The sequence below is a fragment of the Nycticebus coucang genome, chromosome 13, assembly GCF_027406575.1.
Source record: "Nycticebus coucang isolate mNycCou1 chromosome 13, mNycCou1.pri, whole genome shotgun sequence".
Taxonomy (NCBI): Eukaryota; Metazoa; Chordata; class Mammalia; order Primates; family Lorisidae; genus Nycticebus; species Nycticebus coucang.
Window position 1 is genome coordinate 78515338 of NC_069792.1, and position 144179 is coordinate 78659516.

Consider the following 144179-nt stretch of genomic DNA (forward strand, 5'->3'; position numbering starts at 1 on the left):
TTTTTCAGAAGACATTTCCACTGGGTTGGGGATGCTTATAAAATAGTTATCACACCAGGTATTATCACACCTGAAACATAAAGTCAGATAAGAATTCTTTTGGGCCTGGAGAATCAAGGATCTTGGGAAAAATCAAGAGTTTTCTTCCCCAGGAGGCAGCCAGCCTATGGCTTTTGAAGTGGTAGTAAGAGAAAGCCCAGGAAACCATTTTTAAGTGGCACAATTTGCTTTCCTTGTAGGCGTCACAACCAACTGGACAGAAGCCACAGACCTGAGGCTTAACGGGCTGGATCTGTCTGCAGATATGTGTGTGTGGCCTGGTGTTGAAAACTATTTTAAATCATGTATCAAATGAAAAAATCAGGAGCGTTCACATAAGAATCTGGATCCTGGCCGTTCTTGATAGACCGCTCCCTCCCAAAATGCTTCACTGTCTCTTCTAAACCAACAGTTGGTGAAATGTTAGCAGACACTGTGCTCACACCCGTCCCCTTTTCTCCAGTACCTCACTGTGTCTCCCTACACCATTGCTGCACAACTGGCCACTTCACTCATTTCCATTACCTGCCCACCTAAGACTCCATGTTCATGACCTGGAGCGCTGCTGGGTGAACCTTCCTATTCATCCATCTGTTTAAAAGTCCCATGTCGACTTGCTATAATGTAAGAATGCTTAGAAGAAATTGTAAAGGCAAGACTGTAAGAAAGGAAAGGTGTCTAAAGTGGCTCCTTATTTTTGGGATTGCTCAACCACCCACCAACGCTCTTGGGCCCCCAGCTCCAGGTGGGAGACCACCACCAGGCCGGACTTCCTCTCCTGGAGGAACACAGCTGCTTCACTGCATATGACCTTGGCTTTCAGTTTTTAGAAGAGATGAATTTTTAAAATCTTCTTACAGGAACTTAGACATCATTTTCTTGTTCTGATATTGTGAATTTGGTGAAAAAAGACAAAGAGTAGAGGGATGTAATAATCCTTCTTGCTACTTTCTGAGCTGTTGGCCTGGCCGGCCTTCCGCGTGTTGCTTTCATACAGTATTTCACTCAGTCCTCACAAACCCACCAGTAGGTACTGCTACCCAGTTTTATAACAGTTTCAGGGAGATGACGAGATTTGCCCAGGGCACGCTCTGTTATCAGAGACAAGCTGGGCTTTAAATCCAGGTAGGTCTGATTGGAAGTCAGTGATCGTTCTACCAAGAGACCTAATTTGATATCCCATGCCCCCTTTTTTTGACATGGTTTAAAGGGACATGTTATGAGAGGAGTCCTGTGTAATGCTACTTAGTGGACTGTATTACATTCACCAGCGGGTCACACCACTTTAGAAACAACACAGTGTGTTCCTAGATGGTGTGGATGAATGTTCAACTTGCCTTTGAGCCAGGATTTTCTCACAGGTGACAAATGAAAGACTCTTGACTTCTAAGAATTTGTTATTATTTTCCATTTATTTAGCTATATAATCATTTGGAAAGAGATCTTTAAAATATCCTTCAATCCTGCAATTCCTTTCTAAAATGGTGGAAGTGTTGCCAATTAACTCTAATAGTCTTTTATTCATTTCATTTTGGGGAGCTACAAGAACATTTACTCAGCAAACCTGACTTAGTATGGCTTGGGGTGTGACTCAGCAGCATTTTACTTGAGGAATTTACCCTTCAGCTGAGACCTGAAAGTGAGTAGGTTGTAGCTGGCTACCCTGGTAACAGAGGCACTGCTGGCAGAGGAGAGGGTGGGGGTGTTCAGAGTGGGCCCCTTCTCTAGGTTCCTTCCAGCATCTTATTGAGATTCCCCAGTATTTACAACGATCTTGAGCCTCTCCATTCTCCTCTTTAACATCCCACTTTGTCAAGTTCACATTTCCAAAACTCTATTATGCATCACTCGTTTCAAATACTAGTAATAGCCACCGTCAGTTGAGTGGGCACTGTTTTAGCACTTTACATGAATTCCTTATTTCATGTAATCTTCATAAGACTTTAAGTTTGGCACCGATAGTTTTGTAGTAGAGAAAACTGAATCCCAAGGCTAGTCTGATAGTAAAAGGCAGTGAAGCTTCAAAGCCTGGTCCACACTTCACTGCAGATCCCAGTCCTCCTTTTTGACCTGTATTTCTTTAATTCAGGTACCAGTGGCAGTCCATCAAGAATCACTTCCAACCACAAAATAAGAAACACTTTTCCGAAGCATTAGCTTTACTCAGGTTGTGGCCAGCGATGTTGCAATACTGTATAATTTGCTTCTATTCATTCAACTATCCTCAATGGGCAGTAAGAAGCCTGAGGGGGCTCAGTGCCCCTTAGCCCAGTGGTTACGGCACCAGCAACATACACCCAGGCTGGGGTTCAAATCCGGCCTGGGCCAGCTAAAACGACTACTGCAACAAAAAATAGGCGGGTGTTGTGGCGGGCACCTGTAGTCCCAGCGAAGGCAAGAGGCAAGAGAGGCTGAGGCAAGAGAATCGCTTAAGCCCAGGAGTTTGGAGTTGCTGTGAGCTGTGACGCCATAGCACTCTACCAAGGGGGACCAAAAAAAAAAAAAAGAAGCCTGGGGGATATTTCACAGGGATTGGGGCCCAGACACCAGCACGTTCTGAAGCTCCCCGGTGGACTGCAATCTAAAAAGTCCTGCTGGAAATGATCTGGTTAAACCTCCCACCTTATCGCCTGTGACCATCCCCCTCCCTCATTTTGTTCTAGCCATTCCGGTCTTGCTTTATTTGAACAGGTCAAGCATACTTAGGCCTCTGATCATTTGCTCTAACAGCAAATGAATCCTTCTTCCCCTATACATCCTCTTGTTTCTGACCTCCTTTAAGTCTTCATTCAGCCATCACTTTTTCAACAAGGCCTCTTCTAATGTATCATTCATTGTCTCAATGTTAGAATGTAAGTTCTATAAAGGCAGAGAATTTTGGTTTTTGGGTACATTCATAGAATCTAAGCACCATGCCTCAGTTTAGATTAGGTAATGTTTTAGTATCATGCTAGAGTTGTGTTTGATACAGGAAGCACGAGTCACATGTGGCTATTGAGAAATTCTGCTAGGTTCATTTGAGGCAAAGTTGTAAAATGTATGGTATATGTCAGGTTTGGAACATTCCCCCACCAAAGAAAGTATCTGATAAATTTAAAAAAGTTATTACATTTTGAAGTAATATTTTGGATATATTAAATAAAATGTTAATTTCAGATGGCTCTGCTTTTTTTTTCGAGACAAAGTCTTATTTTGTTGCCCTCGGTAGAGTGCCGTGCCATCGTAGTTTACAGAAATCCTCTTGCCTTACACGCCAAGCACTATAGGTGCCTGTCACAACACCCAGCCATTTTTTAGAGACAGGGTCTCACTGTGGGTCAGTCTGGTCTCCAGCTCCTGAGATCAGGCAATCTACTTGCCTCCATTTCCCAGAGTGCTAGGATTACAGGAGTAATCCATACTTCTGTACACCATGGTTGGCCAGGCTCTATTTTTCTTAATTGGACTACTAGAAAATTTAGAATTACATATGTGGCTCTTATTAGAGAGTGCTTAAGGTCTGTAACTTAAACATGGGGCTCACAATTGTTTAGGTCTCAAATATCTTTTAACTCAGTTTTCTGTTTTCATCACCCCGACTTTAGCCACTTTTGTATTTAAACCTGTGATTTCGTGTAGCACTCCCTTATCACAGCACAAGAAAAATCCCATTTCTTCAATTCTTATTGAACTTCATCCTGTAGTTCCAGCTACTTGGGAGGGTGAGGCTGGAGGACTGCTTTAGCCAAGGGGTTCAAGGCTACAGTGCAGTTATGACTGAGCCTGTGAATAGCCACTGTACTCAAGTATGGGTAATATAGCAAGACCCTATCTTAAAAAACGGGCTAACAAGAACTTTGGTATGTGCTGTCTGTATAAGCATTAACATTTTCAGAACTATGCCAAGAGCACTAAGTACCTTTTGAATGAGTGAAAGCGAGTAATCTCCCCAAGAGTCTTAAACGGTACTGCGAGCAAGAACATTCGAAATCTAAGAACACTGAGTCAAGTCATCAGATAGTGAGCCTACAGAAGCTGAAGGAGTTAACTCGCCAAGATGAAGAAGCATTAGGGAGGCCTAAAGGAGTAAAGTAGAATTATTTCAGTGCTCCCTGTAAGTGGAGATGTCTATTTCACATAAGGTACTCTTTAGAAAGTTTAAAAACCTTGCCCAAGCACACACAGCTAAGTGGCCTGTTCTAAGTGGCCCATTCCAAAGCCAATGTTATTTCTATCAGACAAATGTTAGCTGCCTTTCAGATTGCTTTTAATTAGTTCAAAGGGTTTTTATAATTCTTAGAAACAGGTAGGATTTGATTTTCATTTTGTTTTAGATGTAGACCCAGAGAATGAAGCTTCTCAAATTTCAGGCACCACAATCAAATTAAGATTAGAGCCTGGGTCTCTACCATGGCCTCACTCTTTCCACTGTGTCACTCTGGTAACTCTTGTCAGTCTCCACCTAGGCCTATAAGTTCCACGTCAAACACTCAGGGTTCTGCTCTATGTAATACCACTTCACTTTACTTACTATGTGAGCCAAGTTGTGAATCTCAGCAAGTGTTTTAACACCTGAGAATCTTTTTTATCTGGCCTTTCTCCAGGTATTTTGGTATGCTGTATTCTAGACACTTTCACATTAATTATAATTCTTTAGTACTTGTCTCTGTAACAGTGAGACGCAAATTAAAGCTGCTTTGGGTTTGAAGATAATATTCTAGATAAGGCAAATAAAAGGTGGCTTTGGCTATTAACTTGTTCAGTTAACTTTCCCCTGGTAAACACCATCAACTGAATAACCAATATTCCAAAATTTACAGCTTATAACACAACTTTTATTAGAAAAGTTATACATAACATAGCATCAACTATTTTCAAGAATATTAAACCCGATAAGCAACAAAAACCAGACTAACAAAATGTGTAACAAGAAACTAATGACCTTTCTATAATCAAACATTCAATTATCTACAATGTCTTTTTACAAAGGGAGAATATCCATGGTTTACAGGCACATCATATTGAAAATCAAGATGCAACAGCAATTTTATACAATTATTACTCTCAAGAAACTGAATCATTAAAACAGTAATTACGAGTTCACAAATTTAAAACATTTCACATAATTTAAAATTACTAGGTATACACTGATGTCTGAGTTTTAAAAATGATTTTTCCCACAAAAGTGCCAACACTTAAGCTAGAACTTTCAGTGTTAATTTTGTCCTAAAAAGTTAAGACACGTTTTGACAATCACAATAGTCACATAATTTCTGGTACTATCTGGTCTGTTAATAATAAAACCTTTATTTGGAGGTGTATTTTTCTTCAATTAAATTACAGGAAACTGGATATAGGATTTCAGTTGCAAAGCTATTAAAATAAAGTTTTAAACGCAGGAGTGTGCAGCATTGGAAAGAGATCAGTACTAGAATTTATAATAAATATCAGAGAAGCCATTAGTTTTTACAGCATCGTCTGCTTAAAGGTTAAGTCAACCAGGTGTATAATTTCCCATCACTCTGTCCTTCTAGTAGGGAAGGTGATTTTTATTTTCATGATCTGAATACTCAAATACATCAAAACATCTTTTAGAACTTTGATTTATAGCTCCTGAAAAGGTATAAAAGCTTTTTAATAATCATTCTACTCTAATTAAGTCTATTTCTGCTCATTTTGGAGCCTTACTAAAATAACAGATTTCAGGATCGCAAAGTTCATCAGAAAGACTCAAATGGAATGATTTACAAAATAGAACACTTTACACCCAGTCCTATCTTTTTATAGTTGAAGGGGGCCAGCCACAACACAATTTCACGTACACCCTTGATCATTATGGAATTACAACTTAAAACACATTAAGAGGATTACTTCTGATGTTTTAGGTGCCATCCCTAAATACAGTGGTTAATAAAAATATTGCTGTTGTTACTGATGGAAAGACATTATGTTTTCCCCTGCCAAAAACTCAGCCCATAGTTCTTAAACTGTCAGGCATTTTTCCCAGATAGGTTCTCCTTTTCAATGTAGTAACAGAGAACAAGATAAAAATCATGACTGGTATTCAACATTATTACATGCACCCATATTGCACACATCTGTTCTGAGCTGTTAAAATAGTCTTATAAGTCCTTAGGGTGCTGTTTTCTCCATCAGAACACAATCCATATAATCAGTTTCCCTCAAAGATGCAATCGATACATTTAAAATGCTGGGAAAAATGAAGAAAGAAAAAGGCAAAGATTTTGTACAGACGAACATCTAAATTTTCTTGAAAGGTTCTGTGTGCCCTACGCACGGGGGCAAGTTGTACGCACTAGTGAAATGAACACTAGCTATAATGCTTCTAGCTCCTCATATAATATGGAACCTTGGTCCAGGTGTTGCGATGATGTCGCTGTATGGTTCTTCCTGTGTAAGCTCAATAGCTTGCTGCTTTTTAAGAACCAAAAAGCTGTAGAACTTTGCTGCAGCTTGTTTTCTGTTTGTGTTTCGACATAACTCAAGTAAACTGATAGATTCAGCTCCAGTTTTAGCAAGAGCTCGCTGAAATAAAACCAAAAGAGGAATGAATTAAAGTACAAGCCAATACTGGTTACTGGAAAAAGGACACTGTATATTCTCTGCTGAGGGCTAATATTGGACTTTTTTCAAGAGTGTATGAATGATTCTCAAGTTTATCAAGATTGAAAAGGACGAAAGCTTATTATGGTACATCTAAAATCAAAAGAAAAATAAGCAAACTTGTTCTGACTCAGAAATAACTGATTTCTTTGGGTATCTAATGTGATACAATAGTAAAATTTAGCACTTACAGTTTTTAAAGTGAAATAAATTTCTTTAAATGTCAACTATCCTTTGAATCTATTTTGGGAAACCCTGAGCAACTTGCCTGTTTTTTCAAGATGTTTAAGACACCCTGTCTATGAAGGGTACATTGAAGTATGTGACAAATGATTCTCCATAATGACTCAAGAAATTTAATGATTCAATACATTAAATCTGTTCAACCCAAAATAAGAAGGTCTAGACATATAAAGGAGTTTCATAAAATACCAACACTGTCCTGCTTTTCAGGATAACTACAAGAAAAGTATTCCCCTGAATGCTAGACTTTTGGTCTAATGGTTTACATATTTAGTTAAAATATTTAAAAATATTATCGTTTTAGAAAAGGTTTCACAAAGAAGTGCTTTTTGGTCATAATAAGCTACTTTATTATTATTTTTTGAGAGAACAGTGCCAAAAGTCTTTTTTTTTTTTGGAGATAAGAGTCTTAGTATGTCACCCTCGGTAGAGTGCCGTGGCATCATAGATCACAGCAACCTTCAACTCCTGGGCTTTAAGCGATTCTCTTGCTTCAGCCTCCCAAGTAGCTGGGATTACAGGCACCCACAATGCCTGGCTATTTTTTGGTTGTAGTTGTCATTGTTGTTTGGCGGGCCTGGGCTGGGTTTGAACCTGCCAGCTCTGGTGTATGTGGCTGGTGCCCTAGCCGCTGAGTTACAGGCTCTGAGCCAACCTAAAGTCTTTAATGAAGCATTTTTCTCCAAGACTATACTAGAAATACCTGAAGGCCATGAAGCATCTGCTGAGTCCTTTTGTTCCATCTTCTTTCTTCTTGGTCTTGATCACCCCCTGAGGCATCTTCATCCTGAATGAAAATGATTCCCCAAAAAGCTGACAAAACTATTCTGCTGCAAAATTACACATTTCTACAGCACCTGAAAAATCATTTCACTTCCTAGTACAGACTCAGATTTTATCTTTATAAAATTACTCAATAAAATCCTCTTTATCTGCAAGCAAACATTTGGTTTGATGTATGATTCTGCATTGCTCTCTAAGGATGTGATTTACAGTGTGGTCCATGGGCTGCTGCTGGTCATGAAGCTTTAGTTTACTAGCCCTTGTTACAGAACTTATACAAGTAAATCAACTATGTCACTAAGTATACTATTTCAATTATATACGAGGACTGTCCAAAAAGTATCCAGCTGCATGTCTCTATTTTTCATATTACACAGCTGGATACTTTCTGGACAGCCCTTGTGTATGTGTGTATCTATATATGTAGAATATATACTTTTTTTTTGGTAGCATGATTTTGTAGATGATATAGATTCTGGCACGTTCTTAATCTCATCATGAACTAGTGCCAAAAAGCCTACAGACTGGCTACCTGGAGTAATTAGTACTAGTCTATATAGTATTTGACAGGAAATGGGTCATAATCATTACATATACACATATTCTATTTAAGCAACCTAGCTCCCAGCCATCTGTCACCTACTGAACTGCTGCCTAAATGGCTTTTTACACTCTGAAGTTGGTACAAGGCAGCAGCTAAGATGTTCCAAGGCTAAACTGGAACTATACACCAGGTTCTAGAGTCAGGGGTTGGCACCTTTGCCAATTACAGAAAGCACAGCAATTTTAATACCGATTCAGCACTAAGTTGGAGATAATGGCACATACTAGTATACAAGCTAGAGTAAATTTGAAGATAGTTTTGGCTTTAAAATAATGCAGTCATCACCTTAAAAATAAATAGTTATAAAATCTATGGGTGGTACACTGATAAATTAGAAATGAGGATATACGCTACTGAAAATTGTCGCAACTACATAAATGATCACGCCTCCAAAGAAAATATATCCAATCCATAACCTATATCTTAGAGTAGTGGTTCTCAACCTTCCTAATACCGCGACCCTTTAACACAGTTCCTCATGTTGTGGTGACCCCAACCATTAAATTATTTTCATTGCTACTTCATAACTGTAATTTTGCTACTGTTATGAATTGTAATGTAAATATCTGATATGCAGGATGTATTTTCATTGTTACAAAGGGGTCGCAACCCACTGTCTTAGAGGATATTTAAATAGTTTCAACACTATCTGAATGACACTTTATGTTCAATTTAAGAATTTAAATAAACCATCAAATAAAGGAATAAATTCTAAGTCTTTAATGCTATCTAAATGACACTTTATTTTCAATTTAAAAGTTTAAATAAAATCATCAAATAGGGGAATAAATTCTAAGTTTTAACAACCATAGTAATTCAGATATAAGGAAAAAGGTCTCAAACTTTAAATATGCCCCAGGGAAAAGAAATTGATTCCTATACTATTTCCACATTTTAAAAACAGTAAAAGTAATTCAAAGCCTTCACAAAATCTATTTTTAGGAAAATCATGTTCCTTCCTGGTCTACTCAGAAACAAAATGAAACCTAGACAAATAGAAAATGTGTAGGTAACTGATTTCTAGGCCACAGGTAGCGAAGAGGCTGTATTAGAGGCAGACAGTAACAGCAGTATGAAGTGACCATTGACCACAAGATAATGAAAGCAGCTTTAAGCAATTTAGAGGCCAGGCAAAAAAATCAGTATAAGGGCAGTCCCCTGTCCTTCAAAAGCCCACAAGGGAACTAATGAGTTACAACATAGAATAAAATTTGATGTTTTCAAAGATGATCTAGCTCCCTAAGAATATCATTAAATTCAAACATTTTTCTTCACTCTGGTGCTCAACACCAATTCAGTTAGTCCCAAGTAAAAAAAAAAAAGCTGACCAAAAGTTGTTAAATCTGAAATGAAAATTTACTCATTAGGTATCTCTACTTGTCAGTTTACTTACCTCTTCCTCCTCCTCATCTTCTTTTTCCTTTTCTTTATCCTTCTCTTTCTCTGGCAGAAGTTCTAACTCTGGTATTAGCTGACAGATATTTGGAGGTTCTTCTGGGGGAAGCTCTACAGGTGGTATTTCCATCTGTTCTACCTGCTGAGGCTTAAAGCAAAACAATAAGGCAATTTAAGATGCACAATTTAACGATATCTTCTTTTAAATATAAGAACAAAGTTGCTGAAGTTTGCTAGATAAAAATAAATATTAAGTTATCATCTCCATGCTTCCCAATAACCAAAAATCTACCATGGTACATACCTATCTTTTTTTTCATGTATTATAAAGCTATATTAAAGTAGCTTTCAAAACGATACTTTTACCTTATTATCATAAACCGTGTCTCATTTTTATACTTAACGTTTTAGGAGTCAAATACTTGAAAAATTCGTCTATATAAAAAATTTGCAAATAAAAATTATAAGCAGTAAGAACAAAAACAAAATGTAGGATCTCACCTAATGTGCACAATGTGGGGTGTTCAGCACGCCTCCTGGATGAAGGGCTCAACTACAATGTGAACTTTATCTTAGAATGGAAAACAGTGTAACCTAAACATTTGTACCCTCACATTAATCTGAAAGAAAATTAATTTTAAAAAAGAGTTGATAACATTAAAAAATGAAGTCCTTAAGAAACCAAAGGTTTACCAGAAGAGTGGTGTTAGAGTCACCTATTCACTACCTATTCCCATTCCTGACCTCACAAGAAAAATGCTCTTACTGACAACTCCTTACCACCAGAGGGCAGAGATCTAGTTCTTAAAATAGGCAGAGTACTCTTGTTGGAGGTTGAACCAGGAGCTTAAGGTTATGAAAAATACCTACCTTTGCTCAAATTAATGTATTCTACAGACTTAAGGTCAAAAAATCCCAAACCAGGGCCAGGTGTGGTGGCTCACACCTACAATCCTACCACTCTGGGAGGCAGAGGCGGGTGGACTGCCTGAGCAACAGCAAGACCCCATCTCTAAAAATAGCCGGGCACTGTGGTGGACAACTGTAGTCCCAGCAGCTACTTGGGAGGCTGAGGCAAGGGAATCACTCAAGAATTTGAGGTTGCTACGACACCACAGCACCCTACTGAGGGTGACAAAGTGAGACTGTTGTCTCAAAAAAAAAAAAAAGAAAAAAAGAAATCCTAAACCACATTCTACTACTTCCTTTATACTTCTTTAGTTTTTCTGTATCTTAGCTGAACTTAATGGAAGCCAAAGTCTGAATGAAGTAGGCAGATAACGATTCATTTTTTTCCAGGTTATTTGAAAAGTTTATTCTGATTACTTAATATGATAACCTAAAACTGCCTAGTAGTGGAAATAATACAGGAATGTTTGCTAAAGAATAAATTAGTACCAAGTTCAGAATCAAGGATTCCACATTAGCCAAAGATGCTCTCTTTGGACCATTCTGAAACAAGACTATTCAAAGAGTCAAAGAGACTATGCACACTCCAAGAACTCTTCTCCCACTAAAAGCAGATTGTGTTCACGTATCCTCAGCTGTCCTTCTTCCTCTGGAACTATTCTTTGTCATTTTCTGCCTAAACCAAAATTCTTCAAAACGGCTTCCCAAACACTTGCTACTGACTGTATGAATACCTTCAAATGCCTTGATGGGTACATTTGCTAACTTACAGGAATCACAGGCTCTGGGTCAATTTGGCCAGCTTTTCGCTTAACTCCCTGAGGTGGTGGTGGGGGCATGGCTGACTCATCCAAGTTTGTTCTGCTGGTCTCCATTGTTGATTCTTGGAGGCGGCTTGGCTCTTCCAAAATGGGCTCATCTGGAATGGTCATGTGAAGAGAAGATATGAAACAATTTTGAATAATATTTTAGAACCATCCAAAATGATCATGTGAAGTAAAGATGTAAAACATACAGTTTTGAATAATATTTTAGTTTTTTGAATATTTTAGAACCACTTACTTTAAAACAAGTATACTAAAACAGGTACTTTCTCTAATGAAGAAGGCCAGATAAGATTTTACCTCCACAAAAATCCTTTGTAATAATATATGTAAAGAGGAGAAGGGGTTCTTTTTTTTTTTTTTTGAGGCAGAGTCTCACTATGTTGCCCTTGGTAAAGTGAGTGCCATGGCGTCACAGCTCACAGCAACCTCCAACTCTTGGGCTTAAGCGATTCTCATGTCCTTTGCCTCAGTCTCCCTAGTAGCTGAGGCTAAAGGCACCTGCCACAATGCCCAGCTATTTTTTTGCTGTTATTGTCATTGTTGTTTAGCAGGCCCGGGCTGGGTTTGATTCACCCGCCAACCCCAGTGCATGTGACCAACACCCTAACCATTGAGCTATGGGCTCTTAAAAGGACAAGTCCTACTCCCCAGTACAATGCAGGACAATCCTTTAGCAGACTAGCAACCCAGCTGGTCTTGAACCTTAAACCTCTCTAAAGAAATCAAAATTCGTATCTAAATAAGGCAATCATATTTAATGCATTTCTCTGTCCAAAAATTTAAGTATACCCTTTCAATCTTGTTTCTTTCACTTTAACAATATAAAGGCAAATTTTAAGCCAAATATTCAAACTTCACAATAGAACAAACCGATAACATCACGCTGCTGATGCTGCTGTTGCTGGTCTTCTCTAGGAACCTCTGGATTTTCAAATTCTTTGAGAAATTCATCCAAATTATCTGCCTCTCCTCCTTTCCTCCTTTTCCTAAGGTCTTCTGGTACAAGTGGTGTAAGACAGCGTGTAAACAGCTATAAAAACAAAGAGAAATTTCAATTAAAAAGTAAATCAATCTAACTGAAAATCAGCCACTGATTTCTATCTTGCGTATAAGTGTGTTCTAAGATAGTTGTAATTAGGGTAAATATAATTCAACATTGATTTTTACTTAATGTTACATCATATTCACACTTCATTCCATCTGAAAATGATTGTAAATATGGGTTTTCAAATCATAATGGCAGCCATTTTAAACTAAAAGTTTTTTTTATCCACTACCTCGCAACTCTTAAGGTTTTAAATTTATCTGCTGCAGTTTACTACAATTCATTTTCATATTCATAAACTTAAAACCAAACCTAACTAGTACCACACCAAATAGCTTTACTTTGTGCATTTTCCACTTCATTTCCATATCATATGGAAACCTTACCAACTACTGATTAAAATATTTTTAATAGCTACACATCCACTGGGGGAGAGAAGGGGGAGGATATACTTTTTGTTCATATACTTTTTGAAAATTATTTTGGGTTTCTTTAAACTATAAGCAATGTATTTTTCAACACTTTGAATTACTATCTATTTTTTAAAAGACAGAGTCTTAGTATGTCACCCTCAGTAAGAGTGCTGTGGCATCACAGCTCACAGCAACCTCAAACTTCTGGGGTTTAAGTGTTTCTCTTGCCTCAGCCTCCCAGTAGCTGGGACTACAGGTGCCCGCCACAATGCCTGGCTATTTTTTTGTTGCAGTTGGCCCTGACTGGGTTTGAACCACTGCGCTATGGGCGCCAAGCCTGAATTACTATCTTAAAAAAATTTCTAATAATGACACTACAGAGTCCAAATATATTTTAAGGACCTTCTTAAAAGTGACTATATGCTATGCTTCCTATAAAGAATAGCCTCATCATAAACTAGCTGCTTTGAAATACTTTAGATTTAGCATACAGTGAAATGCATATTCAAATCCATCAGTTCTATGCATATTTGAACTTCAAACAGAAGAGTAGCCTAACAGTGCTGCTTTACTCATCAGAAATCTCTGAACCTTAAATGCTCATAAAGCCAAAATTCTTCTTTGTAGGTAAAGTAGAATCACTTATATTTTATTCAGAAAACATCTGAAAAAATGCATATGCAAAGCACACTAAGGCAACATAACTAATAGTTTATTATAGAAAGTTGAAGATAGAAAATGTCAGTGACGGGTGGCACCTGTGGCTTAAGGAGTAGGGCGCCCGTCCCATATGCCGGAGGTGGAGGGTTCAAACCCAGCCCCGGCCAAAAATAGAAAAACCACAAAAAAAAAAAAAAAAAAAGAAAGAAAATGTCAGTGACTTTTTAATGTTGAGAAAATTCATTCTAAATCTTTTAGAAATGCAGGTGTCACATATCCCTATATTTCAGATGATGTTATTTCCAGTACACTGTGACAAAAGGAAAGGTGCTACAGAGTTGAAACATACTTGATTAAAATAATCCAAAGGATTTTAAAGTTTATTTTTTTTAAGAAATCAAAATATATATGAAACAAAAAATTCTGCAAGATATTATTACCTTCAGTAGTCTGTTATTCCACAAAGGCTGAGCAGGTAAAGAGAAAAGTTTTTCCACTCCTCCTGTCTCTTTCCACATCATCAATTTCTTGGTAGGTGGTGCCAAATCCAAAGTAGTAACAATATCAGAATAATCACTAAGTTGGGCTCTAATTGTCTTGCTATCCAACTCTTTGACACTGTCAACAATTAGCTTCCTCTTCCTCTTGGCTTTTGTTTCTTTGACTGGAAGGATAAAAGAAAATAAGGTCATTTTCTTGAGAGGCCACTACAAAACAGCTATTGGATTGCCCTGATGGTATCCCTTGCTTTGCTAAATACAGACCCTAGTAGAAAAGTTAAAACTCACGAGGGTAAACTGTTTTAGTGGTGGTTTCTAACTACAGTTAAAATAGAGGCTGGCATAAAACAGACATTCAATAAAAATATGCTAAATAAATGAACTTACAGTACAAAATGAGTAAAATAATGCAAGAGCTGATACATTTTTACTCATACAGCTTTCCATTCTTAATAATAAAGACATCACACTTGATTGAGAGTTGGGCTTATTATTTTCTCAATTGAAATAAGGCTAACCACTTATAGAGCTTGTAAAATACTCTGCATAGCATCTATCTGGCACAGAGTGAATCTTCTATAAATGATTAGAAAAATTCATATATGGCAACTGTAGAAGCTGCCTAATTAACTGAAATAAACCCTACCCTAGTCGGATGGAAGTGAAAGTCCATCCTAGACACTTTTTTATATTCATTCCTAATCCTTCCAACCTCACAAAGTAGCTAGTATTATCTCAATTAAAGCAGTAGAAAAAGTTCATGAGATTAAATTCCTCAAGATTTCACTGTCAGACATGTTATATCCATAGGTTTTTATATATAAAACATTTGACACTCAAAATACAAAAAGGCCTTATACTATAGTGATAGTCTCTCTTCAATCTCTGTCCTCTAGCCATTCATTTCCCTTCTTTGATTATCTGTCAATATGTAATATGGTACTTATTTTGCTTAATTACCCATGTTTCCATAATTAGTATGAATTCTACGAGGATAAGCATTATTATTACATCTCTAGTTCCTAAATAGAATGGGGCTCATAACAAACACTCTTTAGAGACCAGAAGACCGAGCCACAATTTTTGGTGATCAGATTATCCTCAGTAGAAAACTCAATAAATTAATCTTTTTCTACTTGAAAACGAAAACTGGCCAGGAACGCTCACACACCTGTAATCCTAGCACTTTGGGAGGTCAAGGGTGGAGGACTGCTTGTGGCCACCAGCCTGAGAAATACAGCGACACCCCCATCTCTACAAAAAACAAAAAACAATTGCTGGGTGTGGTGTTATAAAATATTATAAGAAGCTGAGGCAGAACCACTAGAGTACAGGAATTCGAGGTTACAGTGAGCTATAACTGGGTCACTGCACTCCAGCAGTCTGGGTGACAGAGTGTAGGCCTGTTCTCCTCCATGTCCCCCCAAAGTGAAAATTATGTCTAAATTACATTGTGACTAACTTCAAGTATTCTACTCTAATCCTAGAAACCATCAAAAGTATTTTTAGGTTTTTCTAGGTTGTAGCCCAACTGTACAGAATCTACAACTTATGCTCAAACTATAACTGAATAAAGACTATGACAAATAACTATAAGAGAAAGCAGCAGTTATCTAAAATACACCAGATGATCAGTGAACAGGAAGTGCCAGAAATATGTGTGGGACCTTATGTTCTACATTGTATAAATTTAAAAGTTTATTTGCTTACCAGTTATATCAATTGGTTCCAATGCAAATGCTTCTTCTTCATTCGGAACAAGTGTTGTCTGGTCGGTCATAGTTGGCATGGGTTCAACGGGATCCACTGAATCAGGACTATCAGGCCCACCCACTATAAAAACAAATAAAAGTCACAAAAGACTTGAGTAAATGGTCCCTATGAATGGGGGAGAGGGGGAATCTCTTTGTGAAACTGAAAGAAACTCCACTGATATTAAGAAAAAATGTTTTTCTTTTTCTTTTTTTTTTTTTTTGTGGTTTTTGGCTGGGGGTGGGTTTGAACCCGCCACCTCCGGCATATGGGACCAGCGCCCTACTCCTTGAGCCACAGGCGCCGCCCAAGAAAAAGTGTTTTTCTTAGTGGTAAGGAAGCCCCGCCAGAGTTAAATCCAATTGCCAAAAAGAGGGGAAAGGAAAAAGAATTAAACACAAAAGAGAACCAGAACTCGAAATCAATCATAAGCCCTGTAGTTGAGGATATCTATAGTTGATTAAAAGGCAGAACTTCTAGTTCTTAGTCTTCTATGTGTAGTATCTTTCCAATCATCCCCAGAGTCACTGAACATGACATGCTTACTTGATACATTATCATCCTCATCCATATCGTCATGTGCAGGTTGCTCTGGCAGCATCACCCCTGTCTCAGAGATGGCAGGGGGATCGTCGAAGATGCCACCATCATTATTACTAATAAGTTTGTCATCTGAAATAGGAAATGTTATAATTTTAAAGAGACATGTAAAACTATGTTAAAATCAATTAAATTTAAAGGTATATTTAATTTTATGTTTTCTTTCAAAATTGCCATAAAATAGTATACGAAAACAATTTCTTCGTTTATATTCTCTATTCACAAATATACTTAACATAGTTATCAAACACAAATACAGTAGTTTTAGGACTAGTAAAATTTAGTACTTCAAGATAAGCCCCTGTAGGTTTTGTTATAACATTTTTAGAGACTAGTTTTACAGAAAACTTCTATTGAACCATCTGACCACAATTTACACATAGAACATAGGTAGCTGCTCAAGACCCAGAATTAGCAAATGCTTCAAAAATTCACAATAAAGAAATTATGTTTATGCATGAATAACCATTTATTTGGGACATACCTAATATTCCACCATCATTTCCTTCTCCAAAATTATCATCCTTATATTGGTCTTCATATTCTAAATGGTTAATTTTCTCATTCAGATTGCTGGTGCTCTGTTCAGGCTCTAATAGGAGGTTAGAATCACTAGTGCTTACTAACATGTCATCATCCTCAAAAGCACTGCCTTCTCTCATTATCTCACGATCATCCATTCCAAAGTCACCTAAAAAAATTTTTGGTATGTCATTAGTTAAAAAAGCTAAGAAATATCACCGTTAGAAAAGAAAACAGCTAGTAATTTATTATAATTATGATGTCACATTTGCTTATTGAAGTCTTACCTTCAAATATGAAAAAGTCTAATTTAAACTTTAAATCTTTAGCATCTAAATTTCATAAACTCTTAATTATACAGCTATAATTCTAAGGCACAACTAGCAAATTCAAACTAAGATTCAAATTTATATTATTCTGAATACTTTAGATCAGTGGTTCTCAACCTGTGGGTTGCGACTGACAGAAACTACATTAAAGGGCCACGGCATTAGAAGGTTGAGAACCACTGCTTTAGATACTCAAATATGTATATATACGTGCATATATTTACATTAATATTAATAGCTTAAACATTCATGTTAAAATCTGGTTCATGAAGAAAGAAATTTGGTGCCAGATCCAATACCACATTTATACTATAGTCTTAGTTTCTCAGGAGGCCAAAATGAGAGGACTGCTTGAGAATAGGAGTTTAAGGCTGTAGTGTGTAATGATTATGCCTGTGGATATCCACTGCACTTAAAAAAAAATTTGACTTGCTATCAGTTTTGAACATCTAAGTTTTTGAATGGTAGTTAACAATGATGCAACTCACTGTCACAAAATGATTAGTTTAAAAAAGTGAGCACTATTTCACTGCAGAGAGTTTACACACAATCAATATAGAGGTTCTATTTCTGTGTTTAATATAATGGTAGGAAGCTGAACTCTTTTTCTTTTTTTTTGAGATAGAGTCTCAAGCTGTCACCCTGCGTAGAGTGCCCTGGCGTCACAGCTCATAGCAACCTCAAAATCTTAGGCTTAAGCAATTCTCTTGCCTTAGCCTCCCAAGTAGCTGGGACTATAGGCACCCACCAGAACGCCAGCTATTTTTATTTATTTTGTTGCCACTGTTGTTTTAGCTGGTCTGGGCCGGGTTCGAATCTGCCAGCCTCGGGTGTATGTGGCCTGAACCCTACCCACTAAGCTACGGGTGCCACCTCAAACTCTTTTCTTGATAAAAATCTGCTAGATGATTTTTAAGTCGGTCAGTGTGAATACAATGTAAGTCTGATTTTCTCCTGAAATTGCTAGTAAAGCCACTACACACTTAAAACATTGTATCTACTGGCTAACAATTAGTTTCTCTTTTACCAAAATCATTTTCTTGTAAAATGCTGATATTTCCAACTTCTTCTCTCATGGTTATCTCTTCCACCCTGCTCTGATTCAGGCTGAATTGCTGCGCCACATCAATGTCACTTTAAAAAAAGTCAAATACATTTCAGTTAGAAGTCTCATTGTAATGTCTAAGTCATAAGGAAAAAAAATCCTAATTCTTTCTGTAAGAATAAAACATGCAATCTACCAATTTTTAGAAGCCTTAGTATTTAATACTTAGTAACTCTAATCCAAAAATGCAAATAAAGACTTTAAGCAGTTAATTTAATTTGTATTTAAGTTTTAAAGCCATCAATGATCAGCAAATAAAACACGATAGGCAGAAATCACTAAGGTAAATATAGTGGAAAAAATTAGAAATGATAGTCTAGATAGGCCCGGGCTTTCATCAGGACACTGCAACTGAGGGGCTGTGTGCACTGTAAAGTTACCTGATTTTTCTGAGATTCAGATTTTCCTCTAATAAGTAAGAATAATCTCGCATATAGTTTAAAAATATTTAAAAAACGTGTAACATTAAATACTAGCCAAATCTAGAATGTAAATCCCTCAAAATAAATGACCAAGTTTGTACAGCAAATAAATGTCAAGGAACAAAACATAAAAAGATGCAAAACTGTTAAAGACTCTCGGAAGACTTACGAGAGTTATCAACCAAATATACTTTGTAGACTTTATATAATCTCAATTTAAACTGAGAAAAAAGCCCTTGTTTTAACTGAGGATGTTGAAGTGATAAATATGTACAAGCATATCTCATTTTATTGCACTTTATAGACAACTGGCTATTCCCCATCTCTTTTCCTCTACTCAAGCCTCCCGGTACCCTGAGATAGTATAGAACAACACTGAATTAGTCCAATCAAAAACCCTACAAGGGCCAGTGAAATGCTCAAGCAAAAGGATAAGTCCCATGTCTCTTACTTTAATCAAAAGCTAGAAATGCTTGAGCTCAGCGAGGAAGGCATTTTGAAAGCTAAAATATGCCAAAATCTAGACCTCTTCAGCCAAGCAGTTAGCTAAGCTTGAATGTAAAAAGTTTCTTGAAGAAAATTAACTGTTCTACTCCGGTGAACAGAAGAATAAGAAAGCAAACTAGCCTTATTCAATACTCCATATGAAGAAGGTTTAAGTGGTCTTGACAGAAGATCAAATGAGCCACAACATTCCCTTATAAGTCAAAGCCTATTCCAGAGCCAAAGCCCTAATTCTCTTCAATTCTGAGAGAGGGGAAAAAGCTGCAGAAGAAAATCTAGAAGCTAGCAGAGGTTGGTTCATAAGGTTTTAGGAAAGAAGCCATAACAGAGAAGTAGATGTCAAAGCAGCAAGTATTGATGCAGAAGCTAAAACAAGTTATCCAGAAGATCTAGCTATAATCATCAATGAAGGTGGCTACACTAAACAACAGATTTTCAACGCACTGGAAGATGCCACCTAGAACTTTCACAGCTAGAGAGAGGAAGTCAATGTCTGGTTTCAAAACCTTAAAGGACAGGCTGATTCTCTTGTTAGAAGTCAATATAAATGTACTGGTGACTTTAAGTTGATGCCAATGCTCATTTACCATTCTGAAAATCACAGGGGCCCTTAACAATTATGCTAAATTTACCCTGTCTATGCTCTATAAATGGTACAATGCTGCCCAAATGACAGCGTGGTCTGTTTACAGCATGGTTTATTGACTTTTTTTAAGCCCACGGTTGAGATCTACTACTCAGGAAAGATTTCCCTCAAAATATTACTGCTCACTGACAATGCACTAAGTTATCTATGAGCTCTGATGAAGATGTTCAAAAAGATTCATGTTTTCATACCAACACAACATTCTTCAACCTATGGAACAAAGAGTAATTTTGACTTTCATGTCCTATTATTTAAAAAATACAGCTTGTAAAGTGAAAGATACCATGGAGATTCCTCTGATGCATATGGGCAAAGTAAACTGGAAACCTTTAGGAACGTGATTCACCATTCAAGATGCCATTAAGAACATTCATGATTCAAGGGAAGAGTTCAAAATACCAACATTAACAAGAGTCTAGATAGAAGCTGATTCCGACCCTTACAGATGGCTTTGAGGGTTTAAGACTTCAGTGGAGGAGTAACTGCATATTTGGTGGCAATAGCAAAAAACTAGAATTAGAAGTGGGGCCTGAAGATATAACCAAATTGCTGTTCAATTTCAGGATAAAACTTTAATGAGTTACTTTTTATGGATGAGCAAAGAAAGTTTATTTAATAAAGCAATAGCAGGGTTTGAGATATGATTGACTCTAATTCTGAAAATAGTTCTGTGGGTAAAATACTATCAAATAGCATCGAATGCTTCAAATATATCTTTTGTGATAGAAAGGTCAATTAATGTAGCAAACTCTACTGTTGTCTTATTTAAGAAACTGCCACAGCCCACCTCAACTTTTAGCAAGCACCATCCTTATCAGTCAGCAGTCATCAACATGAAGACAATTCCTTCCACCAGCAAAGGGAATATGACTCACTGAAGGCTGATAATGGTTAGCTTTCACTTATAAAGCATTTTTGAATTAAAACTGTGTATTTTTTGAACATAATGCTACTCCACACTCAAGAGACTACAATATAGTATAAACATAACTTTTATATGCATTGGGAAACAAAATTTGTATGACTCCATCTCTCCTCTTAAATGTGAGTCATGACTATAACCCTCTCTTACTCTTCATAGAAAGTTACCTCACATGTTTGTTTAAAAAAAAAAAAAGAATAAAATTGTGGCTCTCAGTATAGCTTGGCATAGACAATCATAGCTGACTTAAACATATAACTGAAAAATATCATAAAGCAATGGTTCACATTTACTGATATCATTATGTAAAGTACATTCCTGGACAACTATTTAGTTTACACAAGCTTTGGCCTAACCACATCAAAATTCTCATCTCTAAGCTGTGTTAAAGTAGACACCCACATGATTTTCTTATAGAAGAAAAAATTTTTAGATTATATGCTTCCTATTTATACACTATCCTAAATGAAACCATATACATTTCAGTTACATGTTAACTCTATCAAAAATATTTCAAGGAAAAGTATCCATTTGGAAGCTTTTTGTATACCAAGCTAACAATTAAAAAAACAAAACACAATAGACACATACTCTAAGTCAGGCAGTGGCTGATCAAAGTCATGAAATTCTTCAGGTAAAGTAATGGCATTATAGGCTGCTTCCCGATTTTCCTCAGGCAGGTCAACAACACCTAAAAAGGAAATGCTAAGTTTCAATGTCTGGCTACACCACAGATTACCTGGGTACAAAGGGAAGTGAGGTCAAAGTAACTTTCTAGGCCTATATTCTAGATACAAAATACCTTGAAATACAAATTCTTCTATTTTTCTATCATCATAATCTGTACTTGCTTTACAAACAAAGGTCAAATCGCTAATTATGTATTAACCTGATAAATCTTTTTTTTTTTTTTTGCAGTTTTTGGCCAGGGCTGGGTTTGAACCCACCACCTCCGGCATATGGGGCCGGCGCCCTACTCCCTTGAGCCACAGGCGCCGCCCTAACCTGATAAATCTTTAAATGGACATGTCCACAAGTAAATACTAATAATGGTTTTCTAATTAAGAATTATGTTTATGGGGGCGGGGGGAGAGAATGATGACAAGTATCCTAAATGTTAAAAGGAGTTGGTTATTTTACATACGGTGGGATTACACAATTTTAATTTTAATATCTGCCCTATATTTTTTAAGCTGGCTATAATAAATATACCTGACTTTAAGAGAAAGATAATAAACAAAAAAGCATGTTTTTAAACAAAACACACTTAGTGGCCACATATGTTAGAATTCATATAAGTGTGACAGCCTTTGTCTACATGTTTCACTTTTACATGAAACCTGAGATCTCAAAATTTTACTGTTTATATGTTAAAATAAATTGAAGTACTGGAATGTATCCTCAGTAGAAACTACTGTATAAGACATCTCCTATACATTCAGATTATTTTAATTAAAATATCATCAGCTTTAAAAAAATTCCAGAAAGATATGTAAATTCAGATAAATACCCTAGTAATTATCTACTCAGATGGACGTCTGGTTGGTAGAGTCCAGTTCTAGAGCCAATCATTATCTAAAACAAAATAACAATAACGAAAGCTACAACGTATGAAAAGGCTTATCAACAAGTTTAAAGTGATATTACGAGTACATTAAAATTATTCTGAAAAAGTACAAAATCCTAAGATTGTCTTTTTTGAGCCATATTTTAAAAAATCATCATGTAACAATTACTTTTCAATATTTCAGCCTCGGAAGACTCAATTCTACATAAGATGCTGAAAAAAGGGTTAAAAAGAAAGGTAGCCCCAAAGAAAAAACAAAAAAGAGGTGATTTCCATTACTTCATAGGTAGAGCAGACAGCATACAGCATGAACCACTGGCTCCTCAGGCCTTGCCCTATCTTTGATGAGTTCCTCATATCCCTAATAACAAAACATGCTGCTCTAGAAAACATGAGAAATTCCATAGTAAAAAGAAAGAGTTCAATACCTGGCCGAAAAGCCATCTTTATCTTAATAAATGCTTCATTACAGTCGGCAAGAAGGTATTTGGCTTTCCTGTGATAGATTCGAACAACTCCCAGTAAGAGATGTCCTGACGTTCGTAACGCCATCTTCACCTAGGAATAAACACAATATTAACCTAATTTATAAATTTTAGTTTCAGAGCCAATCATACTTCAAAGCTGGCATTTTATACTGTTCATAGGAATTTTTATGTGGGTGCAGAGCCAAAATCTATTTTTTGTTGTTGCAGTTGTCACTGTTGGTTAGCTGGCCTGGGCTGGGTCTCAACCCGCCAGCCTGGGTTTATGTGACTGGTGCCCTACCCACTAAACTACAGGTGCCGCCCTATATTATTCTTGAAGTGCTTTGTGGCTGTTAATGCAAACTTTCATCTATAAGATTATCTCATGGGTCTTTTTTTTTTTTTTTTTTGAGACAGTCTCACTATGTCTCCCTGGGTAGAATACCATGGTGTCATAGCTCACGGCAACTTCAAACTCTCGGGCTTAAGCGATTCTCTCACCTCAGCCTCCTAAGTAGCTGGGACTACAGGTGCCGCCAAAACACCCCATTATTTTTTGGTTGCAGTTGCCATTGTTGTTTAGCAGGCCTGGGCCAGGCTTGAACCTGCCAGCCTTGGTGTATGTGGCAGGCACCCTACTCACTGAACTATGGGAGCCCGGCCTATCTTACAGTCTTTTGTAGTATTCCTAAAGGAGTACAAAGTACTCTGCATATACTACAAAAAAATTTATCCTTTTAAGTCAAACATTCTCAATAGTTACTTATAGATATTATAAATATTAGCTATACATATCAATTTCAAGAAAGGACTATACCATTTTCTCTTTACTTATTATCTCAGTTAAGTATACTAATAAAAAATTCCAGAAAATACACATTCTCATATAACTTGACCAGCAGAAAGTACCTTGTTAATGCATATCAGAAATCTGAAAAATAAGCTCGGTGCCCGTCACACAGTGGTTATGGTACCAGCCACATACAACAAGCGTGGCGGGTTCGAACCCAGCCCGGGCCAATTACACAATGACAACTGCAACAAAAAATAGCCAGGCATTGTGGCAGGCCCCTGTGGTCCCAGCTACTTGGGAGGCTGAGGCAAGAGAATTGCTTGAGCCCAAGAGTTTGAGGTTGCTGTGAGCTGTGACAACATGGCACCCTACTGAGGATGAATAGTAAGACTGTCTTAAAAAAAAAAAAAAAAAAAAGAAAAGAAAGAAAAAAATCTGAAAAATAAGGGTTGGGTGCAGTGGCTCATACCTGAGAGGCCAAGGGAAATGGATTTCTTGAGCACAGGAGCTCGAGACCAGCCTGAGCAAGAGCAAAAGCAAGACCCTATCTACATTAAAAACAGAAAAACTAGCTGGGCGGTGTGGCAGGTGCATGTAGTCCCAGCTCCTTGGGAGGCTGAGGCAGAGATCTCTTGAGCCCAAGAGTTTGAGGTTGCTGTGAGCTATGATGAAGCTACTGCACTCTACGCAGGGTGACAGAGGAAGACTCTGTCTCAAAATAAATAAATAAATAATAAAATAAAATGAAAATCTTAAAAATATGTGTAACCCTTGACTCATTATATTCCTGAATATTAATCTTAAGAATATGAACAAAGATTTAACAAGAAATGTTTATTAGATGGTCAGTTTAAAAAAAAAAAAAGAAGAAAAAACCTGTAATCATATCACTGAGATAAATATTTAATATTTTCTATTTGTATTGTAGCTTTCCTATGTACATGTTTTTATCTGTGCAAGTACATGTAATTTCTCTTCATGTATGTATATATAAAAATCAAAATACTATTGCAACATACTACAATGGTGGATGTAAGATTGCATCCAGGAAAAGCTCAGAGCTTAACTTAAAAGGGGGTACATAATTTCCCATATGCCTCTTTCCCCAACACATGCACAACTTGCCCCACTATTGACTTCTCCTATCAGAGTAGTATATATATTATAACCAATAAACTTACATGGATACATCATTACCCAAATGTGGCCCAGAGTTTATGTCGGGGTTAACGCCTGTCCACGAGTTTGGACAAATGTACAAGGACATGTTATTCACTATTACAGGATCATGCACAACAGTTTTACTGCCCTAAAAAAATCCTGTTCTTTGCCTTCCTTCCCTGTCCAAGCCCTCACCTTTTTATTTTTTCTAAAATTTGTACCTTTTCCAGAGTGTACACAGCTGAATCAGATGCATATTCAGTAATATGCATTTAAGATTCCTTCACATTTTTTCATGATTTGATAGCTTATTTCTTTCTAGCATTAAATAATTTCATTGTCTCGATGCACTACAGATAATTTATCTATATATCTACTCAAGGACATCTTACCTAGTAGCTTCCAAGTTTTAGCAATTATGAATAAAGTTGCTATAAACACCTCTGTGTTAAGTTTCTGCATAGACCTAAGTTTTCTACTTTGAGCAAATACCAAGGAGCTAGACTGTATGAGTAAGATGTTTTTAAAATTTTTTTTTTTTATTTTCTCGATTTTTTATTTTTACTTCCCCCCCCACATTATTATGAAGGAATGTATGATTAGGTTATATTATTTGCATTTGTGTGGGAAAGAACAATTTGTAGTTGAGTCCCTCACCCAAGGGATGTGCCTATAGGGATGTGCCTATATCCCTACTTTGTATCTGTTAGGTGGAAATTTATTGAATCTCCTCTTCCTCCCCTTCTTGAATTTATTTTTATTTTTTTCTCTTGAGGAGTATGTTTGGTTTTGTTAGAAACCAAAATGTCTTTCCACGTGGTAGTACCATTTTGCACTTCCACCAGGAATGAATGAAAGTTCCTGTTTCTCCGCAACCTTGCCAGTTTTGTGTTTTGTCAGCATTTTGGATTTTGACCATTTTTTTTTTAATACTCTTTTTTTTTTTTTTTTTTATTGTTGGGGATTCATTGAGGGTACAATAAGCCAGGTTACACTGATTGCATTTGTTAGGTAAAGTCGGATTTTACCATTTTAGTAAGAATGTGGTGGGATCTCATTTTAATATGCATTCTCTGATGACATATGATGTGGACTATCTTTTCATATGTTTGTCTTCTGTGTATTTTCTTTGGTGAGGTATCAAAGTTTCTGTCTCATTTTTAACTTATATGGTTTTCTTATTGTTGAATTTTGGGAATTCTTTGTATATTCTGGATAACAGTCATCACATTTGTTTTTTGCAATTTTTTTCCCCCAGTCTGTGGCTTGTCTTTTCATTCTCTTATAGCGTCTTTTGCAGAGAAGAATTTTTTCTTTTTAATGAAGTCCAGCTATAATTTTTTCTTTGACAGATAGTGCCTTCCATGCTAAATCTAAAAAGTCATTGTCAAATCCAACGTGTAGAAGATTTTCTGCTATATGATCTTCTAAAAGTTTTACAGTTTTTGTGTTATTTGGGTCTACAATACAGTTTGAGTTTTTTTTTTTGAAGGGTATACAGTCTGTTCAGCTGTTTTGTTTTATTTTTTTGCCTGTTGATGTCCAGTTGGGTGTCCCAGCACCATTTTTTGAAAAGGCTATCTTTTCTCCATTGTACTGTTGTTCCACTGTCAGTTTTAATGGTTGCATTGTATAGGACAAGCATTAAACTGCAAAAAATTAGAAATAATGTAAACTACTCAAAGAGAGAAATCATATACAACCCAAACAATGATTTACAGGTCTAGTACCCGCTTACCTGAAATCCTAGGGGCCAAATGCATTTTAGAATTCAGAGTTTCCTAAATATTAGAAGGGTAATGAAGTGGGTATATACACAGATACATAATATTCTTTAATCATACACATTAGCACTTTCATGTGAATTTGTGAATATTAAAATCACTTCAGTCTAGGTCAAGTTTGTGTCAAATTTTATGTAAGTTCTGTGGAGAAGAGACTATGACATTGTGAATCCCAATCATTATAGATGGTAGGTCTGTTCCTAATGCAGTCTTTTTACAAACAATATAATGCAGTTCTTGAGTACACAAACATAAAAATATTACATGTATGTACATACATACACAAAAGTCTAGTAAGGATACCAAAATTTAGAGGTTTCTCTAGGTGATAGGAGTATAGACCATGTATTTTCTTCTTTTTGTTTATAAAGGTTTCATTTTATTAAAATTTTCATATTAGTACTATCTTAGAAAGAATAAAAATTTAACACTAAAATATTCCATCAGTGGTAACTCTAAAACGAGGCAAAATTTCATACACAAATGGGAATCTTATAATTTACTATAATTTCAAGCAGTCTTTCATTTCCCCCACCTACGTGTTTCTCTTGCCTCAGCCTCCTAAGTAGCTGGGACTACCACAATGCCCGGCTATTTTTTGGCTGTAGTTGTCACTGCTCTTTGGCAGCCTGGGCTGGATTTGAACCCTCCAGCTCTGGTATATGTGGCTGGTGCCCTAGCTGCTTGAGCTACAGGCACCGAGCTATATCCCCAGCTTTATTCCTTCACCCATCCTGAAATAAAAATTACCCTTTTTACCTAACATAGCATCCCAACATTGTCCAAACTGGCAATTCTAAGAAGAGTAGCTCCTGATGCTAACACACACAGCTGTGATCTGCAACATTTTCATAAGAAGACAGCTGGTACATACATGGGGTACACGTGCATGTATATGTGTATGTAGGTTCAAGGAGAAAGAGAAGACCATTGAAACACAGATGGAAACATATACTTAAATTATACTGAAGGATTTTTCCTTTCAGATTAGTTTCTCTATGTCTATTCTTCAATGAAATGCCAACGATAGGGAAGGTAACCGCAAGTGTATGCTTTAAAAGTCCTTCTTGGCAAAGCAAACCCCTCATGCATCATTTCTTTTAAGTTCTACTATTTGTGAAATCCTTGCACATGTGGTAACTACTGCTTCAGAACAGTGTCAGAAGATGTCAATAAAAGTTCCTATAGGTACAGATCAGTAAACAAGGCAGATAAGGTAAGGACACTCATGAGGCTTCCATTCTAGTGGAGACAGTAAACAAGCAAGCAAATATTCAGGAAAAGAGTGCTCCTTGGAAAGGACACAGCAAGTACAAAAGTTCTAAGATAGGGAAAAAGTTTATTACCTTCAAGAAAAAGCAAGTAGGTCTGTGAGACTGAGGTAATAAAGTAAGTGATATGGATAGTATTTGCTGTGTGAATAAGATAGTTAGGATTCGGCCCCTGAACCCTGTTCTAATTAACCAATCTCTTATTTAGAATACTTTGTAAATTCCTAAACCAGGAACACTTATACACATATTTAAATACAAGTTTATAATACCTAGAAAGCTAAATATAAAATATTTGGACACTGCTCCACCTTGTGTTTATTTGCCTATAAACACAAGTTTAAATATCTGTGCTTTTAGCAAATTGTTAAAGAGAAAAACTGTTACCATATCAAATTGTATCTAGCAGCAATAAAGACTTCGTATAATAACAGAGAAAAATTTTGGATAACTTATGAATTTTCATTCCCTCCAATATTACATATATGTCTACTTAAAAAGTTATTTTATAAGTTCTATTTCACATATTAATAAATCATCAACAAATAGAAATTATCAACATTTAACATACCTTAGGTGAGATGATACTCTCCACACTGCTTTCCAAATTACACTCAAACACATGGGCTTTGGTTAGCTTCTTATCCCAATGGGCCGCTAGCCAAATTTTGGCCAGCGGCCCTCTCTTACTGAGGACAAAGTGTGCGTAGAACATTGTTCTAGCTGACTATGAAATAGAACGCAACCTGAGAGGACAGAAAGTTAATGTAAGTATCACATGAGAACTGAAATATTATCAAGACATAAGAAATTTGAAAACAAAGTTTCCTCGAGACTTTGTCTCTAAAAAAAATAAAAAAGAAATAAAAAGAAAAGAAAACAAAATTTCCTATTCTTTTTAATGCAAGAACTATGAAAAATCTTGAGTAAATGTGTAACATGCATTTTAAAACAATTATTTTAATTTTGACAGGGCCAAAAAAAGGGTCCCTAAAATATTAAGAGCTGAAGGTAAAAGAAACAAAAAGATTAAATTTCCTCATCCCTTATTCTATCCCAATCTTCAGACAGTGGAAATTACTGCACAAAAACTAGAAAGTATGTTTTTCATGGCAAGAAGAGAATATTTAAGAAAAATACCCAGATACAGATAATAGCTCATGTGAAAAATTTTTTTTAGTATCCCATTTAAAATTGAGATTCTCAGCTAAATGCATTGTAAAACTGCTACCATGTGACAAGCACTAGAAGCATTTCACATTCGATCCAGCAAAGTTAAGTAGGTGGGTTGTCTCTATTTTATAGAAGGGTAATTTAGAAAAACTGAGACTCAAAAAAAGTATTTTTATGTATCATTTTCTTAATTCAAGAACTTAAAAAGCACTTGTCCATTTATAATTTCAATGTTGAATTCAGAACAATGGTACAATATAAAATTTATCTAATGACCAAAATTGTCTTGGAATCACACGCTTGTTACTGACATTTAAGTTTTCTTTTAGCAGACTTATGTATTAAGTAAAGATAGGTAGCTTGAAAACCCCAGCCTTGAAGTGTATACTAATTGTGTGATATTTCAGTTATATTATTTAATTTCTTTCTTTCACATATTTAAAAGAAACCTACTTTGTCAAATGAATTTCTATCTCTAATACATTTATGATTAGAATAAGATATGTCTTGCTTTTATAGAAATAAAATCAAGTACGACTACAATACATAAAACTACTTAAAAATTTTAAATTTGAAATGATTATATTCACAAGGAGTTGTAAAAATAGCAGACAGGTCCTCTGTACTCTTTACCAAGTTTCTCCTAATGGTGACATCACTACAATACAGTATCAAAACCAGGGCGTGACATTAATGTGTCTACATAATTTGTATGCCAGTTTATCACAAACACAGATTTGTGCAAAAAGGTACAGAACTAGTCTATCACCACAAAGCTCTGTCATACTTATCCCTTGCTCCCAACCACCACTCTCCTACATTTCTAATTTTTCATTTTGATAAAGTTAAATATAGAATCAAATGTATATGACTTTTTGGACTCAGCATAATGCTCTTGAAATCATACAAACTGTTGCATCTATCAGTAGTATGTTCCTTTTTATTGCTGGGTAGTATTCCATTGGATGGATATATCACAATTTGTTTAAGAGGCAAAGGAACCAGAAAAAGCAAAAAAATATTCTGAAAAAATTGGAAGAATTGGCCTATCCATTTTCCAGACTTACTATATAGCTGTAATCCTCAACACGGAAGTACTGGCAGCAGGAAAAACACAAAGATCAAGAAAACGGAATAGAGAATCCAGAAATCCACCACATAATTAAGTTCAAGTGATGTTTTACAAAAATGCAAAGCAATTCAAAGGACAGATTTTTCAACAAACGGTGCTAGAGTGATTGAACACCATCCATACACAGAAAAAGACCCACATGACAAAACTGAAGCCACCTAAACTTCATGTTATATAAAAATTAATTCAAAATAGGTCATAGACTTAAATGTAAAACTATAAAACTTTTAGAAGAGAAAAAAACAAACAGGGAAACTTTCAGTACCTAAAGCATGGTAAAAAGTTTTAGACTCAACACCAAAAACACAACATATAAAGACAAAGTTCTCACTCAATAAATTGGTCTTCATGAAGTTAAAAACTTTTGCTTCACAAAAGACCCCATTGAGAGAATGCAAAGACAAACCACAGACTAGGAAAAAAATATGTGCAAACCACACGTCTGACCAGAACTTGGATCTAGAATATGTGTGGAACTGTCCAAATTCAAGAGTTAAAAAATAAATCCAATTAGGAAATAAGCAAAGGAATGACAAATTTCACAGAATAGGATTATCAATGGCAAAATACACATGAGAAGATGTTCAGTATCACTAGCCATTTGAAAAATGCAAATTAAGGCCCAGAATTAACACAGTGGCAACATGAAATGCTGGCAAGAATACAGAAAAGATGGATCTCTGGCACCGCTAGTGGGAATGTAAAATCTCTTTTGAATTAACTTTATAAAAAGATACAGAGTAACTCTAATTTTCATATTTTTACAAAATATTTATTTTAAAATGAGAACTGTGCTTACTGTACTTTCAAATAAAAATGTGCCCATTCTTTCCAATGTTGTATAGAACATGTTTTAGTTAAAATACCACAGGCAAGAGATTTCAAGTATGTCAAAAATATCTGGGAGGCTAGGGGGTGGTCGTGCGAGAATAATGCAGTCGGGTTTGTCTCATCTTGATTTTCCATCACTTAATAGGAAAAGGGTCCTGAAATTCTCATTCTCTGAACACAATACTCCCAGAGGATCATTAGTTCCTAGTAGAAAAATTAAAAGAAAAAAGGAGGTGGGGGAGTGGGAAACAGGCTTGAACTGCCTAACATTGTAACTCTTTCTCCTAAATTTGGAGTTAAGAACTAAGGAATACTACACTAGAAAGAATTCCGACCACATGGTCTAAGGTAGAAACATTTAATAGTAAAACCTAAAGGATGCCTTATTTGCCACTTATTATTTTTGAGGCAGAATCTCAGTCTGTGCCCTGGTAGAATGCCATCTCGTCATTGTTAAAGGCAACCTCAAACTCTTGGGGTCAGGCAATCCCCTTTCCTCAGTCTCCAGAGTCCCTACCACCATGCCCAGCTAGTTTTACCGTGTTATAAATAAAATTTAGAGAATTTTATAGAAATCCAATATGGTAGGGTGTTCGGAGAAACACAGTCACTATTGTACCTGACAAGCCCTAAATATGACTATGAAAGCAAACAATCGTGTTCCAAAAAAACCCCAGAAAACTCCTGGATATTTAGTTCATAGAATATTATCTGCCACTTGACAATTACTAAAAACACTGTATGTGTATAATGAATAAGTAAACAAGACATACCAACTGATCTTATAATTGACATACAAAAAAAATTTTAGAGGTTTTAAAAATTAAAACTACTAGCACTTTTAAACAGGTGTCAGTAACTTGGGGCCAGCACTTCAGCTGCTGGTCAGAGCACTATGCCTAAAATATCCCAGCTATGCAGAGGCAGAGATTTCTAAACAGATGCTTTCTTGGCCTGGGCTGGATGGTAAGTAAAGCAGAGTGGTGCTAAAATTAATCGGGGAAATGATTAGCAAGTGGAAATCACCCTAATAAGTAAAGGAAGTTAAAGGAACTTTGGTACAACTATTGACATATCTGAATAAAGAGAAAGTGTAATCCTTACTCTTTTCTAAGCTTATGTTTTTCCTCGTTAATATCAAACTTTATCCAACCTTAAAGAAACGCTAATTTCCTGACTAATTTCCGTAGGATTTGAAGATTCTACATTCTTCTAATCCTTTACAAAGACCTTCAGAAAACCTGCATTTGATACCATAGCATAGCTTAGCAATTTCATGATTTCTAAAACAGTTTTTTCTAAAGCAGCAAGCACCTTTGAACTGACCCTAAAAAAAATTAAAGTCTGAAATGAAATGGCAGAAAGACTAATATTTTAAAACATACTTATGAATACAAAAGAAAAGGCAACTTCTTTAACATCATTCCAAAGACTCAGTCAAATTCAGACTCATATTTCCAGGAAAACATCAGTCATTACCAATATTTCACAAACCTGCTAGAAAGCATGGCAGGATAATTTTGGGATAAATTTGCTATGACCTCTCTCAGGCCAATCTGGCAACTTCTTAAGAAAACTTCAGACTCATGTTCTAGCCAGAAATTGCACTTTCAGCAACCAATATGAAAGATATACTTAGAGATATTCCATACTAAAGACAAAACAAAAACAAAATACTCCACGGAAAAACCAAAAGAAAACACTAAATGCTGAGAGTGTTTTATAGGCTATCCTTTAAGTAAACTGGTCCACTGTTTACAGATGAGAGAAGGGAGCAAAAGAGAATACAGGTATATGAGATAGTATTTAGTGGAAGTAGAGCTTGAACTTCAGACCCTACACTTTCAACTGCAACGCAATGCTACCTTGCCAGAACAGACTAGCAAAGCATTAGAAATAACCTATCTGGCTACTAATAAGCACACCAGGAAAACTTAATACACACATACAGCAGAATAAAGTCAGCACCCTGTACCTCATCTGAGGACTCAACTAGGGATCAACAATATTTAGGAGGCCCCCCCAAAATTCTAAACAAACAAAAACAAAACAAAACATAAAGCTCAACAAAAATTAGGTATTACAGGTTGATTTATAGTACACGGGAGGATGTGCTTGTAGGTTATATGTAAACACTACATTTAATATTAAGGACTTCAGCATCCCACAAATTTCTTCCTAGAACCAATCCCCCTGGGAACAAATACACAATTTTGCCTTGAACAAACATAAAAAAATTGTATTAATATGAAAATCTCCAGGATAAATGTGGAACAGTTGGAGCTAAAAAAAAAAGGGGAGGGGGTTGCTCTCTGTGTATTTACATGTGCTTGCATAAGCATAATGTATCTGTGCAGTGTACACAAAACTGGTGCCACTGGTTACTCCTGGAAAGTGGGGATGCAAGGAAAGTGAGGCCTTCCTTCTAGTACCATATGATTTAAGCTCCCAACATACTACACATGCATACATCACCCATTCAAACTAAAAACTACTACACTGGAGTAAAGACCTAATCCTGCACTGCCATTAATTAGCAAGAGAAGCTGCTCAACCTTTATGTAGCTCAGTTTCCCTACTGAGGATCCTGATACTGATAAAATCCTTAAAGGTTTAAGTCTGCGATTTACTAACCTTGGAAAACATCAACATGTTAGGTAAGAATGGAACTGTGTTTGGGAGGTGGAGAGGGGCTCTCAGAGACAGAAGGTATTTCCAACCCTGCACAAGAGAGCTCTTCCCTGTCTTTTGGTTCTAAAATCCTTTGACCAAGGGTTTCACAATCAGTTCTAGGTTCAAACTCAGCTCCCTCCTTACTTATTTTGCAATGGTGAACATGTTATCTAACATCTAAGTTGTCAGCATTCTCAACTGTAAAGTGGGAATAATATTCACCAACAAGGATTATGAACATCAAACGGAACAGCATACTCAACACAGTGCCACTATAAATGCAAACAATAACTTTGAAAACATCTTGCAGATCATTAATTAGCCAGTGTGATCATGCTTAATAACTCTGACATGACATTAAAACAAAACACAATCTTTCTCAAGAATTAGAAAATCTCCCTTCCATACCCAACTGTAAAAGATAAAATTTCTCTGAATTTGAATTCATACAGAAATTCTCAACTTTAACAATATTTTAATCAGATACCACATTAAATGGAAAGCTCTACTCTACAGCATAATACCATATGGCCTTTTAAATACAATGAGGGTAAAGGTTATGCTCCACCAACATAATTCTGACGTGTATAAAAAGCAGTATGACCATTAGTTACGCACTGCTGTCACCTCAACTATACAGCCTATTAGTTACGCACTGCTGTCACCTCAACTATACAACCTGTTAAGCAATTTAATCATCGAATATGGCATGAATGCCTTTTCAAAAATAGTTGCCTCCAACATTAAATCATATAATGACTACAGCTTTAGAAAGCTTCAATTTGTCCTCCAAAATTCTGCAGACACACAGCTAGCATTTACACTCATTTTATAACCTCCCCCCCAGAAATCAATTGCTACTGTTTAACAGTATATAACGAGAGCAAATATTAACTTTCGATTGCAAAGAGAAATCAATGAACAAAATCCTTTACCAGAAACCCTTGACAACACAAACACGTTCTGGAAAGCTGAAGACAGCATAATAAACAGAGTGACCAAACAAATCTCCTCAGCGTTTCCTTCTTTCAAATTTCAAGGCCGCTGCCGCTAAGTCTGGTGGCACAACCGGACAGTGTCACCCCACACGCACTATCAGAACGGACAGCCTTTTTCAGCGACAAAAAATGGAATCAGCCTTTACCAGAAACACACGCCTCCTCCAAAGGTTCTCTACAACACCCGATATCCTTAATTACTTTAAAAAAAAATGATTGGAAAAGTTTGGGGAAGAATTATTCTAATTTCCTAAGAAACAGAAGCAACTTCCCTTCACCACGTTTTCTACTGGTCAGCCCAATACTTAATATTCCCAACGTAAAAATTTCCCTTAGTGGGAGGAATAGCAGCAGTCTCTGGCCCAGGGGTCCCCGCCACCCTCGGCGCCACCTGCCCTCAGTAGCAGGTCCCGCACAGCCCGGATCCCCGCGCTAGAGCCCGGCGGATAGTTGCTGCCCCTCCGAGCTGACCATCGCGGGCGCCGGGCCTGCCACCGCCTCCTCCCGCCCGGAATCCCGCGTCTTCCCAAACAGCCATTTTTACCCGAGGAGTAGGCGGCCCGGTAGCCAGAGCGCGCTCGTTCAAACCTCCTCCCCTCGCTCCGCGGCCCAGAGTTTCCTCGGCCTCCTTTGGGGACAAGAGGAGGGCCAGCTCCTCAAGGGACCAGCCGCGTAACGGCTTTCATAGGTGTTAAAACCGATCAGAACCATTTGTTACCGAATAAGCAATGATGCGGGCCCAGCAAGCGCGGGTCCCGGCCGAGGGCGGGCCCGGGGCGGAGAGGCCTGGGCGGGAGGCGCTGCCGCGGGGGAAACAGAGGGTGGCAGCACGCGGGAGAGCGCCCAGGGCTGCGTCGGCCTCCCGCCCCCCCAGGGTCGGATTCCCTGGAGGCAGCACCGCAGGGAAGGGGTGGGGGAGGGAGCTGGAGAAAAAGAAGGGGTCGGCCGAGTTTCCTACCTTCCTCTCCGCTGGGAGTTGGGCGGGCTGGGTGGCCCGGGGAGGGGAAAAGGGTCGGGGGAGGGGGCGGGGAAAGGGGGAATCCCTTGCGCAGTGTAGCTTCGGAGAAGCTACCGCTGCAGCCACAGCCGCCGCCTCCTTTCCGATTCACTCAAACAAACAAGATGGCTGCCGTTACGCCGCAGCTCTTCCTGCCGCCCAAATCCTCGGTTCAAATCGACAGGATGTTTACGGTCAAAATGGTACCTGTGCGCCTGCGCACCCAACCCAAGTTGCAGAAGGAGCAACGCAGGCGCAGTAACCATTTCCTTTTCTTTGGAACCCTCCCTTGTTGTGGAGCCCAAAACTGAGCAAGCGCAAAGGTGATTCTCTAGGGAGAGGGTCTTCCAGAGTTGGGGAGTTGACAAATGGCGCATGCGCAATGTCTGCCCGCGTAGTGAATGCATTTATCTTTATTTTTATGTATGTCATAAAGAAAAGAACAGCTATTGGGCAATTTTGTCTGCTCCTGGCCCCTCCCCCAAATTATTTTAAGGGCTCTACAGCGCCTGAGGAGCATGAAAATCTCAAACTAGCTCCATAAAATGTGGGAGTTAATTCATTCAGTCAACCCCTATTTGCAGAGGGTCTTCTGTTTGCTGCACAGTGTGCTAGCTAGACTCTGATATACAATGATGAATACAACCGAGATAATGCCTACCCCTCATGAAGCTTGCAGTATCGCTAGGGAGGAATCTTAAAATTTCTACAAATATTTATTTTTTTTGCAGTTTTTGGCCGGGGCCAGGTTTGAACCCACCACCTCCAGTATATGGGAAAATACTTTTTTATAGCATGAAGAAGAGACAGATACGGATGAGGGAATAATTCATTAAGGTATTTTTGTGTGTGTGTGTGTGTGTGTGTTTTGGCCAGGGCCGGGTTTGAGCCCACCACCTCTGGTATATAAGACCGGTGCCCTACCCCTTTGAGCCACAGGTGCCACCCTAATTAATTAAGTTTTGTGTTTAGTTTCTTAGAGTCATTTTAAAAGTAAAATGCACAGGAAAAACAGACATTTAAGCACATGCAGTCCCCATTGTCAGCATCCTACCCTTAAGTGCTGGATCCTTCCAAGATTTTAAACAACACCCCCAAAATTGCTTTTATCCTTCTCAGATTGCCACAGCTGGTGGATGGGAAAGCAGGCAGTCTTGTGCTCCATTAACTCTGGGTCAACAGTTCTTGGTTTGTATCAGGGTTCTTTTTACTGGCCAGACGCCATTAGCCATGTGGCCATAGTAGCCAGAACTAAGACCTTCTTCAAGTGAATTCCTATTTTAGTTTTTTTTTTTTGCAGTTTTTGGCCTGGACCGGGCTTGAACCCCCCCCACCCCCCACCCCCCCAGTATATGGGGCTGGCGCCCTACTCCTTGAGCCACAGGTACTGCCCTAATTTGTTCTTTTCTTAGTTTTTAACGGATACTTTTAAGAAGTCAGTAAGTTAGTTAAAATCTCAAGCTGGGGAGTGGAGGGGCGCAAGCACTTTTACTGTTTTCAATATGCTTTTCCTCAATCAATGCAGATTAAATGCTCAAAACATACATCCTTTCCGCTACTAAGGCTTTAAGCAAACTAAACACTGGCAGTTGCATAATCTCAAAACACATACTCTCTCGTTAACAGTTAAACTCGTTACAACAGAAAATTTAGCTTCTGTCAGTGAACGATTTAATTCTTCACTTCATTTGTTTTTATTTTTTTATTAAATCATAGCTGTGTACATTAATGCAATTATGGGATACAATTTATATACAATTTCTAGTTTTATATACGATTTGAAATACTTTCATCAAACTGGTTAACATAGCTTTCACCAAATTTTCTTAGTTATTGTGTTAAGATATTTATATTCTACCCTTAGTAAATTTAACATGTACCCTTGTTAAATGCACCCCAGGTGTCCCACCAATTTCCCTTCTTCCACCCATTCCCCTCCTCCCCTCCCCCTCCTCTTTCCCCTTCATCCTGGGCTATAGTTGGGTTATAGCTTTCATTTGGAAGTGTGGGTGCTTATAAATTAGTTTCATAGTAGGGCTGAGTACATTGGATACTTTTTTTCCATTCTTGAGATACTTTGCTAAGAAGAATATGTTCCAGCTGCATCCATGTAAACATGAAAGAGGTAAAGTCTCCATCTTTTTTAAGGCTGCATAATATTCCATGAATTAATGAATTATTAATTAATTAAATTAATTAATGAATTTATTAATCCATTCATGGGTTGATGGGCACTTGGGCTTCTTCCATGACACTTCATTTGTTTAAATGTACCATCTGTTAAATGACTTCCAAAAACTTAAAAAATCTGTCAGGTTAAGGATGACGATTTGACTCTCTCAGATTCAAACAACGCTCAGATGAATATGCATTGCCACTTCCTATGTCTTATAAATTATACTAGCTTTTAGAGATTTTGTACATGGAATCATGTGTATTTTCCCTGAGTTTTGACAAAATTCTATTTTCACGTCTGATTCTAACATTTAAATTAACAGGCTTACATTTTATCTAAGACTTTTATTTCTATACCATTGAAAGATGGTTATGAATATGGGCTTTAAGTTCAAATTCTTCTATCTCACGGCTGTTTTACCATGTGCAATTTACTTAATGTCTCCGGGATTTGATTTCTTTATTTGTAAAAGGGGGATAATACTTATGATTGTTGAAAGAATTAGTGGGATCGAATATCCTAAGTCTTTAGTGAAATGCTTGGAACTGAGTAACTAATAAATGGTGGTTGTTACTCTAGCTCTTTCTACCTTTTGCGTAATGCAATAGCCAGTAAAGTATGGCAAATATTTATCAGTGATTCAACTTTTGAGAACATCAGCAAATACCTGGATGCTCTAAATGCCTCTTTCTGACTATATTTTGCTTTTTCCCCTATTTGAAAATTCTTTCTTTCTCTCTCCTCTCTCTCTTGCACACTGCCCCCTTCTCACCGTTGGGACTGAACTTCCAAGGTACTATATGCATTTCTTTTCTCTTGAACTATTTATTCCCAGTCAATATCTCTTATCTCTGAGCCTACCTTCCCATTCATGGATTCACACAACCCTAGTCCCTGAAACCTGCTGGGTTTGATACCTTTGAATAGATGTATGTTTGGGTGGAATGGTGGAACATTCCTGTAGTTCCAGTTAATCAGGAGGCTGTGCCAGGAGGATTGCTTTGAAGCCAGGAGTTCAAACCCAGATAAGCAACATAGCAAGATAGCACCCCACCTCAACCTGCCTCAAAAAACGAAGAAAGGCAAAAAAAAAAAAAAAAGAAGAAGAAGAAAAATAATGACTAAAAGCAGGTAGTGTTTCCTGGGAAACCCTCTAGCCGTTCCAGAATGCAGTAATTTTTGTTGTTGCTTTAATACATACTACCATACATTTGTTTCTTTCATTCTGCAAAAATTGCTTAGAAAAATTATTGCACAAACTGGGAGACAATAGGGTTGAGGTAGATCTCTTAAAACAAATGCAACTGACAAAAATGCTAACAACCCTAATAAAAATCATTGCAAACTTAAAAAGACATTTTAAATTATTGCCAATCAAGGAAGTATAATAATATAGCAAATATAGTACTTTTTTTTTTTTGACACAGAGTCTCACTTTGTCACCCTAGGTAGAGTGCCATGGTGTCATAGCTCATAGCAACCTCAAACTCTTGGGCTCAAGTGATTCTCTTGCCTCAGCCTCCCAAGTAGCTGTGACTACAGGTGCCTAAGACAACGCCTGAGCTATTTTTGGAGACAGGATCTCACTCTTGCTCAGGGTGGTCTCAAATCCATGAGTTCAGGCAATCCACCTACCTCAGCCTCCCCAAGTGCTAGGATTACAGGCATGAGCCACCGTGCCTGGCCTAATATAGTACTTTTTTTTTTTTTATTGTTGGGGATTCATTGAGGTAATATAGTACTTTTATTGCAAAGACAGTGAAGGTACTTGATGAAGGTAGGGTAAAGAAAGGTAAAAGCTGCTGAGTTATGGAAAAAGAGCAAAATGTAGAGATTAAGTACTTAATACAGTCAGGACTTCACAGTGTGGAGCTAAACTGAGCAGACTGGAAGTGAAAGGACATTATGTACAGTACTCTGTTCTCCATTGTCTGTGGCTACATGCTTAGGTCAGGACATGGGCTTTGCCTTACCTTTATGGGATCAAAAACATTAATATGCTGGGAAAAGAAATAACATCTGAGTCAGTGTAACTTATATATAATGTTATTTGGAAACCATTCCCCTATTAGCTAACTATATGCGAGGTTCGGACAATTAAGTTCATGAACTCATCCTAGAAAATCCTGAATATCCCTGAGGTCACCTTCAATGTACTTCCCTTGGGAAGCTATACACCAACACCATAGCCTAGTCTATCTTTCAGAGCAATTTTGGAACTCTCTTTTCTGGAATGGCTATCAGAGCTGTTGTCCTATGAGGTCTGACAATTAAGTTCATGAATTCATCCTAGAAAAAGTGCTACATACCTCATTGCTGAATATGACTACAGTCACCTTTGAAGTATTCCCCTTGGCTGTCTGATGACTGTAGTGATATTCAGCAAAGTTAAAAATGTTCTGTTAAATGGGAAATTGCAGATATCAGCAAACGAGAGATTTTGTTTATTTTGTTTGTGGCTGCTGTGGTGCATGGTTTTTTAATGTAGTGAAAACATTTTTAACTATTATGGCACATAATAGTTGTATACCTTTATAGAGTATATGTGATGTTTTGATGCAGGAATAAAATATGTATTAAACAAATTAGAGTAATCAAGTTTTTCATCACCTCATGTGTTTGCCAGTTAGAAACAATCCAAGTCTGCTCTTTTAGTTATTTTATAATATACCCTGACTTACTATTGATGATAGTCACTTTGTTGTGCTATCAAATAATGTTCATTCTATCTAACTATCTAGCTATATTTTTGCACCTGTTAACTATCCCCGTTTTATCTTCCTTCCCCTTCCCAGCCTCTGGTAACCTTCATTCTCTCTGTTTCCATGAGATCAGTTGTTTTAATATTTATCTCCCACATATGACTGAGAATATGAGAGATTTGTTTTTCCATGTTTGGCTTTTTTCTCTTAGCACAGTGTTTTTCAGTTTCATCCATGTTGTTGCACATGGCAGGATTTCATGTTTTTTATGGCTATATAGTATCCCATTATGTCTATGTAGCACTATTTCTTTGAGGACCTTGAAAAAATATAAATTCTTCCTTTCAAAAGTGTATTCATTAGGAATGCTTTTTGCTGCAAGTAACAAATGCCCTTGTTTCGAAAAGAATAAAAAACATTTATTGATGTCATATAGCAAAACATCTGGAGGAAACAGTTCCCTGATAACTTCAAAGACCCACATCTTTTGCCTCTTTCTGCTCTAACACTCTTAGGATACCGGCTTGTTGTTTCAAGGTTAGAGTACTGTGCCCTTTGTCGTAGGCATCATTTCACCATATAGACAAGAAGGAAGAAAGGAGGTGGAATGTGCATCTGTCATTAGTATCAGTATGTTTAACAAATATTAGTTGAATCATCATTTGTGTGGCAATGTATCAGGCTGTAGAATTTAATGATTAGTCAAACAATGTACAATCTGGGCCCTTTTAGCAAATCCTATGGACCCAAATATAAGACTTCTTCCCAGAATTTCCTTTTCTACTTTATACATGCCTAACTTCTCTCAGACGGGGGTCATCTCCAAGTCCTGCTCATTGCTACCAATTTTTCTGCCTTTTATCTTTTTGATACATCCTAGAAGTAATGCTATTTATTTATACATACTATATAATCTATTTAGTATAACATTTTATGTAACAATGTCTTGCTCAATAATTCTCTAATGTAAAATCCTTTTAAAACATAATTTCTATTTGCTAGCAAATATTTTATTCTCTCCTCCCACCTTAAACCTGATCAACTAAGCAGAACCTCCATAATTGATCACCTCCCTACATTGACCACCTCAAGTTGACCTAACTTTCATAGATCAAACATGCACCACATGTACATATCAATGCAGTAGGCCTAGGTCCTTATATTGACCACCTCCATATGTTGACCAGTTTGTTATAGTCCCTTGGGTGGTCAACTTACAGAGGTTCTATTGCATTATGTTAAATAAATAAATGGAACTGCACTTTTTAAGGGAAATTCTCCCTGTTGTTAGGGTTTAATTTCCATTTGAATGGTGGGCAATTAAATGTGGACTTTGATTGCCAGGACAGAATCTGCCTTTTTTTCAATAACTTTTAGATAATTTCTCATTATCTAACTTACAACTTTGGAGGGGGAGGTGGGTCATTCATTCCTTCTGTACTTCTTTTTTTTTTTTTTTTGTAGAGACAGAGTTTCACTTTATCGCCCTCAGTAGAGTGCCATGGCGTCACATAGCTCACAGCAACCTCCAACTCCTGGGCCTAGGCAATTCTCCTGCCTCAGCCTCCCAAGTAGCTGGGACTACAGGCGCCCGCCACAACGCCCGGCCATTTTTTTGTTGCAGTTTGGCCGGGGCCGGGTTTGAACCCGCCACCCTCGGTAAGCAGGCCCGGCGCCCTGCTCACTGAGCCACAGGCACTGCCCCCTTCTGTACTTCTTAAAACCAATTCTTAAAAACTTATGGAATAACTCTTTAAATAAATGGAAAAAAAGGCAGTGTGATAAAAGTACAATATAATTAATCCACACTTTATTTGATAAGTTTGTATTACTGATTTTCAAATATTTCTTTAAAAGATTATGTTGGTCCTATTTATCCCCTGCTCTCTCCAACTTCATTTTCTTTCTATCCTGTGGAATTTTCTGCTGCCAGATTTGGTTTTTCCAAAGAAAAGCCCATTGTTGGCTTGTCTATATAATGTTATGTAAATAATGGGATTTTCCCCCAACATGCTTTCTGAGATGGCCTTTTTCTCCAAAAACTGTTTTCAGTTTCAAAAGCAAACTGCACAAGAGATAATTAAACAGGGAAAGCATTTAGTTGCTTCAACAGAATGTACAAGAGACAGGAAACAACAGCCAGATTCTGAGCCTGTGATTGTCTCAAATCACACAAGTCATCAACTAAATAATTAGAAAAGGAAAACAGACCATTTTTTAGTTGAAAAATGATTTGATTCTAATATACACTGTAAACCCACAATGAATGTTTTATAACCAAATAGCTGATTTTGTGACTTAATTTGAGTTTTGCATTGCAACATTTCTTGAAAATTCCTAAAAATGTCATACATGATGCATTATGAAAAACATTCAACTATTGAAATGCAAGATTTTATTGTCTTTGGGAGTACCCTTAGCAGGCCTTGGTAGCAGATGCAAAGAATTTCAGAAAGAGGGCTGGGCTGGAAAGAATATATTTATCAGTTCCAGAAATTTATGTTTCTGAGGATTAGAAAGGGAATTTCTTAGACTGAGTAGGTTTTAACTACTCTGGACCATCAAGAAAGGAATCTAAAATTGTTTTGTAAAATTGTAAATATGTATTTTGTCTTTGTCCTTATTTCCTGATATGTATAGCTCCTAAAAACCTTTGGAATCTCCCGAGGAAAGAGTGTCTTTTTGTATGTTAATGAGATAATGTGTGTGTGTGTGTGTGTGTGTGTGTGTGTGTGTGTGTGTGTGTGTGTAGGGGGGACCCCATTCCAGATAGCTTCAGGATAGGGGATGATCTCTGGAAAGACCAAGATGTGATTAGAGGTTTCCCCACCCCTAGGCAGGGGGAAAAAGACTGAAGGTTTTTCACCAATGGCCAATGATATAATAAATCATGTCTATGGAATGAAACCTCCATTGGGCAGCACCTGTGGCTTAGTGAGTAGGGCGCTGGCCCCATATACCGAGGGTGGCAGGTTCAAACCCAGTCCCGGCCAAAGTGCAACAACAAAAAAAACAGCCGGGTGTTGTGGTGGGCACCTGTAGTCCCAGCTACTAGGGAGGCTGAGACAAGAGAATTGCCTAAAGTCCACGAGCTGGAGGTTGCTGTGAGCTGTGACGCCAGGGGGCGCGACATAGTGAAACACTGTCTAAAAAAAAAAGAAAGAAAGAAATGAAGCCTCCATAAAAACCCAAAAGGGCAGAGTTTAGAAGGATGTCTGTATAGCTGAACACATAGAGGGTGGCACACCCATCTAGGGTGGAAACTCCCTTCCCTGTCCCACAAACCTTGGCTATGCATCTTTTCCATCTGGCAGATCATCTGTATCCTTTGTAACATCTTATAGTTCATTTTGTTTGTGGGATCTTGGCTTGCGTTATTGTTGTCATTTCATGTTATGAATTCTGGTTTCTTGTTGTCAAAGGGGATATAATACTATTATATTTAATTGGAGCTCAGTTGTAAATAACAAGGAACATTTGGACACTCTAAGAAGAAAGAAGTTGATGTCTATAGAGGAGAGTTTCCTCTGGGTTTTGTCTACAGGATCAACTCTCAGAATATCAACTGAGAACCAGCCCACCAGAGAAAGAGCGACCTCTACAACCTTCAGGATGCTGAGGAGTCAGGAAGGCCCTGTTCTCAGCACTTGGTTCTAGCATCGCACCCCCCTCGGTATGGACTGGAGTAAGAAGCTGCCACCAGTATTACAGACCAAGAACCACACCAACCTGCAAATCCACTCCAACAAAAGCAACTCCACCTTTTCCTCCTTTTATTTACTGATTAATGCAATGCGTTTTTACTGACAACTTCCTACAACAAATAAGTAAAATACATGGACATTAGAAGGGTATAAGTGCAATGGAGAAAAATAATGTGGGGAATGGGAGTAGAAAGTACTTGGTGGGGGGACAAAGAAGGCCCCCCTGGGAAGGTGACATTTATGTGAAGATTTGACGAGGCGAGAAGATGAACCATGTGGGTCTTTAGAGGAGGAGTGTCCAGGAGAGAACAGAAAGTGCAAAGGCTCTGAGACAGGAGATGTCCCTGGAAGGACCGAGCAATATCAAGGAAGCCAATGTGGCTGGAGTGGAGCAGGCAAGGGCATGAGCCCCGGTCATAGATTCACACTTCTCCAAAGTAGAAATTTCCTAATTCACCTATTACTTGATTTTGTATATGGACAGTGTATGTGTATTTTGAAATAATTCATTCAAAGATTTTCATAGAATTCAAACTAACGTATGTTTCTTTAATGAAAGGATGGATCTACCATTACTAGTATGTTTGAAGCTACTGTTCTTTCAAATAATAGTCTATGCTACTAACAGTGTCATTTTGTGAGTTGGTATGTTTTCTTTGCTTTTTTTTGAAGACATTTTGATCATAAAAACGTTAAAAGTACATATTTGTCTTTGATGTAACTTTTTGTGTAGAATTAATGAATTACATGATTGAATTCAACTTTCGAAGGATTCTTACGAAAGGCTTCGTGTTTATAATAGTGCAGTTATTATAGCTGAAGAAAATCTGAGTCGAAGTTGTCAGACTCATCTGTCCTCATATCTTAAGGACAGAGAATAATGAAAAGGCTGGCTTCGATACACTATCTCTTTTCAGAGGAAGTCTAAAGTGAGAAAATAAGCTCATGTCTGAAAGAGATAACAACTTACATTTATTTTCCTTTCACAAAATATCCTACTTTTAAGATGGTGCACAAATGGCAAGAATATGATTTTTTTTTTTTTTTTGGTCTGAGACAAAGGTGATCTTATTGCAAAAACCACTGCTTTGAAAATATAATCATAAATTAGTCTAAAGGTATTTAAAGGCTTACACAGAGATGGGCTAAGGAGACAACTATCCCAGAGATATGTCAGAGAGAGAGGATGTATTATAGAAACCTTGGTGTTATGGTCATTTTTGACAGGACAATTCTTTGTTGTGGGAAGCTATCTTGTGGCTGGAATGTTTAGCAACATCATAGTGTTTATTTATTTATTTTGAAACAGAGTCTTACTCTGTTGTCCTGACTAGAGGGCCATGGGGTCAGCCTAGATCACAGCAACCTGAAATTACTGGGTTCAAGCGATGCTCCTGCCTCAGCCCCCCCACCCCCCAACTAGCTAGGACTATAAGGCACCCCCCCACCTCATTATGTCCTGCTAGTTTTTTTATTTTTAGTAGAGATGGCATCTCAGTCTTCCTCAGGCTGGTCTTTAACTCCTGAACTCAAAGGCTCCTCTTGCCTGGGTTTTCCAGAGTGCTGGGATTACAGGCTTGAGCCAACACCTGGCCTGTTGTATTACTATTAACATCTCTACAACCTTCCTCTGCCAATGTGACAACCAAAAATGTCTCCAGGCATTGCCAAATATCTCCTGGGAACAAAATCATTTATGGTTGAAAACCACTGATTTAAAGCCAGAAGAGTGAAACAATTTTGAAAATTGATCTGGGCTTGAAATGTGGAAGAGACATCTCCTGCTATGGGTCTCCAGCAAAGGGACTCCCTGAACAGAGACTTATAGAGAATTTAAAACTAGATCTAAGAGAGGATCTTATTATATTTGCAACTCTGCTTGAATGGCTATTGGTAATAATTATCAGTTTAATATCTTTTTTTTCTAAATTATAAGATGCTTGAGGAAAAAGACTGTCTCTTATTTTTATAGTCCAGTCATAATCTCACAATTAGTGAATCAATAGGTATTTATCACATTGCTATTACAGGTCTAGCAATGGGTTATATTCTTTGGAAATAAAAGTGAGGATTTAAAACTGAGCCTGTCCTTAAGGTACATTATGGCTTGTTCTCTAATTATTTCATATACAATAGTTCTTTTCTGTGTCATTAGTTAATAAGGTCCATGATACTAAGGACTATGTTGTTGTTCAAAGAAGGAAGAAGAAAGTATGAACTAGACTCTCAGGGAGGAAGTAGAATTAGAGCTGACTCTTAGTGAATGGGGTGGTTTTCAGTGGGTGAAATAGATTTTGAATGAGGGATTCCTAATAGGGTGAACAGCATAAGCAAAGCCATAGAGTTGGGGATCAAAATTGCATGGGTGTTGAGAGCATGCACCATTTATTAAGTGCTTACTGTGTGTCAGTTACTCTATTAATTGGTATATGTGTTATTTTATGCATAGGGTTCAGCCAGTAAAGACATATGAAAATCTTTTTTATTTTCGGTTTTTTCTTTTTCTTTTAATTTTTTTTTTGAGATGGAGTCTCACTATGTCACCCTTGGTAGAGTGCTGTGTCGTCACAACTCACAGCAACCTCAAACTTTTGGGCTTAAGCAATTTTCTTGCCTCAGCCTCCCAAGTAGCAGGGACTACAGGTGCCCACCACAATGCCTGGCTAGACATATAAAAATCTTGATAAAATCACTTTAATAGAATATATGACTCAAATGGGAGTGGGGAAGTATGAAAGAAAGTCAATCAACATATTGTGTCAGGGCCTGGGAGAGAGATTACGTTGGTGGAATAGTAAATTAGAAAGGTAATCAAAGTTTATTGGTAATAGGAATTTTCTTTGAATCTTTTCAAGTTGAAATGAGCCTTCAATGCCATACTTAAGTCTGGCAACAAAACAGCCAAGGAAAGATATCCTTTATGAAGTAGGAAATGACTAGAGTTCTGTGAGAGGATAAAGGTACAGGTGTAAGTTTGGAAACTGTTCGAGAGTGGATGAAATGACTAGAGGGGTAAGTCAAGAGAACAGCTACTTGCCAAGATGAGAGCCTTGGAAGACACCAGCTATGGGTGCTAAGGACAATGAAGAGAAGGCATAAAAATGGGTTAGAGAAGGAATCAGAGAAGAAGGAAGAGAACCGGGAAAGTGCAGGCTCAAAAAGCATTTAGAAAGAGAATGGTGTACAATTCTTAAGATTTCCTGTTACCCTTTGAGATAAGTGCATAACAGAGGGAGTCAGTTTGGGGAATTCCTCAATTCACAAAGCCTCAGTATCTTCATCCAGAGAATGGGGAATTCAGCCTTGTCTTTAAGTATTCATCTGCTTCTGAACATCATGGGGGGATGGCTGAGTTATTCTGTAGTTTCTATTTCTGTTTCTGGCTATGTAGTGGATTGTTTGTTCTTTGCAAATAATTTTAAAGGAAGATAATTAAACTAATAAGGGTAAATTAGAAATGGAAAGGAATTGCTGTAGGAGGGCAAGTGTGGAAGGAGAAGACCCACACATTTGGGGACAATAGAATCCAACATGAATCAGTAACAATGTTCTTTAAACTAGTCCAGCATGACAATGACTTAGAGCAACAGAAGTTTCTTCTCTCATTCTTTGTGAGCCACCTTGGCCTCCTTGCTCCTCTTTACTGTCCCTAGAACATACCTCTCATCATCTTTGTACTTGGGATACTTTCCCTCCTGCTAACCACAAGACTCACTAACTCATTCTCTTCAGGTCTTTCTCAAGTGACACCATAGCAGAAAGGTCTTTCGCGGCCACTCTATACAGAAACCACCATTTCACTGTACGTACTCCCTATTTTCCTTACCTTGCCCCAGAGAATTAGGTCAGACTTATTACCATCTGACACACTCTGTGTTTCCTTGTTTATGTATTTCTTGTTTGATCCACTCTACACCTGTACACAGACTAGCAAATGATCTCCAGGGTGTTGGAAATATTTTATTTTATGTTTTGTGCTGTATCCCCTGGGCTTAGAACAGTTGCAGGGACACAATAAATATATAATGAATGGATAAAAAGGCACTATCTTTATAATGCAGAGTAGTAGTTAAGAGAGCAGACTCTGGAGCCATGCTGCCTAGGATTGAATCCTGCCTCTACCTCTGGCTCTAGCTTTGTGGTAGGTTAATTAACTTTTGTGTACTTTCTCTTCCCTAAAAAGGGCTATAATAAAAACATAAGATTGTTGAAAGAATTAAACAACTTTATGCATGAGAAGGCTGAGGAACATTGTCTGATGCAATGGAGTTGTTGTTCTATTAAGATTAGCTATCACTATTAGTGTGGTTCTATAACTTGGTTGAAAATGTAGCACTTGAAAATTGGGATGTGTAAATATATGCTCTCTGGAAGTCAGAAGGGAAGAGACTGTCAAGCCCAGAGAAGCAGTGAGGAGCTAGTAGTTTGTAAGAATGGCTGCCATCAGTTCTTCCTTCTTCCCTGGGACATATACCATTTCACCATTGAAGATGTGGAGTTTATTTCTCTCCTTCCCTTGAATCTGGTCTGGGGATGAATGAAATGGAAGTGATATTCTGGGACTTTCAAGGAGGATCATAACAAATATTTCATCATCTTATTGAGTCTCTTGGAATTTTTTTTTGTTTTTTTGAGATGGAGTCTGATTCTGCTGCCCAAAGTAGAGTGCCATGGCATCATCGTAGCTCACAGCAATCTCAAAATCTGGGGCTTGAGCAATCCTCTTTTCTCAGCTTGCCAAGTAGCTGGGACTATAGGTGTACACCACTACACCCAGCTAGTTTTTCTGTTTTTAGTGGAGATGGGGTCTTGCTCTTGCTCAGGCTGGTCTTGAATTCCTGAGCTCAGGCAATCTACCCACCTTGGCCTCCCAGAGTGCTAGGATTACAGGCGTGAGCCACTGTGCCAGGCTTGGAATGTTCTGAGGAATATGAGCCACTATCTAAAAAGTTCAATTACCATGAGAATACCATTATGTAAGGAAGCTCAACCTTCCTCTGTGGTAAGACCATGTGGAAAGAAAATGAGGAAGGCCAGCCTCTAGCTATTCCAGACATTCCAGTTAAAACCTCAGGAATGTGAATGAAAAAATTATCTTGGACATTCCAGCCCCAGCAGACACCATATGGAGAAGAAGAATCAAGACCACTGACATATGATTCCAATTTAGTCACTTTATTCATCTTCAGCCATTTGTCTTCTTCCCGGGACAAAATCTCAGACATTGTGGAGCAGATATGAGCCATCCCCATCTCTCCTAACCAATTTTTTTCATACAAAGAAACGTGTAAGCAAAACAAATTGTTTTTTTGAAAATGCAACTATATTTTGGAATGGTTTGTTACACAGCAACAGATAATGGGAATTAGAGACATTTGATTTGGAGAAATTTGAAAAATTTTAACTACTTTTTTAAACTATGAAAACAATAATGGTGATTGTAATAATGACAATACTGGAAGGCATATTTTATTAAGGGGTGAGGAACCTGTAGCTTTGGGGCCACATGTAGCCTTCTGAATCCTTGAATGCAGCCTTTTGACTGGAATTTTCAAAGGATTTGTTCTGCAAAATTTGGATTCAGTAAAGTGGCCACACTTAAGGCTAAATAAGAATCTGGAAGACCACATGTGATTTTGAGTAGTGGATGTTAATATAGTGAGGTAAGTTTGCACATTTGCATATGGTGGTGGAATCCATACAACCAGAATCATTTGACTTTTCTCCCTTTTACCTCAATGTGGGGGGTCTTGTAAGGCCTGTCAAGAATTTTGGACTTTATCATACAGGCAATAAGAAACCTTTCAAGGGATTTTGGCAAGCTGTTCATGGGATCATATTAGAGTATTTATAAATTATTTTGTCTGCGGAGAAATATTGTTGCAACAGTCCAATAATCTTTGAGTGGTGGGTTTGATGCTAGGGTGGAGATAATTGGGGTGAAAACAAGGAAATGAATTGACTGATTTGATGGAGGTGGGTAAGCATTGAAAAGATTGTACCCCGGACAGTTTGATGGATTTGGGGTTATTCTACAGGTTTTTATTACATATTCCCAGAGAAGTCTCAAGGGTTGTTTCAACCTAATTTGGTCAATTACATATAACTTAATTTTCCTTAATATCATTCTAAGACAGTGAACTTAAATTCAATTTCTTGGGGGAGAAGAAAGGGAGGTTCCTTGATGCTTTCCCATTTACCTGTTGGGATTTCACAGTCATAGAGGGAGAAGGAAAAGGGATGTTTTTCCACAGATTCATGCTCTTATGGGGTGCATGGTGGTAGGTGTGATGATATTGTCTTACCTTGCAACAGAAAAGGAAGATACTAATGGTTCCATTCCTTGATGAAATCAAGGTAGTGGAGAGAGGAGATTTGCTGAAACTGGGTTAATTGGAGTGAACAGTGATTATGAAGTTGGAGTAGCATTGGCATACTCCCTTTTTCACACCATCATTCTTGTCCTGTCCTTGTAGCTCACTATCCGTGGCCAAGATTAATAGTCTACAAGAGCCACTTTTAAGCTACAACTTTCCCAGTAAATGGAATATTGATGGCTTTTCTTGCTGGGTTCAGAGGGGTGGATTAATTCGCATCTCACCTTGAATTTTTCTAACTTACTACTACTACTATTGATTGTAGAAGTTGGCATTTATATAGTTCTTTTTATATGCCAGGCACTGTTCTAGGTGCTTTTTACATGTTAATCTATTTAATCATTATAAAAACCATGTAGAGCAGAAAGGTAGCGTATTCAAGATCACTAGGAAGCAATGAAGCTTGTATTTAAACCTGGAATTCTAGTTTCATAAACTGAACTTTTGACCAGTGAGCTAAAGTTGGTAATTCTTGCTAATAATAATAATAATTTTGATAATCACTTTTATTTCTTTAGCACTTACTACATGAAAGACACTTTGATAGGTAGCAAGTGAAAGTAGACCAGGGCACTGTTTAACTTCTAGAAAGAAATACAATCTTATCTACACATATATATTTATTTTCATACAGGTAGTTTTTTTAAAAATCCCCTTTCACATGTGGGGAATCTGAGACTTAGGAATTTAAGTATATGCTCACTCTTTGAAGTCAGATCTCTCTGACTCCACAGCCCATGGGCTCAAGTATCAGCTAATACCTACTTTTAGAAATTTAGTTTTGCCAGTGGTCTTTGCTGCATCCTGCAGGTCTTTCCTAATACTAGTAGGATCTTTTGGGAATAAAACAACTCTTTGAAGCCCAAAGATGGGATCAAAAAGTCAACATCTCCTTTAAATTGTGCAATTCCAGCACATCTAGTGTGGTTTTACAGTTCATGCCAGATTGCATTTATTACTCTGATGGCTTGTCTCAAATACAGGCCATAGAGACCAAGTAAGTTTGTTCATAAAATACAGCATAGCACAAAGAATCCTTTGGTTTTCTAATGTGGAGGTAGAGGATGCTAGCAATTAAGACATTTAGATATATTACCGGTACTTGCATTCATAAAGTTGAATCCATAAATTTATGGGAAACGAAAGTAATTTCTTCATCCCAGAAGTTCGAAGTTTCCAAGTAGGAAAGCAAATTGACTTTCATGTAATTTTCTGAGTTCACTTATGACAAAGAGGCTTTTACCATGTGAGATTTTCTGTGTGTAGCTTAGAGGCAAATGAATCTTTCACTTTAAATAGCATGAAACATGTGGGAGTTAGTTCTTATCTATTAAATTAATAGTTCATGGAACTCCAATTTTGTAGACTTTGCCCTAAATTTAGGGTAGAATGAAAGTCTCTTTCCCTGGTGGAAAAAACCTTTGCTGCTAGGCTGAGATTGGTTTTTGTAAAAAAATTGCCATTTACTCATTTATTTAATTAGGTGATTCTCATTCTATTTTATTTTAAGAAGATGATTGTATGGGATTCAGTGAATTTTTTTAAATTAAGATATGATGCAGACAAGAATAAGTTATCAGCTAATATCACAAATAGTTGACTCAGTCATTAGACTGTCAGGTGGAAGTGACCTGAGTTAATAAGATGCTTTTCAAGAGCGCTCTAGAGAGAATGAAAATTAGACATTGTTCTGCATGAGCACTTCCCTTTGTGGTAACAACTCTACCTTTTAGAATTAAAAAAATTAACAAGAAATTCTCTATTAGATACTCTGTTAAACATTTCACTTGTGTGTGTTTGTGTGAAAAATTATTTCACTAAAGACTTGCAAGCCCAAACATGCATTTCCAACATACAAAATTATTCTCTTTTGTTTTAAATAGAGCACTGTTTTTCAGATTGGGTCTGACCTTTCTCAACATGTGATGGATTGATTCCTCTTTCCTTATAAACCTTTAATGATGGTATGGATCACCCAAATATAGTCCCAAACATAGACCCCAAATAAGCACTTATGTTGGTAAGAACATGTTGTAGAAAAAAGAATGTTTATCTAATCTTTGTTAGGAGAGAAAATAATGTTTCTTAAGAGTCACTGAGTGTCAGCTAGGAGGATGGATTATGGATCTTTTAGAACAAGTCCTAAACCCATTAAGCCTCATCAGATATTGCTTGTGCATTTTATCAAGAAGATTAATTTATTCCTAGAGGGAAGTCCTGAATAACATTACAAAATAAGATTCTGTCTTATAGTAGGTTTTGGACAATTTTTCTTTTACAGAGGTAATACAGTCTTACATCTATAAACAACTCTGATCAAGACAAATATGTGGTTCAGTTCAGTCTTGTTAAAGAACTCAAATTTAGCTCGCTACTCTTGCAGATTGCAGGTGTGTGTTTATGAAGATAGTACAGGAAGAATGTGTGTGCATGGGCACATGTGTGTGCTTCACCATCTCAATCTATGGTTACAAGATCAGAAAAACTGCGCCCTCAAGCACTGTGATCATTTAAGACAAAGCAGGTGTCACAGGAGCATGCTGAAACAAAACAAGGAAGGCTGCAGGTGTTAACAACATTATATTTCAAGTCAGTAGAGGCTAGTTCAAAAATATGAAGACCTAACAGACCTGCAAGACATTAAAATTGTGGAGAAATCACTTTTGCCTTAGCAAAATGATAGCACAGCATTGTACCCCAAACTGTAGAAGAAGGAGATTAATGAGGATTGTTTAAAACCAGTGAGTTTTAATGCCATGAATCTGATGTTTTGGGAGCATATTATTTATTTATTCTTTTAAAAAGGTATCTAATGCCATTCAAATAATTTTAACACCCTATTTTACATGAGACATTGATTTGTGATAATCTAGAGTTTGACAAAAGTAGGACATTTTAGGAATCACAGAGGTTACTTGAGATTACTATATAAATTCACCTAGAGAAAAAAAAAATCATGCTTAAATTGCCTGTTTAGTAGGCAACTGGAAATTTTTTGTTGAGTGAACCTATTGGATAAAGGAAAAATGTATTCTTCAGTTCTGTTTAATCTCTTAGGGGTTAAACCTAGAATGATACTGTACCAAGTCATAGTCCTCTGATAGATGGATGGATGAATGAATGGAATTAGCTACTGATCATCATTTGAGAGTTGAGGGTTCTGGGTTTACAAAGGTACTCCTATTCTATCATCATGTTTGTCTTATCTTTAGTAACAACTCAATACTTTTTTACTAACTTAAATTGAACCATTCTTATTCTTGTGTTGGGTGCCATATCATTTCATGATTACATTTTTCTTGTTTTCTTTTTAACATTATATTTTGTAAAATATTTACTTTTTCAAGAACATATTACTCCCTTTTACATTTCTTTAATGGCTTAATAATAGATATGAAAATGACTCAAAAGTATATTAATGCTCAGTTGAAGAAATGTAATTAGAGTTGTGTTTTATGATTTTATACTTTTCTATAACTAGTGTGAGTTACTTTTTATATAAACATGTGTGAAATATCTTACACCTAAAGTTTACGTCATTTATTCTAAATTCTTGAGTTTTCCCACTTAGAGAGAGAAATAGTCACATGACCTCCAAACTCTATTGTTCCATTCCCAATAGACACACTATAAAAATTGTAGATTCATGGAAGGAATTCAACCAGAGTAAGACTGGACCAGATTTTTTGATTCTATAGCATTCATTATGTATCCCACCTTTTTAAAAATCACATAATTGGCTCGGCACTTGTAGCTCAAGCGGCTAAGGTGCCAGTCACATACATCGGAGCTGGTGGGTTCGAATCCAGCCCCGGCCCGCCAAACAACAAGGACAACTATAACCAAAAATAGTCCCAGCTACTTGGGAGGCTGAGGCAAGAGGATCGCGTAAGCCCAAGAGTCTGAGGTTGCTGTGAGCAATGACTCCACAGCACTCTAACCAGGGAGACAGCTTGAGACTCTGTCTCAGAAAATAAATAAATAAATAAATAAAAATAAAAATAATTAGTGTAATAAGTCCTTGGATTACAAAGTTAATAAAACGCTATCCTTATCCCCACAGAGTTGCATGCAGGCAAGCACACATATTGTGTACATGTAGTCAGTGCTAGATGAGTGCATTTCCTGAGATACTATAGAGCTGGAAAGATGTCAAGACTCATCCCATCTCCCGAGAGGCTTAGAGAAGGCTTTATAAAATAGGCAATCACCTTTTCTTAAACTGAGTCTTGAAGAGTTGAGAGTCATAGATAAGAGCAGAGGGTTTAATGTAGGTAAAGGGAGAGGAACCCGTGCTGACACATAGCCATATCACAGATGGCCATGGCCGTCATGTAATCAGATTAAACTAGGTAGCCCTTGTGGTTTCTGGCTTCACGTGAATTGTTGCCACTGAGTAGAAGTGACTGTCTCATATAGGAATTATCAATAGTCATCATGACTGAGACCTGATACTGTAATAGAAAAATTTACCACAACCTATGTTTAATGCTCTTAGAATCCCCCTAATATTCAGAAAAAAAAGGTTGCTGAGGGCGGCGCTGTGGCTCAAAGGAGTAGGGCCGCAGCCCCATATGCCAGAGGTGGTGGGTTCAAACCCAGGCCTGGCCAAAAACTCCAAAAAAAAAAAAAAAAAAAGGTTGCTCAGTGAATCAGGCAATGCTTTTCAAATGTAAGTTCTAGAGTCACACTGCCTAGCATCACATTTGTAGCTCCATCCTCTAGTACATCTTGGAGCATGAACAGATTAATTAACTTCTCTATGCTTAGTTGCCTTCTCTATAAAACAGGAAGACTAAGATTAACTGCTTCATAGGGTGCTTGTAAGCCTTGAAAAGTGCTTAGGAAAATGCCTAGAACATAAGAGGTGCCAAATGCACAATAGTTACCAATAGTATCAGATATCAGGTTGCAAGATAGGATGATGACCTACCATATTTTTCTAGGTCAAATATATACATATATATATATGTAAGCAGAGGAAAAGTATATTTATGTATATGTGTATTATATACGTATATATATAGAGAGAGAAAGAGAAATTCTGAATGGTGAGATTATGGGTTAATTTATCACTGAATGGTGAGATTATGGATTAATTTTTATTTTATTCTTTTTGCTTTCCAGGGTTTTCTGTTTTTCTGGATAATGTTTGTGTATTACTTTTCCTTTTTCTTTTAATCCCAGGAGCAGAGATCTGAGTTGAGTGTGCACTGAATTTGGAGTGCACGATCATTGCTATGGATCAGATGCGGTTTTGATTTTTTTCCCTTCACTCTTGATCCTCCTACACATTTCCATTCCTCCCCCTCCCCCACATAAGCATGTACTCCAATGTGCGCACCTGTTTCCATAAAATATGTGTATGTAGGTTTTTAAGTTTTAAAATGGTATTATGCTACAAATCTTGTATTATTTTTCTTTCACCAAGGTAGTCTACTTCAAAGATCTGTCTTAAACAGTGGTTCTAACTAATAAATGCTATGTGCTCCTTTATTCTCATCTTTAGCACTCTATAGAATATATTGCAATATGCACTATTGTATCTGTTTACTTATCTGTTTTACTTATCTGTTTTCCTATGGTGAAAACCTAGTTTGCCTCCAACTACCCACCACCACCAATTCCATTGGCCATCATCCACATATAAGATTTTTTGATATTATATCTGTGTGAGATATTTTGTTGGAATATGTAACCCAAATTGAGATTACAAGGTCAAAGATACATACATTCTTTTTTTTTTTGAGACAGAGCCTCAAGCTGTTGCCCTGGGTAGAGTGAGGTGGCATCACAACTCACAGCAACCTCCAAATCCTGGGCTTAAGCAATTCTCCTGCCTCCACCTCCCAAGTAGCTGGGACCACAGGTGCCTACCACAATGCCTGGCTATTTTTTTTTTTTTTTTTTTAGTTGCAGCCATCATTGTTTGGTGGGGCGGGCTGGGGTTGGATTCAAACCCGCCAGCTCAGGTGTATGTGGCTGGCGCCCCAGCCGCTTGAGCCACAGGTGCCTAGCCTATACATACATTCTTGAATTGACTAAGATCTGCCAGATTGCTTTCCAGAGTGGCCAGGGCGGTTTACATTCTTATAGCAGAGCAGAAGAATGTCCATCCACCCACATCTTCTGTACTTTCTGAACTTGTAATTATTTTGTTGACTTTTTGACTCTTTTTAGTAACACTAAGCTTAAAATACAAGCATTGTACTGCTTTACAAAAATGTTTTCTTCCTTTATATCCTTCTTCAATAAGCTTTTTTCTGTGTTTAAAATTATTTCTTAAACTTTTTTGAGGTGAAAAACTAAGTCACTGAGAGCTCACTATTTGTGAGCTGAAGGTGACAGCACTCCCCTCGCAGGGAAGATGCTGGTCCTGGGTTCTGTAGGAGAGGAGAGTGGTCTGTCCCAGTGGCTGGGGGTGCTGGGAACAGACAGGGAGTTGAAGACGTCTCCTTCTCCCACCACTGGTGCGATGCAGCCACGGCTGTTCCTACAAGGCTTTGGTTCCCAATCGCAACCGCAACTGGTACTTGTCCCTGGACTGTTAGGAAGCCGCCTGCACAGCATCACCGCCTGAGCTCCGCCTCCTATCTCCCCCATCCTGTGGAAAAACTGTCTGCCAGGAAACTGGTCCTTGGTGCCAAAAAGGTTTCCATCCGTGGCCTGTTAGGAATCGGTACCACAGCTAGAGGTGAGCAGCACATGAGGAGAGCTATACAGCAGCTGCCCGTCCTCGCCATTGCTGGCCTCATCACATCACCGCCTGAGCTCTGTCTTCTGTCCCACCCACAGAACTCCACCGTGGAAAAGTTGCTTCCCTGAAGCCAGGGCCTGGTGCCAATAGGGTTGGGTAGTGCTGCTACAGGGGGGTTAGCACAGGTGCACCAGGATGTCTGTTCTGGGCTCTTGTGGACAGCTGCACCCTCACTGATGGTGTGTCCATCAGGGGGCCTGATGGGCCTGCATGGAGGGCAGGGTCCAATTCCCTCCCTACACAGAGCCACAGCATTCCTGCAGGAGAGTACAGGAGGGCTGCAAAGCTTTCTGTTTGAGGAAAAAGAACGAAGTTCTGCCCTACGCCTTTTCAGCAGTGAGCCAGGGAGCGGGAGTTGTCTGTGGCCCTCAGCTAGCTTGTGGCCTAGAAGTAAACCACAGTGTCCATCTGAACTGCGGGGGTGATAGGGAGGTGGATTGCATTTCTGCCTTCCCAGAACAGGGAGCTGGATAGCCCACTTGGTCCAGGAGAAACCATGTGAGTCTTTCCAATGTCAGCTTTATAAATAGGCTTTATCTTATATTTAAAAATTCTCACCTGAATGGGAACATTTTTTGCTTGAACGGAAAAAGTAAAAGCACGGATATTTTGCTAAGAGTTATTTCAATTACTCAGCACTTCTCAATATATATTTATGATTCTTGGACTAAAGAATCAAATTTTGTCTTGCTAATAATTTTCTGAGATTATGAAATCCAGTAACAATAATTTATTACATTAATTAAAAGACATTGTAGTGATGTGTTTAATAGTAATAGGAATAAGACAGTATAATTAAGGATTGAGTGAATCTATAAAGTAATGCTATTCGTGACTCAAATTTATCTTGATTCCATTCTAAAAATAACTTCATATATTTTATTTCTCATTCCTTTTATTAAAATTCTCTATGAACATCATTTAGCTTAGGTAGGATATTTCATTAATTAAGCATACATAACACTAAGTCCAGGCAGGAAATAAGAAAGTTAAGTGTTAAGTGTTAACATATCTGAGAGTAAATGATAAAAATTAATGTAACCAAGATGCCACTCATAAAATAAATTACATGGGCTGAAGAAAAATGTGAAAATCAGATAAAAAAGAGAACTGCAGCTGAAGACAAAGTGGGTAAGTAGAACTGAGGTCCGTATAAAGAAAGATTTGAGATCATAAATAACTGGATTTTGCTTTTGACAAACAAATCTCAAGTTAGATTCTTTCTTGCCCTGAACTGCAGCTAATATGTCTCCATTTCTTGATGAATACTGTAAATATATATCAACAGATAAGTGGAACCAGTATAAAGCTCTTTCTAGAAGGGAACACCATACACACAATGAGAAAAAAGACAAATTAAGTCTAAAATTAGCCTATTATCATCAGCAGCCCCAAAGCACTGACTCTTAATCAGGTCAAGTAAAATCTTTGTAAATGATGCTCAATTTTCAATTTTTTTCTATATGTTATTTCAATATTCATTTTTTTAGACAAATAATCAAAAAGTGGTGGAGGTTTCAGCAGAAAATAAACATTTCTCTAAGAAAGCTATGGTAATAATAATAAATTGTCAACAAGATAAACAATAAAGGCAAAAATAATGCACTGGGTAATTTCTGCTTAATTTTTTTTCCATTCTTTTTGTAAAATTCTGGTTTCTTTTGTAAAATTTCCCCTTAATACAGGGGGAAATTAAAGAAAATCTTTTCAAATAAAGAAAAGAAAAAGTAGAAAAGTAGCCTATGCTATGTTCACCACTAAAAGGAATCTGTAAGAATGACACCCTCTTGAACTTTTATAATATTTGTTAAGACAATTGTATTCCTATTAAATATATCTTTTTAATAGAGTTTTTATTTTTTTAACAGAGTATTTCACGATATTGTAGGGGGTGGGCAAAATGTTTTTGTTACACGGATACCTTGTATAGTGTTTAAGTTGAGGCTTTTCGTGTGCCCATCATTGGAATGGTGTTCATTGTACCCAATAGGCAAGTTTTTAAACCACTCACCCTCTCCCATCCTTTCCCCCCTCTTAGTTTCCAATGTCCTTTACATCTCTTTGTGCCCATGTTTGCCCATTGTTTAGCACCCAGTTATTAAGGAGTATATGTGGTGTTTGTTTTTTGATTGCTGAGGTGCATCACCTGGAAAATGGTCTCTGGTCCTGTCCAAGTTGCTACGTTAATCATTTCTTTTTATGCTTGAGTAGTACTCCACAGTGTGTGTGTGTACAAATAAACTATATTTGCCTTTGGGGTCTTAATCACAGATTCTTTGTCTAGGCCAATATCTAGAAGAATTTTTTCTACATTTTCTTCTGGAATTCCTAAGGTTTCAGTCCTTATATTTAAGTCTTTCATGCATTTTGATTATTTGTTTTTGTATATGGTGAGAGATACACACCTGTTTCATTTTCCTGCATTTGGTTATCCAGTTTTCCCAGCACCCTAAATTGAATAGGTCTTTCTTTACGCAGTATATGTTGTCTACTTTGTCAAAAATCAGTGGGTTAAGGTTGGTTTCATTTTGGGGTTCTGCATTCTGTTTCATTGTTCTATGTCTCTGCTTTTGTACCAGTACCATCTTGTTTTGGTTGCTATATTCTTGCAGTATAATTTGAAGTCAGGTAATGAGATGCCTTCAGATTTGTTCTTTTGGTTTAAGATTACTTTGGCTATTTGGGCTTTTCTTTGGTTCCAAATGAAGCTTAGAATTATTTTTTCCACTTCTGTGAAATTTTATGCTGGTAAATTGATGAGGATTGTGTTGAGTCTGTAAATTTGGGAAGTATGGATATTTTAACAATGTTGAGTCTATCGATCCCTGAGCATGGGATATTTTTCCATTTATTTGAGGTATCTATGATTTCTTTCATCAGCATTTTATAATTCTCCTTGTAGAGGCCTTTTATCTCCTTGGTTAAATATATTCCTGGGTATTTTATTGTCTTTGTAGTTATTGTAAATGGTACTGAGTCTTTGATTTGACTCTCAGCTTGACTGTTATTAGTATATAGAAATGCTTCTGAGTTGTGTACATTAATTTTTTAAGTTGAGACTTTGCTTAATTTAATTATTGATTCTAGCAGTCTTTTGGTGGAGTCTTTAGAGTTTTCTAGATAATGAGATTGTATCATGAATGAATAGGGATAATTTGACCTCTTTGCTCCTAATTTGGATAGCCTTTATTTCTTTCTCTTGCCTGATGGCTCTGGCTAGGATTTATAGTAAGTACTATGTTGAATGAAAGTGGTGATAGTTGCCATGCTTCTCTTGTTCCAGTTCTCAGGGGTAATGCTTTCAACTTTTCCTCATTCAATATGATGTTGGCTGTGGGTCTGACATATATGACCTTTATAATTTTGAGGTATATTTCTTCTAATTTTGAGGTATATTTCTTCTATGCCTAGTTTGTTGTAGGTTTTTTATCAAGATTGATTTTTCTTTTACCAATTTTTTACCATTAATAATTTTTTTGTTAAAGTCTATTTTATCTGATATGAGAATAGCTATTCCTGCTCACTTTTGATTTCCATTTACATAGAATATTTTTCCCAACACTTTAGCTTGAGCTTCTGAATATCCTTCAGAGTTAGATGGATTTCTTGGATATAGCAAAACTTGGAGTGTGTATTTGATCCATTCAATGAGTCTATATCTTTTTAATGGAGCATTAGGAACATTTAGGTTTAATGCTATTATTAATATGTGAGATACTATTCCTTTCATCATGTTGAATGATACCTAGTTGCTTTGTTTTCTCCCTTATTTCACTGTTTTGTAAGGGTTGTGTGCTTTAATTTTTAGGTTTTTTTTTTCATTGTTAAGTATTAATTGTTTTATTCCATGTATAGAAAACTTTTAAGTATTTCCTGTAGGGCAGGTGTAGTGGTAACAAAATCTTTTATTGTTTGCTTCTCTGGGAAAGACTTTATTTTTCCTTCATTTATGAAATTTAGTTTTGCAGGATACAGAATTCTTGGCTGACATTTATTGTATTTAAGAAGACAAAAAGTGGGACCCCAGTTCATTCTGGATTGAAGGGTTTCTGCTGAGAGGTCTGCTGTTAGTATGATGGGTTTTTCTTTGTAAGCAATTTGTTCCATTCATCTCATAACTTTTAGGATTGTCTCTTTCACTTTGACTTTGGTTATCCCGATGACTAATGTCTTGGCGATGTCTTATTTGTTATGAATCTTCTAGTTGTTCAATGACCATCTTGCATCTGGATATCTAAATATCTAGCAATATCAAGGACGTTTTCCTCTATTATTCTTTCACATAGGGTTTCTATGCTTATTCCCCAGAGATACCTATAATTATCATATTACTTTGATTCACATAATCACATATTTCTCTCAGTGATTGTTCATTCTTCTTTGTTATTTTATTTCTTTTGCATTGTTTTACTGATTGGGTTACTTCAAAATCCTTGTCTTCCAGCTCTGAAATTCTTCTGCTTGGTCTAATCCGTTATCAAAGCTTTCTGATGCATTTTGCAATTCCCTAATTGAATCTTTTTTTTTTTTTTTTGTTTGCTGTCACCCTGGGTAGAGTGCTATGCTATCCCAGCTCACAGCAACCTCCAACTCCTGGGCTCAAGCCATTCTCCTGCTTTGGCCTCCCAAGTAGCTGGGACTACAGGCACCCACCACAATGCCCGGCTATTTTTTGTTGTTGTTGTTGTTGTAGCCATCATTGTTGTTTGGTGGGCCCAGGCTAGATTCCAACCTGCCAGCTTAGGTTGGAATTCCAACTTGAGCCACAGGCACTGAGCCCCTAATTGACTCTTTCATTTCTTCAAGTTCTGTTGTCTCTTTTCTTAATGTTATCTAGCTCTTGAGTGAATTTTTCATTCATGTCCTGAATAGTGTTTTCTTTCTTTGAGATGGTTTTCTACCATCTGTTCGATTTCATCCACCTTATTTGCCACACATAATCTGAATTCCATATCTGCCCCATCAACAATTACCTTTTGGTTGAAGCTCATTACTGGAGAGCTACTGTGACCCTCTGGAGGTGGCAAGACAACCTGTTTTTTTCATGTTGCCAGGGATTTTATACTGGTGCCCTCTCATCTGGTGCCACTTGTCTCAGCTCAAAATAGATAGCAGGTACTGTATACCTGTTCTCCTCTGCTGATACCTCTGTTGCTCTGTGAAGGTATGGATGGTTCCCCTGATGATGTGCTTGGGTCCTACTCCAGAAGCTTGAATACGCAGGAGAGGGGCAGATGCACCATTAGCCTTTAATGCTGCTGCTCTGCTGTGTCTCCCCTGTTCTCTCAAGTTTGTCACTGGGGCACTGTGGCAAGGTCAGCTCCTGGTACTAGATATGCACACAAGGTAGAGCTGGCCAGCAAGATGGGGTGTGCCCAGTGGAATGGAGGAGGTTCATTGGGCTTGGTGCAGATGCATGCAGGCCTGGACAGCTGAGGTGACAGCAGTGTGGACTGAACAAAGTCTATGCAGGGTGCAGCATAGTACATAGCATGTACTCAGGGCCTCGGGCAGAGTGGCCCAGTATGAAGCATGCCAGCGGGTTACAGCTCATGTGAAGCAGGACACCTGGACCAAGCGGACTTGCAGAGCAGGGCACTTAGTGCACAGGGCCTGGTGCTTGTGCATGTGGGCTGGAGTGGCCATGGGTCAGGGCATGCAGGTGTGGCATGGCATGTGATGTGGATTGTGTGGTTCATAGTGTGTAGTTGACTTACATCCACAGGCCATAGCTGTGCTGGACTTTGTCCCACTTTAGGCCTTTCATTCTTGATGGTAGCAATGGTCCAGCTGCCCTGGCAGTGGACTGGAGGCTGCACTGAGGGCTGCAGACATACGTTTCAGCCAGGTAGCACAGGAAGTGCAGTCGATCAGGATTATCCAGGCCACAGAAGCAAATGCTGGGCCCTTAGATTCCTGCTCTGCCCAGGGCCCAAGGTAGCAATAGGGGAGGGGTCCAATGAAGTCACCTGCCCACAGGCACCCACAAACAACCTCAGTTGCTATTCCCCACATACCTGCTAGAAGCAGGAGGGAGGCTGCATCACAGATCTGACCCCTGGCAAAACTAGCTTCTTGGGGTTGTGATGTTACAATGGTGCCAGTCACAGCACCCAGGGCTTGGACATTTCTTCTCTCTGGAGCAATAAGGGCTCCAGTCAGGGCTCTTCCACAGTGGAGGGGCCCTCCCACCACTCTGGTTGCAATATCCTCAAGGGAAGCATCAAGTGTGGGCTTTCCCACTTGTGGGCACCTTTGCTAGTTACCTCTAGTCCTGCTGAGCTGCTCGTCCCACTTCTGTCTTCTTTACTTCCCTCCTGCTTCCTCTGTGGATCCCCAGTGTTCTCACTCAGGTCCAAAGGTTGGTGTCTATTTACCACTTTTGATCTCCACAAGAGCGATGTGCATGCTGCTACTAGTCTGCTTTCTCTCTAGTCCCTGAATTTATTATTTTTTTGTATTCTGTGTTTTATTTACTTAATGTTGCATAGGCATCTTTGCATATTAATACATATTCTTCATACAGATAATTTTTAATAATCACAAAATTGTGGCAGTATGTGAGTTTCCAGAGGTATAAATATTTTATTAACTGGATACATATAGACAAATAGCTTTCAAAGGATTGTACCAATTTACACCATTAAGATACCATCGTATTGTGTGAAGGTTCCTATGTTTCAGTATATTTCAGCAAAACTAATCTGTTTCTTCCATTTCTTTGATCTCTTCAAGTCCTGTATCCCAGTCTACATAACAAAGCTTTAGAGTGTGTTTTGATATTGGACAGCAAATTTCCTCATAGATTTCTCCTTTTTGATCAGTTCTTTAAAAAGTTATTTAGACCTTCCTTGGCTGGGCATGGTGGCTCACGCCTGTAATCCTAGACTCTGGGAAGCTGAGGCAGGAGGATTGCTTCAGCTCTGGAGTTTGAGACCAGCCTGTGTAACAGTGAGACCCTGTCCCTACGAGGAAAAGAAAAATTAGCCTGGCATTGTGGCAGGCATCTGTAGTCCCAGCTACTTGGGAGGCTGAAGCAAAAGGATCACTTGAGCCTAGGAGTTTGAGGTTACAGTTAGCTAAGACGACTCAGAGTAAGACTGTCAAAAAAAAAAAAAAGTTAATTAGACCTTTCTAACATTAACATTGAAATTGATTCTAATACAATTGAAATAACGTTGAGATTTTAATTGTGACTGATTTCTTCAAACACTTCAATGACTTCCCTTTTGTCTAGGGCAGTGGTGTTCAAGGGGGCTGATTTTGTCCCCTAGAAGAAAGTGGGCAGTATCTGAAGGGATTTTGGTTTGAACAACTAGGGGGGCAAGTTAGGGGAAAGAGGGGTGGGGAAAGTGCTGCTGCTGACATCTAGTGGTTAAAGCCAGCAATGTTGCTGAACATTCTTCATTGATGCATAGGACAGCCACAGAGCCCTCAATGACAAAGTATTTCTGTAAATTTTCCAAATGTCAATAATGTGGAGGTTTAAAAAAATGGTATATGAGATAAGTTAAAAATCTCTTTGCTTGTCATACAAGATTTTTTTAAATTCAACATAATTTTTATAACTGAGGCACTTAAAACCCCTTGCAGTTTCTAGATCCTTAAATCGAGGGAGAGGAGGAGGGAGAGAGGAAAAGAGGGAGACGGAAAGAGGAAGGAAGAAGAGGTCCTCTTTCATTCATCCCAAATCATACTATGTTGCAATGCCTCTAGGGTGAAGGAAAAAAACAAACTAGGAAATCTACTTTAAAGATTAATCCAGACAATGCATAAATCTACATGGCATCAGCCCTTTTTTTCTTAAATGGGATAATGCGTGGATTTAATAATTGGGTAGGCTAGTTTTATCTTTTCTCTCATATTAATTTTTTCCCTTTTAATATTAAGTAATTCCATTTGAACTAAAAACTATTTGATTCACTTAAAAAAATTTTCCAATCCTGAGTGGTACAGTCGGTATAATCAGTGAAGCGACATTGACACATCATTATACATACACACATACACAGATTCTAGAAATTTATTCTAAGGAGTGAAGTAGAGTTAGATATAAAATGTGAAAATAATGCTAACATTTGTAGCATGTGTACAACAACGTGCCGGGCATTCTAATACAAGTTAATGTTTCACAATTTAAAGTTAATCATCACAGTTATGCTGAGGTCACTAAAACGATGATCCTTATTTTGTGTAGAAAACTGAAGCTCAGAGCAGGGACTTGCTCCAAGTCATGAGACCAAGTAAGAATCTAGATCAAACCCAAATAGATATGATGCCAAGACCCCAGCTCTTCAAAATAGCAATCTTTTGGCTTTTATATGTGTGTGTGTGTGTCTTTGTGTGTGTCCTTCAAAGTAGTTGAACAACAATATCAGGAACCAATTTGAACATGATCCACATATAAACCTCTCAGAGAGGCCGACTCTCTGTGTTAGGGATGGTCACCAGCACTCTGATTAAAGGGCTAACACAACAATGGTTTGGGGATAGGACTGGTGCATTGTGAACCAGGTTTGGGGTCTACAATGAGGGATGGCAAATACTTTACCACAGCTTTAAATCCCCAGACTTCTCTGACTCTGCATCTTAGGCATCCGAAAAGTAGAGTCTTATAATTTACTCCTTACTAATAACTTAAAACAAACATCACTAATTACACCAATAAAAATTATTGTTAATGCCACTTATAGTAATTAACACAGCCTCTGGTATGAGATACCAGTAAGAATGGGTTAAGTACCAAGTAATCGACTCTTAAAATGTTGATTCCTTTTAGGATATTTCAAGTGCTAATTCATCACCCCTAGAATGTGTCTAATGTTTAAATTTAAATTTCATTTAAATTAAATTATCCTGCAGACCACAGAACACTTTCACCAAGCAGCAATTACCTGGATTTTCTTTCCAGCGTTACTTACAATAATAACAAAATTTATTTAAAGGTCTAATAAGAATGGATTGGTTAAAAAACAATCCTGATACACTCTTGAGTTTCTCAACTGCAGCACTTGGTATTTTGGGCTGGAGAACTCGCTGTTGGGGGAGATTGTCCTGTGCATGGCGGGAAGTTCAGCAGTACCCCTGGCCTCTAGCATCTCACTTTTCTGGTAGTGCCAATCAACAATATCTCTAGACTTGCAAAATGCCCATTGAGGACAAGATGAAACTGGCTGAGAACTAGTGACCTTCAGAATGGAATACTACTTACGCCACTATTAAAAGTATGTTACAAAGAATATTAAATGGGCTTGGCGCCTCTAGCACAGGGGTTACAGGGCCAGTCATATACACCGAGGCTGGTGGGTTTGAACCCAGCCTGGGCCAGCTAACCAACAATGATAACTGCAACAAAAAATAGCCAGGCATTGTGGCAGTTGCCTGTAGTCCCAGCTACTTGGGAGGCTGAGGAGAGAATCACTTAAGCCCAAGAGTTTGAGGTTGCTGTCAGTTGTGACGCCACAGCACTCTACTGAGGGCAACATAGTGAGATTCTGTCTTAAAAAAAAAAAAAAAGAATATTAAATGACCTAGAAAAATGTTCATGATATTTTTAAGGGAAGAAGCAGCATAGGAAACAACAGCTGTTAGACCCTGATTTGTAAATTAATAAATGGATGTATGCATTGAAACATATTGACAGCTAACATTTTTTGAGTGCTTGCTCTGTGCCAAACACTAAGCTATCATATGTATTATCTATTTAACTTACATAGTAACCTTAAGGGTATGGTAATTAATCCTATTTGACAAATAAGGAAACTTAGTCTTGGGGAGATTAAGAAAGTTTAAAGAATAATACCATAATATTAACAACAATAATGTCTGGATAGTGAAATTGAGTGGTATTTATTTATGTCTTTTTGGTTTTCAAGCTTTGCACAATCAGCATGTATTACTTTTTATCAGAAAATATTAAAAAAGACATTATAGAGTCATAAATCTCTCTTTTAGAGAACAAAATGTTTTTTGAGTGCTTTTTGATAACTTTATTTTAGAAAACCAAATATAGTTATTAAATGCTGTCTGATGGTCTTACTCAAGTACTTAATATTTTTTAGCCCCTTTTCTATTTTCTGACTTCCTTTTTAGTAACATTTCTTCCTGATTATTCAATGAGTGAAACCCATATTAAAAGTCTTTCCTACATTATTCTAGCTCAGGTGTATAATTGGTACTTCAACATAAAGACTTAAATCACTGAAATAAAATCTTTATGATCTCTTTCTAGAGAAATCAGGTACTAAGGAAACAATTTTTTTCACTAACTTAGAACTCACTAGAAAACTTTCAAAAACCCATTTGAAGATGCCTAAATATTAGCCAACTTCCTCCTCTTTGGTGAAGCACATTAACTGGTAGATCAAGTTAAAACAGCAGTACTATTCTTTGAGAATAGAACTTTCCCTGTGGTTCTGGAGGCTTGTATGTGTCCTGATCATGACATGTCCATACAATGCTGATGCTGATGATTGTAAGACCCTTCTAACCGCTGGCAATTATTTTTATGTTGCTTCTTGCCCGCTTGAGTGGCAAACATAGTTGATTTCTGATTCATTAACTGAGGCATTTTCTGTCTACTGCTTGTATATGTTACTTCCTTAGCAGAGAGGGGAGCTTTCATGATTATGATCAGCCTCTGTGTACTCTCCTGGTATCCACTTATCTTGGCCATTCCTCTAATTTGCTGACCCTCGTTCAATCTGCACCAGCTGCCCCCCACCTTGTGTTTTCCCAGAATATAGTGATCTGCCAACAGCATCGTCAGTGGAAACTCATCAAACTTCTTAAGCTGCCTCCTTCTGAAAGTACATGGGTTTCACTGATGAAAAGTAACACTATGGAGTACCAAACATCCCTCGAAGTTCACATTGGTTTTATGTAATTTTTAGGTAAATTGATTACTGTTCATATTTGATTCTCAGCTCCCAAGTCAAGTTCAAAATTGTGAAGCATTCAATTCTGCTTTTCAGTCTTCATTCCCACAAAGTACTAGCCAAGAACATATTTCTCAAAATAAGCGTCCATCTAGCACACTTAACATTTCATGTGTGTGCTGGGTCCTTGCCTAACACTTTCTGTAATTAATACTTGTGTTTAGAATAAGTGTAAGAAAACAAAAGCTGGGCGCACAATTTTGACCAAAAGTAATTTGAAAAAGACAACCAGACATAGAAGAATTAGAGTCAGTACTGGTTGTTTTGTTATAATGTTTAAGCAACCTTAGAGTCAGTGAAAGTTGTTTCTGCCTTAGGCTGTTTCTGCCTTTAAAACAGTTTTCAGTAGCCAGGAAAGCCATGTAAGGTCTGTAATCTGGGAGTCTCAGATCATCTTTGTCCATTGTTTCCCTTTTTCCTTCCCTACCCGCCACCTTTTTTCTGGTTAAATGTGGTTATTTGTTTGAAATTATCTACTCGAAGATGTTAGGTATGTGCACGATTGTTTAATCTATATGCAACCCGCTTACATTTCCTGCTGTATTTTGCTAGTAAAATACCGCAATAATTAAAAAAGTTTTTATTAATGCCATTAAGGCAAATGACATTAATTAGTTTAGTCTTACAAAGTTAGTTTATCTAACACTTATGGTTCATGCTTATTTCACCCCTCATAAAATATGCCTAGTGACTTTTATGGCCAGTGCAAGTTAAGTGGTCAAAAAATTATTTGAAGGTTTTGAGGGAGAGAGAATGGAAAATATGGCACTACGAAATCCCTAAAACCTGATGTTCATCATCTGTGCCATGCCTTGGATGTGTGGGTGGATTTGGGGAGGCTTTCGAATAACCCATTCTGTTAAATTAGGCTATGCAGTGAGTCTTGTTCATCATTACACAAGTAACAAGTGGCTCAGCACGGATTCAAACCTGTTGGTCTCCAAAAGCAACTTTTCCACCTGTAATGTCAGTGCAAAGTTAGTTATGGTGGATGAAGAACACCAGGGTTCGAGTAGTGTCAGTATTAGGATATTAGGAGAGGGTAGCAGAACCAGCTAAGACCCATAGACTTGCCACAATGTAGGCAAAGGGTTGGGAAGGAGACATCAGAGAATCCTCCTAGGCTTGGAACATGGCCCTAGGGCCATGTCTGAGAGTGAAAAGTCTGAGAGTTCAGAAAAAGTAGGTAGGCTGGGTAAGTAGCTCTCTAGGAGGCTGAGGCAGGAGGACTGCTTGAGACCAGACTCAGTAAGATTGAGACCCTGTCTCTACAAAAAATGTGAAACTGAGCCATAATGGGGGCATTCACCTATAGTCTTAGCTACTCCGAAGGCTTAGGCAGGAGGATCACTTGAGCCCAGGAGTTTGAGGTTGCTGTGAGCAATGATGACATTGCATTGTAGATGGGGTGACAGAGTGAGACTGTAAAAAAAAAAAAGAAAAAGAAAAAGAAAAAGTAGGTAGCTTTCTGATATTAGAAAACCAGTTCACCAATTAATAAGGCCACAATGATGAAACATTAGATTTCAGTGGAATGAGAGAGGCAGGAAGTGAGAAACGTGGCTATGAAAGTGAATTGCAGTAGCAGGAGCCTTTGAGAGGAAGATGTAGGCTGAACGCAGAACAAATGTTTTGGAAGGAAGCAAGTGGTTAAGACCTGTGCATCCAGAATTTCTGGTTCAAACCCCAGCTTTGGTTCCTGCTATATATGTATATATCTCCTCAGGCAAATTATTCAACCATCCTAAGCCTATTTTCCTTTCACTGAAATAAACACCTGTCTTACCTGTTGAGTTAATGAGAGATTAAATGCTATGTTAGATTAAATGCATGTGAAGAGCTTAGCACAGTGCCTGGCACATAGTACATTATGGTGACGTCAATGAATACAAGGAGAAGGAGCAGCAGAGTGGTATACAGGCTGTTGGTAGAGGACAATAATGACTGTTTGGCATATGAAACAGCAGAAGTAAGTTTTTAAGGTTGCACATTAAGTGTCCAACATGCTTTATTGGCTTGGGTAGAGGTTTCAGTGTCTTTTACTTTTCTGGACAGCAGGGGGCTCCCAGGTACTAGAAAGTGACAAACAAGGGTCTCCTATTGTTTTCATACTTTGCTCAGTTAACTTTAATTATTGCTGGCAAAAGTGAGCTAGCCTCATCTGATGCTATGATTAAAAGGTTCTGTATTTCCGGAATCATAAATGTGCAATTTTCTCTGTTAGATATTTGAAATCCATTGAATCTTAGGGAGTTGGAATATAGAGTGGAGTCTTGGAGTCTTTAACATTCATCCATCCTTCCTACAGCCTTTGTGGAACAGGGAGCAAGAGTCCAAAAAAAAAAAAAACCAACAAAAAAACGCACAAGGATTAAAGATTCACAGATAAGAGGGAATAAAAAGGAAATAGAGTCTAACTTAAAAGGGAGAAAGAGTTTGAGTTGTTGATACAGTGGAAGGCACATACAAGGGTGGGAGGCTCAATTTCTGCCTTGGGAATTAGGGGGAAGACTCATCAGAAGAGTTGGGAAAGATGGGAAGGTGGGAAGGAGATTCCACATGTAGGAACAGCTCAGCTGCAAAGGCATAAAGGGGTGAAACTGCCTGAGAAATGTCCTGAGTGTAGTAAATGTAGTTTTAGAAAAGCAATAAATGAGATAAAAGAGAGAACAAGTGTCTCACATGGAGTCACAATCCACATGAGTAAAGAGGCCACATCTGCAGATTTCTAGGACTCTTCCTCCTTCCCTCTGCTAGTCTGATTCCCTTGACAGGGCTATTTAAGCTCTGGGTCACTGTTATTGATTTTGCAATTAGGGTATGGTGTTTCCGCCAGTGTATTTTCAAGTTATTGATTCTTTTCTTTCTCCTTCAGGGAATCACTTCTCAAAAGTCAATTTTCTCCCTTTTTCTAATATTGGCTTTATTGGAGCTCAGTAAAGGATACTCCAAAGACTAGAACTTTAACTTGCTGAGAGGCCTTAAAAGCTTCCTCAGAATTGAGGTCCCTCTAACCTTGTTTTTTTTTCCCTTCTCCAAGCACAGGGAAAGACTCTGGAATTTCCTGATGTGACCAAGGAAGCTTCTTTCTGAAAAATGCAATTGTTTTAATCCCCCTCCTTAAGGATTCATCAAATAATCAGGTAAGATGATCCCCCAGAAAAGAGAAGAAGCTGGGAGTCATTGTATCGTGTGCCCAGGAAGACTTTTCTTCTACTCTCCTGAGGGCAGCTCTGAGAGATTACCTGAGGGACTTTCTGTACAATAAGGTGACCATTGTGGCTGTGTAGCTCCATCTCTCACCTTCTATAATGTTTCTGTCTCCCAACTATGGAATCCATTCATTCTTCCTAAGGCTTTACTGCCCCTCAAATGAATTGTCTATAATCTCCATCTTTCCCCTTGCTAATGAAAAAGGGTGTATAAGGTTCTGTACAGCACCTGGGTTATTGGATAATCACTCTGTGATTCCCTCTAGCATGTAAGTTTGTGTGCCTTTTCTCCTATTACTTCGCCTTTTGCCAGTTCAGCAAACCTTGGGAAGATGAAGACGATCCCTTTGCTCTTAAAATTTCTTAGTTTTACTTAGGATTTTCTAGAATTTTTCAAAAGAGTTCTTTGAAAAACAGATGTCTATATTGTCTTATGCTACACCAAAATTGAAATAACTAACAAATGCTACACTCTTCCAGATACTACACTCTTCTCATCATCTCAGTTCACACTTAAGTACTCACTTGTCTTAAAGAATGTGACTATGCCTGTGGCCCAAAAGAGTCCTCAATCAACCCAGTTAGATTCATATTTAAATTTTAGAGTAGAACCTAATGATTAGATTGATTGCAAGCAAGAGAGATATCATTGCTGTTGTCATCTTATTGGTGGAATGGTTTAATCATGTATGTTCATTTCCAGTATTCTTTTCAAGACTGAGAAAATAATTTGTTCACTGAGTGTGGATTTGAAAGGATGGAAAGAAATAAAGGATAAGAAGGACAATAAAATTTGCAACAGTACAAAAACAATGTTGATACTAGAATCTAGCACTGTGCCTGGCAGATAATAAGTACTCCAAAATGCCCTGTTTTATAACAGATGAGGTGCCTGGTAGATAATAGGTACTCCAAAATGCCTTTTTTTTTGTAACAGATGGGTTCTTGCTATTCTGCCCAGGCTTGAGTTCAGTGGCTATTCACAGGCACTATGATGGCACACTTCAGTCTTAAACTCCTAGGCTCAAAGAATCTTTCTGCCTCAGCCTCTCAAATAGCTGGGATCACAGGTGTGGCCACCACTCCCAACTTCCCAAAATGGTTTTGAATGAATGAATATTGAATAAGTGAATATTGGTGCTGTGCCCCTTACTTTCGGCTGCATCAAAATCAGTGTGAATTGGTACACATGATCTTAGATGCTAGGCTGTTTCATTATTATACAAAAATGAATCCTCTACTGGTGTTTTTCGTAAAACAACAAACTGTAAGTTGAAATAACAATTGTTTCTTCTTATCTTCATGTCCATTTAAAATATGTGGCTCTTTTTTTCTCTTATATGCATCATCATTTTCCAAGTGTTTTTCTATTGTGTGTCTGCCAGAGGCTGCCAGGATTGTTATGACTCTATTAACTCTTCTTTATAGAATAATCCCACAAAAAGTAAGGCTAGTATATAAATAAGGTGTAAGAAGCAATACTCTTCATTTCTCCATTAAATAGAAAGGAGGTAAAAGAATGAGTAATACAATTCTTCTAGCAATTCTCATTCTCTTCCTGATCAATTTGATACAGGTCAGGTAAAAGTGGTCTCTGGCAGAAGAAGTGGCTTTTTCTGCCCAATGGAGAAAATCTATGCCTGTGTATTCCAGTAAACTTCACTTGGATCTGTGGTTTCTGAGCATTACAAGGTAGGGTGTAGCAAATATAGTTACAGATTTTTTCCTTACTAGAAATTTAATGTTATATTTTTAACATTTAATGTTAATTTTATTTAATTTCAATTTAGTTCTTAATGTTATATTGATAGAAAAATACTTTTTTGGTTAAAATCTTATATTTAGGATTTGTATAATTAGATTTCACTTCTCAATCAAATGGATTCTATAGAATATGATAAAAAAAAAAGAAAAGGCATATTTCCATCTCTGTTTAGAGCTTTAAGAAGAGAATCTCATCTCTTGGAGTTCCTCAACTCCTTTTGATAAGTGGTAAAAAAGCATTTTGAAAATGTAATTGTGTGGACATAGAGAGTATATTTGGTATTTCCTCGAAAAACCAACTCATATAGTGTGTTTGTGGTTTGGTCAAACAATGCAGCCATTAAATGCTAGGCATTAATGTAATTGAGAGTTTTAAATGGCTTCCTGTATTTACCAACAATTCACAAAGAGTGCATTTAGATCTATTTCCTACCAAGCCTACAGAATTTTGGCTGAGTTTTCCAAGTCAGGTGAAATCTCTTCCATTGTTTACATTGGTGTCCATGCCAAAAAGTAGTAGTGATTCAAAAGGAAGGCAGTCTTGTAGCATATATCTGCCGGGTTTCTGGATATAAACTTGGGACCCAGTCAAGAAATAAGAAAAAACATACAGGTTAAAGAGTGACACAGATATTTGTGTTTATGTCCAAATATAACACTTAAGTAAGAGCCAAAGAGAAATGAATAGAAAGTAAAGAAAAAAATGCATTTGAACTTTCAAATTCTATTTTAATGTAGTGCACCGATGTGTTTAGACCAATGCACAGCCTTCTTTACAGGTTGTCTCATGTGCCACTGAAGTGGGACCCTGTCTAAAGAGATCCCAAGTAGTTAGGGTAGAATGGATTCTGATCAACTTGTCTTTCTTTCTCTCATCTTGTTCTTTTTATAACAGAAGTGATCCAGCATACATTTGTTATTAAACATTGAAATAATAACTAGGTATGCAGATTAAAGAATACCTCCTGCCTTCAGTATCTCCCAGCCTCTAAAGATAAACACTGCTAACAATTTTGTGTTCATTTTCCTAAACCCTCTTTTAAGTATATATATCTATACCTAAATAAATTATATATATCTTTAAATACATGCATCTATAATTTAAAAATTATCATATGATATATATTATTCCATGGCTATCTTTTCCTTTATTTATTTATTTTTAAGAGACAGTGCACTACAGCCTTGAACTCCTGGCCTCAAGTGATTCTTGAGCCTCAGCCTCCTGAGCACCTGAGACTACAAGCAGGCACCCCCATACTCACTTAATTTTTTTCTTGATAATAAATATGTTATGGACTTTTTCCAGAATAGTATACACTTCCACCTTTTAAAGATTGAGTTTATGGAATTCTAAATTATAAATATGTCATGATTTATTAAATATCTATTCTCATTGTGTTAGCTAGGAATTACTTTTGGATGCTAACATTAAAGACTTAAATTAAAAAAAGAAGTACAAAAGTGTTAAAGTTTTATCTTTCTCATATGACAAGAGTTTGGGCAGTCCTGGGCAGATGTGAGGGTTCTATGATGTCCTCAGGGATAGAGAGACTGAGCGTGACTTCCATCCTCCAGGTAATATTATGACCCCAAAGTGGCTGTTGAATCTCCAGCGATCAAATTTTCATTCTAGCCAGGAAGAGGTAAAAGGCAAGGACCAATAGTTGTGTGTTTGTGAAGTAGTCTATTTTTCAAAGAACTTTTATATAAATCCTACCCAACAATTCTGTTTATATCTCGTTGTTCATATCTTAACACACAGTTATCCCTTTCTGTAAGGAATTAAGGAAAATTTAATATTTTTGTGGGTTATCTTAATACCACCAACCACCAACAATCAGGATTTTGTTGGAGTGAGAAAGAGTAGGAGAATGGAGGTTGAGTGAATATCTGGCAATCTCCACCACATTTATTTAGATATTTTGATTGTTCACAATTTTCACTGTAATAAATAGAGTTGCAATGAATATTCATGAACATGTTTCTTTTCATGGCATTTGATTCTTTTTTTTCTGTGACCTTTGTTTTCTTACTTTGATTTATTAATTATCTTCCATGTGTTACATCCTTTCATTATTTATAACTTCATCCATTTTTTTCTGCTCTTAGCTCAAAAGAGGAAGTACTCTAGTCTCTTTCGTCTCTTGACTCTTTTTCCCTCTTTGACTTGGTGCTAAAAACAGAATAATAGGTTAAGATATTGATGTTTGATGGTAAAAGAAAGATAAACTGAGGGGGCCTCCACCTGATCATCTTTACAAACTGGCAAAGTAGTCTCATAGCGAGAGCACAGACTGACTATAACTTCTTAGTATATGACTTTCTAAGGGTTATAACCTTCAGGAAATTACTTAACCTCTTTGGGCTTTAGTTTTTCCATCCATAAAATGTTAATTTTCGTACTTACCTCTTAGGATCAGAGTGAGTATTGAATGTAAGACACTTGGAACAGCAACTGGTGTACAGTAAGTGCTGTGTGCGTTAATGGTTGTTAACTATCACTTCAGTGAAGTAAAGACATGGCTTCTAAGCAGTGTGATGGGGATGGAGGCATAGAAAGAGGGTAGGTAGTGGTCAGAGTCCAGAAAACTTTTTGTGAGATATTTGAGGTAGCCAAAGAGGAACGATTTAAAGGGTTGTTGAGCAATGTTGAAAAGACAGCTGAGCTTGGTGGGGGGTGGTGGTGGTGGTGGTGGCACATATTTGTGATGAACATGGGCGCATAGTAGTGCTTGACTGTCAGGAATAGGAGTCAAGACAGTACATAACTAGGTTAAGTTAGGGCTGGGATTAACTGGGCAGGGTTGACAGAAGGCCATGTGGACAGAGTACTGATGGGGCTGATATGAGTTAGATGAAATAATTTACCATGGAGGTCTGGCTAGGACAGGAGAAATATGAAGGCAGGAGATTACTTCAGAAAGCAATTTCTCTTGAATAGAGGAGTTAGGGTGAATTATGGATAAAAGGAAGGCTATGGACTGAGGGTAAATTTTCAGAATTCAGGCTTTTAAAGGTATCATTCTGGGTGGTAATAAATTCCAGGTGTGGCTCATGTGACTAAGTTACTGAAGTGAAACAAATGGCAAAGATGAATGTCAGAGGAATAGGGGAGTCAAAGATTCCACTCAGCTTAATTAAATAGGTAATTGGTGGTCACCTAACAAGTGCCAGTGAATGTGTTTTGTGTTGGTGTGAACAAGATAAAGGCATTTCTTAAACAGAAAGTTGCTTACCATATGGAGTAGGAGGATAGACTTTTAAATGAATTATGAAGTGAAATGTGCATTACTTGAGGGCACTGGAGATAGACAGAGGTCGGTGGACCAACAGCCGAAGTTCATGGTTAGTGTGGAGGAATGGCCAGTAGCATGTGGCAGTAACGAAGAAGATGGTGTAACAGGACACCTCCAAATGGGATATTCAAACTCAGCGTGTAGAATACTGAATGTGACACTGTAAGCTGTCAATATATCTACTTCTCTCACTAGACTTCGAAATCCTTGAGGGTAGGGACTAGGTCCATGTATTTTAATATTCCCTTTGTAGTCTTGGCACATAGTGGAACTTAAATAATTATTTAATTGACTTGACATGAAAAAAGAAAGAAATATTTCCAGTACTTAAATATACTGTATTAGTTATTTATTGCTTTGTGATAAATTATCCCACAACTTAGAAGCTCAAAATAATAAGCATTTATTATCTCAAAGTTTTCTGCATTCAAGAGTCTTGGTGCAGCTCAGCTGGGCCCTCTGCCTCATGGTTTCTTATGGGGATGCCTATCAAGTGTGGGAAGGGGCCATGGTATCATTCATCTAAGCTTACTCATGAGGGTGTTCCAGGATTCAATTTCTTATATGTTGCTGGATTTAGTGCCTCACGTCTTTACCAGCTGCCACCAGGGGCCTCCTTCTACTTGGGTCTTTCCACAGGGAAGGTCACAGCACATCAGCTGGCTTCCTTAACTGAGCAAGAAAGCAAGAGAGAGATGAAACTCACAGTCCTTTGTAAAACAATCTGAGAAGATGACCCATCCTGTGACTTTTCCTCTTTGTTTTAGTGAGTCACCAGGTCCAGGCAGGGCTCACGTGGGGACATTTTAGAGGTCATCTACTACAAATACTAAAAATATTTTTGGCAATTACCACTATTTCCATTTAAATCTCTGCCATCAGTCACCACAGGAATGTGGTTTTTTTTTTTTTTTCATCCTTCTCTGCTTGGGTGTTCTTTAAACAGTCCATCCCACTAAGTAGAGTACAAGAAATATATGCTCATTGACTGACTATGGATAATATTTCAATTTTGCTGAAAAGAAAGCTCGTAATAATGTTCTCAAATACATATTGTTCTTGGAACACATACTTTTCTTAGAGTTAAAATTGCCAAAGAAAATAGTTACTTGTATACTGTACATCAAAACATAAATATGTTAGAGTGCATATCAGAGTTGCTGTTTAGATAAATTTTACATAATTTTATTTCTCAGAACTCTTTTATATCACAACAAAAAACAAACAAAAAATCCCAAAAAACACAAAGCAAAAAAACCCTTCAGAAAAGTGCCATAAGTTTTCTAATTTCTCTTTTAGGGTGTCAGGTTTAATTGAATCTTCAAGAAAGCTGTAATTGAAATGTCTTCAAGATAAAGAGCATAAAGATAAGGTAAAAGTCAAAACTATATTAAAAAACACATAGCCCTTTTAATATTTGGTATGGAAACAAAAATGGGATGATCTTCTCAGACTATAAACTGACCGTCCAAAATTATACGGTACTCTGTGCATGAGTTTTTATATGTTCCCTGTAAATAGAAAGCCAGTTACTGTTATGTGTATTTCATCCTTGACTTTTATAATTCATCTAATAAAAAAGCTAATGTATTGGGCTATTCACCAGAACTTTTTTGTATCTTCCAACAGCTAGATTTTTTCTTGTCTGAGGCAAATAAGCTTCTGTATGTTTCTTCACAGAAATGATTCAGTAAAACTTCAATTTACTAGAACTCTCAGGTCTCTGGATGCTTACCTCTGCATTTTACCTTTAAGAGAAAGCCGTTAGATCAGAAGGAGAATCAGGTATCAGGATTTCAAAGGAGCAAACACACTAATCTCTGTGGATTCCTACCCATGTTATTTCTCACTCAAACTACCTATTTGTGACAGGCCAGCTTTCTCTCTGCTTCATAATCTCATTATTGCAGGACCCAGAATGTAGGAGCACCCTGCCCTGGGGCTTTGCTGAAAAAGTGAACATGCATATTGTGTGCTGGTGCCTAAAGTTTTTGCTGGCAAATGGCACATGTCTTGTTTGCCCATGGCCAAGCCTAAGATCAAAAAAATATATAACCTTCCCACCAGGAGAGGCAGAGGATATTTTGAACAAGAATACAATGCACCATACACACTTAGAGGAGTGATTGAGATGATTTTACTGCTTCTATACAGTCAGTGACCATTTAAAATGGTCGTACCACCACTAGAATGGACACTGACCAGCTTGCTATTGCTGTCATAGTCCAGACCTGACTCAGTTTCTCTTGTAATCCTAATACCAATTCTCCCATATCATTTATTATTTAGATACATGGTGCTATGATGTTCAGTGATGGAATATATATCTATGTCCCTATTTAACACATTTCCAAATCCAGGTCCAATCCATATCTATGTCCAGTCTGTCAGCAACATGTCTCTATGGTAAAACCCCTAATCACATTCCTTGTGTAGGAAACAGGAGTAATACTATGAATTATTAAAAACTTGGCTCAGTGCACTCTTGGGTGCATTAGTTGATCTACCCAGTAACCAGGTGAGAAAGAAAAGATTATTCTCATGTTATTTGTGACCAAATTTACACATAAAGCTTACACAAAGTCAGTTAGTCAAAGAGAGGGAAATTTGAGATGTGAAACCAGTCTTTCATTCCAGAATTCTGGCAAATAAAGTTAGGAAGACAGTGACTATATTTTGGTCATTCTACACCTAGGAATGAGTAACTTTTGCCAACCACTAGTTAACTAAAAACTGCCAGGGCGTGTTTTCCCTAGCTGTGAGAATGACTCAAATCACACATTGCTCCCTAAAAAAATTACAAACATTTATTTTAAGATTTATAAAGAAAATCTCCTTTCTCTGAAGCCTAGAGAAATATCTGTTTGCTTTTGTACAGAGCACTAAGGGACATTCTGTTTGCAGTGAGAATGCACAGAGCCCATTGCTTGAAATAATAATTGTTCAGAATGGATGGCTGAAGAGGGAGCCAAGGAGTGGAATTAGATCTAAGGCCCTGGAGACATCTCTAAAGAAAACACAAAAAATTGAGAACTTGGTTTCTCAGGGAAAGGTGAACAGGTGAGAAAAAAATAGAAGTGACCTGCCATAGATATGTAGTTTAAGTGAGGTAGAAGTGACTTGTATAAAGGCGGATGTTAACTGATGAGTTCATGTCAGGGGATTTAGAGATGAGATTAGGCTTTTGCTTAAGGAATTTCAAACTTTTGTTTAGCTGATGTTCTGTCTGAATTAGGGGCATGATCTGTGCATCTGGCCTCCTTTTTGTGTTCAAAAGCACAGAGAGGAGGTGACTTTACTAAGTGCAAGGCAGAAGCAGGATGGCACTTGGGCTAAGGCAGGATTGGCCTAGGTAGCTGGAAGAGAGAACATTCTAAATTTTGGTGCCTAGGATAGCTATATGTGAGCATAACCCTTGCAGCCAAATACATCTAGAATGAAATCCCATCTCTGCCATTTTCTTGTCTGCTATATGACTTTGGACATGTTTGCCCTTCCTTGAACCTCAGGTTCCTATCTAAAAAAATTAAAAACCCCAGGATTTAGAAAGAAAAAAGGATTCCTGTGAGGATTCAATTGTATAACTATCTATATAGGTGCTCTGAATATCAATATTTGGATCAGCATCTATAATTAAATATATGTCCATATCCACTTCCATATCTAATATATATCTATATCCATATCTAAAACATCTCCAAATCTATATCCAATCCATATCCATATCTAATCCATAGCATATCTATTTTTAAAAAAATACCCTGTGAAAATTCACATATCTATCTCTATTTGGTACTTCAGAGTTTCTCTCTAAATGTTAATTATCTTCTCCTCTACTGTATTAATCCATTTATAAATTAACAATCAATATTTGTAAAGTGTTTGTTCTATACCAGCATTGTGCTGGTTTCTGGAGATGATGAAACCAGTGAAGACCCAGACATAATCCCTAAGAAGCTAATGGGAGGGATGGACACACAGACCACACAGATTTCAGGCATTTCATGGTTTTGCAAATTCAGCTGAGACTGCTGAGTTCAGGCTCTGTCAGCTTGTTGGACTTGATGTTGGTGACATGACCTGCTGTTGAATCATATAATCTGTTTTACACAGTACATTGAAGAAATATACTGCAAGGACAGGGGTTACCTCATTTTTTTCATTAGAAGATGCTGTATTCTTGTCAAGATGGCCCTAGTTATTATTTTTAAGGCATTCTATAGAATTGCATTGACTTAAATGATATTTGATATCCCATGTTTGTTTCAACTGCCTGGCTGGTTCACTCAGCTCCTTCCTTAGCTGTTTCCCATCTTCTTTTCTCTTGTCCTTCTGTCTGTACTCTCTTTCCTTCTCTTTCTTTTTTTGCTTTCAGAGAGTTTATAATCTGGGTAATATACATACTTTTTTATTGTTAATCATAGCTGTGTACATTAGTGCAATCAAGGGGTACAATGTGCTGGTTTCATATACAATCTGAAATATTCTTATCAAACCAACGTAGCCTTCATGGCATTTTCTTAGTTATTGTATGTAGACATTTGTGTTCTGCATTTAGTAGGTTTCACCTGTACCCATTCTAAGATGCACCACAGGTGTGGCCCCACCCATTACCCTCCCTCCACCCTAACCCCCCCTCCCTTCCCATCCCTTTGCCCTTTCCCCATATTGTTGTGCTATAGTTGGGTTATAGCCTTCATATGAAAGCTATAAATTAGCTTCATAGTAGGGCTGAGTACATTGAATACTTTTTCTTCCATTCTTGAGATACTTTGCTAAGATGAATACGTTCCAGCTCCATCCATGTAAACATGAAAGAGGTAAAGTCTCCATCTTTCTTTAAGGTTGCATAATATTCCATGGTATACATGTACCACGATTTGCTAGTTCATTCGTGGGTCGATGGGCACTTGGGCTTCTTCCATGACTTGGCAATTATGAATTGGGCTGCAATAAACATTCTGGTACAGATGTCTTTGTTATATTGTGATTTTTGGTCTTCTGTGTATGTACCTAGTAAAGGAATTACAGGATTGAATGGCAGGTCTATTTTTAGATCTCTAAGTATTCTCCAAACATCCTTCAAAAGGAACGTATTAGTGTGCATTCCCACCAGCAGTGTAGAAGTGTGCCCTTTTCTGCACATCCACGCCAACATCTCTGGTTTGGGGATTTTGTTATGAGGGCTACTCTTACTGGGGTTAGGTAATATCTCAAAGTAGTTTTGATTTGCATTTCTCTTATGACTAAGGATGATGAGCTTTTTTTCATGTGTCTGTAGATTGCACGTCTGTCTTCTTTAGAGAAGTTCCTCTTCAAGTCCTTTGCTCACCCTGAGATGGGATCACGTGTTCTTTCCTTGCTAATATGTTTGAGTTCTCTGTGGATTCTGGTTATTAAACCATTATCGGAGGTATAACCTGCAAATATTTTCTCCCATTCTGAGGGCTATCTGCTTGCTTTACTTACTATGTTCTTGGCTGTGCAGAAGCTTTTTAGTTTGATCAGGTCCCAGAAATGTATTTTTGATACTGCTTCAATTGCCTGGGGAGTCCTCCTCATAAAATATTCACCCAGGCCGATTCCTTCAAGAGTTTTCCCTGCACTTTCTTCAAGTATTTTTATAGTTTCATGTCTTAAGTTTAAATCTTTTATCCAGTGAGAGTCTATCTTAGTTAATGGTGAAAAGTGTGGTCCAGTTTCAGTCTTTTACAGTTCGCCAGCCAGTTCACCCAGCACCATTTGTTAAATAGGGAATCTTTTCCCCACTGAATGTTTTTTTTTTTTTTTGTAGAGACAGGGTCTCACTTTATGGCCCTCGGTAGAGTGCCGTGGCCTCACACAGCTCATAGCAACCTCCAACTCCTGGGCTTAAGCGATTCTCTTGCCTCAGCCTCCCGAGTAGCTGGGACTACAGGTGCCCGCCACAATGCCCGGCTGTTTTTTGGTTGCAGTTTGGCCAGGGCCGGGTTTGAACCCATCACCCTCGGCATATGGGGCCGGCGCCCTACCGACTGAGCCACAGGTGCCGCCACCCACTGAATGTTTTTAATTGGCTTGTCAAAGATCAAATAATGGTAGGTAGCTGGATTCATCTCTTGGTTCTCTATTCTGTTTCAGACATCTACTTTTCTGTTTTTGTGCCAGTACCATGCTATTTTCATCACTATCGATTTATAGTGCAGTCTCAGGTCTGGTAGCATGATTCCTACTGCTTTGTTTTTATTTCTGAGTAATGTTTTGGCTATTCGAGGTTTTTTTCTGATTCCATATAAAAAGAAGTATTATTTTTTCAAGATCTTTAAAATATGACAATGGACCTTAATAGGAATTGCATTAAAATTATATGTTGCTTTGGGTAATATGGACATTTTAACAATGTTGATTCTTCCCAGCCATGGGCATGTTATGTTTTTCCATTTGTTAACATCTACAGCTATTTCTTTTTTTTTTTTTGGCCGGGGCTGGGTTTGAACCTGCCACCTCTTTCATATGGGATTGGCGCCCTACTCCTTGAGCCACAGGCACCGCCCCATCTACAGCTATTTCTTTTCTTAAAGTTTCATAGTTCTCTTTATAGGGATCTTTCATGTCCTTTGTTAGATAAACTCCCAGATATTTCATCTTCTTTGGCATTACTGTGAATGGAATAGAGTCCTTGATTGTTTTTTCGGCTTGGCTATTGTTGGTATATATAAAGGCTATAAATTTATGGGCATTTATTTTGTAGCCTGAGACATTGCTGTATTCCTTGATCACTTCTAAAAGTTTTGTAGTAGAATCCCTAGTGTTTCCCAGACATATGATCATCTGCGAAGAGTGAAAGTTTGATCTTTTCTGACTCTATGTGGATACCATTGATCACCTTTTCTTCCTTAATTGCAAGGGTTAAAACTTTCATTACAACGTTAAAGAGCAATGGAGACAATGGGAAACCTTGCCTGGATCCTGATCTAAGTGGAAATGATTTCAATTTAACTCCATTCAATAGGATATTGGCTGTAGGTTTGCTGTAGATGGCCTCTATTAGTTTAAGAATTGTCCCTTGTATACCAATTTTCTTAAGTGTTCTGATTATGAAGTGATGCTGGATATTATCAAAAGCTTTTTCTGCATCAATTGAGAGAATCATATGGTCTTTATTTTTTAGTTTGTTTATGTGCTGAATTACATTTATAGATTTACATATATTGAGACCCTGGGATAAATCCCACTTGGTCATGGTGTATAATTTTTTTGATGTGTTGATGGATTCTGTTTGTTAGGATCTTATTGAGTATTTTTGCATCAATATTCATTAGTGATATTGGTCTATAATTTTCTTTTCTTGTTGGGTGTTTCCCTGGGTTGGTGATGTTTGCTTCATAGAATGTGTTGGGTAGTATTCCTTCTTTTTCTGTATTTTCGAAGAGGTTTAGTAATATAGGTACTAGTTCTTCTTCAAATGTTTGGTAGAATTCTGACATAAAGCCATCTGGTCCTGGGCTTTTCCTTTTAGGGAGATTTAACATAGTTGATGCTATTTTAGAACTTGATATACGCCTGTTCAACATTTCCACTTCGTTCTGGCTAAGTCTTGGTAGGTGATGTACTTCCAAGTAATGGTCGATTTCTTTCAGATTTTCATATTTTTGAGGGTAAAGTTTCTTGTAATATTCGTAAAGAATTTTTTGAATTTCTGAGGGGTCTGTTGTTATTTCATCGTTACCATTTCTGATTGATGAAATTAGAGATTTTACTCTTTTTTTCCTGGTTAGGTTGGCCAAAGGTTTATCTATTTTATTGATCTTTTCAAAAAACCAACTTTTGGATTTATTGATCCGTTGTATAATTCTTTTGTTTTCAATTTCATTTAATTCTGCTCTGATTTTGGTTATTTCTTTTCTTCTGCTGGGTTTGGGGTTTGAGTGTTCTTCCTTCTCCAGTTGCTTGAGATGTACCATTAAGTTATTAACTTCCTCTCTTTCCGTTTTCTTGAGGAAGGCTTGCAGTGCTATAAATTTCCCTCTTAAAACTGCCTTTGCAGTATCCCAGAGGTTGTGATAATTTGTGTCTTCATTGTTGTTGTGTTCCAAAAATTTGATCATTTCCTTCTTAATCTCATCTATAACCCATCTATTCTTCAGCATAAGGTTATTTAGCTTCCATGTTTTTGTATGGGTATGCAGATTCCTGTTGTTATTGAGTTCAACTTTTATTCCATGATGGTCTGAGAAGATGCATGGAATAATTGCTATCTTTTTAAATTTGCTGAGGTTAGATTTGTGGCCTAGGTTGTGGTCTATTTTGGAGTATGTTCCGTGGGCTGATGAGAAGAATGTGTATTCAGTTTTGTTGGGATGAAATGTTCTGTAGATGTCTGTTAAGTCCAGATGTTGAATGTTTAAGTTTAAATCTAAAATTTCTTTTCTTAGTTTCTTTTTGGAGGATCTATCCAGCACTGCTAAAGGGGTGTTAAAATCTCCAACTACTATGGAACTCGAGGAAATCAAGTTGCTCATGTCTGTTAGAGTTTCTCTTCTAAATTGAGGTGCGTTCTTGTTGGGTGCATAAATATTAATAATTGAAATCTCATCATATTGAGTATTACCTTTAACAAATATAAAGTGTCCATCCTTATCCTTCCTTAGTTTGGTTGCTTTACAGCCTATTGCATCTGTGAATAGGATTTCAATGCCTGCTTCTTTCTGCTTTCCATTTTCCTGGAGTATAGAGGACCATCCCTTCACCTTGAGTCTATATTTGTCTTTTAATGTAAGATGAGATTCTTGTATGCAGTGGATATCTGGCTGGAGTTTTTGTATCTAGTCAACAACCTGTGCCTCTTTAGAGGACAATTTAAACCATTCACATTAATTGAGAATATTCATAAGCCTTTTGAGAGACTGGTGGACATTTTTAATCCTTTTGCAACTGTGGAAGTTGGAATTTGATCAAAATTTTCTGGGTGGGTTTACTTTTGTGATGGAAGATTATGCTGGTCTTTATGGAGTATAGGTCTGAGAATATCCTGAGGAGCTGGTTTAGTTATGGCAAATTTCTTCAACATGTGAATGTCATTAAAGTATTTAATTTCTGTGTCATAAATGAAACTCAGTTTAGCTGGGTACAGGATCCTGGGTTGAAAGTTATTTTGTTTTAGGCAATTAAAATTTGATGACCATCCTCTTCTAGCTTGAAAGGTTTTAGCAGAGAGATCTTCAGTTATTCTGTTATTCTTCCCTTTGTAGGTAATGGTTTTCTTTTGTCTGGATGCTTTCAGAATTTTTTCCTTCATATTAACTTTAGTGAAATTGATTATGATGTGTCTGAGGGATGTCTTATTCGGGTTGAGTTGTGTTGGAGTACTGAAACTGTCGGCTATCTGAATTTCAAAATCTCTTGGCATGTCTGGAAAGTTCTCTTTCATAATCTCATGGAGAAGAGACTCTGTGCCTTGTGAAGCCACTTCATTGCTTTCGGGGATTCCTATAAGACGAATATTGATTTTCTTCGCATTATCCCAGAGCTCTATTAGAGAGTGATCTGTTTTTGCCCTCCATTTCTCTTCCTCTCTGAGAGTTTTGGAGCGTTTGAAAACTTTTTCTTCAATGTCAGAGATCCTTTGTTCTGCTTGTTCCATTCTGTTACTGAGGGATTCTACTGTATTTCTCAGATATTTGAGGGCTGCAACTTCTTGTCTCAATGTGTCAAAATCTTTGGTCATTTGGTTTTTGAATTCGTTGAATTCTTGAGACATCTCTTGGGTTACTACTTGGAATTCTAATCGATCTTATTTGCTATCCGGATTCTGAATTTGATTTCTAACATCTCAGCTATTTGTTTGTGCATGGGATCTTGTGCTGTGTCTGCCCCATTGTTCCTTTGGGGAGTTGATCTACTCTGATTATTCATATTGCCAGAGTATTTCCGTTGATTTCGCCTCATGATTGTTTTTCACCATTGCCTCTGGCCCTCCTCAGAGTTGGGGAGGTGTCTCTCAAGTATTAGACCTGAGCCGGATCCCTCTATTGTTGCTGGATCTTTGTAGGAAGTGACTCTGTGTAGCTCCTCTTGGGCTGCCCCAGCTGTGTCTTTGTAGGGAGTGACTCTGTGTAGCTCCTTTGGGGCTGCCCCAGCCAGGGGGGCAGCAGCTCCAGAGTGTTACACACTGGGGGGAGGGGTGCACACAGTTCTGGGAGTGCCTGGCACCCAGTGACTTTAGCACAGAGGACCCTAGGCTCCAGCAGTCTCTGGCCAGGAGAAGGGCTTAGAGCAGAGGCAGTGAGGGCTCTGGAGGGCACATGGCTACCAGAGTCCCTGGCCCAATGAGCAGGCTGGTGTGGAGGCAGGAAAGGTACAGGAGGGAGGATGCGGGGTTGCTCGGATCCTGGAGTTCTTGGTCAGGGCTAGCAGAGGCCCGGTGGGTGCCTATCGCGGGATGCAGGTTGTGGCGCAGGTCTTACAGAGGTCAAGGTGGGCGCCGGTAGCAGGTCATGGCACAGTTCTTCTGGAGGTCCAGGTGGGGGCCGATCATGGGTCGCAGGTCACGGTGCAGCTTTTATGGAGTTCCAGGCAGGTGCTGATCCTCAGTGTTTATTTTTAAAGAATCAAAGGAAATGTTTGATTTCATTGAGGCTGGGCATTCTTCACACCAAGAATTGAGTATAGACAATTCCCCACTTGCGTGTCATAACGTGACAGAAGCTAGGGTAGATCCACCTAGACTTCCTCCTTGAGGAAGGAGCAGTGAAGACAGTCCTCAGAAACTGTAAGTGAACCTGATCCACTGAACTAGCTGAGTCCCAGTGTAGTTGGTCTGGTTTTCCCACTTAACAGGTGGGGAAAACATTGCACTGAAGTCCAGCAGGTCGCTCAGCTCCTTGTTGGTCCCTGTAGTGGCCATACGCTGTTGCTGGGGAATTCATCTTTGGCCACTTCTAGCAGGTCCTGCCGCCTGGTCTCTGTATCCAACCACCCCGATTAAAGTTCACTTTGGCCTTCTTTTTTTCTTTGATCAAAATCTTATGTAGTGTCTACCAAGTGTCAGATGTCATTCTAGCCATCAGGAATCTAGCAGTTAATATGAAAAGGTCTTGGGCGGCGCCTGTGGCTCAGTCGGTAAGGCGCCGGCCCCATGTACCGAGGGTGGCAGATTCAAAACCGGCCCCAGCCAAACTGCAACCAAAAAATAGCCGGGCGTTGTGGCAGGCACCTGTAGTCCCAGCTACCCTGGAGGCTGAGGCAAGACAATCGCTTAAGCCCAGGAGTTGGAGGTTGCTGTGAGTTGTGTGAGGCCACAGCACTCTACCAAGGGCCATAAAGTGAGACTCTGTCTCTACAAAAAAAAAAAGAAAGAAAACGAAAACGTCTCTGTTCTCATGGAGATTATGCTCAATAAAGGGAAAACAAGCAATAGAAAAGAAAAAAAATCAGACAAATATGCAATATGACAATTGGTATAAGTGTTAAGAAACAAAAAGCAAAGTAAAAAGAGAGTGAGAAGGATGCAGGGATGTGTATATGCTATTTTAGATCAAGGGAGCCTCTTTGATTATGTGACATTTGAACAGAGACCTCAAGTAAGGGAACTAGTCATTCACACTTCTGGAAAAAGAGAATTCTAGGCAAAGGGAATGACAAAAGCAAAGGCTCTGATATCAGGATGGCAAATAGACCAGGGTGGCTGCGGTGGAGTGAGGAAGAGAGACAGAGGTAGAAGATGAGGTCAGAGAAATGGAAGAAATGTCATACAAGGCAACCGAGGAAGGGCCTTGTAGGGTAAGGTAGAGGATTGTATGTTATTCTGAATAAGATGGGAATGTGCTGGAAATTTTTAAACAAGGAAGAGACATGATCTACTATGAGGAGAATAAGGTAGAAAACAAAAACAGGGCAATTGTGAATTAGGAAGACCTGTGAGGAGGCCATGGCAATAGTGTTGGTGAGAGGGAATGGGAGCTTAGTCTATAATGATAGGTGTTTGATGTTTTTTGATGCTGGATATCTTATAAGGTACAGTCTACAGGTTACACTGATAAATTGCTTGTAGAGTGAAAGAGGAAGAAGCAAATTGCAAGGAACTCCAAGTTTGTGTCCTGAATAAATGACAGAATGGCTATTTACTGAATTGGGTGGGTGAGGAATTTATAAAAGCAATAGATCAAGGGAGGTGGCAAATTAAGACTTCTGAATGAGATGGAGTTAAATTGAACATCCAATGCTACAGAGTTGAGAAGAGGTAAGAGCAAAAGATAAAATTTTGAGAAGTCAGCATACCATATAAATGGTAATAAAGTGATGGAACAAGATGATATCATGTTGTGGTGAAGGGAGATAGAGAAAAGTAGAGGAACGAGGATAGAGTCTGGGGAATTTGGAATATAAAAGTCTTAAGAATGAGGAAAATCACTAAATGAGACTGAGAAGGATGTTGGGAGAACATTCCTCTAGGGATCTGTCCTTCACTGCCTGATGTCCAGTGTCTAGATTTCTTGGTTGTTTCAGGTGGAGGGATAAATCTAGCTCTTGTCAGTCCATTTTTATAAAACACAGAAGTCATGTCTTTGTATTTTAAATGAATCTTTTTTTAAATTTTTTTTATAAGATAATAACTATCTATGTACATTATTGCATTTATGGAGTACAATGTACTGATCTTATATACAATTTGGAATGCTTACATCAAAAAAGAATATATTTTATTTCTGCTTTTGTTTCATCTTGTTGAACATCTTTGCTTTTAAGTTGGAGTATTTAGTACTTAATGTAATTTTTGATATGGTCTAATTTAAGCCTATCATTTTACTGGTTGTTTTATGTGTGTCATCTCTATGTTTTAATCCTCCGTATATGCTTTATTGCCTTCTTTCAGATAATTTCAGTATTTTAGAGGTGTATTTTACTTTATCTATTGGCTTTTAAATCATACCTCTTTGGGTTACTTTATAGTGATTTCTCTAGGCTGTATTTATATATAGACACAAAAGTAGGTATATATATACAAAAGTGTGTATATATATATATATATGTATTTTTTTTAACATTTTACAATGTATTAGGACTAACACCATATTATTTTACATATTTATAAATAAATATATTTCCCCATTTATCACAAGATTCTTTTTGCTATAGTTGTCATATTTATTACATTTATATTCACTATTAAACCACACAAGACAATGTTAATATTTTTCTTTGACCATAGACACATTTTTATTTTCAAAAAATTCTATTTTTTTTCAATTTTTTTTTTTTTTTTTTTTATTGTTGGGCATTCATTGAAGGTACACAGAACCAGGTTACATTGATTGCTTTTGTTCGACAAGGAGCCTCTTTTTATTTTATTTTACTTTTATTTATTTATTTATTTATTTTTTTATTGTTGGGGATTCATTGAGGGAACAATAAACCAGATTACACTGATTGCATTTGTTAGGCAAAGTCCCTCTTGCAATCATGTCTTGCCCCCCCAAAGGTGTGGCACACACCAAGGCCCCATCTCCCTCCCTCCTTCCCTAGATAAGGAGCCTCTTATATTTGTGTCCTGACCCCAAAAGGTGTATCACACCCCTTGAGCCCCAACCCCCCCTTCCCTTTCTCAGATCTCCCCATCCCCCACTGTGTACTAGGTCCTCATAATTGTCCTCATATCAGAATTGAGTACATAGGATTCTTATTTCTCCATTCTCATGCTTTACTAAGAATAATGTGTTCCACATCCATCTAGGTTAATACAAAAGAGGTAAAGTCTCCATTATTTTTTGTGGCTGAATAGTATTCCATGGTATACATATACCACAGCTTGTTAATCCATTCCTGGGTTGGTGGGCATTTAGGCTGCTTCCACATTTTGGCGATTCTAAAGTGAACTGCAATAAACAGTCTAGTGCAAGTGTCCCTGTGGTAAAAGAATTTTTTTTTCTTGGTATATGCCCAGCAATGGGATTGCAGGATCAAATGGGAGGTCTAGCTTGAGTTCTTTGAAGATTCTCCATACTGCCTTTCAAAACAGTTGTATTAGTTTGCAGTCCCACCAGCTGTGTAAAAGTATTCCCTTATTTGCATATCTATGCCAGCATCTGCAGTTTTGAGACTTTGTGATGAAGGTCATTCTCGCTGTGGTTAGATGATATCTGAGGGTGGTTTTGATTTGCATTTCTCTAATAATTAGGGATGTTGAGCAATTGTATTTTTAATTGACAAATAATAACTGTATATGTGTATGGGGTACACTGTGATGTTTTTATATGTTTGTTTTTATATAGGTTTATATATATGTTTTTATATATATGTCAAAGCGTCCACATAGAGATGAACTGAGTCCATACAGTAAGCACCAGCACCAATTGCTGGTGTAATAGATTTTTAAATTACGCCATATGCATGATTCACCTTGTAAGCAGCTCCTCCAACGCCAATCACATCCAGTTTCCTGAGACAGCAGTCTTGCCTGACATTTGACCACAATGTTGTGAAAACTATGGATCATAACCTAAGCTGTTCCCAAATCCCTTCCCACAGACACTGTGAGAGGTAATAATCTGTTTTAAACCATTGCAGTTTGGATAACTTGTTATGCAGCAGTAGATAGCTAGTACATTGATTTCTTTCTTTCTTTCTTTTTTTTTATTAAATCATAGCTGTGTACATTAATGTGATCATGGGGCACCATACCCTGGTTTCATAGACCGTTTGACACATTTTCATCACACTGGTTAACATAGCCTTCCTGGCATTTTCTTAGTTATTGTGCTAAGACATTTACATTCCACATTTACTAAGTTTTAGTACATTTCTTAACCCAAATATCTGTGCATGTTATGTTCACCCTAGCACTCCATTATTTTAGTCCACTTTGCTTATGTAAAAGAGAAACAATACCATAAAATTCAAGGTGCCCCATAGCTGAGAAGTCAATCTATGGAAGAAAATTACTAAACTGCAGTTAAACCAGTCTATTTTAAAAACACCATTTTGTCTTTGGTTTACCATTGTAGTCTGAGCACCTGTGTAATACTGCACTATTCACTGTTTAATTAAATTGAACTTTTAACTGAAATACTTGTTGAAGTAAATGACTTGGAAATAGAAGTGAAAAATTATGGCAGAAAATTCATTTAAAACATTTATGTTGTACTAGTACTTGTTTCCAAGCTCCATCAACCTATTACCAAAAACCAAACAAAAATCCTAAATTCATATGCCATTGTTTCATGACATATGGATTTTCATAATTTCTGCCAATTGAACATATCTTTCTAGGAAATCTTTATAAAGCTATATACAAGGACAGGTATTTTACTGTGCTTAAGGTGTGAACTACTACGGTGTGTTGCAATGTATTTTGCAGAATGTTTGCAAAGAGGCCTAATACCTGTATTTCCTCTTATCCAATCAAAATGCACCCCATTTCAGTATACTTGGAAGTATTATGAGCATAGTGAGTTTGAACAATCACTAATTCACTCATGGAACATGTAAACGGAGCAACTCTCTTCCTCTTTGGAGTTAGGGTGTATAAAAGATGTATCCCTGTGGTTTGGAGCACAAGCTGGACTTCTTTTTTTTTTTTTTTTTTGTGTGTTTTTTTTTGGCCGGGGCTGGGTTTGAACCTGCCACCTCTGGCATATGGGACCGGCGCCCTACTCCTTGAGCCACAGGCGCCGCCCGCACAAGCTGGACTTCTGATGTGCAAATTCCCATCGGACCACTTACCAACCTTGTGCTCTTTTGCATACATCTTAACTCCATTACTTTAGTTTCCTCATCTGTAAAATACAAAACTAATAATAGTATCTATCTCATAAGGTTGTTGTGAAGATTAAATACATGAAAACCACCTTGCATGTAGTAAGTACTAATAAAAATGAGCTCTTTTTGCCTTCCATGTCTACCAACCATGGACGATGAAACATTGCAGGTGACTTGTAGTTCTTCGAAGGTGAGAGTACTGTAGGAACATCTCTACCACTGTTGTCTTTCTTTTTGTAATCACATTTTGTGATCATGAAAAGTTTTGATTATTAATTTATTTTTAGAAATTCTGTAGTAAGTCAAACAGAGGCAGTAGAATATGTTCCTTGATAAAGGACATACAAATAATATCGACACATAATTACACTGAATTGAGATTTACAGAATAAGATACTTCCCTATATAGAACCTTTACTATGGGCATGTATGGAGCAAGGAGGAAAAAATTATAATGAAATAAACTCTCTTGTAGGATTGATGGAGTGAGCAACCCTTTCCTTATATCCTGTGGTCTTTCTTATCTTTCCCCTTGGTACAAATCCAGACAACTGGAAATAATAAGTTATTTTGTAAACTTGTAGCTTTTGAACATTGTTAGACAGGCTAGGTCTGAATGTTAAGCAGGAGAAAGTGCAGGTAAACATTGTAGAGGATTTATTTTAATTAAAAAAAATTCCAACTTGGACACAAAAAGGACAAAATGAATAGGAGCAATTCAGACTTTAAAATGGCGCTGCCTGTGAGCATGTGCAGTGAATACTTGAGTTGGAAAAATCTCTTCTTTGGCACTGAACATTAATAAAGTTAAGCACTACTTTAGAACGATTCAACCGTCAGTAAATTGGCTAAGAACCTTAGGAAAACATGGAAGTAAATCTAATTTTACCTATGTTAACAATCTGAATTTGACTAAGCATGCGTTTTATCTGATGCAACATTATTGAAGAAACACCTGGTTTTCATCCTGAGTCTGGGCAGCAGAGTAGTGGAACTGCCTCATTAAACACCCGGAGGCCTATGCTGTAGGTCAGGATGGCAAACTGGAAGGCTAAGACCAGCCAGCTCTTCGTGCTGCTGACCTGGGATGTATCAGGAGCTTGTCCTGAACCTCAGCTGACTCCTATTTAAATGAAATAAAGAGACTATACTTAATAAGCATTGGAGCACCTTTTAAGCTTAACATTCTAACATGTTCCTCCACCAACAGGAGCTTTTGAGAAGTAATATGTTGGGGGGGTGGGGGAAGACAGGGAATAAATTCTAAACAGATGAGGGTTCAAGTCCTAGCATTACCATTTACAGACTTTGCTAACATCGGCTAGTCCTACAGCTTCAAGGATGTTAATTAACCGGTTTGAGTTTACTCATCTGTACAAGGGAGATTGTACTTTCATAGGCTTGCTGGAAACCTTATATGAGATAATATTATATTAAGTGCTTAGACCACAGGCCAGTGTTTCCTCACCTTTTATCTCACAGCACACTTGAACCTATAGTTAAACTTCCACAGCACACTTAAATTATGTTGATCAAAAAAAGTAGAAAAAAAATATACTTACTGTGCTTTGAATTTCTTTTGAAAATAATTTAATTAATGATTATTAAAATTTTTCACAGCACAGCTAAGATCCTCTCATGGCACACCAGTTGAAAATCACTGCCGTAGGCACTCTTTGGTGGCGCTTGTTTTTTTTTTTTTTTTTTTGTAGAGACAGAGTCTCACTTTATGGCCCTCGGTAGAGTGCCGTGTCCTCACACAGCTCAAAGCAACCTCCAACTCCTGGGCTTAAGAAATTCTCTTGCCTCAGCCTCCCGAGTAGCTGGGACTACAGGCACCCACCACAGTGCCCGGCTATTTTTTGGTTGCAGTTTGGCCGGGGCCGGGTTTGAACCCGCCACCCTTGGTATATGGGGCCGGTGCCTTACCAACTGAGCCATAGGCGCCGCCCAGCTCTTGTTATTATTATACTGATCACTAGAGATCTTGGAGATGGCACCAAAAGGGAATAAATACATACATTCTGGAAAGGGAGTAGAGAATTTTATACCTGCACAAATACTGTGTTCTGAGTTACAGATCTTGGTCAACATCTTGACTAATCATGTCACCAATGTGTGTGACTGGTCATGAGGAAGAGGCAGAAGAGTGTGGATACTGTTGCTTAACATCATCACCACTAGGAAAATGTTTTGTTTGTGGGTTGTTAACCATGTTTTTATAGGAATTGGCACACAGCCATACACAATGTACACGTATCATTTATTAGGATGTTATCTGTGTAAGGAACAATGAGCAAGTTCAGTTAACATAGAGTTGTTTTCTTCATACTATTTTCTGTTGTTTGACTTGGTCTTCTTAGTGAGATGCATTCATTTCTAGAGTCTGTAAATGCGTTGCTGGGTTTTTATATAACAGAAATTGCCTACAAATTTTCTATGTCCATGAAGTACAGATTTTCCTGAGATGGTTCGTAACTTTTGTCATAAAGGGATTGATGATGAAAAGAGATTAAAGAACCACTGATATTTGAATCTCCTAAATAAGTGTGAATTGCCCATACTTACTTAAATGTCAAACTATTATCAATAATTTTACTCTCAATTCTTGGCCTGAAAGTGCAGGATGGATATTCTTCATTCATTCATTCACTTGGTCTTGTAACAAACACACAGAGAACCTATCAGGTTGTATGTCCAGGCAGTGTACTCATAGTTGGAGATGGAATTATGAATAAGATACACACTCTGCCATCAGAAGTCATCAGTCTTGTCTACTCTTGAGAGTTGTGAGAGGCACATATCCAGAATGCTGTGGAAACATAGATGAGCAACCATTACATCTGCCCATGCCATTGGGAAAGGCTTCTCAGAAGAGCTGGTATTTGACTGGGTTCAGCAGAAAGAGAGGTGGCGAAGGACATCTTAAACAGCAAGGTTTAGGAGGAAGAGAGGCTGCACACTTACACTGGGACTGGCAAGCTTTCTGACTAGCTGCAGTGGGAACTGGCATGGGGAATGGGGAAGAGGGCCAGGAAGCAAACTGGAGAAGCCGGGAGGGATCATGCAGCATCTGTGCACTCTAGAGGATTGATGCTTCCTGCAGGCAAAGTGCACTGGCTGTTGTGTGGCGGTGGCTGCGTGGTGCTGTCACTGTTTGCTGGATGGTCATTTACCTTATTTGCTAATTCTTGCTGTCAGAGAAATGGTTCCAGATGCTGAGGAATGAAGAAAAAATGTCTCAGAGGAAAACTGAAAGATACTTTTATCTAATTTTTTTATTTTTCAAATCAAGAGGTGAACACCAATATTTATTTTTTGCTGACACACTGCCCTGGTTCATTCTGGGATGGTTTCTATTGACAAGCTGATGAAGGGTTTTAAGCAGAGAAAGCATGTTCCTTGTGAACTACATTAAACAAGATCCTAATTAAAGCAATTTACAAGTAATTGACCATTACTTTCCAGCTATGACACAAAGATTATGTTGGATTAAGCTTTGGTGGACTGCCGCTAGGTAACATATCCTAGAAGTCAAATTTTTTTAAAAACGCACGAGGACTTTTATAAACTCTCACTGGAGAAGAGTATAAATCAGCCTTGGTATACAACAGATCTCACTCCAGAGTGAAAAGTGTTAGATTATATAAGTACACATAACTATACATGTGCCTCTAAGGTGTCTTTTAATGTTTTTGCTCAGCAGGGAAGCCATTTAACATCCTGAAAACTTGAAATGACAAGTAATGAAGTAAATGGGCCCAGATCTTGAACCCTCCAGTGGCTGTAGGCAGTTATCCTGTGGCTGGGAAAGCTCATAAAGATAAATGATTTCATTGTGGACCACATGCCATGGCTTGAAAACAGCCTTCAGTGCATGGGTGTTTTTCATAAGGACAGCTTTGTGCATCGGCTATTTTTGTTTTCATTTCAAGGCCATTTCAAAAGCTATTTATATATCTGGATTTTGCCTTGTCATGTAGAAAGTCAGTTTTATAGCCAGGCCATACAGTCAGAACTGGAGAATAAGATGAGAAATATATATTTCTTGATATCTTATTTCCCTTTCCTACACACTCCTTATTTCTTCTGGGCTGAGAGTGGTTTCATTTGATCTGTATCTCAGGCTAATAAAATTCCTCTTTTTTTTTTTTTTGATAACTTTTAGATGGAAATGCATTTCTAAACCACCAGCTGGTCAGAACTTTATTGGACCTAAACATGAAAATGTAGCAACTGAAAAGGGAAGATGAGCTAGAAATCATACCCGAACGTCAAAGCCTCCCCGAGAGACAATGCCATGAATCCAGAGTAAGGAAATGCATCCTTGAAGATCTGCACCCTACAAATACCATAGACAACTCTGAAGCAGTTCTGACAGTGACATTATGGATGCTTTACATGAGTTTGAGGATCCATTTGTAGACCAAGAACTTAGAGATGCCAAGGGGAAGTAAAAACCACTTAAGAGAGGAAAGAGAAAATGATATGTTATTTATTCATGGTTTTGACTGGGACATAAAAGCAAAAATAAAAGGTGCTTTCGTGACAGCTTCCAGTATTCCATCTTGTGTCACTTCACCTTACTCTCTGCTTGGTTTTGTTTTACTGGATTTTTTATGTTTTTCTTTTTTGAGACAGTTTTACTCTGTCGACCTAAGTTGAGTGCCATGGCATCATCATAGCTCACAGCAACCTCAAACTCTTGGGCTCAGGTGATCCTCATGACTCAGCTTCCTGAGCAGCTGGGACTACAGGCATCCACCACACTGCCTGGTTGGTTTTTATGTTTTCTCACTCTTGCTCAGGCTGATCTCAAACTCCTTAGCTGAAGCAATTCACCCGCCTTAGTCTCCCAGAGTGCTAGGATTACAGGTGTGAGCCATCAAGCCTGGCAGAGTACTTATTTGTGGTTTGTTTGTCCAATAGCCTGTTCAATATCTCCATATCTTCTTCTTTTTTTTTTTTTTTTTTTTTGAGAATTACTTCTACGTGGATTCAAACCATGCCCTTTAGGTGGTCTGCCATTAAGAGTGCCTCACCTTCCCAAATGCAGTTATCTAGTTCAAGGCAGCAGATAGGTTCAAGGCCTCAGGACTTTCTAAACTGGCTCTAAGGGAGCAGATGACTAATTCCTGCTGTTGGAAGCTATGGGAAAAGTGGCTTGGAAGCTGCTGGGTGGCCACTATGTGAGACAGCCCAAGCTCTTAATAAAGCAGGATGAAACTGAGCCTCTGAATGTGCAGAAGAGAAGGGAGGGTGCTGCTGTTCCCTGCCCCTGGGGGCAGACGGTATCAACCCCCTATCTTTGTTGTTGTCTATATACATGAAATATTCAGGTATCCTCATAAAATCTCCTTGTGCCTAACTTATCTCAAGGTAGAGTTTCAGGATTTATATACGAAAGGTTCCTAATAAAATTGTTCAGTTCTTAGGAATTAAGATGGTTCTTATTGTTGAATTAGATATCTAACTATATCTTAAAAGTGTTGTCTTTTTAGCACAAAAATTAAGAAGTTGATAAATAAATCTAAATAATATTCTGTAAAAACAAAAATTAACTTGTAAACTTTAATATTTAAGAAACAGTACTAATTAATTCTTGAAGACAAAGGAGAATAGGGATATGATCTTTTTTTTCCTTTTTAAAATAAATGTAAGTTGTTCTATGTGTGGGAGGATCTGAGAGTCACCTGGACCAAGTGTACTTTGTACTTAACATTTTTTCCCCCTCAGTAAGTAAATTATTGTAGCCTGTTGATATTTAACTTCTTCCCTCTGTGAAACTGAGGTATGACCATGTTCAACTCCTAAGACAGTCAGATGAGCGGTCTAGGTCCCTTGAGATCTTCTTCATTTGAGCTCTTGGTCTATAAACATACTGCTCACATCTTTTATTTATTTATTTTTTTAATGGGCCAGGCATGGTGGCTCATGCCTCTAATCTTTTTATTTATTTATTTATTTTATTGCTGGGGATTCATTGAGGGTACAATAAGCCAGGTTACACTGATTGCATTTTTTAGGTAAAGTCCCTCTTGCAACTGTGTCTTGCCCCCAGAAGGTGTGGCACACACCAAGGCCCCACCTTCCCTCTCTCCTTCCCTCTCTCTGCTTTTCTTTTCCCCACCCTTCCCTCCTTGTTTCTCTCTCTGCTCTCCCCTTTCCCCACCCCCACTATGACCTTAATTGTCATTAATTGTCCTCATATCAAAATTGAGTACATAGGATTCATGCTTTTCCATTCTTGTGATGCTTTACTAACAATAATGTCTTCTACTTCCATCCAGGTTAATACAAAGGATATAAAGTCTGCATTTTTTTTAATAGCTGAATAGTATTCCATGGTATACATACACCACAGCTTGTTAATCCATTCCTGGGTTGGTGAGCATTTAGGCTGTTTCCACATTTTGGCGATTGTAAATTGAGCTGCAATAAACAGTCTAGTACAAGTGTCCTTATGATAAAAGGATATTTCCCCCTTCTGGGTAGATGCCCAGTAATGGGATTGCAGGATCAAATGGGAGGTCTAGGTTGAGTGCTTTGAGGTTTCTCTCATACTTCCTTCCAGAAAGGTTGTACTAGTTTGCAGTCCCACCAGCAGTGTAAAAGTGTTCCCTTCTCTCCACATCCACGCCAGCATCTGCAGTTTTGAGATTTTGTGATGTGGGCCATTCTTGCTGGGGTTAGATGGTATCTCAGGGTGGTTTTGATTTGCATTTCTCTAATAGATAGGGATGATGAACATTTTTTCATATGTTTATTAGCCATTTGTGTGTCTTCTTTAGAAAAGTTTCTATTCGTGTCTCTTGCCCATTGATATATGGGATTGTTGGCTTTTTTCATGTGGATTAATTTGAGTTCTCTATAGATCCCAGTTATCAAGCTTTTGTCTGATTGAAAATGTGCAAATATCCTTTCCCATTGTGTGGGTTGTCTATTTGCTTTGGTTGTTGTCTCCTTAGCTGTACAGAAGCTTTTCAGTTTAATGAGGTCCCATTTGTTTATTTTTGTTGTTGTTGCAATTGCCATGGCAGTCTTCTTCATGAAGTCTTTCCCCAGGCCAATATCTTCCAGTGTTTTTCCTATGCTTTCTTTGAGGATTTTTATTGTCTCATGCCTTAAATTTAAGTCCTTTATCCATTTTGAGTCAATTTTTGTGAGTGGGGAAAGGTGTGGGTCCAGTTTCAGTGTTTTACATGTGGATATCCAGTTTTCCCAACACCATTTACTGAATAGAGTCTTTCCCCCAAGGTACATTCTTCTTTGGTTTATCAACGATTAGGCTGTTATAAGATGTTAGTTTCATTTCCTGGCTTTCTATTTGATTCCAAGTGTCTATGTCTTTATTTTTGTGCCAGTACCATGCTGTCTTGACCACTATGGCTTTGTAGTACAGACTAAAATCTGGTATGCTTATGCCCCCAGCTTTATTTTTATTACTAAGAACTGCCTTAGCTATATGGGTTTTTTTCTGGTTCCATACAAAACGCGAATCATTTTTCCCAAATCTTGAAAGTATGATGTTGGTATTTAATAGGAATGGCATTGAATAGGTAGATTGCTTTGGGAAGTATAGACATCTTAACAATGTTGATCCTTCCCATCCATGAGCATGGTATGTTCTTCTATTTGTTAATATCCTCTGCTATTTCCTTTCTGAGGATTTTATAATTTTCTTTATAGAGGTCCTTAACCTCCTTCGTTAGGTATATTCCTAGGTATTTCATTTTCTTTGAAACTATGGTGAAGGGAGTTGTGTCCTTAATTAACTTCTCGTCTTGACTGTTTTTGGCGTATACAAAGGCTACTGACTTGTGGACATTGATTTTATATCCTGAAACATTACTGTATTTTTTGATGACTTCTAGGAGTCTTGTGCTTGAGTTGTTGGGATTCTCTAAGTATAAGATCATGTTGTCAGCAAAGAGGGAGAGTTTGACCTCCTCTGCTCCCATTTGGATTCCCTTTATTTCCTTGTCTTGCCTAATTGTATTGGCTAGAACTTCCAGCACTATGTTGAATAGTAAAGGTGACAGAGGACAACCTTGTCTGGTTCCAGTTCTAAGAGGAAAAGCTTTCAGTTTTACTCCATTCAGCAAAATATTGGCTGTGGGTTTGTCATAGATAGCTTCGATCAGTTTTAGAAATGTGACACCTATGCCTATACTCTTCAGTATTCTAATTAGAAAAGGATGCTGGATTTTATCGAATGCTTTTTCTGCATCTATTGAGAGTATCATATGATCTTTATTTTTGCCTCTGTTAATATAGTGGATAACGTTAATGGACTTGCGTATGTTTAACCAGCCTTGCATCCTTGGGATGAAACCTACTTGATCATGATGTTTGACTTTTTTGATGATAAGCTGTAATCTATTGGCTAGGATTTTGTTGAGAATTTTTGCATCTATATTCATGAGTGAAATTGATCTGAAATTCTCCTTTTTGTTTGGGTCTTTTCCCTGTTTTGGTATCAGGGTGATGTTTGCTTCATAGAACATGTTGGGGGAAGATTCCTTCTTCCTCAATTTTTTGGAATAATTTCTGCAGTACAGTAATAAGCTCTTCCTTGAAGGTTTGATAGAATTCTGGAGTGAAGCCATCTGGACCAGGGCATTTTTTGGTTGGAAGCTTTTTTATTGTTTCTTTAATCTCAGTGCTTGAAATTGGTGTGTTCAGGAGCTCTATTCTTCCTGGCTAAGTCTAGGGAGAGGGTGTGATTCCAAATATTGATCCATTTCCTTCACATTGTCAAATTTCTGAGCATAGAGTTTCTGGTAGTATTCAGAGATGATCTCTTGTATCTCTGTGGGATCAGTTGTTATTTCCCCTTTATCATTTCTGATTGAGGTTACTAGAGATTTTACTTTTCTATTTCTCGTTAGTATACTGCTCACATCTTAAAGTTGTTTGTAAAACAGATCAACTTTTTTTTTTTTTTAAGTTTTATAGAACATTTGAGAAAGGAGCTGGCAGAGTTCCTTGAGATCTGTTTTTTTGAAAAAGCTTGTACTTGAATAAATGTTGGGACAGTCATTCTCGGGTACATTTTAAAGGTTAACATTTGTCAATCATTGTTGACAAGCTTGTGCTTTTGACAAATCATTGTGCTTTTGTGTTTAGAAAATACTCAGGGTGAATTTTATGTAAGATCAATTTCTTACAGAATACAGACATTTGCCAGTATTTGTGTAAGTAGTTTGATTATACTGGTATTGGACTTTTCTTGGGGATCCAAAGAAAGAAAACTGAAAAGAGAACTTATGAAAATGGATTCTGATTTTATAAGTTTTCCACATTTTCTGATTAAAAAATGTCCACTATTTTATTGTAAAGTTCTGCTTGCCACCCCTCTCCCCCCGAAGATATCCTTCAGTGATATCTTTAAATATCACACTATATCTTTTGGATCCACTGTATCATTTAGATGTGATAGATACAGAATAAGAAATTATTTATTTCAAAAGTATCTTATTTACAGAAGTCCTAATCAGTGGACTTGACCCGTGATATTAGCTGTGTCAAATGAAAACACAATGAGAGCTTGATACATGTGATGCTATATCTATAAGCATCTATATCTATGCTTTTGCTTTGTTTTGCATTTTTTTTTTTTAAGTTGCAGAAGGCACTTGATTTTCTGTTTTTCTTTGCCGTGGTACTGGGTGCTCAGCTGTTGGTCATTATCTTGCTGGCTTGTCATCTTGTCAGCTGGGGCTCACCGGAAATCAGAGGGATGCTTTTTGGAGGAATGTGAGGATGTGCCTGCAATGGTTACATTTCTCCCCGTTCTAAGGTTTTTAAATAAGCTAGAGCAACAGCGTGACATTTTAAAGATAGATGAGATAGAAGGGACCAAACTACTGACAGCTGGAGGGGTAAATGAGAAAATGATTACAACCTAAATTCTGCAGCAGGGAAGCAGTAACTGCATAAGCCGAAGAAAGCAGGGTGTTCAGAACAATAGTAAGTAGAGACACCAAAAGAAGAGATACTAAAGACATTTTGGGAGGAAAATATAGTGCTTGGGTTTTGCAAATGGCACAGTTTTTCACAGCTTTAATTATGGGGGGATAACAACTAGGCTATCAGGAAAGGGGCCTTTGCCACATGGTACTTATTTAGCACCTACCAGTGAATAGGTGCCAAATTAATTACGACAGTTAGGAGCTTTGCACAGGTTGTTAGGCATTAAATTCCTTTACAGTGGCCTGGATGAGTCCGCATTTTGTTTGCTTGCCAGACGATTTCTGCTGTAACAGGTGCTTCTGTGGCTCCCAGTCTGGGAACAGATCTGAGTCTTGCTGCGGGTAACCCCCTGGGGGCTGAGCCCGCACCAGTGTAATTACAAGAACCTTATCTCCCCTGGTCCCTTTCCGGCAGAGTCCAGGGTGCCAGTGTGGCCATCAGCTCTGTTTGTTTAGTGCTGTAATCATGGCCAGCGTCCCTGCACACCTGTCGTCTGGCGTGAGGCCCTTCAGTGCCAGCTGCTTTCTCTCCAGCTGCTTTCATCGCTGCTGCTGTTGCCATTGCCTCTGCCTCCTTTGCCTTTTTGGCCATGTCAGCAATGAAGATTATGGTAGGGCGAGAGATAACGGTTAGCTGTAGGGTTGAATTTGTGCTACTCTGCCTTACCTCTTGTCTGGCAGCCTGTGTTCCACCTGAGCCAAGTGGTGGGCAATAGAAGTGCGAGAGGTGGACGCCCCTTCTCCCAGCCTATGCAGGAGGCTGTGCACCTGACCCTGGCACTGATACATGCTGGACGTCACAGGGCTTTGTTTCTCCCTCAGGTGCAATAGTGCTGTTGTCTTTCTCCAGTGGGATCAGTATAAGAGGGGGTCCATGGAATGTAATGATAATAATAAAACTAGCAATAAAACCAGCTGCTGCCGTGCCAGCCGTTGTGACGAGATCTGCACACATATCAGTTTATTTAATTCTCCCAATGATTTGCAGGCATGTAGGCCCTGTTTCTGGAGTCACTGGCTCTGGTATTTAGTCTTGGCTCTGCCAATTGTCAGCTATATGACCTGAAGCAAAATACCTTGCATTCTTTACGGATGTCTAAAGATGCTAGTGAAAATGGGGCCTGTCTTATTTAAACCTTAAGAACCTGACTGAAGAGCCTAAAAGCACACCTGGGAGAATAAGTTAATGGTGAGGCTTCTTCTGCATTTTGTTTATTTTATAGCTTTAATTTTATACAATCTTACTGTCTTTTTGAATGGAGACATTTCCTGTGCCTTCTTCACATCTTTATGTCCCTCTAATACTCTGCTGCCGATTTCCTGTTATGATGTTGATGACAATCCTCCCCCCCCCAGTATTGATTGATAAACTGATTTACCAAAATTGGGACTAGGCAGGAGAAAGATATAAAGTGAACAGTCATTGAGGTTTGCCAATCCCTGAATCCACTTGGCTTATGGAGCTATGTGCATTTAAAACGTAATTGTCCCAACAACACTATGCTGTAGGAACTATTGCTTTTCCCATTTTATAAAGAAAGAGAATGAGTATTGGAGAGGTGATGCAATTTGCCGTGCCCTGTTCACCTGATGAGTGGAGCTGTCAAGATTGACATCTGCAGCTGGGAGTGGGGCCCACTAGTGGGAGAGACCCAGGAACTAGCAAATAAGTTCAATATTGTAGCAGAAATTGTAACAGAGGCATGTATGAAGTTCTAGGGATGTGTTTTGCAAGAGTCAAAGAGGGTATCTACCTGGGAAAAAAAGCCCTCACATCCTAAAATACCTAGTTGGGTGATCATGAACAAATTACTCCACCTTATTCGTGCCTCATTTTTCTCATTTAGAAATGAGAGGGACGGTAGACCTGGCCCCCCAAACACTCCTCTAACTTGGAAACCTCTATTCCATTCTAATCCTGCTTGCCTTTATAATAGACAGGCTCTTCAGGAACTTGCCCCTGCTGAGACTTTCTGGTTCCCTGGTGGCGTGAGGAGCTGCTGACTGTTCTCCCTGCCCCTGGCCTAAAGTGGACTCTCCTTGTCCGTGCCATTGCCTGATCACAGCCTTAGCTGTCACAACCTGGACGATGACAGGAAGAAATTCTTGTCATTCTTAGATTCCTCTCTGCTGTGCTCACTGGCACGGTGACTACAGCTGGGGGAAATGTCACATTTGCACTTCACAGGAGGCAGCATCACTCAGAGCTCGATGCCTTGTGGCTGCAGAAGCAGCTGGTGGTGGCTGACAGTGCTGGCGGAGAGCAGTGCCTTGTGTAGCCTCTGCCCCCAGTTGGTGGAGTTGGAATTGTAGCTCCTTCCCCTGGTTACGATGTTACTTAACCCCACTGTAGCTCGTTTGCTTCTTTGTAAGTGATAATCACATCTACCCTGAGATTTTGTTGTGAAGATCTAATGAATTAATACACGTGTAATGCTCAGAATACTCTCAGATAGTGTTTATTATTATAACAGCCCAAAAAGCATTTTGCTCGTCTTTCTTGCCTACTGAAGTGCCCAATCCCAAGACAGGACAGAGAATGACAGTTTCACTTTCCCCAGCAATTCTTGCAGTTCTGGGAAACTATGGAATCCAGTTCTTTCCAATAAGAAATCAGAGGCAGTTTGCTGGGGGATGTCTGAGAAAAATTTGCTTTCCTCATGCAAGGAGAGATTGAAGGTAAGCTCTCTGTCCTCTGCCTCTTCCGGTCCTGCTTCTGTACGTTGTCATATGAGGTTGCAGAGAGCATGCGCCTGCTGCAGCCGCTCTGTGGCCAAAGGTGGGACAGATTTGGTCACGTTGAGGATGAGAGGACAGAGAGATGAAAAGCAGCTGTGTCTTTGAGGACACACTGAGCTGCTGATTACCCGACAGCTGTCTATCATGGCTAGTCTTGTTCTGTGAGATAAATAACAATGATAAAACCCAATTGTTTAGGGCATTTTTATTTTAATATTCCATTCCTTGTTCCCCAAAGCACCCTGACATACTTGCATCCCAACGACCTCCTAGGACAGAGCTTCATGGTGCTAGCGACTGTGAATATCACCTACAAGCAAAGGACTCCAGAGCTATCATGTGGTTGCTTAAATGTTTCACATGTGCTTTTGACGAGGACGTATCCTATGCAACACGAGATCAGCTCAAGCATATTGAAGGGATACTTGCCTGAGAGAAATCCCTTCCTGAGTCTCAGGGAAACTGTTGTTAATGTTGAAAACATTTCTCTGAGCTCACTCACCTTCCCTGAAAGATGTCCAAATGCCTATGCAACCTACCGCCTATCTGATTCTATCAGAGAAACCATTTTACTTCTCAGCAACTGAAAGAGATGGGGATGAAATATTTTTCTGAAGTGTTCCAGGACTGCACCGGCAGCAAAACACAGTAAACTGTTTATCAGCTCTTAAATTTTTTATATCAGGGAAGTTTAGCAAACTGTCAAAAACTGCCTGAAATTGAGTTTCTATAAAAATGGCTTCTAAATTGGTATTGAGAATGCTAGTTTCTCTAAACTTCTACAGGATTCAGTTAGGAATTGTCATGCAAAGAATTCCTTGAGACTTTTTAAGATGGGATTGCCAGGTTGCTGAGAACCCGGGCGATGTCTTCTGAAATCTACCAACATTTGTTCTAGACTTTATGGTTTACAGTTTACCAGGGACCTTATAGTTTATCAGGTCATCTTCCAGGTGCTGTCATAGTTGATAGCTCATTAAACTTACAAGAATGCTCTGAAGCAGGTATTGCTTGAGGCTGTTGAAATTCAAAGGGCATCAAGAAAGCTTACCTGTCTTACTTAGGAAATAGCACCCTCATCTTGTCTCCCTCTCCCTAACTAAGTAGCTGTGTTATCTCCTAGGGGGAGTGCAGGGTTGGGAGCCTGAAGACCCAGCTGCAGGTGTCAGCTCTGAGCTGGTTTTGCTGAGTGATAGCTGATGCGCCATTGATGTCTCTCCCCTTCATTTTCCTTGTTTGTAGAATGAGAGATTGAATTCAAGATGATCTTTAAAGTTCTTTGGGTTAAGCATGGTCATCTCCTGATAGTGCTAGTACTTTTAGAATCACTCTTTAAAACAGCAGTTCTCAACCTGTGGGTTGCGACCTCTTTGTGAACGACCCTTTCACAGGGGTCACCTAAGACCATCCTGCATATCAGATATTTACACTACAATTCATAACAGTAGCAAAATTACAGTTATGAAGTAGCAACAAAAATAATTTTATGGTTGGGGGTCACCACGACATAATGAACTGTATTAAAGGGTGATAGCATTAGGAAGATTGAGAACCACTGCTTCTACATAATGTTGTCATCAACTCTTTAGGTGGTGAGAAGAAAACACTGAGCTTTAGAATGTGCTATAGTCAGAAATTAAAAAGGAGAAGACAGTGGAATAGAAAATAAAAATACTGACTTGGAAATTCCTTGTGTTTTATAACTTTGCCTCGGGTTAATCTTATTTAACAGTCTGAATCTAATGAACCAAACCACTGTCTGGTCTCTCATTCATTCATTCAACCTTGCTGTTGTGTCTACTGGGTTCCAGCCACTGTTCTAGGCATAGGTAGAGCATCCACTTTGCTAGATGCTGAGCATAGGATGATAAACATGAAAGATGGAGCTTCTGGTCTAGATGACAGAGTGGGGACAGATAATTCAATAAGCTATTATAATCCTAGCCGGGAGTTGTGGTAGGCATCTGTAGTCCCAGCTGCTTGGGAGGCTGAGGCAAGAGAATCACTTACGCCCAACTGCTTGAGGTTCCTGTGACATCACAGCACTAGAGGCACTATACCACGGGCAACATAATGAGACTCTATTTCAAAAAGAAAAAAAAAAAGATATTATAATTCGTGTGATAGATGCAGTGGTGGGGAAAGTTCAGAGTGCTAAGGGAGTGAGTAGGAAGGACAGTTACCCCAGGTGGGGTATAAGGGAGACTTTCTGAAGCATAGCCAAGAGATGGTTGGGAGGGAGGAGGAGCAGATGATAGTCCTAGGCTGAGACACCTGCTCCTAGACTGCCCCAGAGGTGAGCAAAGCCATTATGTATTAGATGGAGTTAAAAAATAGTTCAATTTATAGTTGGCACTTAGAAGGGAGAGGTAAGATGTTAAGTGTGGCCAAAGCTGTTACTGATGTGGCCATATCAGGCCTTGTAAGCCGTGGATTGGCATTCAGCTTGTATTCTAAAAGTAAGGGTAAATAATATTGAAAACTATATTTCTTTATTTATTTTTTACTGTTGGGGATTCTTTGAGGGTACAGAGAACCGGGTTACACTGATTGCCCTTGTTAAGTAAAGTCCCACTTACAATTATGTCCCACCTCCTGAAAAATATTTTGAATTTACCTTTTATTAAACTTCTTCCCTTGTCATGGGTTTGAATACTGTTTAATATTACCTATTCAATGTCTCTGCCTAAATACAAAGTGGACATAAACTTTGTGTGCAATTTATTATGTTAAACTATTTTTTCTTTTCTTTTCTTTTTATTAAATCATAGCTGTGTACATCAATGCAATTGTGAGGTACAATGTGCTGGTTTTATATACAATTTGACATATTTTCATCACATTGGTTAACATAGCCTTCCTGGCATTTTCTTAGTTATTGTGCTAAGACATTTATATTCAACATTTAGTAGGTTTCACATGTACCCTTGTAAGATGCACTGTAGGTGTGGTCCCCCCAATTACCCTCCCTCCACCCATCCTCTCCCCTCCCGTCCATTTCCCCTTTTCCCATATTCTTAGGTTATAACTGGGTTATAGCTTTCATATGAAAGATACAAATTAGTTTCATAGTAGGGCTGAGTACATTGGATACTTTTTTTCCCATTCTTGAGATACTTTACTAAGAAGAATATGTTCCATGTGAACATGAAAGAGGTGAAGTCTCCATTTTTCTTTAAGGCTGCATAATATTCCATGGTGTGCATATACCACAATTTATTAATCCATTCGTGGGTTGATGGGCACTTGGGCTTCTTCCATGATTTAGCAATTATGAATTGGGCTGCAATAAACATTCTGGTACAAATATCTTTGTTATAATGTGATTTTTGGTCTTCTAGATATATACCTAGTAGAGGAATTGTAGGATTGAATGGTAGGTCTATTTTTAGATCTCTAAGTGTTCTCTAAACATCTTCCCAAAAGGAATGTATTAGTTTGCATTCCCACCAGCAGTGTAGAAGTGTTCCCTTTTCTCCACATCCACACCAACATCTCTGCTTTTGGGATTTTGTGATACAGGCTAATGATACTGAAGTTAGATGATATCTCAAAGTAGTTTTGGTTTGCATTTCTCTGATGATAAGGATGATAAGCATTTATATGTTAAACTATTTTAAATTGCAACAAACTTTATGCCCACCCTGTATATTAAAGACATCTTATACTCGGTGGTCCAAAACTGAACTCATATGGCTCCCTATTCCAAAACCTGATTATAAAATTAAATAATTATAAAAGTCATATGCATAAACTATCAGTGCCTTGACAGCATGCCCCTCACTCTAAAGGAAACCACTTTCAATTTTTCACCTTTTATCAGAAATAAGATGTACTTCCTTATTTTGTTGATTTTAGACACTAAGCCTTCCTGTTATGACAAAGAATTCTCTTTCTATCCAATTCCTTCAGGCTTCCTAAAATGATAATTTTGTATTTTTATTGCATTCATATTTTTGATTATTATTTCCTAGTGACTCAAGTAGTGGACTGTGATTATATTTATTTCTTTACAAATTTTTGTTTTTCCTGATATTAATTGTTACATTGTTTATTTCTCTTAGCTTTCTTTGAGTCTCTGGCTAAATATCACATCATCCCATATCTTTGTAGAAATACTTCCAATATTGTTTCATTTCCACATCTCATAGTATCTAGAACTTGAGGCTTTATAGGATTCTGTGAGAGCAATTTTGTTTCTCACTGTTTCTTTCCCTGTAGGAATTCACAATTTCCCCTGCTCTGCTGGGTTATGTAGCATTCTTCCATTAACATTTTTCTTCATTGTTTGATTATTCTTTCCATTTCAGTTTTTATTTATTTGTAATATAATAAAACATGAGATTTGTGTTCCTGTTTCCTTCTGAAATAGGTTGAAGATATTAAGTTGAAATTCATAGGTCAGCTTTAAGTAGAAGATTCTCATATTTGTTTGGAAGTAGCATTGTTCTGGCAGTAGAACAGAGAGAGCAAATACTGGGGGCAGGGATCGAGTTAGGTTCAAGGACTGTAATAAGTAAGAGGATAACAGATTGGAGTAAGTTGGCAATAGTAAGGATGGAGAGAATTGTCTTGATGAGAAATAATTAGGAGAAGAATCAATAATTTTTAGTAATGAATTGGATGTGAGCATGAGAAAGAGGTTGGAGAGATGATGCCCTGGTTTTTAGCATGGGAATATGGGCAGATGGTAATGCCATTTATGACAGCAGAGGGTGCCGGAAGGGAATAAGGTTTTGGAATTGGGAGCCATATGAGTTTAGTTTTGGGCCACTGAGTTTGAGGTGTCTTTGATATATTTAGGTAGAGACACTTAATAAGCAATATTAAATGGTATTTGAATCTATGACCATGTAAGAAGTGTATTAAAACCAAGATTTAGAGGAGAAAAGAGGAATTGGATCTCATTCTCATAACCGTCAACATTTGATGGCTGGATAGAAAAAAAGAGAACCCTTTTAGGATCTGAAAAGCCATTAAAGAGGGAGAGAGGATGGTGTCAAAGAAGACTAACAAAGAGGGTTTATCCAGTAGTTAAGTATGGTAGACTAAAAGTATCCTTTGGTGACATAAATGCTATTGAATGGTAGAATTGCTGTGGAAAGTTAGGAGTGGAATCTAGGTCATAGTTGGTTGAGGAGTAAGAGGGAGATGAGGAAATGGAAACTGGATGTGGAATATTTTTTCAAATTGGTTATTAAAGTGAGGAGAGAGAGCTCAGTAGCTAGAAAGAAATATGGTATCAAGTTAAACTTCTTTTTAGTTATTTTTCTAACGTGTAAAGATATTTAAGTTGCTTAAATGTTAATGGATAGCCAAATAAAAGTAAAGGTAAATGGTGTTAAAAATCAATGATAGTGTGAAGTCTTTGAGAAAGGGTGAGGGAATGGTCTACCTAGTGTTGGTATAGAGCTTGGGATTGGAAGAGGGACACTACATCCAGTGCGGTGAGTGGATATGGTGCAGGGCATGGTAAATGTATCAGTTGACAAAAAGCTGAGTGAGTTCTTATGGCTTCTATTTTTTTCTATGAAGGAATGAAATTCATAGAATTTGTATGCTTGGAGTGAGGGAAGAAATTGTGGGATCAGAGATTTGAGGAATGCAGCAAAGATTTGAAATAGCTGTTCTACTGGGATGAAGAGTATCCTTCCAAAATACGTGTCCACATGGAACCTCAGAATGTGATTTTATTTGGAAATAGGGTCTTTGCAAATGTGTGAGTTCAGAAGAAGTCATACTGGTTAGAGGGGGCTCTAAACTCAACGATTGGTATCCTTTTAGGAAAAGAAACACAACAACACAGATAAACACAGAGGGAAGATGGCCACGTATAGACGCGAAGAGAAACAGAGGGAGAACATCACCTGAAGACAGAGGTAGAGAGTGGACTATTACATCTACAAGACAAGAAATGCTGAGATTTGCTGGCAACCACCAGAAGCAAGGAGAGAGGTAGGGAATAGATTCTCCCTCAGAGCTCTCAGAAGGGACCAACCCTGCTGACAGTTTGATTTAGGACTCTGGCATCTGGAACTATGAGGGAATAAATTTCTGTTGTTTTGAGCCGCCCAGCTGGTAGCAATTTGTTATAGCAACCTTAGGAAACTGATACATGGAAAGTGACAAATGAAGAGTACATCAAGGAAACAAAAGATTGAAAGCAGTGTCCAGAACTTGGTTGAGGTTGGGGATCCTGAATTTATGTTGGCCATAACCATATAGTATCCCAGGCTGCGGGAGGTGAATAGATTTTGTCATGCACATGCAGGGGGCATGGACAAGGTGGCAATGATTGTTTCAGCAAGTGGATGCAAAGATGATTAACAATGGAACAAAATATGGTTAGTGGGTGGTGACAGACATAAGGTGGCTGACAGGACAAGGGACCATACTGAGGTTCAAGGAACGGGTTGAAAAATAGCTGTACAGAGAAAAATCAAAGAACTCAAAATAATAAGAGGTTAAAGTGAGAGAGGAAGATGACTGAATTTGTGAATTCATAGCCAGAGCAGTTCTAGCCCATGGCAAGTTCTAGAATGTGACTAGTGTATGGTAGAGATGACAATCGTAGAAAATGAGAATTTCAGGGCCAGAAATTTAGATAAGCCATCCACACTGTTAGTAAACACTTCACTTCCTGGTGGTTCCTATCTTTAAAAAATCCCCAATGCTTTCAACAAAAATACAGTAAACTGAATTTAAAAACACAATATAAAAAATAATGTAATAGTCTCTTGTTTAGTCACATGAAAAAAGTGGACTTCATGTTTTAATCAATGACATAACTTAAATAAGGTTGAATTCTATTTTTTTTTTTTTTGAGACAGAGTCTCACTCTGTTGCCTTGGGTAGAGTGCCCTGGCATGGTAGCTCACAGCAACTCCTGGGATCATGTGATCCTTCTTTCTCTAGCTTACCAAGTAGCTGAGACTATAGGTACTTGCCATAATGCCAGGCTAGTTTTTCTGCTTTTAGTAGAGATAGGACCTTGCTCTTGCTCAGGCTCATCTTGAGTTCATGAGCTCAACCAATTCACCTTCCTGAGCTTTTTTTGACTGCTAGTATTACAGGTGTAAGCCACAATTCTCAGCCCTGGTTGAATTCTATTTGGTGGGACGACACCTATGGTGCATCTTACAAGGGTACATGTGAAACTTACTAAATGTAGAATATAAATGTCTTAACACAATAACTAAGAAAATGCCAGGAAGGCTATGTTAACCAGTGTGATGAAAATATGTCAAATGGTATATAAAACCAGTGCATGATGCCCCACAATTGCATTAATGTACACAGCTATTATTTAATAATAAAAAAATAAAGTAAAACTTAAAAGTAGGCTTGAAATGTTTCAGAATGAAATTCACCTTCAACACACTCAAGGAGAAATTTTCAAATATAATATACTTTGTCTTTCTTCTAAAATGACGAAGGGGTGGGAGGACGGGTAGAGGGAGGGTAATTGGTGGGATTGCACCTATAGTGCATCTTACAAGGGTACATGTGAAATTTACTAAATGTAGAATATAAATGTCTTAAGAAAGAAATAACTAAGAAAATGCCATAAAGGCTATGTTAATCAGTTTAATGAAAATCTTTCAAATTGTGTATAAAACCAGCACATTGTACCCCATGACTGCATTAATGTACACAGCTATGATTTAATAAAAAAAAATAAAATGACAAATGACTGGTACCAATTACAAAGTGGCCAATGTCCTTAAAACATATACCAAAAAATGACTGTAATTGGTTATGTGATCACATTTTCATTTAATGAGTGACAGTGACGTAACTTTATTGACTCAAATAGTTTCAATACTCCTGAGTGCCAAAAAAGCATGCAAATTATTAGAAATTATTAGAAAAGACCCTATCAGGGTACAGATGGTTTTACCCATACAAGAGTGGCATTTATTATATTTTCATACTTCTAAAGTTATCCTTCAACTCATGAGAATAGTTAAAGAAACTGAGATGAACATTCTGTAGGAGAGAAGAATAGGGCTGAGACAATAATTGCTTTCACATAATAAAAGGCCTATCACCGTTAGCACCATTCTTTTACTCTGAGGAGCAGCCCTGACCCCCTGCAATGGGTCAACATGATGCCCTGAGGAACTGTGATACTCAAAACTATAAGATCCCCCCGAGGTCCCGGCCCCAGGATGTTGGCTTGGCTAGTGTATCACTCCTGCTGAATGGTTAGATACTGCTTTTATGGGATTGTATGCTATTGGCTAACCAGCATGATGCTGAGACGCTGATTTTTGGTGACTCTGATCTCCTTAAGAAACAGCATTTGGATGCTGGTATACCAATAATCCTTGGCCAACCCTTGTGTTTGAGTCACGTGTGGCCCATGCATCAGCTCTTGCCAGGTCTCATTCTTACCACTGTGATCCTCCAGACTGTAACGCCTGAGGGCAGCCCTCTGTCCTTCCACCACTAGCATCCAGTGTGGTGAACACATCTACACATCTCCTCCCCAGGCTCTGTGCCATGTGGCAGGGAGTCCTCCAGATTTGGCTGTGCTTGTCCTCTTTTAGGCAGTTCTAAGGCTTTTGCTCCACAATTCTAACGTGTCCTTCTTATCAGTATTATCTTTGACTTCAATTGATGTTGAACAGGTTGTATTCTCTGAAACAGGTCTTAAGTCACGCCAGATAAGGGATAGACCCCTCCTCTTATTCTGCACTCAGGCCCTTCACTTGTCTTTCCTGGTGGTGGTGTGTGTAGAAGGCAGGGGTGCAGTCAATATTGAAAGAGATAACATTCTAGGAATGTACTGATTATGTTTTTTTTTCCAGCACTCTCCATTGTTTTGTATAGACTTGTACTTCCATCTGGTATTACTTTTCTTTTGCCTGAAGGATTTCCTTTAACTTTATTATTATTATTATTTTGTATTTCAGGTAAGCAGGAGATGAATGCTAGGGTGACAGCCATGTACATTGGAACTGGCAGGTTCAAACCCAGCCCAGGCCTGCCGAACAACAATGACAGCTACAACAAAAAATAGCCGGGTGTTGTGGTGGACACCTGCAGTCCCAGCTTCTTGGGAGGCTGAGGCAAGAGACTCACTTAAGCCCAAGAGTTTGAGGTTACTGTGAGCTGTGACAGCACCACACTCTACCGATGGCGACATAGTGAGACTCTGTCTTAAAAAGAAAAAAGTTCATTGGTACCAGCTGTGTCTCATAGGAGCTGGCGAGCTCTGGTGAGTGGCAGCAGTTACAAGGTAAGACTTACAATCTTAAAGTTGTTATAGGTTCTGGATGAAACTTTCAGGACAGTTTCTGAAATAGGTACTTGGGCCCACAGTGTTTTTTCCTGTGCCTCAACACTATTTTACTTATTTATTTTTTTAATTTGTAAAAATTTTGATCATTATTACTTCCAGTATTTTTTTCTTTACACCACCTTTCCTTGAGACTCACTTATATATTAGACCTCTTGACATTTTCTTATAGCCCATTGATGCTCTTTTCATTATAAAAATTCTGTTCTCTCTTCAGATAGCTTCTATTGCCATATCTTCAAGTTCACTAATCATTTCTCTGTAATATGTAATTTGCTGACAATCCCATTCATTATATTTTTTATTTCACACATTGTAGTTTTCATGTTTAGAAGTTTTCTGTAGTTTTCATGTCTAGAAATTTTTTATATGTTTTAGATTTCCACTGAACATTTGAACATGTAGAATGCTTTTATCATAACTGTTTTAAGGTGCTTTTTTTTTTTTTTTTTGAGACAGAGTCTCTCTATGTTGCCCTCAGTCAAGTGCCGTGGTGTCACAGCTCACAGCAACCTCTAATTCTTGGGCTTAAGCTATTCTTGCCTCAGCCTCCCAAGTAGTACAGGCCCCCACCATAATGCCTGGCTATTTTTTTTGTTTCAGTTGTCATTGTTGTTTAGTAGGCCCCAGCTGGGTTTGAACCTGCCAGCCCTGGTGTATGTGGTTGGCGCTGCAACCACTGTGCTACGGGCGCCGAACCTGTTTCAAGGTGCTTACCTATTAATTCTAACATCAATGTCAGCTTGGGATTGGCTTAAGTTGATTGATTTTTCTTCTCATTATGGGTCATATTTTCCTGCATTTGTATGCCTACCTTCTTTGAGTGGATGCCAGCTATCATGATTTACCATTTTCTGTGCTGGATACTTTTGTGTTCCGATAAGTATTCTTATACTTTTTTTTTTCCCCCCTAAAATACAGTTATGTTACTTGGAAACCATTTGATTTTTCAGATTTTGCTTTTAAGATTTATTAGATAAGACTGGAGTAGTATTTAGTCTAGGCTAATTATTCCCAGCTACTGAGGCAAGACCTTTTCTCAGTATTCTGTTCAATGTCTCTTGCATTATGGAATTTTCTAGTATGACGGGTAGCGACAGGCACTATTCTAAACCTTGTGTAAACACTGGGTACTGTTCCCTAAGACTCTTTCAGATTATTCTTTCTCTGCCCATGTGCAATTTTCTTATATATGCGTATTGGTTGAGTATTCCATAGAATTATCAAGGAAGACCCTCTGAAGATCTCAAGAATCCCTTTCTATACATCTCTTTCTTTTCTGGCACTCTGTCTTATAACCTCTAGCTGCCTCGGTCTCTTCATACTCTTAACTCTATCTCCTCAGTGCAGAGAGCTTGTCAGGTTCCTCCCCAGATCATGGCCTGGAAGCTTCTCAAGGAAGCCATCTGGGTTACTTATGGGGATCATCACATCTGTTTTCCACCTTTTAGAGCCTTCTCTTTGTTGCCTAATATCTAACATGTTGAAAACTGTTGTTGTATATATTTTTGTCTGGTTTTATTTGTTGGTTTCAGGTGGGAGGATAAACCTAGTCCTCGCTGAAGCTGCCTATCTTTTATGGGCTGTTGGTTTGTGAGGATCAATGGGGTAATGCACTACCTCATTGGATGGAATTAAGTTTGATTCTCACTTTTTCAAAAGTATATTCTTCGTTATTATTGATAGAAGAAGAAAGCACCTAAGATCTCTTTTTAAAAAATTTATGCTAATCATGGACTTTTTCCATAATAATCTAAGAAAAGGAGATAATTACTGAGACACAGTAATAAGAGCCTGATGAATCATGCAACTTGTCTAACTTCTTTCAAAGTGAACCTTTATAAAGGGAAAGGCTGACAAGATTTGTGCTTAGAGATATGATCTGATCACCTCTCATGAGTAAGTAACTATTGGTAACACTACTAACATTCATAACTTAGCATGAAGAGCAATAGAAGAGGAGCTTTCTTTTTGCAGAAGTGTATGGACTTATTTCCACACATGACAGCAGTAAGTGGTAGAGAATGGTTGAATTTAGTTACACATCCAGTTATTTTGAAAACAACTCTGTAATTCCTTCCAATAATTGATTAAATATTTAAAATGTGTATGTGTGTGTTCCTAATTTTTTTCTACTTACCCGAGGTAGAATTGGTAGAGTAATTGTATGAAATTAAATCAATAACATAAAAGGAACTGAGGGAAATGCAAATAGCAACATCTTTAATGAGACTATAATGTTAGAAAAATCTCCTTTTTGGTTTTTATCTTAAGGAATGTGGAAGATTTTAATGCTTGCATGCTATTGTGACTTGATTTAAACTTTTGCTCTTTATGGCTCTCCTGTTTTAAATAATGAATATTCTTAAGATTGCTTTAGTATCTTTATTTTATTTATTTATTTTTTTTGAGACAGAGTCTCACTCTGGTACAGTGCCGTGGCATCACAGGTCACAGCACCCTCAAACTCTTGGGCTTAAGTGATTCTCTTGCCTCAGCCTCCCGAGTAGCTGGGACTACATGCACCCGCCACAACGCCCAGCTATTTTTTGTTGTAGCTGTCATTGCTATATAGCTGGCTCAGGCCGGGTTTGAACCCACCACCCTTGGTGTATGTGGCTGGTGCCATAACCACTGTGCTACGGGTGTTGAGCCTCTTTAGTATCTTTAGTACAAAATGAAGGAAGAATGGAAGATAGGAAAACTAAGTACAGCTATTTGTTTATTCACTTTTTTATTCAAGATATAGTTGAATATATTTATGTGCTTTTTTTTTGAGATAGTCTCACTATGTCACCCTAGGTAGAATGCTGTGGTGTCACAGCTCACAGCAACCTCAGATTTTTGGGCTTAAGAGATTCTATTTCCTCAGCCACCCAAGTAGCTGGAAATACAGGTGCCTGCCACAACGCCCAGCTATTTTTCTGTTGCAGTTGTCATTGTTGCTTAGTTGGCTCGGGCTGGGTTCAAACCTGCCAGCCTCGGTATATGTGGCTGGTGCCATAACCACTATGCTATGGGCACCAAACATATTTACGTATTTTTTTTAAAGGACATATGGCAACCTGAAAAAATATATACAATGTAAAGACAGAAAAAAACGACATGAATAAGAAGATTGGATAAAAATAAATAAGGCACAACAGGTGACACCAGGGGAAGGTCAATGTTTTAGTCTGTTTGTGCTGCCTTAGCAGAATTCCCTAGACTGGGTAATATATAAAAAATACAAATTGATTTCTCACAGTTGTGAAGGCTAGGAAATCCAAGGTCAAGGCATTGGCCTCAAGGGAGGGCCTTCTTGTGCATCCTCTGGAGCAGAGGAATGTCATGTTCTCACAGGCAGAAGGTAGAAGGGCAAGAGGGAGAAAGAACCTCTTATCACGGGCACTTTTTATAATGATATTAATTCATCTTGAGGGCAGGGGAATTAGGCTCCATGACCAACACTGTTGCATTGGGGATTAAGTTTCTAACACATGAATTTCTAGGGGCTCACCAAACCATGGTAGTCAGTACCTGAAATATAAAGCCTTGAGTACTTGCAAATAATGGGTTGGTATTGAACCTTATGCTTCCCAGCAGCTAACAGCAAACAACAAAAACATATCATTTAATCTCTTTCTTCTGTTCCATTGAAGACAAGCTTTTTGCCATATCTGTGCCTAGGAACTGAATAAGTTAACTCATCTTATTGTCTCATTAACTGTGAGGCAGTTGAGTCCAGGAACGGCTGCCAAAAATGATGACTTGTGGCTTTAGGACAGCTGAACAGTAGTCCTTATGGAGCAGTAACTAAAAATAAGGACCTATTTTCTGCATAGGCCAATTCTAAGCTATGCCACTAAAAGCCATGCCACCTGCGTATCAAAAACTAGTTATGTTAATTCTCTGATGCAATTGCTCTCCTTCCCTGACTTCATTTTAACCTCCTCATTCTGCATTAATGTCAAGACATTATCCCATCATGGCCTTTATTCTTCCCAGTCCATCACTACGCTGCTCTTACTTACACTCACTCTAAATTATGGCATCAAGGTCACAGCATTTTATGAGCATCAATAGCCTGGGGATAGTTTAAGTTTATTCAGCTTAGCCAATAGTTGATTCTTTTTCACAGAATGAAAATCAAAGAAAGATCAATAAAATCACAAAAATCTCATGCTGCTCTCCACGTATTTATTCACAAAGTCATGTAATACATCCACAGTCATATCTAAAGGTGTCTGCTTTTTTATATATAACATTTTTTCTGCAAAGGCCTGGTTTCAGTTCAGAAACGAAATCAGTATACCCTTTATTAGAAGGATTATTTGGTGAATTAACAGGTTAATAATTAGGGAGCAGTGTATGGCTGTCATTTTAATATATAAGGAAGGGTAATTTATAGAATTCCTCCCATGTGTCAAGGCAGAGTACAAGGAAGAGTTGTAGACCTCAAGGAACTCAGAGTCTGGTGGGGAAGGAAGAAGAGTCGGCCAACAGCTGCGATGCAGCCTGATGGTTTGAGGCTTTTGAAGAGAGATAATCAAGCACCTCAGTTGGCCTGGGAGTCGGACGGTCAGGGAAGTGGGAAGGTTAAGAATTGAGGAAATCTTTAGGCTTGAAGGGAAAATCTCACTCGGGATTCTGGAAATTACTTATATTGGGCTTTATGTACTCCTCTAGAACTGCTGGCCTGAAGGCAATCAGGACACTGTCTAAAGATTCTTTCCTAGATTTTTGGCATCTCTGTAATTACACCCGTTCAGAAACATGAGAGTCAAACTTACTTAAAAATTAGAAAACAATATTGTGGCAGAATACACATAACAAATTATTTGCTATTAGTGATATTTAGGACTTTATACCATTGTGTAATCATTCCGACTATCCAATTCCAGAACATTTTCATCACCCCCATATGAAACCCTGTACCCAGCAGGCAATCACACCCTATTCCTCCCTGCCCCAGATCTGGACAACGACTACTTATATTGCTATGGGTTTGTCAATTATGCATATAATTTATGTAAGTGGAATTATGCATTTAGCTTCTTTCACTTAGAATAATATTTTAATGTTTTATCCATATTGTATTAGTACTTCATCCCTTTTTATGGCTGAATAATATTTTATTATATGGATATACGACATTTATTTATTTATTCATCAGGTGATGGAAATTTGGGTTGTTTCTACTTTCTGTAGAATAGTGTTTGTGAATAGTGTTTTTATTGAACTTGAATATGAATACAAGTTTTATTTGAACACCTGTTCTCATTTATTTGGAATATACAAGCAGGAGTGGAATTGCTGGGTTACGTGGTAGTTTTATATTTAGCTTGTTCAGGAACTGCCACATTGCTTTCTATAGCAGCTGCTGAACTTACTTTTAATGAGAAAGTATTTCTTTCAAGGTTACTATGTACCTTGGTAATTTATTCTCCCTACAACTTCAAAAGATTGTTCTGAGGATTAATAACCTTTGTGAAACTGTTAAATGCCTTCATAAAGCAGCCTTTATATAAATTAAAGGTATTACGTACTCAGACATTCATTCCAGTGTAGTGTTCAAGGAGTTTGAGAGTTCAATAAATTTACATGAAATTCAATCTGAATAGGTGTGGGCTTTTACAATCTTACATGGCTCAAAGCTGAAAAGAGACAAATTGAGTTGAATTAGTTTGTCTTGATTTGACCTGTTTTTCCTTAATGAGATATTGGAGGAATAAAAAAAGTGCTATCCTTTTGAAGTGTGGGCACGGTCGTTCTGGTTGTTAGATCTATTAATTAATTTATCCCTATTCAGAACATTCTAATGAACTGAAAGCCAAGATTGCTGTTTATTTAAAGCAGAAGCAGATGTGTGGCTGAACAGATGATGTTTGTAGTGTTTTAGCAGACTTTCATAATGGTTTCTGAGAGATAACCAAGTGAAAAGCACATTTTGACTATTTCTGTGGCTCTAGACTATGTTTTAAAAAAAATTTGTGAAGGGACCAGACACTCCTTTGACATGACTGGTGCATGTGACGTGTAGGGGAAGCTTTTTATCCTGCCAGACTTACAAAACACCTCTTCCTGTAGCACCTGGTCTCAGTGCAAGGCTATCTGAGAAAAATCCATTTCCAGGGCATGTGTAATGAGTCAAGGAACAGGCAGAAACATACGGTAGGCACAAAAGCCACAATAGGATTATTTTTAAGAGCTCCGTCTATTAACCTAGTTGGGCTATGTTGGCCAATGTGGCATCTTTACATACTTTGACCCAGTGAAAGCTAGTGAATGAAGTTTACGAGTACCAAGTCTTTAGTGACCACTGTGTGTTAGGAATTTTACTTTTACTATTTTAAATCCTAAAAAAAAAAAAAAAAAAGACATTTGAAGTAGTAGTACTTTCACATTAAATTTGGAAATGATGCAACTGGGTTTCTGAAGGATATGTAATTAGCAAAGATGAAATACAAATGGAAGGATAGCTGATACTATGGCCTGAGATCTTACTAATGTACCAGTTACTTTCTCAAATAAAATGAGAGGGAAATGTAAATATAGCAACAAATATTAAAGATTAAAAAACACGCTCCTCTAAGCCAAGACATAATATACATCAGACTATCCAAAAAATGTATTGCATTTATCTGCCCACCATTCGGATGTGAGCTGAGGTCATTCTGTTCTTCCAGATTAAACTAATTTGGCTGTAAGCCCCATTCTCCTGCATGGGATGAGTCCCACATCTTCCAGGGTTTTGAGGGTGTTCTCTTTCTCCTCTTCCCTCTGGCTCCAAGCTCCAGCATCTTCTAAATCAGTTTAGTTTATAGAGCATTCTCTTTTCTTTCCACTAGGAGTGGAAAACTGATGGCTCAGATCAATTTTGGCTTAAATACATTTTATTCTTCCTTTATGTGAACCCTGGGCAGAAAAATCTCTCAATGATTCTTGCACTGATTAGCTTTTTGAAGATTACCATGAAGATTACCATGACATCTTCTTGCTAGAGCTTCTACCCTAAGAATATTTTTAATTCTTTTTGGTTTGTTTGTTTGTTTTGAGATAGATTCTTACTCTAGAGTGCTGTGGGTAGAGTGCTGTGGCTTCACTGTAGCTCACAACAACCCAAACTCTTGGGCTTAAGAGATTCTCTTGTCTCAGCTGCCCTAAATAGTAGCTGGGATTAGAGGTGTCTGCCACAAAGTCCAGCTAATTTTTTCTATTTTTAGTAGAGATGGCTTCTTGCTTTTGATCAAGTTGGTCTTGAACTCCTGAGCTCAAGTCATCCATCTGGCTTGGCCTCCCAGAGTGCTAGGGTTACAGGCATGAACCACTGAGCCTGGTCTTTAATTCTTAATAAGGTAAAGCAAAGGGTGTAGCTGATGGCCTGATATGAAGAGTGTGAGTGCAGGAATGGAAGAGACTTGACAGGTTTGCTCTGTAACGCCTCTGTGCTATAGCTGAGAACTCAATGGATCCGAGAGGGAAGGGGCTTGCTCACGTTTAATGTCTAGTTGGCATGTGCGACTTTTTTATACTTCACCTTGGAACCCATGAACATCTCTCTACTCCCTTTTGGGTTGTGTCTGCTTTTCTCAGGTCTCCTCTGGGGGAAAACTGGAGTTTCTGGGGTTTCTAAATTCATTCAGCCTTAGGAGACAGAAGCAGGGAATGAGGCCACAACCCTTGAAAAATGTTTTGCCTTAAAGGAAGTCCTGAAAGTCTGTAATAACTTTGGACCGCTTTATCGAATACTTCCCTCTTCTCTGACTTCCACAATCACAAGCAGCCTCTCAAACTGTCACATTTTAGATTCTCCAGGACCGAAGAGTTGTGAGGAGATAGACGCTGTAATGAATTTGGCCACAGAAAGCCTATTTTAGAAAAGAGTAACGAGAATCTTAATATTCTTAGGTGACGTCAGATTTTTATAAAAAATATGCATCCAATTATAGAAGAAAATTAACCAGGGAAATAGGAGACGAGGGTGTTGTTACTGAGGTACACAGCAACAATAAAGCCCTGTGAGTGCCATGCAGGGAATGGCTCTGAGACCCAGAAAACTCCTTATTGCCAAGTTCCCAGACTCTAACCACGGTCTAAATACAAGGACAAAACAGTTGTATAAAATCAGTCTCTGACTCATTCATGAAAGGGAAGTCGAGCACAATTTGCAGTAATCCATTCTCGTTCCCTGAACATTTTGGACTATTCAGCTGCTTCTTTTAAACATTGAAACGCAATAAACAGCTATATCTTGTCATTGTCACAAGAGAAGAGTATTATATAAAGGACCAAGATGCAAATAAAAATTCTCTGGGATAGAGGAATGGACGTTTAGCAATGTAGAATGTGTACATTTTTAAGACTTCTCTGTCTGAAATGGTAGCCTAAATTTAAAGACACAAACAAACCCCACAAAACCCAATTTAGCTTATATTAAAAAGTAGATGGAAGAGAAGAGAGGAGAAAATAAAGGTTAGAGTCCAAAAAATTCAAGAACAACAAAATATCTTTTCTGTATGGTTTTTATCCACTCCCTCAGGACATTGGTAGTTAATAAGAGTGCAATGTTTTCTGATTTCTATGTTATTCATGCTACATTATAACTCTTCGAACATTGAACCATCAAATTGAAATGGACTTTTGAATAATCCAAAGTGTAATACTTTGCTTTTCAGAACTCACAGGGGGAAATGAGTGTGTACCGGACAAACCAAGTCCATAAATAAAGATAACTAATATTGCTGAAGTATACAATAGTTTTCTCATGGTGGCATATAGGTTTATCAAGCATAACCAGCTACAATTGAAGTGATAGTTCTTTCTAAACTATATAATATAGTTTTTTAAATTAGTAAATAGAACAAATACTCTGACACGCACAGCAACTTAAGGATGCTTCAAATGCAGGGGGGTTGAAGGTTAGAGATTCTGTTTTCAAGCTGCAGAGTCATGAATTCTCTATAATATAAGTCTTCTGGGATTTTCTCTTTTTCTGAAAGACAATGAAATGCAGCATCACAAGAAAACCTGTGCCTTGGAATTACACAGACAAGCATTGAGATGGCTTTGTGATACTAATTCTATGATCTTGGCCACATCAACTAATCTGAGGTCTATTTTTTCCTTTATAAAGTGCAATAAAATATTTTGACAAAGCATGTGAAGACTCCTGAGTTAGATACACACAAATTACTTTTGTGAGTTATGAAGAACACTTTATATGTGGACCTGTAAAATTTGATAATTTGTTTTCAGCTTGTATTGGCATTCAGGAGATGGTAACTGTATGAATCATCTGCGCCACAGTAACAGTCCCCAAATTTTAGCAGATTAGGACAATGAATGTTTAATCTTGCCCCTATTACATTTCAATATAGATGTAGCAGCTTCTAAATGGGAACTGCTTTATTTGTAGCAGAGAGAGGGATATTGAGAATTGGAGGAAATAATCATGCCTAACTTCAAGCTCCCGCAGGAATTTAGCAGACTGACATTCCATTGGCTGAAGAAAGTCCCATGACCAAGCCTGCCGTTAACAAGGAAGGGGAGTATGAAAGTGCCAGAATAATACTCTACTTTTAGCAATAATAGAAAAGGCAATTTCCCAAATAGCGTTGCAAAGGGAATAATGCAAAAGGCCTTGCTGTCATAATGACAGAAGTTCTCTAATGCAAATTGTGTATGTCTTATTTCCTCTACCTATTTATTTGTAGCAGAGATTCTGCTTGAAAATTTATCTTTGATTTCCTTTAAATAGCACCTCTGGAATTTACTGGGTAAAGAGATTATCTATAAACTGAGATAGATACACATGCAAATAAATATTTAAATTAAACCCATTATATTTTTTTTGCCATAAGGTAAGCAACCTAGTGAAAATCTAGTTCAAGCTCCGTAACTGCTCATTTCAAATATAATAGAACCTCCATAGCCGACCACCTCCCTACATCGACCACCTCCTTAAGCTGACCTAATTTTCATAGACCAAACACATGTATCAATACAGTGGGTCTAATGCCTCATCTTGACCACCTCTGTATGTTGACCACTTTGTTATTGTCCCTGGGGTGGTTGACTTAACTTTTGTTTTACCTACAAAAGCACTGCCAAGTGAGAAAATAAAAGTTACATAATACCTTTGTTAAATTTTTTTTTTTTTTACTTTCTTCTCCTTTCAGTGAAACATGTCTAATTATAAATTTATACCTCATCTTCTACTCATTAGACATACAGGGTCAGACAATTAAGTCCACAAACTTATCCTAGAAAAATTATTACACACCTCATTGCTGAACATCACTATGGTCTCCTTGAAGTGCTCCCTGTGGGAAGCTACGCACTGACGCCAGTGCACCGTCTACCCTTCCAAGAAATTGTGGAACTCTTTTTCTGGAATGACCATCAGAGCTGTCGTAGAAAATTAAGTTTTTTAACTCATCCTAGAAAAAGTGTGGGCTTTGGTGTCAGATGTGGCCTTCTAAATCTATGAGTGCTGCCTTTTGATTGAATTCAAATTTTATAGAAAATCCTTTTAATAATCCTACTTAACACTGTAAACAATCCCACCAAGGCCTATTTCAGGAGTTAACTGATGGGATGCCACTGATGATGTGGATTTGGGAAGGAATATTTGCAATATGGAAGCAAGACCTAAAACACTACTGGCTGGAACTGACTAGAAGAAAGCAGGTAGGCAGCCTACCAAATTTTGGAAGTAGTTATATTTCCTAAGAAACTACAAGCTTAGCATTCAAAGGCTTGTGAATTTTCTCATCTCTAAAGAATCCATCAGGTTCTCAACAGTCAAGGGCACACTCTCCAACATCTTTAGATGGGGCCACAGTCAGTAAGGGATAAGGAAGACTCTCTAGGAAGACAAAGCCAGGGGAATACCAGGGGAATTGTTTCCAGAGATCCCAATCTTTACTCTTCTGTAAGGGTAAGGGGTCCTCAGAGTTACTGCTGAGTGGGATGTCATCACCTGTGTGGACCAGAGGATGCTGAGTATTCCCTATCCTTTTCCTCATTTTACATGGGATGGGAGATAAGTTGTGGCTTTTCTCCTACTTTCTGTTGGGTGAGAGGGACTGAACAAGGCTGATTACAAGCCAGCCTCAGGTCTGACGTAGTCCATTGTGCAACCTCTTGAGACCCTGAAGGTTGGGTTGAAAGCAGTGCCTGGGTGGAATTTGGATTGATGTTCTAAAGGAAAGGGGAGGGTGTTCTTTGAATTGGAAAAAGGGTGATCATGGATACCTGAAGGCCAGCAAGGCAGAATAAGGTAAGAGTCAGTAATTATCCCCACATCCATTCTCCTTGTCTTCCTTTCAGTAATATAGCCCCTCGAGTTTTAGCTGGATACTCAGGTCCACAATGTTTCCATCATGCCTTGCAGCTAAGGTGACGTCAAGGCTCAAGGCTTTGTTTAGAGTACTAGTTGCAAGCGAAAGAAATTTCTAGGTCATCTTCTTGTAGCATAAAAAGATTGCCAAATCTTGAGGATGTGCCTGCCAAAGTGCCTGCAAAGCCATCTTGAAGCTCTGAGAATTTCTTCCCAAGATTTTGTAACATAAATCTGAGAAATGACCCACCTGAAGGAGACTTACAGTCCTCTTCTCAATCAATCAAATACATTTCAGACACTTGCTGTCTATGGCAAAACTTCCCCCTTTGCCTTCATATCTAACCCCGTCCACTTTTAACTCACCGAACTTGATTTTGAATCTTGTAGCTCTTTTTTACGGGGCAAGAAATAAGCTCAGCTTAGTTGTGGTTAGTTCTTGTGGCTGTATTTTTATCTAACTTTCTTATAGACAGGCTTCTTGCCATGAATTCTCCTTTTCTTCCTTTCTGCTTGCTGAGAAACAGCTGCTCTCTGAAGAGCACTTTGAAGATGGCAGAGCTACCCGCCAACTTTAGTCTGTTCCCCTCCCGTCATCCTGCAAGAGCAAAGGAATCTTCTTAGTTTAAGTCACTGGATCTTGATCACTTATTAAAAGCAGCATAGCCTGTACCCTAACTAGTACTCAACCTAAAAGTCCTGATCTTATGACAGTAGCTACATAGGTAAAGCCTTAGTACTTGGGTGTGCTCAGACAATGCTCATTATTATTCTTAACATTGAATATGCTTGTTGGCTGAATGAATGAAGAATAGGTATGGAAAATCTATATTACTATTAAAAAATATTTTTTGGGGGGGAGATGGGGTAAGAATTTTTGGAGACCATTTGCAGCATTTAATAGAAGCAAAACATAGACAAGCATTGGCTATGATACACTAACAATGTTTATTTTGAGCATGCACATGCTTGAGGCTTTATAAAATGCTAGTGATCATTGGGATCTCTTCTTGGCAGGCACCTAATCTAAATGACATCCCCGGTAATACAAACCAAGGATAAAAATGCAGATAAGTCTGACAGGTGGCAATTGTTGCTTGCTCTTTTTTGTTTTCTTCTCTCTTCTCTCTGTTATGTGCAAGAGCTTAAATAAAATGCATCACAAAAAAATGTTATGAAAGAAAGGCACATGCTATGTCTAGGACAAATATAAATATGTCCACATGTTAAGAAGTAACCCAGTATTGCTCCTTGGATATAGTTCGCATAGAGAGTTACTCCTAATTTTCTGAGACCAGTACAATGACCTTAAGAATGTTTTGTTATGTATAGTATTTCTGTCTTAGAAACACCAGTGACTCACTATCACACTACCTGTGAAGGGCTGCTTCTTATTTTATCTTTAAAAAAAAATCACCATAAAGAAAGAGGATTGTGTCTTCTTTAAGTATTAATTCTAGGAGTGATTCAGCTGCAATTTATTCCAACATCACACATTTCTTTACATCAAAGAAAATATAAAAATGTGGAGCTGAGCAGGGAGAGAGACCAACTGTCTTGGGAAATGGGGAAGCGGAGTAGGCCATTTTCCCTTCCCTGTTATTAACTGCCATTCTGCTGGGGTCAGACAGGCCAAGAGATTAGTGGCCCTGTGATGATTCTTCAATGCATCTCTGGGTACTTGGTGGCCTCAGGCTTATTTCTAGGAGACATTTGTCAAGATACTGAATATTTCGGGACCAAGTTTCCTTATAGAGTTCTCAAGGGACTGGATGAGGAAAAATGGCAGAGCTTGTGAAGGAGACCCAAGAGACTCAGAGTAACAGCCAAGGGCAACCCAGCGAGCTCTGCACAGACTCTCTTCTCCCGGAGTGGGGAACTTTCCCCTTCAGGGCCACTGAAGTAATTGCTTTTTTGAGATCCTCTTACCTGTGAGAAGTCTGTTATCATCTGCTCTGGACATTTTTGCCCAGGGCTTTGAATGCTGGAACTTGCCAAAAAGAAGCATTTCTCTAGGAGCAGAGGTAAGATGAGAGGGAAAATTAAAACTTTTATGAAGAGAGGACAGTATCATTTCCAAAGGGATAGAAGCTTAGAGGAGGGAAGATAAGAAAAGGAGAAAAACATAACATGAGGCTGGATTTTTCTAAAAATCAGAATGATCAATACTCCAAATGGTGCTACAAAACAAAGGAAACTAACCGTGGATATGATTTCTTGATTTCTGCTCCTTCTGAAGCATGGGAAACTTTATATAATGTCAGCGATTTTACGATCAGACTCTTGAAATTTCTAATGAGTACATATTGCCTTAATTTTATTTTAACCCCTTCAATGTAATTGATTCAATGCATTTTTGGTTGCTTTTGGCTTTATTGTTACTATGTTTGGGCTGAAAAAGTAACAGGTATTTGTCTTGGAATAGGTTCCACAGAAGCTGAGCCTGAGATGGGGATTCTTGGTTTGGTGATCTCAGGAGAGAATCACCTCAGGAGATGGGGACTGAAGCAGCAGAAAAGGGAAAGGTGGAAGTTAAGAAAGAGACCAGCTTCCGTCTGATCCCACAGGAAGTTCTGCAGCGTGAATCACACCATAGTTGGTCCTCCCTTAAAGCAAGGAGGCTGACCTTGGTTTCTTTCTTCAATCAGTCATTGAATGAGGTCTGGGGATATAAATTACCTTTCCAGCAAAAAGATTTCCATCTGGTCAAGGGCAATTCTCCAGAAAAAGGGACAACTGTGAATTATTTATCAACTGACATACACAGCAAATGGAGGATGTGTCTATAGCAGGAAAAGAGAATACAAAACTCTACAACACAATAGGACAAGATAAAAAGTAAAGTGGTAATTACGAAACACCTCCTCATCCAAGGCAGCTACCATCATCTCGAGATGACTATCCTTCCAGACATGCCTCTGCTCCCTCTCAGCCCATGCACATATGAATGTCTCCATTGTTTTCCCATGTTAAATGGGAACATTGTAAAAACACTTGATTATTTCTGATGGTGCCAAAGGATCTCACTGCTCTTTAGTTAACAAATTCCCTAACTGGTGGGTGTTCCAATTACTACCGCTGTGTAACAAGCTAGTCTAAACTTAATGGCATAAAACAATAACCATTTTTATAAACGCTCACTGACTCTGATGGTCACAGATTCAGGCATGGTCTGCCCAGGGGGATGGTTGCTGTGCTCAGTGACAACTTGGCCATTGGCTGGGACCGAAAGTGACTTTAATGGCTGGGCTGGGTGGTCCACTGTCACGACAGCTTCATTTCCATGTGCAGCACCTTTGCGTAGGGGATTGGCTGGAAGGGGAAGTCAATCCTATCTCTTGATGGAAAAAGCATCAAAGAAATTGAAGTAACTGAAAAAAAGTCTCCACAGTGAACATTTAGACTGTTTCTAGTCTTGAATTCTTTCTCATGTTCTGTTGCTAATAATGCCACTATGAATATTGTAGTACAAATAATCATTTATATGTGAAATGTTGTTACCTTATCAAGAATTCCTTAAGTGGTGTGCCTAGGTGAAAAGGAACTTTTTTTTTTTTTGTAGAGACAGAGTTTCACTTTGCCATCCTCCATAGAGTGCTGTGGCATCACAGCTCACGGCAACCTCTAGCTCTTGGGCTTAGGCGATTCTCTTGCCTCAGCCTCTCAAGTAGCTGGGACTACAGGAGCCCACCACAATGCCCGGACATTTTTTGTTGCAGTTTTGCCGAGGCCAGTTCAAACCCACCACCCTCAGTATATGGGGCCGGTGCCCTACTCACTGAGCCATAGGCACCACCCAGGAACATGTGTTTTAAAAAATTTTAATTTATCTTGTCTACAAACGTTTCATCAATTTATATTTCCATCAAAAGTATTAGAGTCCCTTTGTGTGCATGTGTGACTTTGTGCACTGAATTTGTCATTATCAGGGCTGTAATACATTGGTAAGATGACTTGAGGGTTTTCTTTCTTTTACATTATTTCTATACTCTCTTATATATCATTATTTTTATATTTGCCTTGATAAGTTAAAGAAAATCTGTCTTTCAAACTATTTTGACCAAGTGGATTTTGGGGAGTCATTGTTAGATTGTTTGAAGTTATTAGTAAGTTAATATTTATAACTTCAATTTTGGTAGTGCGTACTCATTGTCAATTATATTGAGGTTTTCAAATATATTAGTCTTAATAAAAATTAAGATGACTGTGCTCTCATTTTAGAAATTTCCCTAGCATCTGTGGGTAGGTCACTTTCTGAGATATAATTTTTCATATTTTCACCTTCCATTTTTAATGGACTGACTCTCATCAGTCGTTTCAAAGCTCAACAGGCCAATGAATAGCTTCTGCAGCTGTTTGGGCTGTTTAGGAGACTGACTTAGACATGACGGCAGTGAAAAGAGGGATTTTAACGATGTTTTCTCAGCAGCGTCCACAGGCAGAAAGGAGTAAGCTCAGAGAGGATGTTTTTAATCTTCATGTAATCCAATTTGTCATTATTTTTCTTTTATAAATTGTGCTCTTGATGTCAAGTCTAAAAACCTTTCACCCAGCACAAGACAATACCTTTTAATGATTTTTTTCCCCTTTGGTATTAAAATTTAAAAATAAATTTACATGGTCAAATCTGTTGGTCTTTTTATTTAAGGTTTGTACATTTGTGTGTTGCTGGAAAAGGGCTTCTCCATTCTAAAATGACTGAGACCCAAGTGTTTTTTACTAACTAGATTTTATAAAATGTAACACTTGAAATATCCACTCGAAAAATTCAAAAATGTAGAAAGGTAAAATCTGAAGAAAAATATTGCCTTTTCTTTTATTTTTATTTTATTAAAATAAGTTTTATTTCCTGAGGTATCCACTGCCATTCATTTCTTATAGATCTTTCTAGAATTTCTCTAAGCATGTAGAAACGTGTCTGTGCACACACATATATGTGTATATATTTTTTAAACCCAAAGGGGATACTTGATGTATCTCTCTGTAGCAGCTCATTCTCATTATATTTAATGGCAACAATTTATATAACCTTTCTCCTCATAACAGACAATTAGGTTGTTTATAGGAGTTTTATTTGCTATCGTAAATAATTCTGCACTAAATGTTCTTGCACATATTACTGTGCAAGTCTTTATGAATAATAAATAACTGGGCTTGAAATTGTTAAACTATAGGGTGTATGATTTTACAATTTTGATAATTTGAACAGGCCATCCTTTAAAAAATGGAGCATCAAAATACACTTCTACTAACAGTGCATGAAAGTGCCAATTTTCCCATAGCCTCTTTCACTCCAGAAATGACATATTTTTTAAATTTTCTGTCTATCTGAGAAGAAGTGCTGTCTGATTTTTCTGAATTCAATTGATAAATAGATTTAAGAGATGATGAACTTCTGCATTTATATGTGTGTCACAAGAAGGTTGTCAAGGAACACAGTTTTTATTATTATTATTATTATTTTGTTTTTTATTGTTGGGGATTCATTGAGGGTACAATAAGCCAGGTTACACTGATTGCATTTGTTAGGTAAAGTCCCTCTTGCGATCATGTCTTGCCCCCAGAAGGTGTGGCATGCACCAAGGCCCCACCCCTCTCCCTCCTTTCCTCTCTCTGCTTTTCCTCCCCCCCCATGACCTTAATTGTCATTAATTGTCCTCATATCAAAATTGATTACATAGGATTCATGCTTCTCCATTCTCGTGATGCTTTACTAAGAATAATGTGAACATAGTTTTATATATCATCCCATAAAGTTAAAGTTCTTTGGAATATATGCTGACTAAAGTTTTATGTAATATAAGAAAGGAAATGCTTCCATAATCAACTGGAGATGAGTGTTAACGCTCTGGAAACTGGCAACTTTCTGCCTTCCCATACTAATGAGGGAGGAAGAGGATCCATTGGAGTGGTTGTCTGTAGAAAATATCTCACTCACTTCATAATTCTAGAAGTCTGTCTGGAACATTTAGTACTTGCTGAGTGAGGGAATATTTTTTGTAAACAGAGAAATACTCAGGGTGGCACCTGTGGCTCAGTGAGTAGGGTGCCGGCCCCATATACCTAGGGTGGCAGTATACTGCCCCGGCCCCAGCCCCGGCCAAACTGCAACAAAATATAGCTGGGTGTTGTGGCAGCCACCTGTACTCCCAGCTACTTGGGAGGCTGAGGCAAGACAATGGCTTAAGTGCAAGAGTTGGAGGTTGCTGTGAGCTGTGATACCATAGCACTCTACCGAGGGCGACAAAGTGAGACTCTGTCTCTAAAAAAACAAAACAAAAAACAGAGAAATACTCAATAAATAGTTTCTTGGTCTTCTGCATGGTTTAGTCATCCACGCATTTATTAATTTATTTGACTACTATTTATTTACCATCCTAGTGGTACCAGCATGGACACCGGGGGAACGAGAATTGTATCCATTGACTTGGTCTTGCATGGGGTTAGGAGAGAATGGAGTAAACACGTCCTGGCACTAGTGAACTAAGAGCCTCAGTAGATTCCTGGATGGGGAGTCAGGTGAAAATAGGGGAGGGTATGTTTAAATCTCATACTGAGGAGCCAGCCACAGGAAAGAAAGGGCAATTCTACCTATTGGACATTTTAGAAGCTGGATCAAAAACTTAATTAAAATTCAAATTAAAAGCTGCATCAAAACACTTAATTTCCATTAATGATCTGCAGTTGGAATCAATCACTAAATCAGAAGATAGACCTGAAAACAAAATTAGCAGCTCCTCTTCCACGATGTTCAAGGAGAATGAATCAGTTACACTCCAGCCAAGGGAGCTGAATGGCAGGGGCTTGCGACCACCTTCTCGTTCGTCAGTGACTGCTGTGCTGGTGGGGAGGGCGGGGCAGGTGCGTGGAGATTCTGTGCATGGATGTCCGAAATGGATTTTCAATGCAACTTAGACTGATGATCGTTATGAATGAGTATATTCTATTTTTAAATAACTAGTCATGATAAAAAAATGTAGACTTGAGAAAACTCAAACTTTTCTACTTCATATGTCTTTATTCTTGCTTTACTACCTTTCATTTCCTTCTAAGAAGGGATGGAAAATAAAATGCCGTATCATGTGGTGTTTTGTCTTTGATAGGTCTACATCATTATTAGTTAGTCTTCATAAAAGACACAATATGGTACCTCATCCATAATAGAGCATTGGGATAGGAGAAAAATAAAATTTTAGAGTTAAAAATAGGGTATGTATTGCCCTGTCAGAGAATTTGGTTTCTGTTAGTGTCATGGTGTGAAACTTTTACGAAATATCTTTCTGAATGGCTTTTTATAATGAGGGGAAGAAATCTGTTAAGAACAGATAATTAATATAAACATCTTCTAGGCTGGACCTAGGGAAGCTGAATTCCTGTTAAATTTTTGTACTCATCTTTCAGGTCTTGCACACCAGCGTGAAGTGCCATCAGCTGCTCAGTTAACATCAGATCCAGGCATCTCATCACCATCTGCAAAAAAGAAAAGTCCGTATCTTGTGATCTTGGTGACGTTTGTTGCACTTAATACTTTTTTATTTTTTGCAGTTTTTTTGGCTGGGGCTGGGTTTGAACCCGCCACCTCTGGTATATGGGGCCAGCGCCCTACTTCTTTGAGCCACAGGCTCTGCCCTGCATTTAATACTTTTTAAATTTTTATTTCCTCATAGATGCTGTCTTTCACCCCTCAGTATCCCCATTTGGCATGAAGTTGAGCTCCATGTTTTAGACTTCTGATAGGACATGCTCATTCTTCCCCTGATACACTTGCACAGGCAGGTGTGAGGACGGGGGAATCTCGGTGGGCAATATGTTCAAGTGGCATATTGGAGGCTGCATCTTAAACTAGAGCTGCTCATTGCAAATGCTTAGAAGATATTTTGGAGGAAGCTTCACTTTCATGTTGTTCTGTTATGCTCCACAGAAGCTGACATGCTCAAGGACAGTGAAGCTCAGGCCTTCATTCTTCCTCTCACACACTACCCGGCTCTCCAGCCATCTCACACAGACAGCTTGTTTCCCTCTAATCACACCAAACCTCCCTCAGGATGCGTCATGTCATCTGCTGCAGTGGGGCTTTCCCCCAGCCTCTTCTCTATCTGGCACCATATACACAGTTGCCTCCAGTTCATCCTTTGAAACTTGGCTCAACAGTTAGCCTCTTAGAAGCCTCCAAGAATTTTTGCCATTTGCTTCCCTAACTCGTTTTAGATGATTTTTCTTCTGTGCTTCCTAAGCCTCTTATTCATGCTTCTCCCAGAATTTGTAAAAGATCGTCTATAATTTTGTTCATTCAGCAAGTATAAGCTCCAATTAGAGATAACCTCTAGCCTTTAGTGAAGCAACTGCCATATACTATGTACTTGGAATTTGACAAATATTTGTAGAGCAACTGGATAAACTCAGGCTGCACTGGAAGCTGTAATTGTCTCCTCTGCTACTTTCTCTGTGTTTTGTCAGTACGAAGGAATTCCTGTCTTCTTAATGCTTTCCCATTCATACAGATTCTCATCATATTTCCTGAGTTGTGCAAATGTTGCTTCCTGAAGTGTATCAATCCTTGAGGCCAGGAACTACCCAGTGAAAATCTGGTGTCCCTACAAACCTTATGCAAGTCATTGAACGAAGAAAATACTAAAAAAATTTTGTGCTCTCTCTTTCTCTTTCCTCCCTCTTTCCCTTCCTGTTTCTTTCTTTTTTACTTGTTTTAAGTTTCAGAATGTTAGATATTTTATTCACATAGTTTGTTTTTGTACAGATTGAGTCAAAGTTATACACGTAAGGACCCCCTTCACCGAGATAGTGTGCACTGTACCCAATAGGTGTGAAGGTACCCATACCCCACCCCCACCTTCCCCCCAGTGTGATTTTCATTGAGATTTACTTCCAAATGTGCACTTAAGTGCTGATCAAAGATGCATAAAAATAGTTATACAGGTGGGATCACATTCACTGACTTTCTAGAACTACAACATAGTTATGCTGAATTGAACATGGAGGAGGAAGTGGGTAAAGGTACAGTGGTAACCGCAAGCATATTATGTAACTCTAATTCCCCAAGAAAGACTGTTGAATAAAGCTAAAATATTTCCATTTAAGGTATTAAAAAAATACTGGCACATATGCAGCGAAAAAGGTATGCTTATACACTGTTGATGGGATTGCAAATCACATGTCCTTCAATTTTTATGAAAAGCAGTGTGGAGATTCCTCAAAGAGCTAAAAGAATACCTACCATTTGATCCAGCAATCTCACTACAAAGGAAAAGATGCTTGCACTCTAATGTTTATTGGAGCATAATTCACAACAGCAAAGATATGGAACCTAAGTGCCCATTGATATATGAATGGATAAAAAAATGTTTTTTTGTGTGTAGATATATATATATACTCATTTCTACACACACACATGCACACACACATCTCTACACACATACACACACACCACAACAGAGTACTACTCAGCCATGAAAAGGAAGAAAATAATATCACTTGCCAAAATCTTATCCTAAATGAAATATCTCAGGAATTGAAAAACAAACACCATGTGTTGTTACTAGTAAGTGGGAGCTAAACGATGGGTGTCTATGGGCATGAAAGACATGAAGGACATTGGAAACTAGAAGCAGGTGGGGGAGAGTGAATAAAGGCTGGAAACTTACCTACTGGTTGGTTACAAGGAGCACTGTCCTGTTGGCACATACACTGAAAGCCCTGACTTCAGCATTATACAGTAATCGATGTAACAAAAACTTTTGTATATCCTGAATATTCTTAAAACAAACAAAAACAACTAACCAACTAAATAAAACTTGTTGGAGAGGCAAGTATTTTTGAGAGAGAGAGCAATAAGACTTTGTTCAAGTAATGAGTAACGTAGACTTAAACTTTGGGCTTTGGGATAAACAGATTTTTATATGGGGAGGTCATGTGATGTGAGTGTTGTTTGTGACTTTTTAACTTAAAAAGCTCTTCCTTTATCTACTACAAATGAAATTCTAGAAGAATATTCTGCTTTCTTACTTTCCTTACATGGCTACTTTCAAATACTCACTACAACTCTTTAATCAAGAACCACATCCTTTTTTGATGTTAGACTGTATTTTCAGATGATATTCCAAACTATTTTATGTTCTATTTCTTTTCTTTTTCTTTTTTCTTTTTGTATTAGCTCATTTAATCTCAATCTTTTTCTTTTTTCTATTTTTTTTTCAATTTACTTGCAAGACACAGATGAACTTCTTTTCATCTCTCATGAATCTTACTCTTTAAACCAAATAAATGATTTGCCTTGACAATAAATATGTAAATCTAGCTTTTAAAAATCTGTTTTTCTTGCTGATATTAGTTGATATACGCTTATAATACTGGAATTTAAATTGCTTTTTCTGACTAGAAAAATACTTTCCTTCTGAATTGTAGCCTGAGGAATTACACCGGGGCCAATATAATATAGCAAAATGGGAGCACAAGAGCTGCATTTAATGATGCTTATCAAGGTCTATTTATTTCAAAAGTAAGTGTTTTGTGGCCCTGAAGACTGGCAGTGCAGGGTCTGCAGCCTGGAATAACATCCTGCTTTTCAAGAGTTATAAAATTAGCTTAAAATTTATGGTTCTGGTGAATACTTCTGACTTTTTATGTGTTACTTATTAACTAAGAATATTTCACAGGGGAGATTTATTTGACAAAAATGCATTGAAATTACTTGCATCAGTGAACTACATTATGGGTGAAACTCAGTATAAATTATGTAGGAGGGGATTCAAAAATAACAAGGTGACAAAGCTTAGAGAAACCAGTCATGCCATCTCTTCCCCTGATTTGGTTTTTAGCTTATTTAAACTTTCAGACCAGAGCTAGAAAATTAAAGTGAAGATGCAAATAAGGACTTTTGCGATGACAAAGTAACTTGTATCAAACTAACCCTTCTGCCAAAAATAACTATGAAAGTTGAATTAAAACTGAAAACAAAGAGGGAGAGTTGTTTGAAGGTATTGGAAAGAAACTGAGGTGACCAGAAATATGGGGCCATGGATCCAATAGGGAGAGAACATATATAGTGAGTCCTAAATTTGTCCTGGGTTTTATGCACTTGAGCATTTGTCTACACACAACATGAGACTTGAACACTAAGAAAAAGTGGTGTTGTGAACCTTGTGGCTGTCTTTATGTTTGGAGGAGACAAGAATTGGAGCACAGGGCTAGCAAAATAGTCACAAAAAAGTCAACAGTTGGCATTCATTCTCCAATGAAGTGTTTGTTAGTTAAAAGGTGCTGCATGCATTTGGCAAGAAGCTAAGGAACCGAGCAGGGAAGGAGTAAGAGTTCACACCTAAGGAGAGGAGACTTCTCTTATCTGGCATTGGACTTACCCTATGACAATGAACATATACAAGAGCTGGACAAAGTCTGTAAAATAACTGTTTATAGCCATTGACTAGAAATCAGTTCAGAGCTCTACCCCTTTAGAGAAGGAAAGAATAAGAGGTGATCCCACATTCCTGATGCTTTCTTCCTGATGACATTTTCCATTTTGCAGACTAAAAACATATAGCCTAAGAAGAGAGCCGTGGTCTTTTTGAGTGAGGGAGACAGAGAGATTAAAGTTTCAGAGTGTCGAGGAGGCTGAGATTTGTGGTCATGGTCCCAGAGAAAAGAAGCTAAGTCACTGGGGGAGAGGCGGAATACTCCCAAAATGTGAATAAATAATCCCTTTGAAACCTTGACCTAATCTCAAGCTAGGCAGACATGGGTACAACTTTGAGAAGTTTATTAAAGAATAGTAGTGGTGAGGCTGAAGAGCTGAGCAAAGATTTTAGAGGCTGTGTAGTGCTAGAGACACAGAATTTGGTATTAAACCCAGACTGTATGAAGCAACCTCACGAACAAACATAACATAACATAACATAACATAACATAACATAATTATTATGTTAAAAACTAGAAGGAACAGGGCAGTGCCTGTGGCTCAGTGAGTAGGGCGCCGGCCTCATATATGGAGGGTGGCAGGTTCAAACCCGGCCTCAGCCAAACTACAACCAAAAACTAGTCAGGCGTTGTGACAGGTGCCTGTAGTCCCAGCTACTCTGGAGGCTGAGGCAAGAGAATTACCTAAGCCCAGGAGTTGGAGATTGTTGTGAGCTGTGACACCACGGCACTGTACCGAGGGTGATAAAGTGAGACTCTATCTCTAAAAAAAAAAAAAAAAAACAAAGGAAGGAAAGTTAGAAAATGCACGAAAATATGGAGAATGTAAATAGATAATCAGAATCTATAAACAAGAATAAAATGGACATTTTAGAACTATAAAACACAAGATCTAAAATTCCTAAAATTTCTCCTGGAATATCAGGAAGGCCACATTTTAGGAGTAATCGCAATGGCCTAGGAGTAAAACCCAAGAACCACATTTGCAAAGCCTTGACAAAGACAAGATGATTTGTTTACAATTTCACTGTCCACCAGAACAAACTTGACATTCTTGAGAGGGAGAGCACCTAAATCACAGCATAATTCCACATATCTACAATGTCTACAAAAATTGCTGACGTTTTTTGCTAAGATGTGGGAAAAAGTGATAAATTAGCAAAAGAAAGGACAGAACCAGACTCAGAGGCAATCTAGATGTTGGGAATTAGCCTTTAAGCATATCAAAATATCCATAATTATTATGTTAAAAAATAGAAGGGAAGATAGAAAATGCACGAAAATATGGGGAATATAAATAGATAATCAGAATCTATAAAAAAGAATAAAATGGACATTCTAGAACTCTAAAACACAAGAGCTAAAATTAAGTACTCATCGAATGTGTTTAAAAACATGCTAGACACAAGAAATGACAAAATTTGTAGACTCAAATCATGTCATCAGTAAATATTCAATTTGAAAAATAGAAAAAAAGTAACAATAATGAATAAAACAAATTCCCAAGGAATTAAGAGGATATCATAAAAAGTGTGATACCAACCAATGTGAAATTTCATATTTAAAAGAAAACTTGCTAAAACTGACAGGAGAGACAAAAAATCTTAATAGTTATATACTTATTAGAGAAGTGGAATCTGTAATTAAAGATCTTAGTGCAAACAAAAACAAGCAGAAAAACCAGTGTAGGCCCAGTGACTCTGGGAAAGGTTCACTGGTGAAATTTTCCAAATTTTAAAAGAAGAAATAAAATTAATCCCACAGAAATGATTCAAGGGATTGCAAATGTTCCTCTCATATTACTTGTGGGAGTGTAAATTGGAGCAGGTACTTTAAAAACAGTTTGGTACTATCCACCAAATCCGAACATAGCCCACATGATCATTTCATGTTACTTTTACATATAGCTCCAACAGAAGAAAGTGTACATGTGCCTAGGAAGGATGCTTTCTGCGTTCATAGCATCATCATTCATGATAGCAACAATCCAGATGTCCAGACGGCACAAATAAATTGTGGCTCGTCATGAAATAGAATACTACCAGCAATGAAAAAATTACAGCTACAGTTTCAACATGAATGAATCTCACAGAAATGTGAACTAGGACAGACCCCAAAGAGCATACAATTCTGCAGGATTGTATTTGTTAATGTTAATAAATGTGCAAAGTACTGGTCTATGATGATAGAAGGTACCGATGTCTATTTGGATGAATGATGCTAAGAGGCTTCAAGAGAGACTTCCAGGCTCCAGTAATGTACTTGCTATATCGTGATCCAGGAGGTGGTTACACAGCTGGCTTGCTTGTAAAAACATACTGAGTTGTAAATGTAAGGTTTACAAATCCTTCTGTATGAATATTATACTTTAATAAGAAATTTCCTTCTCCTATCCTTTCCCCAAGCCAAGAAGGTCTTCAAAATTTTAACATGCCTAATCTCTACAATTTGAGGCAAGAAAAGCTGACTTCTGTATGTGTTTTAGCTAGTATAAGAAGGGATCTCCATAAATGAATTATACACCTGATTATGGAGGAAGACTATGAAAAGGAAATCCAAAGAATGTTAAGCAATTGTTTTTTTTTTTCTCTCTCTTTCAATCTCTTTTTTTTCACTTGTGTATGTGTGTTCCCATTTGTAGTTCTAAGTTAATGGAAAGTCATGGAAATGCCCTTTCAAATGTTATTGCAATATAACAAATGTAATTAATATAAAGTAGTCTGAGTAACATGGAACTGATCCAGACGAGACATCTTAACCTGTAAAGCAATTCAACCCCACTGAGCAATGGCTGTGATGTCATTTTCCTGTCTCATAGCAAGGTTTAATACATTTGTTTGTAAAGTATTGGGGGATGTTTGGGTACAGGAGCTCTTGAAATGCCAAGAAGTCATTTGAAAGACTCTTGAGTTTTAGACCAAAAGGCTCCAAGGAGACCACCAAGTAAAGCCAATCAAATAGCCCACCGAAGGCCAAGTTTCTAACAGTATTTCATCATTTTTGTAACCACACCTCAAAGGTGAAAAGACCTTATTCCCCGCTAGATGTGATCCTCCACTGGTCGTACACAGATATCACATTTATGACAATATGAAAGCCATGCTCCTCCCTGGATGTGGAATTTGAATGTGGAGGTGCAGGACATGGCTGTGTGTCTCTTTAGAAAGCCTCTCTGGTGACTCAGATGTGTCTACACTGTGTGACCAGAGCCTGAGGGGGATGGTGATGTGGCGTGCACGGATGCCACAGAGACATGCTGGAGTGGGGAGTCATCTAAACAGCCACTTTGCCCAAGGTTTCATATCCACAACATGCAACGGTTTCTGATGAGTAAAATAGATTGTGAATGTTTTCATTATCAGATGCATAATATGTTAATTCTAACAGGATCTCAGAAATTGTCTTGTTCAAATCCCTCACTTCATGCAAGGATACTGAGGCTTGGAGATTAAGTTGGGGTGAGCAGTCAGGGCTTCAAACTTTTGGTCTGGGGCACTTATAAAATACATGTTGTTCTTATGTATTTTTATTTGTTTTATTTTGATTTTATAGCTGTTTTAAATCAACAAATAAGAATTGCATATATTGATGGTGTACAGCATGTGTTTAGGTATATTTAGCAATTCTATGATATGTCTATCCTAGAATGATGACATATGCATCATAGAATTGCTAAATCAGGCTAATTAACATGTATTAATTAGCATATTTATTTTTGTGTGTGTATGTATGTGGTAAAGGTACTTAAAGTCTACTCTCAGCAATTTTCAAAAACTGTATACAATACAGTATTATTAACTGTAGTCACCATATTGTACAATAGTTCTCTTGACCATATCTTCCTATATAACTGATGTTTTGTATCTTTTGGTTCCTATAACCTTTTAATACTTCTTCTCCCTAACCCTCAACTCACTCTGTGACTATCTCTGCTGTCTCAGTCTTTTCTCTCTCTTTCTCCCTGATCAGGAAAGGTGATCTTGGTCAGATACAGAGATCTTACCCTTATCCTGTGTAGGTCTTAGGCCCCCACACCGATACCCTTTGGTAGGCAAGGCTCATGTGTGTTGTTCTGTGAGATGTGAGCCTGTGAGACATATTGGTGGCTGTATGTTTATGCCATAGCTATAAAACCTGGAGAGTTTGATGCTTTTCATGTATCTATGGCTCGTACTCAGTGGTATCCAGGCATCAGGGGAGGCACGCAGAACACTCATCAGAAGAAAAGTGCAAAAGCAAATGGAAACTTGACTCAACTCCCAAACCTCATTGCTTGTACTATTCCTAAGTAGGAAATGATTTTTTTGTTTGTTTGTTTTTAGAGACAGAGTCTGACTTTGTCATCTTTGATGGAGTGCTGTGGCATCACAGCTCACAGCAACCTCCAGCTCCTGGACTTAGGTGATTCTCTTGCCTCAGCCTCCCAAGTAGCTGAGACTACAGGCACCCTTCAAAATGCCTGGCTATTTTTTTTGTTGCAGTTTGGCCAGGGCTGAGTTCAAACCTGCTGATGCAGGACAAGGCGGCATCAGATAGGCTGCCTTAGCCCTGGAGGTGTTGATGCTCTGGCAAATGGAGGAACCAGCTTGCTAGAAAGGCCGGACACCTGAGGGGAGACACTGGCACCTTACTGTCTCCTCCACAAGGACTTCTGACTGGATGGCGCCTTGCTGTCTGCTCCACCTGGACTTCCGACTGGTCAGTTTCATGGATGGTGCCTTGCTGTCACCTCCAGGTGCACTTCTGACTGGTGGATTTCCTGTCAGTTTCCAAGGCCTGAGAGTTCATTGGACAGCTGACTGTAACTGACAGGACTCACACCTAGAAGAACAACCCCCATCTCTATATAAACCCCTGAGCAGAGAGCCCAAGAACAGACCTCAAAGAGGGAGCAGGAGAGCTTGTTCCCCTCCTGGGTTCTCTCTGCCAGGAGGTTTGGTTTTGTAATTGTAATTTTTGTTCTTCTGAATAAATCCTGACTTACCACTGATCCTGTGGTCTGTCCATTCGCCTAGACCAAGAACCTGACATTCCGGTATCACTGCCACCCTCGTATATGGGGCTGGCACCCTACTCCCTGAGCCACAGGCACCACCTAGTAGGAAAGGATTTGAACACAGAAACCAAGAGTGCGTCAAGATGGAGGCATTCCTCAGCATAGCTTCACCCTGCAGAGTCCAATTTGGCAAAGAAAACATGTGCAGTGTTTGTGTCTCCAAGGAGAAGATGACCAGAATGATACTCGGGCAGTTTCTACAAACTTGTTTGTGCATTTGAATTGCCAGAAGAAGAAGGCAAATGGTAGGAAATAGGTTTCTGAATACCCTATCCCACACTTACCATCTAGAAGCATGACCATCCAGACGTGAATGGGTTACAGAATGAGGAACTGAACAGTTTGCTCGCTTTTCTGCCAATAGTGGTGTTTATGAAATAAGAGCCTAGAGCATGCTTTAAAGTGTAATCTATAATTCATTGCAGATGAACCGAAAAATGCAAAAACATTAATTTTTACAATAACTCTCATTATTAATGACATTTTCCCTGTCCTCTATTAAAAATATTTCTTTGTGAGATCTATAGAATGTTCACAGCTGTTAGATTATTTACAAGAGGGTTGATGAACAGTTTTAATGATTTAAACATCAGAAAATTTAAACAGTTTTTTAAGAAGTTACTTGTTCCTGAGATATTTTTGCATGGAATGAAGACCAGAATAAGGGAATGCAATTTCCTTACTCAAACCTAATTATCAAGTGAAATTGATCTAAAAAATAGGAGTTGGAAATTTTATTTTCATCCTGGTACATTAGCAAAACACCCCAGATGGTGTTTTGAAAATGAGGAATATTTAGTAGAGGAATTTCTTTGCAATGAGGGAAAAGGTAGGAATATGATTAAATGAGACACTAGATTTGTGAAGTTATTTAAGTTTTTCTGTTCATTCATTCATTCAGTCAGTGAGTATTAAAAGTCCTTCTGGGAGCCACATGTTATGCCAGATACTGGGGACATAAAAATGAATAAACAAGATCTCAAATGATTGCCAGTCTACAGTCAAGTCAAGCCCAGGGAAATGAAGCCAACCCTTGGCCATTACTGCAGAGAAGCTGTGTATACAGAAGAGTGGGCATCTCTGTCTGCTTATGGAGTCAGAGAAGGTGCCCCAGAGTTGGGAGTGTTTGAGCTGAGCCGAGGTTGTAAAGTGACAGAGGCTTCTTTTGTTTAACACACATGGCACATATAAAGCAGTTGAAACAGAAACTCATCAAGACGATGCAGTACATTGAGGTGTTGATGTACCCAAACACATAAGCAACATACACGCAATAAGAGATAACATAGGAAAAAAGAAAGCTTAGCAGACATACATAGGAGCAGACCACGATAAACGTCTTCACAAACTAGAAATGGAACAGAAACGGGAATAGGCTGCTGGGTGACAGTGAAGATGGGCTATGCCCTCAACTGGCAGTGGTGGGCAGAGATTTGCCTTCTTTAAAAAAGTAAGGGTCTTCTATATAAAATAATAGTCTATCCCACAGCATTTAAAATAAAAAGCCAGGGTGTGACACCGTGGCTCATGCCTGTAATCCTAGCAGTCTGGGAGGCTGAGGAGGGTGGATTGATTGAATGCAGGAGTTCGAGACCAGCCTGAGCAAGAGTGAGACCCCATCTCTACTAACCAGGCGTTGTGGCAGGTGCCTGTAGTCCCAGCTACTCTGAAGGCTGAGGCAAGAGGATTGCTTGAGACCAAGAGTCTGAGGTTGCTGTAAGGTATGACACCATGGCACTCTACCCAGGGCACAGAGTGAGACTCTGAATCAAAAATAAAATAAAATAAAATAAAATAAAGAGCCAGAACACTTGCTGAAGATTACTGCCTGGGTCAATGTACCAAGCAAGAAACAGCCTTGTGACCTGAATGAAATCATCTTATTGGCTTGGTAAGTATGTCTGTGTTCTCTTCAGAACCTTCTTACTATATCCTATGCCCTGTAGTAGATTGAATAGTGTCCCCTCAAAATTCATGGCCACCCAGACCCTCAAAATGTGATCTCCCATAAAAACAAGGTCTC

At 38.2% G+C, this 144179-nt stretch overlaps 1 protein-coding gene and 1 long non-coding RNA gene across 5 annotated transcripts; one reads left to right on the plus strand and one right to left on the minus strand.

Annotated features, from left to right (window-relative positions):
- Window positions 1-4831: 4831 nt before the first annotated feature.
- Window positions 4832-35886, minus strand: RAD21 (RAD21 cohesin complex component). 4 transcript variants are annotated; one of them, XM_053558278.1, is made up of 14 exons: window positions 35632-35886; window positions 28438-28612; window positions 22819-22948; window positions 21415-21514; window positions 18252-18358; window positions 16858-17064; window positions 16320-16445; window positions 15732-15854; window positions 13962-14185; window positions 12274-12433; window positions 11347-11495; window positions 9666-9815; window positions 7589-7672; window positions 4832-6564 (listed from the first exon to the last, which is right to left on the minus strand). In XM_053558278.1, the coding sequence occupies exons 2-14, from the start codon at window positions 28579-28581 to the stop codon at window positions 6373-6375; spliced, it is 1896 nt and encodes a 631-aa protein (XP_053414253.1). In that variant the 5' UTR covers window positions 28582-28612; window positions 35632-35886; the 3' UTR covers window positions 4832-6372. The 4 variants fall into 4 exon arrangements, with proteins under 4 accessions (XP_053414253.1, XP_053414254.1, XP_053414255.1 ...); XM_053558279.1 differs by lacking the exon at window positions 35632-35886 and adding an exon at window positions 35392-35481; XM_053558280.1 differs by lacking the exon at window positions 35632-35886 and adding an exon at window positions 35218-35389.
- Window positions 35887-35954: 68 nt separating this feature from the next.
- LOC128563156 (uncharacterized) lies at window positions 35955-96875 on the plus strand. The gene is made up of 5 exons (XR_008373752.1): window positions 35955-35993; window positions 36402-36507; window positions 71364-71466; window positions 73112-73227; window positions 96502-96875. It is a non-coding gene; the product is annotated as an uncharacterized LOC128563156 (long non-coding RNA).
- The last annotated feature ends 47304 nt before the right edge of the window (window positions 96876-144179 follow it).

Excerpts from the sequence above, each read along its gene's own strand:
- RAD21 (XM_053558278.1), bottom strand. The coding sequence starts at position 28,581 with ATGTTCTACGCACACTTTGTCCTCAGTAAGAGAGGGCCGCTGGCCAAA. Across the intron at positions 18,359-21,414 it reads CAGCCACTGCCTGACTTAGA|TGACATTGATGTGGCGCAGC; the intron begins GTATGTGTCTAT and ends CTTTTTTTAAAG. Across the intron at positions 6,565-7,588 it reads AGATGCTTCATGGCCTTCAG|CGAGCTCTTGCTAAAACTGG; the intron begins GTATTTCTAGTA and ends GTTTTATTTCAG.